Source organism: Molossus molossus, unplaced genomic scaffold (assembly GCF_014108415.1).
Source record: "Molossus molossus isolate mMolMol1 unplaced genomic scaffold, mMolMol1.p scaffold_m16_p_10, whole genome shotgun sequence".
Lineage (NCBI taxonomy): Eukaryota > Metazoa > Chordata > Mammalia > Chiroptera > Molossidae > Molossus > Molossus molossus.
In genome coordinates, this window is record NW_023425345.1 from 61,267,308 (window position 1) to 61,385,390 (window position 118,083).

Below are 118,083 nucleotides of genomic sequence, written 5' to 3' on the forward strand. Positions count from 1 at the left end.
ACATCAATAATCATCAGGGAAATGCAAATCAAAACCACAATAAGGTATCACCTAACACCTATCAGATTGGCTATTATAAAAAAACACAATAAATAACAAATGTTGGCAAAGATATGGAGAGAAGGGAACCCTCATGCACTGTTGGTAAGACTGCAAATTGACGTAGCCATTATGAAAAACAGTCTAGAGATTCCTCAAAAAATTTAAATAGACCTACCATTATGACATAGCAATTCCACTTCTGGGTATCTATCTGAATAAAAAAGTAACACTAATTCAAAAAGATATATGCACCCCTATGTTCACTGCAGCATTATTTGCAACAGCTAAGATATGAAAGCAACCTGTGTCCATTGATAAACGAATAAAGATGTGGTATGTATATTATATATACATACATATACAATGGAATATTACCATTAAAAAAATAAAATATTGCCATTTGTGAAAGCATGGATGAACCAAGAGGGTATTATGCTAAGTAAAATGTCAGACAATGAAGGACAAATACGGTATGATTTCAACTTACATGTGGAATATGAAAAATAAAATAAACAGAAACAGACTCACAGATATAGAGAACAAAGTTATGGTTGCCAGGAGAGAAGGAGGTGGAGGGAAAGGCCAAAAAGGTGAAGGGGAGTGAGAGGCACAAACTTCCAATTATAAAATAAGTCACAGGGATGTAGTGTATAGCATGGAAAATACACTGTAAGATCGTAATAGCTTTGTACAGTGACAGATGGTTACTAGACTTACTGAGATCACTTTGTAAGGTATATAAATGTTGAATCACTATATGGTACTCTTGAAACTAATGTAATATTGTATTTCAACTATATTTAAATAAAAACTTTAGCACTATATCATATTAACACTGCAAAAAAAATGCTCTAGACTATTTAGTAAAATTGTTTTAAGTAGTTTTATTTTTTAAAAAGACTTGACAAAAGTTCAACTTACTAAATGTATTAAGATTTTTAAAAACTCTGAAGTAGATATCACATTATGTAGTGAGAACAAACTTCCCAAAGCCCCTGTCCAGGAAGAACAAGAAGGACATCAAGATGTTCTAAGCAATTTCCTGAACAGCAGGAAATGAAAGGCTGGAGATGCTGAGTTTTTGATCAGTTTACTTTTTTTTTCTGAATAGGCTTACTCATTATTAACTGATGAAAGATAACACATATGATATTAAAAACTAACATCTAATGGTTGGTTCTACTGTCATGATTGTCAGTTAATGCTCAAGTAGGAAAAAAATTTCATTTGGTTTCTTAGCTCTAGGGGGCAGGGGAGTCTATCTATTGGACCATTTTAAAACTGCGTCACAGTTTCTGTTAGCATCGGCTGTGGACAGCCCTTTACTGTCACATAGCTGTGCGCCCTCCATGGCAACACTATGCCCAATTTCATGCCAGTGAACATTTGTTTACAGTGATAAAAGGGGTCGCCCTGGCTGATTTGGTTCAGCGGTTAGAGCATCAGCCCGCAGTCCGGAGAGACCCGGGTTTGGTTCCCGCTAAGGGCACGTACCTCGGTTGCAGTTTGTCCCCGGCCCTGGTTGGGTGGTGCGAGAGGCAGCCACTCGATGTGTCCCTTTCACGTCGATGTTTCTCTCTCTCTCTCTTCCTCTCCCTCCCTCCCACTCTATCTGTACAAAAAATGGAAAAATGTCCTCGGGTGAGGATTAAAAAAAAAGGGGGGGGGGGGGTCGTTTCTTTCTCATTTCCACAACTCATTCAAATGATTGTTTCAGTAACATAAAAATATAAAATTTACTGGGTCCATCTTGAATTTTTTTTCTCCTAATGAAGAACTTCCAGACTATTTCTAGGTGTAATTTAACTGAAAACACTACATCAACTTTAAATTTATTTTAATGATATGTACAGGAGTTAACAAATTACAATTAAAATGAAATCAGTTATGTTAATTCCACATAACTTAAAAATCATGCAACACTGCATGGTAAAAACAACAGCTTTGTTCATATACAAAAGAGTATTTTTTTGAGACTTGTGATAGATAGTATATTGAAATTTTTAACATAAGCTTTTTTCAGAGTATTTTATAGAAATTTAAAGACCTGATTAATTAGTTAATACATTATTAGGAAAGACAATAAACATTATTAGTAAAGTGAGGTTATAATCAATTAATTTCAAAATTACACCAGGTATAGGGTTGAATGTAGTCTCATGAAATAAATGCTTGGTTAAGAAAATAGTTTTGAAAAAGATCTCATATTGAAGCTATGTATTAATTTTGTCAAATCAGGTTATATAAATCAATAATTGTCAAGTTTACTCAGTTAAAGAAAATATGCTATTCCTTTCTGATACTCATAAATAAGTACTTATATAGTTTTTATATACAAGTGAAGAAAAGTTCATTGTAAAAAATATACTGCCAATCCACTTATGGTTGAAGTAGCTCTTTATCTCACACATTAAATTGCATTGATGAAAATGTCCAATTTAAATCATATTCAACCAGCATAAATATTTAAGCTGAGTATTGTTGTAAACAATAGAGAAAAACAAACTATTTTATTTTGTCATTGGGCAGCATTCTACTTCTCAGCTTAGAATGCTATAGAAAGGCTCAACATTTAATTTAATCAAAGCCAAGACCCACTAAACTTAAACAAAGTGAACGTTTTCAAAGTGCATAATTTCCAACTCATTCACTTGTAATATCCAATTCCAGTTCATCAGCAAGAAAATAAAATGTACTTGGCTATAAAAATACTAAGGAATGTTACTGAAAAAGAAAGGCTATTTGGTAGAAGTAACTACAAAAATAATTAGTGTAAATCTCTGTAAAGCTTTAATGCAAGAACATCAGTACACTTTCTTTCCATAAACCTTAAAGCATGATCATTACCAAGATTTAAATTTCCACCTTTCAAGTACTTGAAAAGAAGTTGCAACAAAGTGTCTCTTCAAAAATTAAGCAACCAGAAGGATCATGCAGGTGCTAATCTGCCAACATCTGGGGACACTGGTATCTGTGTTGGGTTGTCTTCTCTGGCTCCACTGGCAGCGAGTACAGGCAAGGAGTTCCTCTGAAACGCAGGTGTAGGGCAACCAGTCACACCAACATGTTCATCTTCACCGGTGTCTGAATCTGGTGTTGTAACTTCACTGTCCTGAAAACCCAGGATCTCACAAACTGCTTGTGGCAATTCCTGAATATGAAAAATCAAAAAACAAAACCATCATTCACTATACAGAAGAATTAATCACAAAATAACACCTCCAATTAAGACTATGATTCCAGAATTTGAACATTTGTTCTAACAGTGTAATTCTTACGTACCCTCTCAAATCTTCCTTCTCTACTCCAAATGAAATCCTAACCACTTTTTTCATTAAGTGGTTCCCTGGTCTTCTATTCTGAATTAATCACTCTCCACCCCACTCTACCCTCCCCACCAAAAAAACCATATAGTTACTAATATTTAGCATTTGGTTCATTCTCATTGTTTTTCTATCTTATTTACACTGTCTTTTCCCCTCAATATACAAAGGTCCCTTAAAGATAAGAAGGTATCACTGCCCTGGCCGGTTTTGCTCAGCGGTTAGAGCACCAGCCCGCGGACCAGAGAGTCCCGGGTTCGGTTCCCACTAAGGGCATGTACTTCAGTTGCAGTTTGGCCCCGGCCTCGGTTGGGATCGTGCGGGTGTCAACCAGTGGATGTGTCTCTCTCATGTTGATGTTTCTCTCTCTCTCTTCCTCCTTCTCTCCCTCCCACTCTATCTGAAGATAAATGCAAAAATGTCCTCAAGGATTAAAAAAAATTTTTTAAAAAGAAGGTATCACTGACATGTTTTGAACAAAATAGCTACCAAATAAGTGTTTATAAAACTGAACCAAAATAAGTATCTGGAACCATGAACAAATGAGGAAAAGACCAAAAAAGAATTCTCATAAAAATGCAAAAGCCAAAATACATCAATGATGTGGTTTGAATTCAGATCATAACACATCAAATTTGCCTTTTCAGGCAAACTAAGAGCATGACATACAAATGTAATGACATGGACTTAATCACTTCTGATTAACATCTATCTTTATTTGGAGGCACTACAAATTCGACTGGGTAATAAACCAATGCTTACATTCTACAGCCTTGTTATTTTTACAGAAATGTTTTCATTACTTTTGCCATTTTGCATTATATAATTTTCATCTAGCATAGTTAATCAACTGTTTTCAATTATGTGCTATAAATCTATAATTCTAAATTAAATGCTAGCCAATGCTTTGTATCTGCCTTCAACTTGCTAAAGCTGCCATTTATATTACTTCTAAGAAGAAAAATTCTTTCTTCACCTCAACCCACCCAAAACATATAACAAAAAATCTTGCAATTATTTAAAATACTGTATACCGTGAGCCCTGGTCGGGTGGCTCAGAGGTTGCTGCATTGTCCCAAGCACTAAAAGGTTGCAGGTTCGTTTCTGGTCAGGGCACATACTGGAGGCAATCAATAGATGTCTCTCTCTCTCTCTCTCTCTCTCTCTCACTCTCACTCTCACTCTTACCCTCCTTCTCTCTAAACATATCCTTGGGTGAGGATTAAAAAAAAATACTGTATACCTTGCATTTCCCCATCTGTAGAGAAATTGCTTCTGCCTTGCATAGTACATCTTCCACATCAATTTTCATGGACAATTCATTGATATGCTAAAATGAATCAATAAAATAAAATGATAATCAAAATTGAAAGCACTATATGTTCTACTATATTATTTATTACCAATTATATTTCACTATAGATAAAATCTTTAAAATAAAAATATTCACACACTACAAATAGAAAATTCATCTTTCCTTAGATCACTTCAAGTTTTAAAGCTGAAAAATAACTAATAAGTATATAGAACATTAAATTTAACAACTGTCGCCCTGGCCGGTTTGGCTCAGCGGTTGGAGCATTGGCCTGCGGACCAAGGATTCCCGGGTTCGGTTCCCGCTAAGGACACGTACCTCGGTTGCAGTTTGTCCCCGGTCCAGTTGGGGTCGTGTGGGTGGCAACCACTTGATGTGTCTCTCACACAACGATGTTTCTCTCTCTCTCTTCCTCCCTCTCTCCCTCCTGTTCTATCTGAAGATAAATGGAAAAAAAAAAATTTAACAACTGTCTCAAGTCTACTATCTCAAAGTTATAAGCAAAATACAATTTTTTTTTTAAAGAAAACTAAACTACCAAGAAAAAGCATTTGTTGAATTTCCTTTTCTTCCTAATTAGCCAGGTAAAAATAGTAACTGGCCAACATGTATTGGGTAAACAGTCATTCCCAGAGCCAGTCCCAGTACTGTTACTGATACAATTTAAGTTACTCAAGGGATTCAATAAAGCTCCAAGAAAATGTTTTGTGTATCAAAACCACCAAAAAGAGGAAAGAGCCAAAATACTAAAATCTTAAATTAAAGAAATAACAACCTTAAGTATTTCATTAAAACCATAATGCTTTTCCATTATTTGCTGCTTTTCTGATTCCAAAATAGCACAACAGAGAAGAAGGTGGAAATTTTTACATGGTAATTCAGTCCACATTACCTGTAAAACAAAACAACTATTTAGTAAACCATATTAATTCTAAAATATGTTCCTCATATATACAATGCTGAACTCTAAATGACTTCTATGCAAAGCAGAAGTTGCCTACATGGAGTAGTCAACCAGTTTTCTAGTTAGGAAATGAGGAGTAGAGTAAGGAAGTCTTATCTTTATCTACAAAGCAACTACCATCGAGCTTAACATTACACGAATACGATGAATTCCAAATGTGACTCTTTAGGGAGCCACAATAAGCAAATCACTGAGTCTAATCAATATGATAAATGGTATTAATTTAAGAGCCACAACTATGAGGTTACGTTTAAGGTGTAAGAGTCAGAGGCATTTGAAATATTTTTCTGAACTTTCAATTACATGCTGTAAATTAATTTTAAAGTTTCTCACTATTAAATCACCCTCAGTCTCTAGAAAAGAAATCTAAATCCTGTAAATAAAAAAAGATTCAGTTACACAATGCATGGAACCAAAGACACTCAGAGTCAACTCTACGTTTTAAACATCATACTATACAAGTCAGATATTGTGACAAAACTGAATCAACTACCCAAAATGCATACCCACATACATAAAACGTTTGATCAGTAGCTGCATTTCTTCCTAAATATAAGTAATGCCCTCAAATTTAAGGCCTAAATTTCCCCTGGTTAATGTACCTGATAATATCTTATCTGGAAACATAAAAAGACCCATATAACCATACTATTAACACATACCTAAAATACTTTTACTTCTTTCACCAGGAGTAAATCAAGTTGAGTAATTTTGGGACCAAGCCAATTTTTTAAAGTTTAAATGAAATTCAATTAACCTCCAAGGTTTTACTTAAAATCCCAATATATTTGGTAAACACAGATTAGGAAGTTATTCTATAGCTATGTGGTAATAATATTCTCAATCATCCTTTTAAAAAAGTTGAGATACTGCCCTGGCCAGTTTGGTTCAACAGTCAGCCCACAGACCAAGTGTCACGGGTTCAATTACCAGTCAAGGGCACATACCTGGGTTCAATCCCTGGCCCCGGTCAAGGTCCTGTGGGAGGCAAGCAACCAATGTCTCTCTCTCACATTGATGTTTCTCTCCCTTCTGCTCTCCACCCCGCACCCCCTCCACACTCTTAGATAATCAATGCAAAAAGATCCTCGGGTAAGGATTAACAAAACAAAAAGTTGAGATACTAGTTTAACAAAATTGATAAACTTTAAAAATATGATTCCAGGTCAAGAATATGTGAGTTTTTCTTAAAATTCTATGTTCCTCATCTGTTAAATGTGGATGTTAGAATGTGTGTTATATTATTCTCGGTATTTTGCTCTAACTTAAATTTCTTTTACAAAAGGCAAAACACAAGGCAGCTCCCTCCCAATACCTCAAAATATAAATCAATTGCCACCTCAACTGCCTGGCCTGTCAAAACCTCTTGAACTAGAATACAATCTACCTAGAATGAGGCAGAGCCTCACGCAGCCAGGTCTTCCCAGGACAGACAGACACGAGTGGTCCAGAGAACAGGTTCTAGGAAACCAACTGGCCACAGAGCTCATAAGGGTCATGATTTACAGAACAAGGCTCAAAAACCAGATATTCAGTTCAAAATCATTAATTTTTAAGGAGAGACGACAAACTATCAGATTTTTGAAACATACTTGCTCTAGAAATCTCAGACTATTATAATCCATTTATGTTCTATAGAATAAATTTTTGCTTTCCATAATATTATATTTGTATAATTTAAGAACTTACCTCCCATAATCGAAGAATATCTAGAAAACTAAATTCCCTTTTAAATCTGATTAAAAGCCATCTGAAGCAAAAATAAAGGTATCCAGAGTCCTGAGATTCTATACAGAAGAAAAAATATATATATGGCTTACTATAATGCTAATTATCTCAGAACACAGTGACCTATTTCAAACTCAAATTTTCTATGCATCTTAGTCTATTACAAGTCCTATAAATTTAATTACCTTCTACTAATTCAAGGAAACAATTCAAACCTGCAGGCTAACTTCTTTAAACAAAAACAACCAAACAACAACAAATCATTCATTTTATAAATTCTTTTAAGATGTAAGTACACAGCCCAACTAGTGTGGCTCAATTAGTTGAGTGTCATCCCATGCACCAGGAGGTTGCCAGTTTGATTCTCAGTCAGGCCACATGCCTGGGTTGTGGGCTCAATCCCCAGTAGGAGGCATGCAGGAGGCAGCTGATGAATGTTTCTCTCATCAATGTGTCTATCTCTCTCCCTCTCCCTTCCTCTCTCTGAAATCAATAGAAACATAATTTTTTTTTAAAAAAAGAACAAAACTATCTTTAAAGAAAAAAAAAATTTTTAAGACCTAAGTACACGAAGACAGTTTGGTCCCACACTTTCATTCCTCAGAGGATCCCAGGCAACAGTAATAGAACCTAGATGTCTTTAAGAGAGTTATTTACATTTTTCTCCCTGTGTATTACCCTACAATTTGCTGATTCACTAACCTTACCTAAGTAACTGCAAAATCCACTGTCCAACAATCGAAGTAAGGTACTTAGTTGAATTAGTTGGGTCTTCATGCCTTGCATTTGTTCTTCAAAATTCTGATGCTTTACAAAAGAAAACACGTTACCAAATAAGTAATATTTAATAAATATTTTATAGTACATAATGACTAATAACTAAACCATAAGTCTAAAGACAAATGTTGGACTAATACCACACCGATTATATTTTTAAAAATCACAACAAATTAAAAAGCTAAAGCAACATTAAAAAAGAAGGAAAGAGAATCTCTGGCCTCAAACTCTATTCTTTTGATTTAGAGAAAGAAGAATGCAGAGACAGTTAACTGCAGGCTGGTGACATACAAATTTCTGACATCGAATAAGAGATTGGTGAAAGGAACACACATTTGGGAAATAAACTTTTATCAAATCACTTCCACTGTTAAATATTTCTTTTTTTTTTTTTTTAATCCTCACCCGAGGATATTTTTTCCTTTTTTTTTTTTTTTTGTACAGATAGAGTGGGAGGGAGGGAGAGGAAGGGAGAGAGAGAGAGAAACATCGACGTGAAGGGACACATCGAGTGGCTGCCACCCGCACAACCAACCAAGGCCGGGGACAAACTGCAACCAAAGTACGTGCCCTTAGCGGGAACCGAACCCGGGTCTCTCCGGACCGCAGGCCGACGCTCTAACCGCTGAGCCAAACTGGCCAAGGGCGCACTGTTAAATATTTCTTCAAATTATCACATACAACTTAATTTTAGCTTTAACATGTATCTTTTTAAAAAATTAACTATTTCTTAGATTTGATGACATTAGGGAAATCTGTAATGCCAAAACCATCTTTATGACAATACTAGAGATTATATGCATCTTGCATTTTAGAATCTCCCTCAAGTATAAAGGCTATAAAATGTGTGATAATGCAAAACACTGAACACAGAAGCATGTATGACTAAACTAGATGTTAAAGAAAATGAAAATGTAAGACAATCCCTCTTCTCAGTAAATCTGTTTTTGTTTTGGAAAACTAACTTTCCATTTTAAAATGATAGATATGTTCAGTTGTAGTAGGTTTACTGTTATTTGTAAATGAACAAATATTAAATTTCTCAGTACTAATTTTTCACGTGATAAACATCAATAGATAACCTATATAAACAAATAATAACATTTAAAAGTGTGAAGGGTCCTGAGATCACAAAGTTTGAGAACTGCTGTGGTTTACATGCTTCCAAAAATCTTCAAAGTTTAGTTGATTCCCTACCAACACTTCAGTCAAAGACAGAGGGGGCACCAAAATAAACAAAAGGCTTCTTAGATTATTCTGATCCCTTTAAAACGTGCACCAACCCCTCTTTGGTGACATACAACCTTAACCCTTGTGAAAGCCTAAGAACATCCACTCCTTCAGGCTTATTTTTTGGTTTTAGAAACAGTAGTACTATGTTAGAAGTATGTATCAGATTAGAAACCATCCATTTTTGGTAAAAACAAGAAATAACTTAAAGGCTACTAATTCTCAATAAACTAGTTTCTCTTTAATGATTTAAAGAATAGTTTAACAGACTAATATAAGCCTTTAAGATAGCGTTTCTTCACATTTACCATGTGGACCTGAAGGGGAAAAGTAGAATGAACTCTCTCAGTAACAGCATCATTTTTGTTAGGACACGGCCAAAACCTAGTTGGTTAGGGAGTACCAATATGGCATAGCCACTCTACCCACTCAGCTATGAAAAGGAGCACTCCCAACATGACAGAAGCCAGCTCTGGACAAATAGCTATTTCTGGAGAAGAAGAAGATCTATATGGATATACAAAGGGCCTTAACAGTATCTATAAATAAATATGTGTGTATGTATATACATACACATGAATATGTATGCATATATATGTGCATACATATATTATATATGCATATTACATCTGATGTATACATACATACATATGCATATATAAGATATGGGGGTGGAAGGTGAGGAGAAGAAAGGGAGGGACTAGACCTACAATGGATGTGAGTCAATATCAACAGAAATAAATCTACAGACATTAGATTTAGCTGTCACATAAGAAATAATATATTATATGAAATAAAGCTTTAAACAAAATGGAGTCAAACAACAGCAGGATCAAGTAAAGGGCACTAAAACAACAGCAATAAAGTGAAAATTAATCGTGCAAGTTATTTTGATTGTAACACACTGCCCTTTCAATATTACTTCTTAAAAAAAGATGTTAGTAGACAATATATTAAGAGATCTTTTTAGAATAAAGACAAGAAAAATCCCCAGACATCCTCCGTAGGAAAGGCAAACACAGAGGACATTTACTATGAAAAAGACAGAAGAACATGAACCTTCATATACAAAAAATAACAAATAGATTACAAGTGTCTATTACAGATGTTCAGGAAGTTATCTTTACCTTTGATACCTAATACCTGCACATGTATGTATGCGATTAGTATCATAATATTTGAACATGACAATATTTCCTCAGTTGTATGCAATACTATTATTGTAAAACACTACACACAGTAGGTTCACATTAACTCTGCTGGAGTACCTACTGTACTAAGCACTGGGGAAATATTCATGTGTTTATTCTACAAAAAATCTGTTGAACAAAAATCTCATCAGGCATTAGAAAAATGATGGAAGCATACCAGAGAACTAGTTAAGCAAAGACATGAACCCTTTACCAAGTAACATACCAGCTCTAGTGTAAAGAGGATAAACAACACAAACACAAGGAAGGCAGACAAGAGTTTTTATAAAATTAACATCAGTTGCAGACCTTTATAACAAATGCCTCAGGTTTCTAGAGCACTGGGGAGTAATTGGAACTAAGAAGGCAAGTAAAATCAGTGAATCAAAAAGGTAAGGAAGAACCCTGGCCAGTTTGGCTCAGCAGTTAGAGCGCTGGCCCGCAGACCAGACAGTCCTGGGTTCGGTTCCTCCTAAGGGCACGTACCTTGGTTGCAGTTTGTCCCCGGCCCCGGTTGGGGTCGTGTGGGTGGCAACCAGTCAATGTGTGTCTCTCACATCAATGTTTCTCTCTCTCGTCCTCCCTACCTCCCTCCCGATCTATCTGAAGATAAATGCAAAAATGTCCTCGGGAGAAAATAAAAAAAAAAATAGGTAAGGAAGACAAACTATGATATTACTAGATCACTGTAATTTGTTGTCTGAGTCAATTATACACCCCTGTATTATAATTAAAATTAAAATTACTGTACGTATGGACTGCAGAACTATGTATTCAAGCACCCCGACAAATCCTTCAACACCAGGTGCAACCTCTCGACCACTCCTTGTGTGAGGGCAATAGCTTTTTTCCAAAAATTTGGGTGTGGTGAAACCAAGCCAATTAGAGTGTGCTTGTTCACTGATTGGCTATCCTACCCTGATCCTATCCTGGCCAGATTGGCTCAGCCTCATGCAAGTTTGTTTCTCTCATACACACTTCTACATTACTACACATCAGAAGCATCTTTGCTCTTGTGAGTGTTTGCGATTTCTTAGAACTTTTATCTAAGCCCCATGATGGCTCCCAAACGTGCTGCTTCTTCTAAGTCTTCTGACGATGAAACTAAGCGCTGGAGGAAGATGCTTACCATCCAGGAGAAGGTGAAATTCTTGGATATGATCAAAAATGGCAAGAAAATCATGAAGGTTGCCGGCCATTACAACTTAAATGAGTCTACCATTCACTCCACCCATAAAGATGAAAAGAACATCCATGCAACATCTACTGTCTCTTTCAACAAAGAAGCAAAGTGCATCGTGACGAGTCGTAATAAGTTCATAGTAAAAAGAGAGCCTGCCCTAGCCATTTGGATCAGCGAGAGCTGCAAGAAAAACATTCCGTTGGATTGGCTGGTCATCCAGGAGAAGACGAGGCAGCTCTATCAGCGCTATATGGCAGACAAACCTCAACCAGGACCCTCTTCTGCAATGTTCATGTATTTCCCAGAGAGCAAGGGTTGGTACGAGAAGTTCCAGAAGAGGTATCATCTGAAGAATGTCGTTCTCCGCAGAGAAGCTGCCTCTGCTGACCAGCCTGCAGCGGAGGACTACGTGAACAACACGTTCCAGACGATCCTTGAGGAGGGCGAGTATCATCCAGAACAGGTGTTCAATATGAACAAACAGGACTGGTCTGGAAAAGAATGCCTTCCCGGACATTCATTTTCAAGGATGAGGCCAAAGTTCGTGGCTTCAAGGCATATAAGGATCGCATGACTATCGTTATGTGTGGAAATGCTGAGGGATTTTTGCTCAAACCTGCCCTTACCTACAAGTCCAAGAACCCTAGGGCCCTGAAGAATAAAAACAAGAACCTGCTGCCGGTGCATTGGATGCACAGCGACAAGGGCTGGCTCACGGAGCAGCTGTCACTGGACTGGTTCCACGAGTGCTTCATCCCCCAAGTCAAGCTGTATCTCGCGGAGAAGGGACTGGAGTTTAACATCCTTCTCCTCCTGGACAATGCTGGAGGTCATGCGCAAGACCTATCCTACCACGGTGTGTGGATTGAGTTCCTTCCTCCCAACACCACTTTGCTGATCCAGCCCATGAATCAAGGTGTTATTCGCATGTTCAAGGTCCTCTACACGCAAAACACCCTGCAGCACCTCGTCAAAGGCATGGACCTTAAGGGGAACTTCTTGCTGAAGGAGTAGTGGCGGCAGTATACCATCGTGACCTGTCTGAAGAACATCCAGCCCGCGTTGAAGGACATAAAGACAGAGACCGTGAAGTCCAGCTGGAAGATGCTGTGGCCTGAAATTGTCCACGACTACAGAGGATTCACCCCAGAGGATGTAAGCAACTTGGCAGTAGAGAAGGCAGTTAGGCTAGCCCTGATGCTGGGAGGAGAAGGTTTCGCAGATATGGCCCACGATGACGTGGATGAGCTGCTGGAGACACATTCGATCCCTTAACTGATGAGGATCTGGTGGAGATGACTAAGTCTGTGAGTGAGGAGGAGGAAGAGCAGCCAGAGGTTCCTGGGGGTCAGGAGGAGGAAGTTGGCCTTACACTTGAGCGTCTCTCGCAAGTTGTGAGAACTATTAAGGTAGTACAGGACATGACTGGCAAATGGGACCCACAAACAATGTGTGCATTGTGGTTCCAAAATGCACTTGATGGAGCGATGGAACCCTACAAAAGCCTCTCATGCATATGAAAAGACAATGCCAGCAACTGCCTACCACGATGTTCTTCAGACGCACACCCACACACCCACTGCCTACTCCTAGTGCTCCTTCAGGGGAAAAAGACGACAACACACCTGCTGACGATATGCACCACCTGAAGACTCTCCTACTGAGGTCTTGCCTTCAGAGGAGCAGTAACCTTGCTCTTCTTTGCTGTGCAGTACATCTCTTCATCTTCATCGCTTCATCATCGAACAAATTGCACTATTTTCATAGGTTAGTGGTTGTGTGTAAGAACTGTGTGTGTGGCCCTGGCCAGTTTTGTTCAGTGGTTAGAGCGTCAGCCTACAGACCAGAGAGTCCTGGGTTTGGTTCCCGCTAAGAGCACGTACCTACCTCGGTTGCAATTTGTCCCTGGCCCCAGTTGGGGTTGTGTGGGTGGCAACCACTCCGTGTGTCTCTCTCACATCGATGTTTCTCTCTCTCTCTTCCTCCCTCTCTCCCTCCCGCTCTATCTGAAGATAAATGCAAAAAACTGTCCTCCTGTGAGGATAAAAAAAAAGAACTGTGGCCCTGGCCGGTTTGGCTCAGCGGTTAGAGCATCGACCTGCGGTCCGGAGAGACCCAAGTTCGGTTCCCGCTAAGGGCATGTACTTCGGTTGCAGTTTGTCCCCGGCCCTGGTTGGTTGTGTGGGTGGCAGCCACTCGATGTGTCCCTTTCACATCGATGTTTCTCTCTCTCTCTCGTCCTCTCTCTCCCTCCCACACTATCTGAACAAAAAATGGAAAAATGTCCTCGGGTGAGGATGGAAAAAAAAAAAAAAAAGAACTGTGTGTGTGTAATTAAATGTACAATAATAATGGTATTTGTGATGTCTAATATGTCTTATTTTCTCTAATATATTGGGTAATATGAGTGTAATGGTGACTAAAGAGTGTTATTTCATGTTTAGAGGGCTCTAATAATGTTAATAAACTTATTTAGAAGGTTGTAAACAGGTTTTCTCTGCTCTAACTGTGAAAATATTTGATTTATAAATAAAGAATCCTATTTCATGGAAATTCATTTATCGCACTAGAGTCTGGAACTGATTAACCGCAGTAAACCAGCAAACCATTTCAATATCCGACACTGAAGCCCACAATGAAGTATATTAATCTTATTCTGAAACAGTACAGTGACCTATGTAGTCAAGTCTTTGGATTTCATATGCCTTTATCTACTCTTAGGCCCTCTGCTTTTTTTTTTTCATTCTAAAAGATAACTTAAGACTGCTCTATTTTATTTTCCTGTTATAGTCTCTCTGTACTACTGTCCTAGAACTCTACTGCCAAGATATATCAATGATAATAGATAAAATGTTATTTGTAATATGTATATATAGACATAGTTCAACTCTAATAACCACATGCTTCTGAGAAAATAACAGTGAACTACTAAGAAAGTGTCAGCATTACAAATAGTTCAAACACATCTAGAGAAAAATCAGTGACAAAATCCAAAATGTTCACAAAAAGTAAGGATATTACTTAGTATGACTAAGCTTTATCTTTGAAACAGATGATATAAAAGTTCAACTACTTCACAAGAACTGAATTCATCTATTCATCAATATTCTGTAATGACTCCTGGCTCTTCTGCAAAATACAAGCATTTACTGATATTAAAACTTGATTATTCTTGTCCTACAGGCACTTTCCTATCTACTTTTTGTATTAAAAACAATGGCAGCATTTTTAAGCCTCTTGAAAAGGCTGTTAAAAAAAGAAACAAACACAAAGCAATTTTTTAAAGTTCCATCATAACTGGTTAAATATAAGCATCGATCTTATTACATATAATAAGATTAAACAACTAAAATTTTCGAGTTGGTATGATTAAAGGGAGGAACCCCATTCTTACCATTTGGTCCATGTAGGAGACAAAGCACCAAAAGGCATCGACCTCATTTTCCATCACATATAAAAGAGGGGAAAGTAAGTCACTCATTCCTTGCACATATCCTAAGGAGAAAAAAAAAAAATCATGTCTCCGAAAACTTAAGTGTTATGTATCCTTCTGTGCATATCACCACCATTTCATTTAAAATTTCATCTTTTCTTTGGTTCAGAAACTGGTAGATATAATGTTCACTAATAAACAAGGATGAGGAAGTCTAGCAATGATGTGAGAAAATTGAGTTGTTTTAGATTGAGATGTCAAGCATATTATCTTTCTTTCAGTAGGTGTCTTAGTATAGATATCACTATCAAGAGTGGGTAATATTATTAAAAAATAATGTGCAAGCCCTGACCAGATGGCTCTGTTGGTTAGAACATTGTCCCATACACAAAAAGGTTGTGGGTTCGATTCCCACAGGGCATGTACAGAAGGCCAATCAAAGTCTATGCCTATGTCTATATCTCTCTCTGTCTCTCCCCACTTCCCTACCTTCCTCTCTCTAAAAATCAATAAACGTATCCTTGGGTGAGGATAAAAAATTAAAAAATTAAAAATAATATGCAAAAGCATTATGAGAAAGAAAAGAGGTAAAGAGAAAACCCAGAGAAACATTAAATGTAAGAATACATACTTGGCCTGGCCGGTGTGGCTCAGTGGCTGCACGTCGACCAATGCACCAAGAGGTTGCCAGTTCAATTCCTGGTCAGGGCACATGCCCAGGTTGTGAGCCAAATCCCCAGTGGGGGGCATGCAGGAGGCAGCCAATCGATGTTTTATCTCTCTCTCTCCCTCTCCCTTCTCTCTCTCTAAAATCAATAAAGAAAAAAAAATTAAAAAAAAAAAAAAATACATACTTGGAGGAGATTGAATAGTCAAAGGAAAAAAGGATACCAAGAGAAAAGATTTTTATAAAAGTCAAGGGGAAGAAAGTTGCCAGGCCAGAGTAGTAAACAGTACCAAGTTGCCTTGAATAAGCCAAGTAAAATAAGCACTAAAACCCGGCCAGTGAGGCTCAGTAGACTGAGTCTTGTCTCATGAACTGAGAGGTCCTGGTTCAATTCCTGGTCAGGGCACATGGCAGGGTTTCAGTCCTGATCCCCAGTAGGGGGCGTGCAGGAGGCAGCCAATTTACACTTCTCTCTCACATCGATGTTTCTATCTCTCCCTTCCTCTCTCTAAAAAAATCAATAAAAACATATTTAAAAAGATCCAACTGCTTTAGCAATCAATTCACTGGTAATATAAATCAAAGGAGTCACAACAAAATTATGTACTTCTCTTAAATAGTTGACTTTTTGTCTTCTTTCTTGTTACTCTATATCCAAGCCATACTACCAACTGGGTCAATCCAATCAACATGTTGTGCCTAAAACTGTCACTTTAACCACCTTTCTCTTGATGCTGTTATAATTTTTCAGTTATGGCACTAATTACAGCCCTTACTTAAAGAAAAATTATAAAGTTGAAGATTCAGGTCCCTTATTTAAAAATGAACAAAAAGTCTTGGTTCTACTTTTCACTTGAACATGTCAAACCTCTTGTTTTTTCGTTCCGATTTACAAAACCCTCAATTTTCTTAAGTGTTTTACAATTAAATTTCAGCTAAGACATAGATATTTGAACCAACAAAGTGACAAGAGCTCATTCTAGGCTTTCTTACATACATATTATCATTCAACTCTGGTAAGTTTGTACATTTGTTGAAGTTACATAGAGATATTTTTCCACTGGTGGCTTGGGAAGTCTATGAAGATTAGTCTTTCATTTGCAAATCCAAAGCTTATATTTTTAACATTCATCAAAATCTATGTGCACTGAAGCCATTTAAAGAGTATATGTTTTAAAAGGGAAGAGGATATTTCTGCTAGAAAGGATATATAACTGCATCGCTATTCCCATTTTGGAAGAAAACTTTTTAAAAAATGAACCAGGAAGCATATAAACCAAAGTCTCTTGAAAAAACTCAGATTAAATGTGTAACAGAGAGGCACGCAGGATCTCCTTACAAATAAATATTTAGTTCCATCTGTTCTGAGCCTCTGCCCTATTATCTATTGCTATGCCTAGTCTTTAGCAACCTATGTATACACTGTACGCTGTGGAAAAGTATGGCTCTACTCACTTTAGCACAAAAGAACTTTTGGGTTCCCATGGTGGGCATCTGATTATTACAGTACCAGAAAATGGAGTTACCAAGACAATTTAAGAAAAGTGTCACACACAAAAAAAGATGGCATGTGACATTGTATCTAAATGTAAACATTTCTACATATTTATTGCAGATGCTTTTTAAAATAAAGCACACTTGTGATGATTAATTTTGTGTGTCAACTTGAGTGGGCCACAGCATGCCCAGATGTCTGGTTAAACATTATTTCTGGGAATGTCTTAGAAGAGATTAGCATCTGAATTGGAGAAATGATTCAAGCAGAAGGCCCTCCCCAATGTGGGTGAGCATAATCAAATCCATTGAAAGAACCTGAATAGAATAAAAAGCTGAAGGAAGTCTGAATTTGCTCTCCGCCTGGTTGCTTGAGCTGGGACCATGGATCTTACCCTGCCCTCCGTGTTCCTGGTTCTCATGCCTTCAGACTCGCACTGTCATCTACAACACTGCTCCCCTGCTCTCAGTCCTCCAAACTACACACCAGCTTCCCTAGGTCTACAGCTTGCAGACAGCAAATTGTGGGACTTTTTTCTTTTTACTCTTTTTCTGGTTGGGGGGGGGGGGGGTGGAGAGCAAATACACATAATCTTAATGGTTCTGTTCTCTGGCAAAGCCTGACTAGTACAACTGTTAAGAAAAGAATAAGTAGGCTGAAAGGAAGACTAAATTGTTAACATCAAAACTCTCTTACATGGCACTGACACAGTGAAAGCAATGTCAAATATAAAGGTTAACTGAATTAAAGCATGAAAGAAATTCGATCTGAATTCAACAATGTGCAAAAGAATACTTACTTTACTGGAGCTGACTGACTGCATATGGTCTATAATAGAAATATTTCAAAGTGTGCTTTTCAAAAGATTTACAAAGCACCTTTCCTCTGGGGAAAAAAGTGCTTTATTATAAAGGTATAATTAATAAAAATTTCTAAGAAGCTAATTTAATCCTTTAAGTCTTCAGCTTTTGTATGGCATCACTACCATATTTCTTCTGTAAGTCTTACCTGAAGCAAGTAGTCAAATTAATCTTTGTATTCTAGTTGCTTTTAATCTATTTTATTTTACACATGATGTTCGTTGAGGTATGTCATGAGTTGCGGGGGTGGAATTAATGTACAAATTCCTTTTAATTAAGGAAAGATTAAAGCTGCTGAATTTAGCATTCAGTGATACCCAGAGTCTGCACTGGTGCTGACTGATGCACATCTTAACCAGCACTACTACAATTTCTGAAGCTGTTCTCTAAAATTATTGTCGTAGCCAAGTTGTTTCCGTGGAGAGGTATAAGAAATGATCTCCTTATATCCTAGTGTCTACTCTCACACTGATAAAAAAAACATTTCATCTACATCTAGCTTAATTTTCCAGGTTAAATGAACCTTAGCTCTTAAAGTATGAAATTTTTTTTAAATCTTAGTTGGAAATCATTTTTAAAAATTAAACACTCCCTCCCTTCTTCTTATATACAGTATTTTGAGTATAATCTCACTTTTTATTGGTTATTCAGGATCATCATATAGACACACACTGTAAAAAAAAAAAAAAAGATACCTCCCATAGCCATGTCCTAGGTGTGGGGTCTTTGAACTAACTAAAAATTGGTCCTCCCTGAGGTTTTTCTATCTGTTGTCGGTCATTTTTGTCTTCTGTCTTCTTTTGATAATTTTTGTCCACTTCCTCACTATTAAAAAGATTATATTCAATACAAATAAACCTATACCTACCTAATCTATGAGCTAAGAAGCCAAACAACTAAATATGACAGAATCACCTATAAGAGTAAATTTACAGCCCAAGTTCCTTTGCTATGAGTAAAAGGCAAAAAATGTGGCCCACTGCTTTATGAAAACTACCTTGGCTTCTCAAAAGGCCAGAGTTCTTAATGGAAAGCTTGGCTATGTTTCAGATAACTTAAGTATTTGACTAGAAAGAACGTGGGGTTAATACAGACAAATTAAGAGTAATTTATCCAGTTAGCTGGTCTGAGCCTATACTCTGAAAGAAAATCTGAGCATTCAGGAACTCCTTCTGAGAATATGAATAAATTCCTATCTCAAAATGATCACCTAAGAGTTCGAGACAATGCCTCTTGCTCCCTAGGACCATGTGTCTATTCCCTATAGTGGTAACAGAAACCAAAATGGCAAAGAGCTGGAGTGCTGAATGTATTAGTGTCAAGAATGCCAGCCTGAAGGACCTGTGTCTCCATCCTCGTCCAATATTTACTACTGTGCAACCTTGAATCACTTTCTGAATCAATATAACTTTATGCATAAAGTAGGCATTATTTCCCCACTTCTTCAAAAGGCTGCTTTCAGAATCCAAATCTAAATCTAAATCTAAATCAAGTATGACAGTACTCTGTAACCTAAAAAGCATTCTACCAATATGGTTTCAATGATTCAATCTGAACTCATTATAGGTGTGACAGATAGGACTGGCCAAAATTTAAAGAGAAATCTGAGATTTTCAACTTACTGTCACCAAAGAGGCTAATACCTCAAGATCCACTAAACAGTTTACATCTTCCCCTAATACATATAAGAAGCCAAGAGGAATTCACATAGATACAAATGGTGAATAAAATATACCCATAATTCAAGGTTAATTTGGGTTTAATATGCCGAATATCCAATGACATTCTCCAAAAGATGTCTCTAGCTATATTAAAGTAACCTGGAAAACACCTATTTCCACTATCCTCTACTTGGGAGTCCCACACATGGTAGGTAACTCAGAAACTTTGCACTGCTTATACTTACTTAAAGGTTGATGCTTAGGGAATTTGTTGGTCCATTAAAAAACAACTAAAGTTCTCTTGCCCCATAAAATATTGGTCCCTTAGGTTTTCTATCCCTTAGCATCTTTTCCCCATGCGATTCCCAAATTCCACCTCCAGCCCAGTCTTTATTTTTTCTTTATTGATTTGAGAGAAAGAGGAAGGGAGAGGGAGAGAGAGAGAGAAGCATCGATAAGAGAGAACATCGACTGGTTGCCTCCTAGGCATGTGCTCTGACCAGGAATCAAACCAGTGACCTCTTGGTGCATGAGTCAATGCTCAACCATTGAGCCACACTGGCTGGCCATCAATCCCCAATCTTTATTTTTATTTATTTATTTGTTTGTTTGTTTGTTTATTTAATCCTTACTCAAGGACATTTTTCCATTTTTTATTCAGATAGAGCGGGAAGGAGAGAGAGAGAGAGAGAAACATTGACGTGAAAAGGGACAAATCGAGTGGCTGCCACCCGCACGACCCAGCCAGGGCCAGGGACAGACTGCAGCCGAGGTACATGCCCTTAGCGGGAACCAAACCTGGGTCTCTGTGAACTGCAGGCCGACGCTCTAACCGCTGAACCAAACTGGCCAGGGCCAATCCCCAATCTTTAAAGTAAAGTTCTACATGCCCTATATAATTAAATGCACTGCCTGTGTAATAAATATATCAAATCAGCATGTTCCTTAACAAGGGAGAAAGTATATCAAACAAAGGTTCCAAAACTTTCTCACTTCACAGAATCCTTAATGTCTCATTTTTTTCCAAGGCACCCCTAGGCTCAAAGAAATAACTATTATTTCCATTTATTAAGCAGTTAGATCAAACAACTTAAGTATTTATGTTCTATGAATTTAACACCCATTGGGCACAACCCCCCTTCTCAATTCCTCATTCCTGTTCCTCATCAATTTTCAGCAGTACTTGCTTATCACAGCAAAGCCAAAAACAGTCTGCAAAAATATAACTTCAATCCTGGTGGGTATCGCTCAGTAGGATGGGCGTTGTTCAAAAGGTCTCCAGTTGTTCAATTCCTAGTCAGGACACATGCCTGGGTTGCAGGCTCAAACCTCAGTAGGAGGTGTTGCAGGAGGCAGCTGACTGATGTTTTACTCTCACATCACTGTTTTTCTCTCTCCCTCTCCCTTCCTCTCTCTCTAAAAATCAATTTAAAAAATCTTTTAAAAAAAGATATAATTTCATCAGAAGTAATGTGGCAATCTAATGCTGAAATCCTGAACTATTTCAGCTAGTAGAGCACTGTCCATACAGATGTCACTATATTTCCCGCAAAAGTTTAAAATATCCCACATTGTCCCCGTTAAGTTAGCTATGACAACACAGTGCTCCTCGGTACATAATTTGGGAGCCATAGCCTTATAAGTTTACAGTTCCCTATAGAACAATCCCTATAAAAACTATGCCAGAACTATTACATACATATAACAGGTTAACAAACTGAAATTTAAAAATAAATATATATAAATCTTTTTAAATTAGAATATTAGAGGACAACTTACCTAAATCAAAATCATACATACAGTAGGTCATCAAAATGTCATGAAGCAAAATTAACCCTGGATTATCTTGGCCTTCATAAAACTTGTTTGTTCGATCTGTTCTGTTAACATCTTTTTCTGAGGAGAAAAATCATCAAATATTTGAAAACCTTTTTTCAAAAAAAAACAGATTTTTATAAAGCTCACCTTTTAAACACAAGATTATTTCTCTTGCCATTAATTTTACTCTTGCCAAGACTTTACTTAATAAAACTAATTAATCAAATTCCACTTCAGATATGCAATAAAGTAGCATTTGGAATAATTTTTTTTTTCAATCAGTCTACCTCTTCGTGGGTATATTTTTAAATATTTTTTATTATTATTTAAACACAGAAACCATTTAACTGAATAATAGGCAATACTTCCATTAATTAAAAGTAACACTAATAATTCACGTTAGCAATAAAAATGCCAGTCCTGAATGATTGTGATTAGGCAGTACTATCTGAAAATAGTAATGAAAAAAAGCTACTATGCAATCAACTGTAATCAAAGAGATGTGTTTCATTTGTATTTGCTTCATTCATTATGAGAATATAAATTTCTTTGTCATGTTCCATAATAATTTTCAGGACAAGTTACTTCCTTATTTTCATACATACATTATTTAGCTTATATATTAATTAGTATAAGCAATTTATTTCAATTTTTAAAAAATGAAAATCCACATTTTGCTGAAAATGATTTCATAACATTCAAAATAGATTTGGAAACATCACTGGAAGACTATTCCAAGTTACACTGACAATTCAATTCACAAACCTATTAAATGCATCTTAGGAAAGACTTTACAACTAAAAAGGGCATTTCTCTAACTTAAATCCCTCAGTATATTAGAAAAATTTTTAAACTCAAAATGATTAATGTACTCTATAACCAATTCTGTTTAAATGTTATAACTGACTTCCACACCCACTTAAACTCAATACTTTACGAACATCCTTAATACTTGTTATGAAGAGATGGGGAGGTAATACTACAACAGAGCAGAATCTAACAATAGTGGTGACTTTGAGAACATTTTTTAATTTATTAGATCAATATTCTAGCTTTCTGTTAAAATACACTACTTTAGAGTTACTAAAACTATGTATCTATAGAATTGTTAATACATTTTTCAAACAAATAAGGAAAATACCAAAAAAAATGCTGTAAATGTAAAATTTTGTTTAAAAATGTCAAAATGTTTGTCTCATATCGCAGTTGAAAGAGGTATATAACAAGTTTTTTATTAACGTAAGCATAATTTACATAGTCATAATGCCACTATAGATGATCGAACTTAACAGGTGTTTGAAACACAGTAAAAAAGTAATTTGTACCCTCATGAACTACCTATACTTTTTCCCCTTGTATATTTCTGCCAGGCAGAATACCAAAAAATGAACAAAAATGGTATTTTACAAGAGAAGTGTTTCCAGAAACTATTTCTAGAAAAAAAAATGAGTACTTAAGTTTAAAAAAAAAAAAAATGCCCCCATTAAATCCAACCCTCCATCTAACTTGACGTAGCTAAAAAAAACTGAAGAAAAACACCATGATGCCAATTAAACACATTTTGCATTCACCACCACTAACCTTTCTTACTATTCCCTCTCGATATTCATTTAACTATTGTACAATTTCTTTCTTCTCAAGCTTCCAACACATTATCTTCTCCCACATCCATCATTTCTTCTCCGACCCCATCAGTTTCTATTACTCCACAAAACTCACTCCAGCCACCCTCACCTCCCTACTATACTTCAAACATTCTGGTGTGGAAACAAGTCTAACACATGTTTCTTTCTGCTTGGAGTGCCCTTCACCTGGATATCTACATAGTTCACCAATCCCCTTTTTTCGAGTTTCCACACAAATACTACCTTTTCAAAAAAAGTCTCTTCTGGTCACCACTTAAATCAATACAACACATAAACTTCCTAACCATCTTCCCTGCCTATTTTTCTATTTAACAGTTCATCACTAACATACCACATATGTTACTTACTTACCTCATTTACTGTCTGTTCTTCCCCACAGAACAAAACCTCCTTGATTTTCTGTTTTATTCCCTAATTAATCCCCAATGCCTAGAGGAGAACCTATTACATAATAGGCACTAAGTAAATATTGAATGAATGTAGGAATGTTTAAAATAATCAATGTGATTTTCAGAAAGATCCCTGATGATTCTAATGTGCAGCCAAAGTTAGGAACCACTGCTCTAAAGACTGGCATTCCTGGGCCTTTTTATCTGTCTTTTTTTTCCTCTAAGTAACATCTATCCCCATGGATATTTATACTGATAATACCCAAACTTGTACATTTCACCCAGATTATTCAACTAGCCACCTGACATTACATTTATTATGTCTCACTTTAAGGTATACATAGTCAACACCTAATTTAATTTCACCATGTCCCATTCTCATCTCAATAAGTGGTACCACCAAATGCGCAATTTCTCAAGTCAAGAAATGCAGTCCCATCCTTGATTACTCTTTTTCTCCTTCATACTCCATTTAATCAAAAAGTCCTATTATTTCTATCACCAGAATATAACTTAAATCCATCTATTTCTCCACATTTCTGCAACCACTATCTCTTGCTTGGAGTCATTTCTACTAATTGGTCTCTCTTACTCTTAACTTCGATTTAATCCATTTTCCACACAGAAAAGTACTTTAAAATACAAATAAGATGGTCTTACTTAAAATGCTCCAATAGTTTCTCTTCATACTTAAAATCCAACTTCTTGGCACAATCCACAAGGCCTAAAGCTTACCTGTGCATATTCTTTAATAAAGTGAATGTATGCCAAAAAAGGGGGGAAAAAGGCTTTTGGTACTCTTTCCTAAAAAATAATTTTGGAGAAAAGTATTATAGAAAAAGAATGCTTTGCCCTGGCCAGTGTTGGCTGGGTGTCGTCCTGAGTACCGAGGGGTTGCTGGTTCAGTTCCTGGTCAGGGCACATAGCTAGGTTGCAGGCTCCGATCGATGTTTCACTTTCACATAAATTTTTCTCTCTCCCTCTCCCTTCCTGTCTCTGTAAAATTCAACTTAAAAATATTTTTTAAGCCCAGCTGGTGTGGCTCACTGGTTGAGCGTCGACCCATGCACCAGGAGGTCGCCGGTTCAATTCCCGGTCAGGACACATGTCCAGGTTGTGGGCCCAATCCCCAGTGGGGGGAGGGGGGGAGCATACAGAAAGCAGCCAGTCGATGTTCTCTCTCATTGATGTATCTATCTCTCTCTCCCTCTTCCTTCTTCTCTCTCTCAAATCAATAAAGGGAAAAAATATCTTTGTTAAGCCCTGGCTGGTTTGGCTAAGCGGTTAGAGCATCAGCCTGCAAACCAATGAGTCGCAGGTTCAATTCCAGTCAAGGGCATGTACCTAGGTTTCGCTTAGTCCCCAATAAGGCCCTGGTCAGGTTGTACGGGAGGCAACCAGCTGATGTAGCCCTCTCACTTCAGTGTTTCTCTCTCTCTCTTCCTCCCTTCCACTCTACCTGAAGATAAATGGAAACATATCCTCAGGTGAGGATCAAAAAAAAAAAATAGCCCTGGCCAGTTTGGCTTAGCGGTTAGAGTGTTGGCCTGCGGTCCAGAGAGACCCAGGTTCGGTTCCCCTAAGGGCATGTACCTCGGTTGCAGTTTGTCCCCGGCCCTGGCTGGGTCATGCGGGTGGCAGCCACTCGATGTGTCCCTTTCACGTGATGTTTCTCTATCTGAACAAAAAAAATAGAAAAATGTCCTCGGGCCCTGGCCAGTTTGGCTCAGCAGTTAGAACGTCGGCCTGCGGTCCGGAGAGACCCGGGTTCGGTTCCCGCTAAGGGCACGTACTTCGGTTGCAGTTTGTCCCCGGCCCTGGTTGGTCGTGCGGGTGGCAGCCACTCGATGTGTCCCTTCACATCGATGTTTCTCTCTCTCTCTCTCTCCCTTCCTCTCTCTCCCTCCCACTCTATCTGTACAAAAAATGGAAAAATATCCTCGGGTGAGGATAAAAAAAAAAGAAAGAAAAAAAAAATGTCCTCGGGTGAGGAGATATATATATTTTTTAAAAAAAAGAATGCTTTAAAACCCAGTTATATATACTTCTAGAAAGCATGGTATAGTTGAGAGGTCACTTTCTTAAGAATTAAATCTGACTGTGAATGAATCTGGGCTATGGAACTAACTAGATAGATGACTAAAGACAATTTACTAACCTTTTCTGCACTTAATTTTATTATCTGCTAAAAAAAAAAAAAAAAAAGAGAGAAATTTAGACTAAAGTATATCTCAATTCAAATTATATTATGGGGATTTAAAACATCTAAATTGTCCTCCAATCTCCTAGAAAGAGTGAGAACAGGACACAAGAAAGATTGAGACGATCAGAGCCATCATCACTGTTGCTTGATAAAAAGGGAAGAAGATCTGACACATGGAAAGAAAAGGCTTAAATACTGTATCAGTTAATCTCTAAGATCTCTTCCACTTCAAGTATTTTATGTCTAAGCAGGAAAAAAACAGTCCATTATCATTTTCCTTACTGAAAGTGAGAATAGCAGAGGGCTTCAGTTGGCAACTTCAGATCACCCTATACCTCAAGATCCCCAACTTTTTTCCTTAGCAAGAGGAAGGACAGTTTATTCTGATATAACTTATTTTTTAGAAAAATAAAGTTATTTTTCAATCAAACCCACTATTGCTAAAAAGATCTCAGCTTTTGCCCAGCAGGTGTGGCTCAGTGGTTGAGTGTCAACCCATGCACCAAGAGGTCACCGGTTTGATTCCTGCTCAGGGCACATGCCCAGGTTGTAGACACAATCCCCAGTGGGGGGCATTCAGGAGGCGGCCAATCAGTGTTCTCTCTCATTGATGTTTCTTTCTCTTTCTCTCCCTCTCCCTTCCTCTCTTTCTAAAATCAATAAAGAAAAAAACATATTTAAAAATATCTCAGCTTTTGTTATTATGAGCTCCCAAACGGCCAAATCAGTCTATGCTGGGCTCTTAAAAAGGGATTATTTTCTTCCATGGGATGGTGGTGTTAAACATGGTGGTAAAAACATCCCCTTAACCTCTTTCATGAAGCTACAGATAAACAAACCCCAATACAATATAAGAATTAGCCCTGACCGGTTTGGCTAAGCGGTTAGAGTGTCGGTCTGCGGTCCAGAGAGACCCGTGTTCGGTTCCCGCTAAGGGCATGTACCTTGGCTGCAGTTTGTCCCCGGCCCTGGTTGGGTCGTGTGGGTGGCAGCCAGTCGATGTGTCCCTTTCACATCGATGTTTCTCTCTCTCTCTCTCCCTCCCACTCTATCTGAACAAAATATGGAAAACTGTCCTCCGGTGAGGATTTAAAAAAAAAAAAAAAAAGAATTAAAGAAATAAGTTCCACTACTATCCAAAGCTATCCTAAAATTAGATAGAGGCAAGGTAACAAGATAGTAAAGAACATTAAAACTGGGTACTGCCCTTATAAACCATGTAACTTTGGCAAGTCATTTATGCTCTCAGGGCTTCAGTTTTCTTATCTGTAAAATGGAGACTATGAACTGAAATTTGTCAGGTAAGGTATGTACAGCAATAACTATGCATTCCTTCAATCACTTATACAACCTGGCCTTTATCGTAAGAGCCAGAAAACCCAGTACTCATTATTTGGAAATAAGTCTAACTCTCTTAGTGTAAAATTCTTGCATCTCTTTTTTTAGGGAACAGTTATTCAATTTGCAAAAATTGACAAAAATTTACTATCTATCTGGAGTCATTTGTTTAAATTAAATATATATATGTATATATACATATTTAGAGTTCTTCAGGGATATAAACCAAAGCTTATTTAAACAAAGTTATCTCGGATGACAGAAACAAACTAACTTTTATTTTATTTTTGCTCATCTATAGTTCCTAATTTTTCCACAAAATTAATAGTTTCCACAAAACTAACTGTTTTGGAAATAAGGAGTACAATAACTTTCAATGCAATTAATTCAACAAGCAAATAAAGTTAAATACTCTTTACTAATTCACATTTTGAAATTAAAAAATGAAATATATCAGTATTTATAATTATACTGTCTGAATTCATATACCTACTTGAAGAACAACCAAGAATAATAAACACACATTCTAATGTACTCTCAAATTCTGATTTCTTTTGAGCCCCAATTCTATAGCATATATATTCATTTCTTAAATTTTGTCAAGATGGCAATGTAAACCTATCTCGTGTACTTCCAAAATCAAGAAAAAATTACCAATAAGACTTCTATAATCTCTTAACCTCGAATTTCTCTTCTCTTGTTCTTCACTGACAGATTTCCACTGCAGTTTCATCCTGAAGTATTCATCACTATAGAAAACAATTTTATACCCAAAACAGTTTACTTTGAACATTTTACTTAAAAATTTTAATTGAGCTTTTCTACAATTTATCAAAGCGTTTACAATGCTAGTAAGATGCAAGTTCATAAATATGATACTGAAATATTTAAAGTTATAAAAACAAAGGAAAAATAAAACAATCTTAGACATGTCATAAACTTTGTTTAAACTACTAGAATAATTTAGGTATGATTGTAAGAAAACATTTGCCTTAATCCTTACTATCATATCTAAAATTATTCCAGTCATTAAATATTTTAACTGTGAAAGGTTCTAAATAATTACAAATACAAATCTACAGACTTTTAAAAAATGTGACAATGAGTTTACTGCATAAACTTGTTAATGTGAAAATGTCTTAGAGAAACTGGCAAAAGTATCGAAAAGAGAAACAACTGTTTGAGAGTTCGAATACATACATAACGATTAGGAGTGAGCTTTAAATTAAAGACTAAACTGATAAAGTGGGAATAAGAGTATACCTGGAAAGTTGTTCTGTGTTTCTTTTCAAATCTGAGATATTATTTAAAAACAGAAACACTCTTCCAAAACAAAAATGAAAGATCAGTTTATGTTACAAGAGCACAGAAAAATTACTTAAAGGTTAATTAACCTAAATAGCAAATATACTTCTTATGAGTCATTTTATAATCTCATCATAAATTGCAAAAATAAATCAAGATAAATGAGATATATTTTTAAATCCAAATCTAATTAGTTATTTTTCAAGTATTCAAAATGTTTGTACTAGGGGACTAAAATATTTTTTACCATCTTTCTACATATTCACCAGTCTAACTGCAATGAGGTCCTTCTAATAAATGTTTCTGGTTTGAAATAACTATAGTGCTCGTAATATTTTTTTGACTATATAAAGTTTATTTAACAGAAGTTTGATAAGAAAATGCATACAACTCAATGTTTATATTGTAGTAAATGGTGCTGTGGAGGGGGACATGTGGAAGAGTTAATTTCTCTGATGAACACAACCATTCTTTATACTCATTCTGAGGCTTCTAACAAGATGATGCTATTTCCTTGTATTACCACCATTCCAATATTGTTCTGTTGCCATCTCTAGACATTTATCTATCACAAGATTCATAAAGGGATCATATTCCTGCAATATTTCTTGGATATGTCTGCCACCATGTAATTTCAATGATAACTTCTTGTCCATAAGTTTTTTAAACAGGAGAGTGTAAACTTTGCTCATGGTGTCTGCTGAGTGGAGGCAAAGATACCTCTAAACATAATCCGTGGCCTCCCTCACACTCCCATGCTGGTGTCTATTTTTAAATCAAAAAGATAAAAATAGCCCAGCTGATGTGGCTCAGTGATTGAGCATCAACCTATGCACAGAGAGGTGGCCAGTTCAATTCCCGGTCAGGGCAGGGCACGTGCCCAGGTTGCAGGCCTGGTCCCCAGTGAGGGGCATGCAGAAGGCAACCAAACGATGTTCTCTCATCATTGATGTTTCTATCTCTCTCCCTCTCCCTTCCTCTCTCTCTAAAATCAATAAAGAGAGGGAAAGACAAAGATAAAAATAAAATTATTTTCCCATATACTAGTCTATATATTTCAAATAGTCGTCTAGAAACCCTTTACTAAATTGCATGGTAAATTTCTTGGATGAACATACAAAAGATAATTACTTACGTTTTTTGTTTTCGTAAATGAGATCTTCCCTCCTTGGTACTGTCCCAAGGAAAGTAACCCAGAAGAAATTTCCATGCTTCCTTTCTCAATGCATGACTAAGTCCCTGAAGAAAACATGCGTATTAAACACATTCATAAAAAAGAATGCAATAGTTTAAGTTCACAAAACTTGCATTTAAATAAACAGGAAGACCAGTATTTAAGAGAGAGTTTCATACATAAAAATATCTCGATTATGTCTGGCTGGTGTGGCTCAGTTGGTTAAGCATTGACCCATCACCAGGAGGTCATGGGTTCTAGTTACGATCAGGGCACATGCCTGAGTTTCAGACTCAATCCTGAGTCTGAGGCATGCAGGAGGCAGCTTATGGATATTTCTCTCTCATATCAATGTTTCTCTCTCTCCCTCTCTCTTCCTCTCTCTGAAATCAATATAAACATATTTTTTTAAAAAACAGTTCAATTCAGAAAATACTATCTTGTTTTTTACTTCTAGATTCTAAAAATATAAACAGCTGCCAGAAAGCTTTAAAACAATGCAGAGTATACAATAGACTGTATGGCAGACAGTGGGATTGATTAGTCTTTCAAAGCCCAGTCATTACTGGATAACACAACCACCACTGGGCCACATACATGTCTTCTTCACATAACCCATACAACTTCAAGTAAGGAAAAATATCTTTCCCTAAACTTAATGGTGTCACAGCTAACATCAGGGACATCACAAGCATCTCACTCTGTCCTATAGGAATTTTAAAGTATCATTCATCCAAAAGAATTCCCTTCCTCCTCCTCTCCCCCAAAAAAGAAAAAGAAAACTTGAATACCAGCAATTTAAAATATAATCCATATTAAAGTATTTACCCCTCTAAATATCATCTGCTTCATATTATCTACATCTAAAATTCTTCCTTCGGAATCAGTGTTCTTAGTCCATTCTTCCAGTGACACTGGCTCTCTCCTTTGAACAGCAGGTCGTGCTCCCAAATCAATCTGAAATAAGAAGATAAGCAAAAAGAAGTACACTGTTAACCAGTAAATGAAATTAACGTATATAGAAAGTTAAACTAAAATACAATTACTCAAGTAATTGTATTAAACACTGTTCTAATATTTTTAATATCTTCCCTTATTTTCCAATATTTAGTTTATGAACTAAATAGTTAACATTCCATACATTTCCCCTACTAAACACACATATAATTGGATTATAAATTCTGGGATGGGTGGGCATTTTCTATTTTGGGTTTCAATTACATAAATGCAGAACAGTTAACATGTAAATTCCTATAAGAAACCTTTCAAACTAAATGGTATGCTGTATTATTTAAAAAACGGTATTATTCCATTAATCATATTCTAAAATTAGTTTTTCTTCTAAACTAAAATTTGTAACCCTCAGAAGTGATTCATGATCCATTAGCTCCACTTGGTATTTTCCAGTTTTTAATTCAATTAACGGATGTTGGTAATTTTAAAATGCCATTTGCAAGATAAGCCCTTTAATTAAGTACCACAATTTAGATATTTATAATGTTCTAACTACTAGCACTGTAGCAAATTCATAAGTGTGGTTGAACATATATATAAAGATTTGCCATAATTCAGGGCCGAAGTCCAACTTTTTTTTAACTGATTTTTTTAGAGAGAAAGAAACATCGATGTGAGAAAGAATCATCAATTGGTTACCTCCTGCACGCCCCCCCACTAAGGATCAAACGTGCAACCCAAGCATGTGCCCTGAGCGGGAATTGAACTGGGACCTCTCAGTCCTTGGGATGACACACAAGCCCCTGAGCCACACTGGCCAGGCAGTCTATCTTATTTTAAAAATAACTGCTGAGCCAAACCACCCTGGCCAGTTTGGTTCAGCAGTTAGAGCATCAGCCTGCAGATCAATGAGTCTCGGGTTTGATTCCAGTCAAGGGCACGTACCTCAGTAGCAGTTAGGCCCTGGTCGGGTCGTGCGGGGGGCAACCAGTTGATGTGTCCCTCCTACACTGATGTTCCTCTCTCTCCCCATCCCTCCCCACTCTATCTGAAGATAAACAAAAAAATATCCTTGGGTGAGAATTTAAAAAAAAAAAAGATTCCCATAATAATAAAGCCTTAGAGTAGTAGTGTCCTGGTTGGCTGCTGCTGGTGCCTACTAAGAAAACATACAAATTAGGAACAAAACCAGAAGTAATACTCTAGAGTCACTATTTTACTCAATGCTATGCATTCAATGGAACAAATAACCTGCTCGTTATTATCAAAAGGTAATCAGATCATTCCAGTAAGAGAAACCAGCTTGCAAAGAGGAATGGAGTCCAAACAGGAAATGGCAAGAAGTCTTTTGAAGACATCATCTATAAGAACAAATTTGCTAAATCAAAGAGGGATTGTCATTTTATATACACCTGGTGGTTTCCATGAGGATGAAGTACAAAGAAAACTTCAGCAGTTTCCTGGTGGAGTCACTGACCTTCAGAAGGAAGACAATGGCACTGCCTTTCTTACTCTGAACAATCCAAGTAAAAGGAATGACATCTCAGATGTTATGATGCTACAACTTGTGGGAAAAGTGACTAAACTGGAAAACTGGACAAAGGAGAAAGGTTTCATTGCTTGTCGGGCAAAAAATACTTTCTCCTCAGAATTTGATCTGAATACTGCTGAAAGCACTAGGAACTCCAGAGGATGGAGTGGCCTTATGTATGTTCGTGCAAACAACCTTAATAAGATATGAGATTTCCATTAAAAAGTGTTGCACTGTATCAAGGCTGGACATTGGGTGGAGGAGCAGAATTTATTATAACATGTGGTTTCAGATTAATGACTAGAGAGAGTTAGATCAGATTTGTTCACAAGGAGATGGGTAAAATACCAAGCTGGGACAGGGCTAAGGCTGGCTAAAATTATCAGCAATAGACAAGCTCTCAAAGTGTTAAGTGGGGCCCTCAAATTGGATTCAAAACATGCTTTCAACTTAGAAATGGTCATGGAGGACTTACAGTCAGTCTTCAGATGAAACTAAATATCGAGAAGCAGCACAAGAGTGCCTAATGTAGTTTATGAAAGTGTCACCGGAAATAATTAGAGCTTTGAAAAAATCTGTTTCTTCAGGCAAAGAAGCTTTATTTCCAGGAGGCATTACAGACCGAAAGAGATCTTTTAGGAACACTTTGGGGTGAACCTAAAAATTTAGAGGCTATTTCTAGGAAAGAAAAATTTTATAAATAGTTGTTTTTAAATATGATGTGATGTACTACAACTCCAATGATTCATATGTAGAAAAGTTAAATGATGCTCAGCCGGTGTGGCTCAGTGGTTGAGCGTCGACCCATGCACCAAGAGGCTACCAGTTTAATCCAGGTGAGGGCATATGCCCAGGTCATAAACCCGATCCCCAGTGGGAAGCATGTTCTTTCTCATCAATGTACCTATCTCTCTCTCACTCTCCCTTCCTCTCTCTCTAAAATCAATAAAGAAAAAATGTTAAAAAAAAAAAAGTTAGATGATATTAAATATGAACACCAGAATTACTTTAAAGGGTACTACTAATATTTGGGTTTGTTTTTAATAATTTTTTGACTACCTGAACTCACTGGCATAGTTTTCAGTATAAAGCAGCCCCCCCTTTATCTGTGAGCGCTAGGTGCCATGACTTCCAGTGGATGCCTGAAATCGCAGATAGTACTGAACCCTATGTATATTGTTCTTCCTTTACTTATATAGCAATGCTAAAGCTCAATTAATAAATTAGGCATAGTAAGAGATTAACAATAACAATTATAATAGTAAAATAAAGGTAATCAAAGAAAAGAAATCCAACATTAATGAACAGAAAGTATACGTAGTAATCAATGAAGAACAATTTGGTGGCAAGACAAGTGTTAGTTGTTAGATATGTTAGCAAAAAGTTCTAAGAAAGAATTATGACAAAGAGGCAGGTATAACCAAAATTAAGTTTCTATTTCTATAGCATTCATACATGTTTAAAAGCATCCCCCCTGTTAAAATATAAGAGCTTTATTAATATAAAATCTCCACTCACTCTTGTGATGACTTCAAATCCTGGTTCTTCTTGTTGATTAATCTTTAAACCTGGAATAGCATCACTAAGAAAATCTGCCATTTCTGAAGGTGGTCGTTGATGTGTAGAGGTATCACCGCCTCTCAAACTATCAAAAATGTAGTTTGTGACTTTGGAAAATCCTACCATAGTTGCTGTATAAGGATCCTTTTTAATTTTCTATGTAGTAGAAAGAAAAATATTAGCATTAATTCAAATAAAAAATAAAAATACTTCATGATGGGGAAAAAGGCAAAGTTTTTTTAAAGGGAGGGGAATCAGAACTAAAACAGTATTCTAAGATTATCTTATAATTTTATTTTTTTTCTGAGAAGAAAATTTTTCATTTTCTAAGTCAAGTTTTCATCATTTGGTTAAAATAGTATATATATGGCAAATTAATGCTAATGATTGAACTGCAGATAAACACATGATTTGCAGGCTTCAGTCAATCTGCACATCAGAAATATATGCAGTGCTTACTTTCCATTGGTGAATGGCCCACAACAGCTTTCTTCTGTCTAGCAGTCCTGCCTTCACAAAAAAAATATATTTCTTGAAGTGTGCAGTGCTACACTAGTCTAAGTTTAAAATCTCACAGTATTGCCTGGCTGGTGTGGTTCAGTGGAATGAGCATCGTCCCATGGACTGAGAAGTCCTGGTTCGATTCCCAGTCAGGGCACATGCTCAGGTTGTGGGCTCAGTCCCCGGGGGTTGCAGGCTCAATCCCTGGTAGGGGTCATGTGGGAGGCAGCCAATGGATGTATCTCCCTCACATCGATGTTTCTATCTCTCTCTCCCCATCTCTTAAAAAAAATCAATAAAAACATATTTAATAGCTCATAATATTTAAATAATTAGCAGACAGTTTAATCTAATTATGTGATAAGTAAATCATGCCAATAAAAAAGGTTTGTTCTGGGCAGTGCTGTCCTAGAAAACAGCAAAAGGTTTTTCTACTGCTAGGGTTACTTCTAAATCCCAAACTGCTTGATTATTCATATTTAGCAAATTAGTTACTTTTTTTTTTTATCCTCACCTGAGGACATTTTTTGCATTTATCTTCAAATGGAGAAGGAGGGAGAAAAGGAGGAAGAGAGAGAGAGAGAGAGAAACATCGACGTGAGAGAGACACATTGAGTGGCTGCCACCCACATGACCCCAACCGGGGGCAGGGACAAACTGCCACTGAGGTACATGCCCTTAGCGGGAACCAAACCCGGGACTATCTGGTCCCCAGGCTGATGCTCTAATCGCTGAGCCAAACCGGCCAGGGTACATTAGTTACTTCTTTAAAGTCAATCTTTGTTCCCTCACTATTTTTCTTTTAATCCTCACCTGAGGATTTGTTTTTATTGAATTTGAGAGAGAGAGGAAGGGGGAGAAAAAGAGAAACATCAATGTGAGACAGCAACTTCATTGCCACCCCACATCCACCCCAAATGGAGTTGAATCCGCAACCTAAGTATATGCCCTGATCAGGAATCAAACCCAAAACCTTTTGGAGCATGGGACGACGCTCCAATAAACTGACCCACCTGGCCAGGGCCCTAGCTTTTTATTTTAATCAGTGTTTAGCTCTCTTACCTTCCTTCTGGGACGAAGTAACCACTCAAACATTTGTTGAATGCATAAGTAAACAAATGAATAAATAAACAACCATCTCATTAGTTTACATAGAAATCTGAGTGAAAAATAAACTAACTTTGTGTTAGGTGCACATTTTCAGCCAAATGCAAGAATATACTCACATACTTTAAATGGAATTAAAACCTACTTAAATGGAAAATAAAAATTAAAACCAGATTTTTGCCTAAGTTTATTAATTCAAAGTGGCTTATACAGTGATCTTTTACCTAATCAATGACAGCTATGGTAATAAAAAATTTACTGATGTCCAATTTCAGTATTATTATAAAGGAAAAAAATGTCTTAAGAATAACTAAGAACCAAGGAAGCTTCCGAGTCTAACAAATAATATAAAACGTACTATTACTTCTATAAAATTACAAAGAGTTTTATAAAGTTTATACACAGAGAGACATGTGCCTTATTCTGTATTATCTGAGAAAGTTGAGAAGTAGGAGTATACAAAATAATGGGGACAGTTTAACAGATTAATAATACAAAATAGATTTAAGAAACATACTTGTATTAAACCATATGCTGGTTCATCAAGAAGATTTTCAAAAGACTGTGAAAGACTCTTATTCTGACAATTCACAAGAAGTATTCTTTTATCCTGTGGAGATCTGTAATAAAAATAAGGAATATATTGAAAACACTAGCACACTTCATCAATTGCTACCTGAATAACTATAGTGCAGTTACTTTTCATTAACAACAAAAAACTTAAATGTCCTGTTTTAGAACTGTTTCCCATTAATATAATATTAAGTATTTAGTAACTACCTTGAGTTCCAAAACTATATGAAACATGAAATATTAAATTAACAAATATAGAAGGGTTGAAGTATATTTTTATTCCAGGTAAAACCAAGAGGAATAAATTATAATGAACCCAAATTCTTGTTTAGAATTACAGTAGAAAACCTTACAACTATATCTTCTTTTATTATCATAAAAACTAAAGTAAGACAAAACACATTCTAGGATTCATCAGTATATTACTAGGTACACTATAGGAAAATGTCCCATTTTGAAATGGTTTCCAATTTCATTCCACAGCTTGGTAGTATTGCATATAAGATATTAAAATATAGCCCTAGCCAGTTTGGCTCAGTGGTTGAGCACCGGCCTTTGGACCAGAGAGTCCCAGGTTCGGTTCCTGCTAGGGACACGTACCACAAAAAAAAAAAAAAAATATATATATATATATATTAAAATATAAGATACAATAGATCAATTATCTGCTAAACAACATTAATTATGCTATCTGTAATTATTAGCACACAAACATATTTAGCAAGGTTATAACGTGTAGTTTAGGTGATAATATCTTGCTTATTAAGCTCTGGACACAAGTTTTTCTCCACATTTCTTAACATCTACAGAACAAATAAAATACATTCCAAATAGACATCAGTCTAATTTCAGGTAACCAAATGAATTACCCTTTTTTTCTGTTCAAATAAGTTTGTTAATTTAGTAAGTCAGCTGTAATGAATCCACAACTTTTGTGTTTAAAATAAAAATTAAATGTGCTATTTTGCTGCTATGTATTTCTAGTTTATTATAAATGTTTCAGATAAGAACTTTAATAACAGTTACCTCTTCTCAATCCTAACATAACAGAATGCAACAGCAATGCTAAAGGAAATACATAATCCAAAACAGGATCTTATTCTTACATATTCAGAAACAGCACTCCATCTTCAGAGACAACTGGAGCTTAATAAGCCCTTTGGCTTTTTAAAAGAGGTTGAGTCATTTGAAGTAAAAAAAGAATAATAATTTTTTAAATGTTTAATTTTCATTAAACACCATTTTTCTGAATACTTTTTGGGGTCATGCTTAATATGAAGACCTACAGGTTCTCAAATAGTATTTTTAAATGATAGATCAACTTTTAAGTGGAGCACTAGAACAAGAAACTAATAGAGAAACATACTTTTTCCTAGCACAGTGCTGCTGTTGCAGTGGTTATTATTTTGTTTCTAACAATAAATTAAGTCAAATTATTTCTTTGAAATTCAAATGAAAATTGGTCATGAAAGTCAAAATACTGGCTATGCACGTAGAAGGGAACAAATATACAACCTTCAACTATCTAAACTCAGATCATTATTACAGCTGCAGACCTAAAGCTGTAGTCAGTAAACTGCAAATGGGAAGAAATGACTGTCCAACAAACAAGCAACCACAGATACTTTTTAAAACGGAAGGATTTCATTTTTTATACCCAATGCTCTATGATGAGGGGCCGGGGGAAGCTCTAGGAAGAGAGATATAAGAAATTTAAGACTTTGTTGCCCTAAAGAAATAAACAAAACATTTTTTAAAATACATCAGTCAAAAAACAAGTAGTATACTGGTAGGCAATTGCAGAGGGTTGGCATTCCAGAATAGTTACATTTCCACCTGCCAGGTTACCACATCGATTTAATCTGGGAAGACTAAATATTATAGATTTATAAATATTATATTTATGTATTCAGGGACTATTATGGATTCTGGGAAGTCGATCTCATAACAACATTATTCAAGACTTTCAAACTCACTGCAGCAGTAAGACAGAATTTGTAATGGTGCTAACATTAGCGATTCTATTAAAGCCTACTAAAAGGCTTAAGGAAAATCATAGTCTAATATCACAACTATTCAGCATATCTACTAAAAATTCAGAAGTACTTCCCAGGTTTTTGAGGGAGCCTCTCCGAAAGACCTCAGAATAAATTCAGAAATTTTAAGAGTATAATAATGTTTTTGCGCTGAGAATTCAAAATAACTATTTTATAGTGCTACTAAGAATGACCAATGTGACTTCCGGTCAAGATGGCAGGGTAGATAAACGTGGTATCGCTTCCTCCCACAACCACATCAAAATTACAACTAAACTACAGAACAACCATAATTCAGAACTGCCTGAAATCAAGCTGAATGAAAGTCCTACAACTACAAAATTAAAGAAGCCGCCGCATCGAGATGGGTAGGAGGGGCTGAGGCAGACAACCTGATCCCACACCCACGTGTGGTGGATAAAAATCAGGAGGATACCTCGTCTGGGAAGGTCCTCCCTGAGGACTGAGGGGTCCCTGTCCCACACCAGGCGCCCCACTCAGGGTTCCAGTGCCAGGAAGAGAAGTCCCCATCACTTCTGGCTAGAAAAACCAGTGGGAACTGAGGCTCAGGGAGGCACAGGCATCTGGAGCCTCAGGCAGCTGCTCTTAACAGCCCACGCATGGACTTATCGGACTCTCTCCCTCTCAGCTTGGAGGGGAGGCAGCTCGAGGGGCGCCAGAGACATACAGGGAAGAACTGAGCTGTTTAGCACTGGAGTGAGGACTGGAAAGGGGGGCTTTCTCCTGGACAGATGTGCTGTCAGAGGCCTTTGTTCCTTTGGTGAGCCCTTCCATGGGGCAGCAGACAGCCACCGTATCTGGGACTCCAACAACCTTGCTCACACTGGTTGCCCCACGTTGGTGATTCCCTGAGGCCCCGCCCCACCCAACTTTCAGGCCCACCCAAGCTGTTGCCAGTTGCTTTACCATAGGATTGGCCTGTCTTGGATCCTGCTTCAAGTTTTCCTAAATTCTTTCAAACAAGCGCATCTGCTCTCAGCTAGCCCCATACCTCTCATTAAGTAATACACAGAAACAAACACAGGGAGGCAGCCAAAATGAGGAGACAAAGAAACAGGCCCCAGCCCTGGCCAGTTTTGCTCAGTGGTTAGAGCGTCGGCCTGCGGTACAGAGAGACCCGGGTTCGGTTCCCGCTAAGGGCATGTACCCCGGTTGCAGTTTGTCCCTGGCCCTGGTTGGTCGTGCAGGTAGCAATCACTCGATGTGTCCCTTCACATCGATGTTTCTCTCTCTCTCTCTTCCTCTCTCTCCCTCCCGCTATGTCTGAATAAAAAAATGCAAAAATGTCCTCGGGTGAGGATAAAAAAAAAAAAAACAAGAAACAGGCCCCAAATGAAAGAACAGAATAAAACTCCAGGAAAAGAACTAAGCGAAATGGAGTTAAGCAAGCTAACAGATGCAGAGTTCAAAATACTGCTTATAAGGATGCTCAATGAACTTAGTAAGAACCTCAATGAACTTAGTGAGGGCCTCAAGAGCATAAAAAAGGACCAGTCAGAAATGGAGGATGCACAGTCAGAAATGAAGGAGGCACTAACTGAAATAAATAATAATTTACACAATTCAATAGCAGAGTAGGTAAAGCCAAGAAGCAAACCACTGATTTGGAATATAAAAAAACAAAAAACACCCAATCAGAGCAGCAAAAAGAAAAAAGAATCCAAAAAAATGAGGATAGTGTAAGGAGCCTCTGGGACAACTTCAAGCATGCCAACATTCGCATCATGGGCGTGCCAGAAGGAGGAGAAAACAAGAAATCAAAAACCAATTTGAAACAATAATGGCAGAAAAACTTCCCTAACTTGGTGAAGGAAACAAACATACAAGTCCAGGAAGCACAGACAGTCTCAAACAAGATGAACCCCAAGAGGCTCACACCAAAGACACATCATCATCAAAATGAAAAAGGTTCAAGACAAAGAGAGAATCTTACAAGCAGCAAGAGAAAGCAGTTAATTACCGACAAGGGAGCTCCCATAAGGCTGTCAGCTGATTTCTCAAAAGAAACTTTGCAGGCCAGAAGGGAGTGGCAAGAAATATTCAGAGGGATGAAAAGCAAGAACCTACAACCAAGATTACTCTATCCTGCAAAGCTGTCATTTAGAATTGATGGCCATATAAAGAGTTTCCCAGACAAGGAAAAGCTAAAGGAGTTCATCACCACCAAACCGTTACTACATGAAATGTTGAAGGATCTTCTTGAAGAAAAAGATAAAATATATAAACAGATAAAATGGCAATAAATACATAGCTATCAACAATGGAATCTACAAACAAAATGAACTAGCAGAACAGAAACATTCTCATAGATATAGAGAACATTTTGTTGGTTGCCAGATGGGAGGGGGTTGGAGGAATGGGTGAAAAAGGTGAAGAGATTAAGAAGTACAAATTGGTTGCTAGACTGACAAACCTCAAAGGGATGGGGGGTTGGGGGTGGGAAGAAATAAACCAAAGAACTTATATGCATATATGCATAACCAATGGACACAAACAACAGTGTGGGGAAAGGCAGGAGGGGGACGGGAGTGGGGAGTAGGGGGTCAATGGGACATCTGTAATACATTCAACAATAAAGATAAAATATATATATATGAAAAAATATATATATATATATATTAAAAAATAAATGACCAATGTGTAAAGCTAAAAAAATAAAAATTTCATTGCAAAAGTTATCAATCAAGGTTAATAGCCCTGGCCGGTTTGGCTCAGCGGATGGAGCGTCGGCCTGCGGTCCAGAGCGACCCAGGTTCGGTTCCTGCTAAAGGCATGTACCTTGGTTGCAGTTTGTCCCCGGCCCTGGTTGGATCGTGCAGGTGGCAGCCACTCAATGTGTCCCTTTCATGTTGATGTTTCTCTTTCTCTTTCCCACCCACTCTATCTGAACAAAAAATGGAAAAAATGTCCTCAGGTGAGGATTGAAAAAAAAAAAAAAAAAAAAAGTTAATGAAAAATAAAAAGGTACATAGTATTTAAAACAAAACAAATACAAATATATACATATATATATTATATATATATATATACACACACACACACACACACACACACACACATATATATATATTAGGATTTGCTCATACAGGGCGAGGCAAAAGTAGGTTTACAGTTTTGTATGAAAAATAACACAATAAACGCTGTTTCGCACTCACAACTGTAAACCTACTTTTGCCCTGACCTGTATAGATGAGATAATCTCTCTCAAATGGAATAAATGAGTACTGTATGTAGAACCCAATCTTGTAAAAGGCTGATGTAACATGATGATACAACTAATTTGGCTTTTTAGGGGAACATTTTACTGCTTAGAAATTTATTTACTAATGTAAAAAATGGCCCGATATACAATATAATTTTAATGGAACCAATAACTTTCCTTCATATCCCAGCAACCAAGTTGGTTCCAGAAAATTAACAAAAATGTATTTGTGGCTCATTCTTTTACCCATCTATATGGTAATGCCCTTTATTTGCTAGGGGGAGTATTAGGAAGACAACATGGCCATAGATGCGAGCCACAGTATTCAATTTACGTTAATCAGAGAAAAAATAATGTGGTCTTACTGGTTTTCTCTCCACTAGTTTTGAACTCAGAAGACAAGGAGGGATGACATAGAATGGCTGACATCCCTGTGAGGCTGGCTGAATGAAAGCAAGGTTTTCCTGGACTACTCTTCTTCCTTTTGGTCTCTACAACAATCTCTGACCACAGAAACATGGCTCTAGAAACATCATTTTCCTTAGGAAAACTGCTGTGACAGGAAATGAGACCCACATGGCTGACACCAAGTACATTAAACACATGCATGTGCACGCACAATTGAGGATACAGATAATTTTTATTTCTTTGGACTTTAACTGGGAATTCCATTTATTTGGATAATAACTAAAGAACATAAAGAATAATGAACTTCCGCCCTGGTCAGTTTGGCTCAGCGGTTAGAGTGTCCGCTTGCAGATCAGAGAGTCCCGGGTTCGGTTCCCACTAAGGGCACGTACCTTGGTTGCAATTTGTCCCTGGACCAGGTTGGGGCTGTGTGGGTGGCAACCAGGTGATGTGTCTCTCTCACGTCAATGTGTCTCTGTCACGTCAATGTTTCTCTCTCTCTCTTCCCCCCTCTCTCCCTCCTGCTCTGAAGATAAATGCAAAAGTGTCCCCAGGTGAGGATAAAAAAAAAAATAAGGAACTTCTGCCCTGGCCGGTTTGGCTCAGCAGTTAGAGCATCAGCCCATGGACCAGAGTGGCAGATTTTATTCTAGTCAAGGGCACATACCTCAGTTGCAGTTCGATCCCTGGCCCTGGTTAGGGTTATGTAGGAGGCAACCATTCGATGTGTCTCTCTCACATCAATTTCTCTCTCTCTCTCTCTCCCCCTTCTTCCCCCTCCTTCCACTCTATCTGATCAATGGGAAAATATTCTTGAGTGAGGTTGAAAAAAAATAATAAGGAACTTTAATATCTCCCTAAGAACCTGATAATGGCTTATACAAATTTAGGACTTTTTTTTATATTGCTACCTGCTTGTATGGAGTATCTATGTTCTACCATTTGGACTCAACATACAATCTCTCTGATGAGCTATAAGGCACAATGTAATTGGTCATAATTTATGATGGGAAAGAATAAAATAGGGAGTACTAATTTTCAACCCAGGGGACAGATGAGCCTTGGAATTAAAATATTTAATGTACTATTCGTATACATCTCAACCATTCAGGGGGAAAAGAGTAAACTGGCCCCCAGTGTCACAGGAGAATCCACAATGGAGGTACTGGGGGTGTAGCTTTTGAAGGACTTACTTTAGACAGCTATCTCCTCCCCCAAGAACAGTCACATCCCTGATTGACCAGACATTTAATAATAAAGCCCAATGGGAAGAGACAAGAGAACAAAGTGTAGGGAGGTCAGTCTCTTCTGCTAGGCTTCTCTCTTAGACCAGGTCATGAAAGACTGCAATTAATCACGTGTGCTGTCCCATTCTATCTTCCCCTTACTTAATCTCATTCTCTCTCAGGGCTTTGATTACTACCAACACACATAAAAATTATTTCATACATTATCTTATTACATGTATTGTCCTATTATATGCCCTCATAGTGCTATATATCTCTTAATCAACAAACTTATTACAGCTGAAATTTTACTTTTACTTGTATAAGCAATGTTTGTCTCTCTCACAATAGTACAAATTCCATGAAGGCAGGGGACATATCATTTTTCATTATTGTTCTCTTTCCAACACTTGACCTGGTTCCTCAAAAAAAAATTAGCTGTTGAATAAAAAATAGGGAGAGGTGGGGGTGGGGTGGGGAGGAGGGTGTCAATGGGGAAAAAAGGAGGGATGTCTGTAATACTTTCAATAATAAAGAAAAAAATGTATGGGGAGAAAAAGAAACACCATTCCCATGGTTTCATGTTTCCAAATGGAAATATGCATTTGTTCTAAAGAAACTCTCCTTCTTCACAGGGACACATCTGATTGCTGAGATTAAGAAATAATGTGCATGCCCTGGCCGGTTTGGCTCAGCGGTTAGAGCATCGGCCTGCGGTCCTGAGAGATCCGGGTTCGGTTCCCACTAAGGGCACGTACCTCGGTTGCAGTTTGTCCCCGGCCCTGGTCGGTTGTGCGGGTGGCAGCCACTCGATGTGTTCCTTTCACATCGATGTTTCTCTCTCTCTCTCTGTTCCTCTCTCTCCCTCCCACTCTACCTGAACAAAAAATGGAAAAATGTCCTCGGGTGAGGATAAAAAAAAAAAAAAAAAAAAAAAGAAAAAGAAATAATGTGCATGCTTGGCATAATCCCATCCCAGTTCTCTTGGATCTGCCTGTCAACAAAGAAAGTGGTTTTTAGTCTGCTCTCATTCACATCATAAGTGATCTGACCTCATTAGGGAGACCTATAATTGTCTGAAAGTGACAAAATCTGGGTGACTTCAAAACTAATTTGGGGTGAATTATTAGGATGCTGCATATCTAAGCTTCACCAATAATGGTGATATTTTTATCACTAACTATATGATTCTTATATTTACTACTCAGTTATTTACAAATACAGGAAAGAAAACAAAGTTTCACTTACAGCCCTCATTAAAACAAAGCACACATTAAATCACCAGCACACATTCAGGACACACAATCTCTGATAATGTGATTGATGAGTAACATCTGTTTCCCATCCAAGATAGAAAACTCTCTATCTCTTGAGCTAAAATCTGTTTCCTTCTATTTTCTCTTGGGAGTCTTACAAAACAAATGCACAATTAACTTCTCCAAACAACCCTTTCCAAATTATTTGTAGAATTAAAAGTACCATGCCAGCCCGGCCAGTGTGGCTCAGTGGTTGAGCGTCGACCCATGTACCAAGAGGTTGCCGGTTCGATTCCCGGTCAGGGCACATGCCCAGGTTGTGGGCCCAATCCCCAGTGGGGGGCATGCAGGAGGCGGCCAATAGATGTTCTCTCTCATCGATGTGTCTATCTCTCTCTCCCTCTTCCTTCTTCTCTCTCTAAAAATCAATAAAGAAAAAATTTTTTTAATGTACCATGCCATTTATTCATTCAGCTAAGATTTATCATGCAAATATGTGATATGCACTGTGGCTAGAAACTCAGGAGACAATGTAAAAAGACAGAAGCAATTCCTGCCTTTATAGGCTTACAATCTAGAGAACATTTAAAAACAGACAAAATTATTTTATTCTGTTAAGGGCTATGAAGGATGCAAACAAGGGAATGAGACAGTGAAAAGGAGAGGGAACATCCAGAGAATACCCTCTGAGAAAGTGCCGTTAAACTAATACCTCAAGGATCAGAAAGAGAAAAAATATCCCATGCCAAAGAAATAGCATACATAAGGACCCTAAGACAACAAAGCATTTAGGGTGTTTTAGGAACTGAAAGAAAACCATATGGCTAGACTACAGAAGAGAATAGTGTGAGATGAGTTTAAGAGATAAAAACAGAGCTAAGATAAGGCAGCCCACGTTGATCATAGTAAGAAGTTTGGATTTTATTTAATGTTACAATTCTTCTTCAAGTTAAATCCCCACATCCTCCTAATGTTTTTCATATCATTTTGATCCCTTTCATTACACTAGTCATCTTTTCCATGTAGTATAGTTAGTCTAACGCACTGAAAATGAAAGGCTTAAAACTAAGCCCAGTTCTCCAAAGTATGATCTCACCAGTAAAGAGTACAAAGGTTCTACCACTTCATCCTTGATACACTTTAAATAAGCAGCCTCAGATCAAATGAGCTATTTTGAGGCTATTACATCACAACACTGATTAATAATAAGTTTGCTCTACAGCTAAAAACGCCAAGTCTTTAACACCTGCTCTTCAGACAGCCAAGCCTTCTGTCCCAATCATGACAATGCCCTCTTCTGAAATCTACTTAAACTCCTGGGTGGTAGCCTAATTCACAGCTTCTCACTCGAAGATCCAGACCCAAACACTATCAACCAGACCTAACTTTCTTATGGTTACTGGTACTGATCAGCATACCTAGTGCCAGCCAGAAATGAGCAACATGGTACGAGAGAAAATTTCATTCCAGAAATCAGTCAATATTTTTCAACTTTTGGATCACTCCTAGTTTTATGTAGTCTAATTTTAGACAAGATAGAGTAAGGACATTTTTCTATTTTCTGTACTGTAAAGTGAGGACATTAATGAAGTTCATTATCATCCTTACAGTTCTCCAAGCTAAAAATCTCAGCTTCTCCCTTCGTCTCACCTCCACATATCCATTCAATCACAAACACTAATACTTGTATCTTCCTTATCACTCTCCTATTTCATGCCACTATAATTTCACGTAGATGACTGGAACAACCTAACATGATTTACAAGGTCCTTCACACTTTGCCCTTTACCCCCAGCTCTTTGGCCTCCCCTTTAAATTTGGTACACTCCATTCCCCCACTATGCAGACCTGTGATACTGAATTACTCTGTTTTGTGACTACATCATGTTTTATATCCTTCCCTCTATCTAAAACATCTTTCTCTCCAAATATTTCCTTCCCTTTCATGCTAATGTTCACTCATTTGTGGGGTCTCAACTTAGATGTCACTTCCTCAGAAAGTATTCCCTGGCTCCTACCCAACCCACAGTCTGATTGAGGTACCCTTCTCCTCTCTTCCTGGTAGCTCCCAAAGCACCTTGTACCTCCTCACCTTAGTTCTTGAGTTTTATTGCCATTTATTGGTCAGCATCCTTCACAAGACCATATACTCTCAGATATCCAGATATGTTTTGTTCACTACTAAATATCAAGCAACTAGCACAGTGATCAGAATATAAGTGATACCCAAAATATATCTGATGAAAGTGAAAGCATGAAAGAGTATGTGTATACAAAGGCATATGGGTGAATGAATGTAAGATACAAGATTTTGAGAAATGAGGAAGCCTTGTCTTCCTTATGTATAATAATTTTATGAAGGGCTCAGACGTGCCTGATTTAAATTTGCAACATTTCAAATAATACTCTGTTTAATAGAAACTACATATAATAAAAGGTAAATTTGGTAAATATATAATGCATAATTATTGATGCATCTTCATTTAAATGTGTATAAAATATTAGACAACTCTTTTCTTTAAAACAGTAATAAAGTGATAGGTTGCAGATCCGAAATACTAAAATGGCAAAATTTTATGCAATCCTTCACCTAAGCAGTCGATAACCCAGAAAAATAAAAAGCTGCATGTGCCCTGAGACGCACATAGGTCATGAGTGACAAGTAAAAATAGTATGCCTTAGGACCAATACAACAATCCAATTTCAATAAGTAGAAAATAATTTCATACTTACTCGCACAATACCACATATTTTTCAAGAGAGTCAATCAGTAGTTTGCTATCGCCTTGATGAAAGTGTAGAGCAGGGAGAACGGCGTCATCCTTTAGACAGAATACCAAATACGACCAGCCCATACCCTCTTTGTTTTGCTTGATTGATTTCAGGTCTGTCAAACTGAACAGGAATGACCATTTGCTTTTCCCATTTCTATGACTTGGAGCATCTTAAAAACAAGAAAATGGGGCAAAATATTTTTGTTCACCTTTTTAAAAGGTACTGACAGTGCTCTTCATGATTGCCTTAACAGAAATTTGTTGACCCTAGGGAATGACTATACCATACATATCACTAAAGCTTCCACCTGTATTTAAAATGGCAACATGTATTTCCTTAAAAAAATAATTTTTAAAATAATTATTCCTATTGCACACAAATTAAAAAGGTTATCCCCAATTAAATATAAACTTTGCATAAAATGAACATGGCTTTGGAAACAGGCTGGCTGGATCTAAACTGCAGTACCACAATCTCACTAACTGAATGATCTGGAGCAAATAACTAAATATTTCTGAGCCTCAGCTTCTTCATCTATAAAATGGAGCTAATTATACTTACCTCCCAATGTTATTCTAAGAATTAAAAGAGATAATACTTGTCAATTAACTAGGTACAGTGCAAAGTATATAGAAAATACTCAATAAATGTTAATCTTTCCACTCCCCCAAATATGAATGCTATGATGCTCCTGGACAATCATTTAAAACAAAAAACAAAAACAAAACCTTTATTTCCCTCACTTCCTTTTGCAATTATTTTTCCTAGATTACAGGGAGTGAAGGTAAATATACCAGTATAAAAAATAACATTGGAGTGAACAGACTTTTCTTTCTTTCTTTATGGGGGGGGGAGACAAAAACCCAGAGAGCAGTGGGGAATTAAGGGTGAAAAGATAACTAGCCCTAACCGGTTTGCTCAGTGGTTAGAGCGTCAGCCTGCGGACCAGAGAGAGGAGGGTTCGGTTCCCACTAAGGGCATGTACCTCGGTTGCAGTTTGTCCCCAGCCCTGGTTGGGACTGTATGGGTGGTGACCACTCGGTGTGTCTCTCTCACATGGATGTTTCTCTCTCTCTCTTCCTCCCTCTCTCCCTCCCACTCTATCTAAAGATAAGCGCAAAAAAAAAAAAGGTCCTCGGGTGAGAGGAAAAAAAAAGATAACTAAATTGTGAATGCTTCAAAGAGAATGAATACATTTAATGTTCCTGCTAAGTCAATCTTTTACTAAATTAAGACCTTATTTCAAATAAAACTATAGTTATGTAAAATAAAGCATTTTCTGAGTTTATGGACTGTTTACACAAGCTTTAAATACTAGGCTTGTGAACAATACCATAGATGATCAGCAATTTAAAGATTATCTATTTAACTAAAAAGTTAAACAAGGGAAAATGTTATGTTTCTTCTCATTAATGCAATTAATTTCTAATCACTTTAACATTTTAACTCAATAGCATGTTATATCTCTGAAATTTCAAAAAACATTTTCCCTAGTGTTATTTCCTAAAAAGTGTCATACTATCCTGTTATTCAAGCTCTTCATTAATTCCGTCCCACACTATCAATTCTACAAAAATAAACTGGTGTTGATCACCTTCTTATATAGTCAGGAACACTACAGCTCCATCACCTCCAATAAGGTCTCCTAAACTGAAACAAAGAAATCTACAGCTTACAGAAACCCCTACCTGCAAGGAATGCAGGCACCACCACTATTTCATGGGCACTTGAGCAAGTATCATTTCAAAGGAAGCCCAGAAAGGCTAAAGTAACACACCGTTTCGAATAGCGAGCTCATATCTAAGATTGGTACTAGATTAAGTGCCATGTGCCCACTTGACTACTACACATTATGTTTTACTGGAATTTATATTATAGAGCTTATATCACTACTATAAGCTAGTTATCAAAGTAAGAACAATTCTACAGTTCCAGCATCTTCATAAATCATTTAAGTGTGAATATATTTGAACTGCCTAGAAAGGATACATATTACTTTATTATTTGAAAAGACCAAAATTATTTTCACAGTTAAAAAGCAATGTTAAAACTAAATATAAGCCTTGGCCGGTTTGGCTCAGCAGTTAAGAACGTCAGTCTGTGGTCCAGAGAGACCTGGGTTCGGTTCCCGCTAAGGACACATACCTTGGTTGCAGTTTGTCCCTGCCCCTGGTTGGGTTGTGCGAGTGGCAGCCACTCAATGTGTCCCTTTCACATCGATGTTTCTCTCTCTTCCTCTCTCTCCCTCCCACTCTATCTAAATAAAAAAAAAAAAAAAAAAGGAAAAAATGTTCCTGGGTGAGGATAAAACCAAAAAAAAACTAAATACAAACATTTAAATAAAAATTTTAAATTATACAAAAAAGTATTCAACCCAAATTACTGTAAGAAAATTTTGTGGAGAATATTAAATAATACATGTAGGTTATATGAATAATCAGCAATTTGTATATATTAAAAACTAAAAATTTTACACAGATTTTTCATTAATGGAAGAGACACACATTACATATTAAATAAAACAGAAAATTCCTCACACATTTCCTCACTTAAAATGCTGATAAATGATGAGTAACACTAAGTCTAGAGTTCCCTTTACTAGAATATAGCTTCATGAGAAAAGGAACTTTATTTTGTCACAACTATATCCCCAGGTCCTAGAACAGGGATTACTACATAAAAGGCACTCAAAGATGTGTTGAATAAACGAATAAGCTAGTGCCAAGTGAACATAAAAGTAATCTGCAATTTAATATACCACCAAAAGCTAACCAGAAACAGAAATGGTTACAAAGAAAAACAGAAACCAAGAGTTAACTCAAAATTTCCTTCTTTTTCCTTATAGCAAAGTAAATAAACCTAACTAGTTCTGCCGAACTTAGTAAGTTACCAAATAATTTACTACATAAACATCTCCAACACACTGACATGGGAAAACTGGCCACAGCAGCAGAAGAGTAAAACAAAAGAGCTCAATAAATATCCATGTCTTGAACCAAATTAACATCAAGGACATGACACTTGAGACAGGTTTGCAGAACATCATGGCAGTCTCGTTCTGGGAATATACATTTTCAAAACATTTGATCTGGTACATAAAAACAAAGATTTAGCAGTAGAAACTCTTAAGAAATATGAAGTTGAATACATCTTTGATAGTCAATTTTTTAAAGATTTGTCCCAAATGTTCTTTGTGAGTCACCAAAAAGAGTAAAAAGTAAAAAGTGAAGGTTGCCCAGTCAGTATGACTCAGTGATTGAGTGTCGACCCATGCACCAAGAGGTCGCCAGTTTGATTACCAGTCAGGTCACATGCCCAGGTTGTGGGTCAAATCCCCAGTAGGGGGAATGCAGGAGGCAGCTAATCTATGTTCTCTCTCATCGATGTTTCTCTCTCTCCCCCCGCTTCTTCCTCTCTCTAAAATCAATCAATAAAGAAAAAAAAGTGTAGCCCTCGCCAGTTTGGCTCAGAGGTTAGAACATCAGCCTGAGGAACAAAGGGCTGTGGGTTCGATTGCTGGTCAAGGGCACGTACTTGGGTTGCAGGTTTAGTCCCCAGGCCCTGTTGGGTAACCAGACAATGTGTCTCTCTTACATCAATGTTTCTCTCTCTCCCCTTCTCCCCTTTCACTCTGTCTAAAAGTCAGTGAAAGAATATCCTCAGGTGAAGATTAACAACAACAACAAAAGTGAAGGTTGTAATAAATAAAAATTTTTATTTGGAAAAAATGCTTTTTAAAAATATAAAAATGTTTTATAATGGCACAATTTTGAATTCTGAAACATCAAGCCTAGAAACTGTTTCCTTTAGGAAGGAGTTTTAATAAAATATAATCAGATGGGATATTCTAGGACAGGATAGGATGGGACAGAGTGCAGTGCACTTCATAAATCCTGGTTTTGTTAAATATGTGTATGCATACCGGGCCAGTTTCTTACTGCTATGCACAATCATAATTTTTTTTTAAATACTAAAAAGAAAACAGAAAAATATCTTAACTTTTAAAAATGTTTTCTTTCTTTATTGATTTTAGAGAGGAAGGGAGAGGGAGAGAGAGAGAAACATTGATGAGAGAGAACATCAATTGGTCGTCTCCTGCATGCCCCCCACTGGGGATTGGGCCCACAACCTGGGCATGTGCCCTGACCAGGAATCAAACTGGTGACCTTCTGGTGCATGAGCCACACCGGCCAGGCATCTTAACTTTTAATAATTAAGAAGTCAAGTTATATTCTTTACTTTGTAAGTCACAATGCATGGCCAAGCCATGTAAGCAGTATTTACACCTGCGGATTTTTGCTAAGCTACACAGAGGTTCTCAACTTCACACATTTAAATCACTAGGAGAGAGTTATTTTTTAAAAAGCCTAATCTTCCCAAATGATTTTAATGTGCAGCCAAAGTTGAAAATTATTATTCTAAAAAGATCTTTTGCCCTGGTCAGGTGGCTCAGTTGGTTGGAGCATCATCCCATACAGCAAAAGGTTGCAGATTCGATTCCAGGTCAGGACACATACCTAGGTTGCAGGTTTGATCCCTGGTCGAGGCACGTACAGGAGGCAACTGATCCATGTTTCTCTCGCTCTCTAAAATAAATAAATAAATAAAATAAAAAGACCTTTATTGTCAGATTATGCTTTTCTCATCCATGTAATTCCTTTTTCTTCTATAAAATTCTGAAAACTCCTTTTGCTCATTTCTGTAGCCTGACATTTTCATGTTCAAGGACTTAACAGCATTAGGCAACAACAACAACAACAAAAAAAGCAATTCACATAACCAATCCTGAAGAGCTGGTCTAGAAAACTTAAAAATCCCTCACATGACAAATATACTAAAATCCTGTGGTTTTATATTTCCTTAACACTTTCCAATGTTCTGGTTAAGAACCTTCCCTTTCAGTAGAAAGGAAATTCCAAAAAATAAACAGATGAGAGACACACACACGCATGCATGCATGAACTGATTATTGGCAATATCTTGTGACTATTTACTTCTTAATTGCCACTGTGCCACTGTTTCCAAGAAATGATACATTTCAAAATATAACTATTATACATGAGAATAATTCCCCAGGCCATACATGAAAATCAATTTTACTTTGCAACAACACTATATAAATGTACCGATACATATTCTAATAAATTTTGGCCAGCTTTTTGAATCTGGTAAATATGGATAAATTCCTATATTCAGATCAAAATTATTAAGAGATTAAAATACACTTTTAGTTCTAAAACACAGAGGAATCAATAAAAGGACAATATTTAGTCCAGCCAGTGTGGTTCAGTGGAATGTCATCCCATGGACTGAAGGGTTCCAGTTTGCTTTCTGGTCAGGACACATGCCCTGGTTGCAGGCCTGGTCCCTGGTGGGGGAGGTGCAGGAAGTGGCTAATCGATGTTTCTCTCTCACATCAATGTTTCTCTCTCCCTCCCTTCCTCTCTCTCTAAAAAATCAATAAAAACATATTTAAAAAAAAAATTTTAACTTTATACAGGTGTTTAATTATTTTTAATTATTTTTTCCGTTAATCCTCACATGAGGACATTTTTTCCATTGATTTTTCAGAGAGTAGGAGGGAGGGAGGGAGGGAGGAGGAGGGGGGAGGGAGAGGAGAGAAGGAGGGAGAGAGAGACACATCAATATGAGAAAGACACATCGAATGGTTGCTTCCCACACAAGCCACAACCGGGACCTGGGATCAAACCTACAACCCAGGTACATGCCCTTGACCAGAAATCGAACCCTGGGACCCTTCAGTGCACAGACCGATGCTCTAACCACTGATCACCACCAGCCAGAGCAAGTGTTTAATATTTTTTAAATGTTTTTATTGATTTTTTTTTTTTTAAAGAGAGAGGAGGGATAGAAACATTGATGTGAGAGAGAGACATCAATCAGCTGCCTCCCACACACCCTGTACTGGGCATTGAGCCCACAACCCGGGCATGTGCTCTGACTGAGATTTGAACTGGAACTTCTCTGTCCATGGGACGACACTCGATCCACTGAGCCACACCAGCCGCGTTTAATATTTTAAAAGCGATCAATCACAAATAACCTGCCCATATCACAGATGGGCTGGCCAGACTGTATTGGAGAAGTATATGTGTTCTATCAGACTGTTAGCTTGGCTCTTCTTTGTTATCTACATGTAGATAATTACCACACAGCAAACACATATTTAAATATATATAAAGGAGAATAGTCCCTGAACATGTATAAAGGGGAGACTGCAATGAGCTGTGAAGATTCCAATAAACACTGAAATTAGAATGGGATGGTTTAGTGGTATACTCCATCTCCCCCTGGTGCTTTAGGATGAAATAACATTTTTTAAAATTCTACTAGATTAAGAAAAATGTGCAAGAGAGACAGCCAAAGCAATTTTCTAAAGTGTTTCTATTTTCTGCCATTAGTAACTACAAAATAGAAAAGGGGTTTTTAAAGCCTTTTTTAATGAAGTCACTACCAACACAACAACAAAAAAAGAAATGAAAAGGGAATATAACTAAAATATGAGAGTTATATGTACCAAAGCACTACCAGAGCATCCCTCTTCTCTGACTGAGTAACATTAAAGAACTTTCTTTGCACTTTTGCTTAATATGATATCATAGCTAATCAGTTTAAGATTTCAAAAGATTTAATTCATACCTCCATTGGTATGTGGTTTCTTTTTAAATGAAACAGTGTTAACCATGTCCCACTCTGCTTCGTAACTGTTCATATGTTCTGGTCCTCGATGAGCTCTTTCTTTTGGGGCCTGGGTCCATTCAACAACTGAACTTGAGTCCTAAAATAATTATAACATATAAAATATTTAGAGACTAGAAGTATAATTTAATTTCAATCAACATCTTTTCAGCATCTATATAAATTAAGGCAGGTATCACTGGTGGAAAAATGAAACACTATTTCTTATCATTTTCTCCCTTGACCATCTTTATCAAAAACATAAGAAAAGCTTACCTGGCTCTCCCTCTTGGGACCACACCTGCACCATTCCCATCCCCCTCTTCTTCCCCCTAGTTGTGTTGTGACAGGATATTTAGAAGTTAGAAAAATTCCTGGGCAAATGGAAGGGGAAACTAAGACAAGAAAATTAAACAAGGCCCAAAAGTCTAGGCAGCTTGCATCCAGCTTGTGAATCACAAGACCTTATCTTCCCCAATCAAGGACACTTGAGAACAAATGGTTAATACCTCTTCTCCCTAACCAGAGAATACATAGCTTAAATCACCCTGGAACTGCTAAGGCAGGAGGAGGGAAGGGGGAAGGAAAAAAGGGGTGTTTTATCTAACCCACTGAACAAAGAATCAGCCGTCTTATGACTTGCCAAACAAGACGACCAGGTGTATATACAAACGTCCCAAGAAAAGCTACAACAAAGTAAAAGGGAGATTTTGAAACCTAATCTGCAACCCAAGCTATCTGGCAGAGGAACCTTAAAACCTGTAGACAGAAAGGTATAAAATCACTTGAACCCCTACTGGACATGTACTCAAAAAAGCTGGCTGCTCACTTGTGCTTTATGCAAAGTGTATTTTAATTTGCTTGCCTTGCTTTCTTTTTTTTTTTTTTTTTTTTTGTGGTACATGCCCCTAGTGGAAATTGAACCTGGGACTCTCTGGTCTACAGGCCGACACTCAACCGCTGAGCCAAACTGGCCAGGGTTTGCCTTGCTTTCTTAATAAATTTGCTTGCTTTGCTACAACGCTGCTATCTAGTGTCACTTGTTTGACATCTTCTTACCAGACTGGCAAGAATGGAGAAGGGGACAGCCCTCTCCCTCTGACTTGGGGTGGGGTCTGTCCGATAACATCTTTTCTGCTGTCCCATACCAGTGTTGCCTTGCTTTTCCCTCTCCTAAGCTCCAAGGGTCCTTCTTTTGCATCTGTAACTAGTTTCCTGAGCCTACACAGCCCAGCTGACTCACTTCTACTACCTTTGTAATTTTCTAAATAAACTTTCTGATATTTGGGGGAGGGGGGAAAGCTTACCCAGATTCCTTGTAGTTAGGGTTGCCAATGAAATATAAGCAGAAGTCTGCAGGGCTTCTGGAAATGCTTTTGCTTTCCTAATAAAGGCCTCATCCCTTTTTCCTAATTTCAATGAAGCTGTATTATCTAAAAATATGGCAGCCATTTTATAAGCATAAGAGAAAAAAAACAAGAAACCACTACAAATAGCTCCAAATCTACAGACTTCTGGTTGAGGAAAAGAGTCAATGATGGCACCCTGGCCAGTTTGGCTCAGCAGTTAGAGCGTCGGCCTGCGGTCCAGAGAGACCTGGGTTCGGTTCCCGCTAAGGGCACATATCTCGGTTGCAGTTTGTCCCCGGTTGTGTTTGGGTCATGTGGGAGGCAGCCATTCAATGTGTACCTTTCACATCGCTGTTTCTCTCTCTCCCTCTCACTTTATCTGAACAAAAAATGGAAAAATGTCCTTGGGTGAGGATTAAAAAAAAAAGAGAGTCAATGATGGCTACTTACTTAAGCCACCATCGGATGTATATTTCCCTTAATCAAAACTAGCTCAAAGATACAAATAACATATCTCCATATATAGTTCGAATAAAACTTGCCATTTAAAAGGTAACCAAAAGTCTAAAATACAGTGTTAATAATTTGACTAAACCAAAAAGTTTAACTTCTATACAGCAAAAGATACCACACATAAGTAAAAAAGAACCAAGACTGGGTAAAAATGTTTCCAAAATATATGGTAGATGACATAAAAACATCCAGAACACAAAAACAACTACTACCAATTTATTTAGAAATCAAAAAACATTAAAAAAGAAAAATAAGCCTGGCCAGTGTGGCTCAGTGGATTGAGCGTTGCCCATGGACTGAGAGGTTCCAGTTCAATTCCTGTCAGGGCACATGCCCAGGTTTCAGGCTCAATCCCCAGTATGGGGCGTGCAGGAGAAAACTGATCAATGTTTCTCTCTCACATCAATGTTTCTATCTCTCCCTTCCTCTCAAAACAAAAACCAAAAATCAATAAAAACATATTTTTTCAAAGAGAGAGAGAGAGAGAGAGCCCAGCCAGTGTGCCTCAGTGGTTTAGCATGGACCCATGCATCAAGAGGTTGCCAGTTCAATTCCCGGTCATGGCATATGCCCAGGTTATGGGCCCAATCCCCAGTGGGGGAAATGGGAGGCAGCCAATCAAAGTTCTCTCATCGATGTTTCTATTTCTCTCCCTCTCCCTTTCTCTCTCTCTCTCTAAAATCAATAAAGAAAAATATTTTTTTAAAAGAGAGAGAAATATAAGCAAATAGTATAAACAAGCAAGTCGAAGAAGAAATATAAAGTGACAAACATATAGGAAGACATGCAACTTAAGAAACAATCAAAGAAAAGCAAGTTAAGATGAATTTTAATTATTTTGCCCCAATCAATTAAAAATATGAAACACAGTGAGGGAAAATGCTGTCCCACACTGTGATTATGGTACTTACTTCAAAAAGGTGATTCAGCCAAACATTAAAATTCAAAATAGGCATGTGTTTCACCATAGTAACACTTCTTTTCATCATCTACCCCACAGAAATACATGTACACAAAGAGGCATATACAAGAATATCCATTACAGTATTGTTTGCAAAAGTGAAAAAATTGGAAATATCTTAATATCCATGAATGAAGAAATGAGTATAAACTACAGGTAGCCAATGAAATACTAGCCAGTAGTTTAAAGACTGATATATGTTAATATGCATATATGTGCAATACATAGTAGTAAATAAAAAATGTTCACAATGTGTGTAACATAACTACATGTAAATATATAATTTAGAAATGCACAGGAGAAAACTAGGGATGGATAAATAGAAAGGAAAATTGTACAGATAAATTCTTGAAAGAAATACACTTAACAGGCATGGACTTCAACTTATTATTTGAATTTTTACAACAAGAGTGTATTAACTATTACTAATATCATTCTTTCTTATTTTAATTTTTTGTTATAGATGCTTCTTCTTTTTTCCCCACTGACACCCTCCTTTCAACCCCACCCCACCCCCAGCATTACTGTCTATGTCCATGGTTACGCATACATGCAAGTAAGTTCTATGGTTTATCTCTTCCCTCCCCAACACCCCTCTCCTCTGAGGCTTGTCAGTCTGTACCCTACTACTCTGGGTCTATTTTGTTCATCAGCTTGTTTTGTTTTTTATATTCCACAAATAAGTGAGATCATGTGATATCTGTCTTTCTCTGATTGGCTTGTTTCACTAAGAATAATATTCTCTAGGTCCCTCCATGTCGTCTCAAAGGACAAGAGATCTTTCTTTCTTACAGCTGTATAATATTCCATTGTGTATATGTACCAGTTTTTTTATCCACTCATCTTTGATGGACACTTGGGCTGTTTCCAGATCTTAGCTATTGTAAATAGTGCTGCTATGAACACAGGGGTACATATATACTTTGTGGTTGGAGATTCAGGCATCTTAGGGTATATATTCCTAGAAGTGGGATCACTGGGTCAAATAGCAGTTCAATTTTAATTTTTTGAGGTAACACCATAGTGTTTTCCATAGTGGCTGCAACAGTCTGCATTCCCACCAGCGGTGCACTAGAGTCCCCTTTTCTCCACAAGCTTGCCAACACTTGTTGTTTGATGATTTGCTTATGGCAGCCATTCTGGCAGGTGTGAGGTGATACCTCATAGTCGTTTTATCATTCTTCTCTTTTTAAAAGGGGAAAAAGGGCCCTGGCCAGTTTGGCTCAGCGGTTAGAGCTTCGGTCTGCGGTCCAGAGAGACCCGGGTTCGGTTCCCACTGAGAACATGTACCTCAGTTGCAGTTTGTCCCTGGCCCTGGTTGGGTCGTGCAAGTGACAACCACTCGATGTGTTCCTTTCATGTTGATGTTTCTCTCTCTCTCTCTCTTTCTCTCTCTCCCTCCCACTCTACCTGAACAAAAAAACAAAACAAAAAATGTCCTCGGGTGAGGATTAAAAAAGAAAAACTGAAAATATTTTCTAGAAAATAATATACACACACACACAAAGAATTAGAAAATAGGAAATAAAGTATTAAAAAATTACAGGACCAGCCCTGGTCAGTTTGGCTCAGCTGTTAGAGCATCGGCCTGCGGTCTATAGAGACCCAGGTTTGGTTCTCACTGAGGGCACGTGCCTCAGTTGCAGTTTGTCCCCGGCCCTGGTTGGGTCATGTGGGAAGCAGCCACTCGATGTGTCCTTTTCACGTCGATGTTTCTCTCTCTCCCTCCCACTCTATCTGAACAAAAAATGGAAAAATGTCCTCGAGTGAAGATTTAAAAAAAAAAAAAATTACAGGACCAGTCCAGAAGGTCTAAAGAGTTCCATAAAGATGGAAAATAAAGAGGAGGAAGAAATAATCACTGAAATAACTCAGCAACATTTCCTAAGAACTAAAAGACAGTTTCCATATTAGGAGGTCCCATCAAGCCCTGGCCAATATGGCTGAATGATTCTAGTGCTGGCCAGTGCATTAAAGCGTCACAGGTTCAATTCCCAGTCAAGGGTACATATCTGGGTTGGTGGTTTGATCCCCAGCCTCAGTAGGGGCTCATAAGAAAGGCACTCAGTGAATGTGTCTCTCTCACACTGATTCCCTCCCTTCTTTCTACTCTCTCTAAAAAAAAAAAAAAATCAATGGAAAAAAATATCCTCGAGTGAGGATTAACAAAAATAAATAAAAATGCCCATCAAGTACCTAGCCCTAGCACAAAGGATAAAAAAGACTACAAAGGTTCTTTACCAGGACATCTAAATCATCAGAAATGAAAAGGCAATCCTAAAGGGTTCTAAACAGGAAAATCCTAAAAGATTCTAAAGAGCATCAGGAATCAGAATGCATTCAACTTAACATCAATAAAGAAAACTAGACAGCCCTGGCCAGTTTGGCTCAGCGGTTAGAGCGTCGGCCTGCGGTCTGGAGAGACCCGGGTTCGGTTCCCGCTAAGGGCATGTACTTCGGTTGCAGTTTGTCCCCGGCCCTGGTTGGTCGTGCGGGTGGCAACCACTCGATGTGTCCCTTCATGTCGATGTTTCTCTCTCTCTCTCTCCCTTCCTCTCTCTCCCTCCCACTCTATCTGTACAAAAAATGGAAAAATATCCTTGGGTGAGGATAAAAAAAAAAAAAAAACTAGACAAACCTGGGATGATAATTTTCAAAAACATGTGGGCCCTGGCCAGTCTGGCTCAGCGGTTAGAGCATCGGCCCGCAAAACAGAGAGTCCCGGGTTCAGTTCCCGCTAAGGGCACGTACTTCGGTTGCCGTTCATCCCCGGCCCTTGTTGGGGTCGTGTGGGTGGCAGCCAATGTGTCTCTCTCACGTCGATGTTTCTCTCTCTCTCTTCCTCCCTCTCTCCCTCCCATTCTATCTGAAGATGAATGCAAAAATGTCCTCAGGTGAGGATAAAACACAAAACAAAAAAATCAAAAACATGTGGGAAATTTATTTCCAAACTGTAATTCTATGTCAGACAAGCTATCCGATTCAGAATAAAAATAGAAAGTCTAAAAAGAGAAATCTTTTTGCCCCCATGCATCTTTTTTCTTAGGAAGCACTTGAACTGCACCAAAACATGTGAGATAACAGCATAGAATACAAAACAAAAACAAAAAACAAAAAAAGGGGGACTGAAATATGGGAAAGAGGCAAAAAGAGTCCCCAGGATAACTGTTGCATAGCAAACCAAAAGAGCAACCAGTCTTGAAGCTGGAAGAAATGTCTCTATGAAGAAGAAATTAGAAGATTATGTATATGATTAAATACTTTTAAGAAGAAATGTGGACAACTGACCCAGAGTTTCAAGGTGAAGGTGAAATAGAGATAAAATAGAGCTAAATCTCTACCTACCATAGTGAGAAATCAACACAATACAAATGTTAAACATAAGCCCGGTGGATGTGTCTCAGTGGTTGAGCATCGACCCATTCACTAAGAGGTCGACGGTTTGATTCCAGGTCAGGGCACATGCCCAGGTTGTGGGCCTGATCCCCAGTGGAGGGCATGCAAGAGGTGGCCAATCGATGTTCTCTCTCATCAATATTTCTCTCTCTCTCTCTCTCCCCCATCTTCTGTCTCTCTAATATATCAATAAAAAAATAAAATAAAAATGTTAAACATAAGTTAACATAAAACCCAATGATTCTACTCCTAGGTTTTCAAGAGAAAATATATGTCCACACACAAACTTATACATGGATGTTCAGAGCAGTATTATTTATATTAACCTAAACATAAAAACAACCCAAGTATCCATCAAATAATGAATAAACAAAACATGGTATATTCATAAATGCAGTATTACTCAGAGAAAAAAGAAAATGCTGATAGATACTATTAACGTGGATGAAGCTTGAAACTTTATGCTAAGTGAAAGAAGCCAGTCACAAAAGACCATATATTGTATGATTCCATATAGACAAAATGTCCACAATACGCAAATTCAGAGACAAAGAAGATTAGTGGCTACCAGGGACTAGAAGAGGGGTGTGGGAAGTGACTGATAAAAGGTACTTTCTTTTTCAGGAGTGATGAAATTTTCTGAAATTAGATACTGGTGATGGATGCAGAAAACTGTAAATATACCCAAACCACTGAATTATATACTGTAAAAGAGTGAGTTTTATGGTATATGAATTGTATCTCAATAAAGTTATTATTTTTTTAAAAGGCAAAACTTTCTTTAGTCATATATTTTTTTCTTAAATACCTTTCCAGCATAGAGAATACTAGAAGAATCTAACGCATCATCCAATGGTCTCCAATCCACTATCACTTCAGCATCCTAGAGAAAAAATTATAAACTATATTTACTATTCAGCAATATCTTACATTCTTAGTCACCTACTTTTAAGTCCCTCAATCCAAAATAAAATTTTAAACCCTTAAATATTAGCACTTTAAATATGCAGTATCATATGTAAACTACTATATGTAGATTTCAAAACTCTGCTTACATTTTACTATAAAATTTTATTATTGCAACTTTTACATAGTAAGTTTTCAAGCATCCTATGCCATTTTACTGACTTATCTAAAGTATTTTATTTCTAACATCATTTCATGTTAAATTTACAATCACTATTCAATTACATGATTTTATCTTACACATGAAATTCAAATTTGCTGATAATGCCCCCAAGATGAGTCACTAACATGGACAATTATTAAAATAATTCACTAGAAACATACCTTTTCTAAAACACGTAATATTCCTGAAATCAAGCTGTCTTGGTCACTGGTTTTTCCACAAGATGAGTGAACATAGACACCTTCCTGTTCATATATTATCTGGAACAGCAAAAATAAGATCAATCACAGCATTTTTATTCAATACCATTTCAACATCAGTTTTTTAAAAATTAAGAGATATTTTCCTATAATACCTGAATCAAGTTTCTGATAATTGCATATATAAAGGCATTATTTTAAAAACAGCACTCAGACTTAAGAGAACTTCAAACAAAGATAAATTGGAAGTTTACTTTGTTATGCATGAAAGTTTTGAGGTTAGTGATTATCACAATCTTAACCTTCTCTATAAACAAAGATATCAGGCTAATTTCTGTCTCAATAAACAAAGTGACTTAGCCCTGGCCAGTTTGGCTCAGCAGTTAGAGCGTTGGCCTGCGGTCCGGAGAGACCCGGGTTCGGTTCCCGCTAAGGGCACGTACTTCGGTTGCAGTTTGGCCCCGGCCCTGGTTGGTCGTGTGGGTGGCAGCCACTCGATGTGTCCCTTCACGTCGATGTTTCTCTCTCTCTCTCTCCCTCCCACTCTATCTGTACAAAAACAAAAAAAAAACAAAGTGACTTCAATATGTTTTTAACACACATTAAGCAAAATACTGGATCCAAACTGAAAATGGACCTGAAAATATTCAAGAATAAGAAGAGATAAAATACAATGAGGAATCAATGCTTTCTAACTATTCCCATAATAGCATTTTTTTTTTTTAAATCCTCACCTGAGGACACTTTTCCATTTCTTGTTCAGATAGAGTGGGGAAGGAGAGAGAGAGAGAGAAACATCGATGTGAAAGGGACACATCGAGTGGTTGCCATCCACACAACCAACCAGGGCCGGGGACAAACTGCAGCCGAGGTACATGCCCTGAGCGGGAACCCAACCCGGACCTCCCTGGACCGCAGGCCGATGCTCTACCGCTGAGCCAAACTGGCCAGGGCAATATAGCATATTTTTTACTGTAAAATCATTTTGTTTACAACAACCCAGCAGAGTGGCATAGATATTTAGAGAATAATATGAGAATTTTAAATAAGAATGATGAGGAATTCTAGAAATAACTAGTTTCAACTAATTCAAGATCACAAATATTTACTGAGTACTTCTATATGTAAAACCATGTAAAAGACCACATGTATATGAATATGATTAACATATGGTCCCAATGTTAAGTCTTATCTTCTAAAGGAACCCATTTGAATTATTATTGTTTTAATTATGAAAATAAGTACAAGGAAAATAAAAGAGTCACATTTAGACCAAAGTACTTTTGACATATGTAAGTTTGGAATGGAGTGTACTTTTTATTTATATAGACCTTTTATTAATATAATCACATCACTATTCAGAATAGCATGGGGATCAACAATGCAGGACAAGCCCCACCAGAGCCCATCACCATCGCCATCCAGCTGATGAATATAAATTGGCATGTATTCTGTTTTTAGCTAACATTCATGGAAAACTTATGTACCAGGAACTCCACAAGTTGTAACTTAATGTTTACAACAACCCTACATCATAGGTTCTATAAATATATCCTACTACATCATTAGGATAAGGAGTCCATTTGTGTAAATGAGAAAACTGACAGAGAGGTTAAATAACTTGCCTAAGGTCGATGATACAAAGAGTAAAGGGTGGTTAGAAAGTGGTGTAGAGATTGAAACCTAGGCAATCTGACACCAGAAAACTGATCTTAGCCACTGCACTACAGAACCCCCACATTATTTTACTGCCTCTCCTGTGTTATGTTAGTCACTTCTGATATGGACTTATATCATGTCAGAAAAGAGTCTTCTAATAATCAAGATCACCAGAAAAGTACTGAACTCAAAAAACCCAAAATGGCCATCGACAAAATAGTTATTAAGCAACAGACTAGCATTAAGTAGAAGGCAAAAATTAGTATTGTGGGACACAATTCTATTGTTTGTCTAGAGATGAAAAATGTTAATGTATACAGATTTACTCACACACATCCATAAATATATTCATAAGATTATTCACAATAGTATGATTTATTACTTATAATATCAGAGGGGGGAGTGAGAAAAGGAGGAAAGGAAAGGTATGAATCTAAATGTCCACAATGAGGAAAATGATCAAACTATACCCTGGGATATATTTTTTTTTATCCTCACCCAAGGACATATTTGCATTTATCTTCAGATGGGGGGGGAGGTGAGAGAGAAACATCAACGTGAGAAAGACACACCGAATGGTTGCCACCCACATGACCCGAACCAGGGCCGGGACAAAATGCAACCGAATTACGTGCCCCTAGCAGGAACTGAACCGAGACTCTCTGGTCCACAGGCCGCTGATCCAAACTGGCCAGGACACCCTGGGATTTTCTTCCTATGAGGAATGTTATTCAGAAGTTAAGAAAGAATGAGGAAGATTAAATAGACAAACATACATACATACATGGGGAAAAATGTCAATTATTTACAGTATGATGACATTTATATTTTTAAAACATTTTCGGTATCTCTGTAAAATACATAAAGCAAGTTATGTGGGGACATGCTTTAAGCTGTCAACAGAAGTTACTTCTGGAAGAGAGAATGGGATGGGGAAAGGTTGAAAGTGTAACTAACTTTTTATGTTAATACCTCTAATTTCTTTTAGTAGTTAAAAGTTATATATTGCTTTAGTACTTAAAAAAATAATTTTAATGTGTAAAGTGAAAAAAGAAAATTCCAAAAGCATATACTGTAACCTTTCCAGACTTCTGTTTATGAGTTCATAAAACAGAATAGTTATAACTGGAGCCACAAAATGGATCTAAGAAAAAGTTATGGAAAAGAAATCCCTTAAAATCTCAAGCTTTAGTAACAAATAGATCAGAGACATTTCCAGAAACTACACTTTAGCATATTTTCACTAGTTTAATATACTCAGGTATTACAATAACCAAATTCAAAGTTCTCATAGAAAAGGGGGCACTCACTTGCCAAGAAAAGCTTGGTATCATTAACAAGACAACCTAAGGTTCAGAGATACTATTAACACTAAAGAGATTCTGGAAGCTTAATGAAGTGAACCCTAAACAATCAAGTGCAACATTTTACCTAACTGAAACATATTATGCAACTCTTTCTTTCCCATATATGTTAGTCTATTTTTCCAGATAAGAAGAAGCTGAGTTTCCTAAATAATCCATCTGGGAAAATATCTTTAAAGTATTAAAGTACTAGGCACCTTATGAAAAAGTTGCCCTAAGTTGAGGAAATAGAGCTGGGAACTGAGGGGAGGCCAAGAAAGAGTTCACAGGACAATACCAGAAAAGAGAGAAATGCTCAGAGAGAGAGAACTCAGGAGGTCTACAGAGGTCACTGAGTGTTCTACAAGTGCATATGTATCAGTAAACTACCTAAGGAAAGGGGAAAAACCACCTGAAATTATTAGAAAACAATTTGCAGGCTCACACAGAGCTGTTCCCACCAGAGTGGGGAGCCTTATAATTCACAGGGCATTGGGTAGGGTACTCTGAATAGTATTGGTTCAGCACTGTAGCAAAATTAGTTCCACATCAAATGCTATGCTGATACCATCTAGCAAGTTTAAAAGCAAGACCCAAAAGTATCAAATGATTTCCACATAACAAGTCCTTCTAGGATAAAACTCAAGAATATTTAACAGGAATACAAAGATACCTAGCACCTATAATAAAATTTACAATATCTGACATCTGGAAAAAGAAAAAATTTAGCAACATATTAACATAGTACTATAACCCATAATGAGATAAGGAAGGAGAGTGGGAAAGACAAGGTCAATGGAAAAAAAGGGGGACATCTGTAATACTTTCAACAACAACAACAATAAAGATAATAAGGAAGAAAATCAGCCAATAAAGTTATCCAAAACGATCGTGGTCAGTCTGGTTCAGATCAAAGAGTCATGGGTTTGATTCCAGTCAAGGGCACATACCCTTGGTTGAGGTTGTGCAGGAGGCAACCAACTGATGTGTCACTCTCACATCGATGTCTGCCTGTCTGTCTGTCTATCTATCTATCTTCCTGCGTGCTCGCTCTCTCTCTCTCTCTCTCTCTCTCTCTCCCTCCCTCCCTCCCTCCCACTCTATCTGAAAATCAATGAAAAAATATCTTCAGGTGAGAATTTAAATAATAATCCAAAATAACACAAATAGAATAGAGAAGGATATTAAAACATTATTATAACTGAATCCCATGTATTCAAGACACTAGAGAAAAGTTAGAGCTCACTAAAAGAAAACATCACAAATATTACAAAGACTCAATAAAACTTCTAAAGATGAAAACTACAATGTCTCAAATGAAAAATACACTGAGTATTTGGCATATCAGACACCGCAGAAGAATAATGAACTTGAAGTCACAGCAATAAACTATACAAAACATAAAGACCCGGGGAGAAAGACTGATAAAAAGTGAATAGAGCATCAATGAGCTGCAGGAAAACATCAAGTATCTAGTATATGCATAACTGAAGTACCTGAAAGAGATAATGAAGAGGAGAAAAGAAGCAGAATGGCCTTTACAGACTTGTCTCTATTTCGCCCAAGGCAATATGCTCAATTAATATTTGACAAAGGTGGCAAGAGCATACAATGGAGTAAGGACAGCCTCTTTAATTAATGGTGCTGGGAAAATTGGACAGCTACATGCAGAAAAATGAAACTAGACCATCAACTTACACAAGAATAAACTCAAAATGGATAAAAGACTTAAATGTGACTCATGAATCCATAAAAATCCTAGAAGAAACTGTAGGCAACAAAATTTCAGACATCATACACAGCAGAATTTTCACTGATACATCACCTACGGCAATAGAAACAAAGGAGAAAATGAACACATGAGACTACATCAAACTCAAAAGCTTCTGCACAGCGAAAGATACAATCATCAAAACGGAAAGGCTACCCACTGTATGGGAGAGCATAATTGCCAATGATATATCAGATAAGGGGTTAATTTCCAATATATATATAGAGTACTCACACAACTCAACAAAAGGAAGACTAAGAACCCAGTTAAAAAATGGGCAGAGGCCCTGGCCAGTTTCGCTCAGCAGTTGGAGCGTCAGCCTAGGGACCAGAGTGTCTCAGGTTCGGTTCCCGCTAGGACACGTACCAAAATTAAAAATTAAAAAAAAAAAAAAAAAAAAAATAGACAGAGGACCTAAATACAAATTGTCAAGAGACATATGAAGAAATGCTCAACATCACTAATCATCAGAGAAATGCAATTTAAAACAATGAGGGGACTTCCGGTCAAGACGGCAGTGTAGGTAAACGCGGTATCATGTCCTCCCACAACCACATCAAAGTTACAACTAAACTACAGAACAACCATCATTCAAAACCGCCTGAAATCAAGCTGAATGGAAGTCCCACAACTATGAAATTAAAGCAGCAGCCACACCAAGACTGGTAGGAGGGGCAGAGGCGGAGGGCTGGTACCACACCCACATGTGGAGGATAAAAATCAGGAGGCTACCTCGGCTTCGAAGGTCCTCCCTGAGGGTTCTAATGCCAGGAAGAGAAGACCTCATAACTTCTAGCTAGAAAAACCAGCAGGAACTGAGGCTGAGGGAGGCTGAGGCGGCTGGACCCCCAGGCAGCTCCTCTTAAAGGCCTGCACAGGGATTTACTAGGACTAGCACCCTCCAGGCTCCAGCATGGGGGAGGCAGTTTGAAAGGCACCAGAGAAATAGAGGCAAGAACTGAGTTGTTTGGCATTGGAGTGAGGCCTGGCAAGGTGGCTTTCTCCTGGACAGACATGCTGTGAGAGGCCTTTGTTTCTTTGGTGAGCCCTTCCCTGAGACGGCAGGCAGTTGTCATATCTGGGACTCCAGCGACTTGGCTCACACCATTTTCTCCACCCTGGTGATTCCCTGAGGCCCTGCCCCAGGCAACTTTCAAGCCTACCCCAGCTGTTGTCAGTTGCTTTACCACAGGATTGGCCTATCTTGGATCCTGCTTCGTGTTTTCCTAAATTCTTTCAAACAAGCAGCATCTGCTCTCAGATACGCTCATACCGCTTGTTAAATACTACATAGAAACAAACACAGGGAGGCAGCCAAAATGAGACGACAAAGAAACAGGCCCCAAATGAAAGAACAGAACAAAACTCCAGGAAAAGAACTAAGCGAAATGGAGTTAAGCAAGCTAACAGATGCAGAGTTCAAAATACTGCTTATAAGGATGCTCAATGAACTTAGTGAGGGCCTCAATGAACTTAGTGAGGGCCTCAAGAGCATAAAAAAGGACCAGTCAGAAATGAAGGATGCACAGTCAGAAATGAAGGAGGCACTAACTGAAATAAAGAATAATTTACACAGATTCAATAGTAGAGTAGGTAAAGCCAAGAAGCAAACCACTGATTTGGAATATAAGGAAGCAAAAAACACCCACTCACAACAGCGAAAAGAAAAAAGAATCCAAAAAAATGAGGATAGTGTAAGGAGCCTCTGGGACAACTTCAAGCATGCCAACATTCGCATCATGGGAGTGCCAGAAGGAGGAGAAAACAAGAAATCAAAAACCTATTTGAAACAATAATGGCAGAAAATTTCCCTAACTTGGTGAAGGAAACAGACATACAAGTCCAGGAAGCACAGAGAATCCCAAACAAGATCAACCCCAAGAGGCCCACACCAAGATACATCGTCATCAAAATGCAAAACATTCGCCCTGGCCAGTTTGGCTCAGTGGTTAGAGCGTCGGCCTGCGGTCCTGAGAGACCCGGGTTCGGTTCCCGCTAAGGGCACATACCTCGGTTGCAGTTTGTCCCCGGCCCTGGTTGGTTGTGCGGGTGGCAGCCACTCGATGTGTCCCTTCACGTCGATGTTTCTCTCTCTCTCTCTCTCTGTTCCTCTCTCTCCCTCCCACTCTACCTGAACAAAAAATGGAAAAATGTCCTCGGGTGAGGATAAAAAAAAAAAAAAAATGCAAAACATTCAAGACAAAGAGAGAATCTTTTTTTTTTCCTTTTTTTTTAGAGAGAGAGGGAGGGAGGGGGGAAGAGAGAGAGAAACATCAATGTGAGAGAGACACATTGAGTGGCTGCCACCCACACAACCCCAACCGGGGCCAGGGACAAACTGCAACCAAGGTACATGCCCCTAGCGGGAGCCAAACCCAGGACTCTCTGTTCCGCTGGCCGACGCTCTTAACCACTGAGCAAAACTGGCCAGGGCACAAAGAGAGAATCTTAAAAGCAGCAAGAGAAAGGCAGCTAGTTACCTACAAGGGAGTACCCATAAGATTGTCAGCTGATTTCTCAAAAGAAACTTTGCAGGCCAGACGGGAGTGGCAAGAAATATTCAGAGGGATGAAAAGCAAGAACCTACAACCAAGATTACTCTATCCTGCAAAGTTGTCATTTAGAATCAATGGCCATATAAAGAGTTTCCCAGACAAGAAAAAGCTAAAGGAGTTCACCACCACCAAACCAGTATTACATGAAATGTTAAAGAAGTCTTCTTGAAGAAAAAGACAAAAAATATGAACAAACAGAATGGCAATGAATATATATCTATCGACAATTGAGCCTACAAACAAAATGAACAGGCAGAACAGAAGCATTCTCAAAGATACAGAGAATATTTTATTGGTTGCCAGATGGGAGGGGGATTGGGGGAATGGGTGAAAAAGGTGTAGGGATTAAGAAGTACAAATTGGTTGTTAGACTGACAAACCTCAAAGGGAAGGGGAGGTGGGGGGTGGGAAGAGATAAACCAAGGAATTTATATGTACATGTGTATAACCAATGGACACGAACAACAGTGTGGGGAAAGGCAGGAGGTGGGCAGGAATGGGGAGGTAGAGGTCAATGGGGAATAATGAGGAACATCTGTAACACATCAGCAAAAAGATCAATTAAAAAAATAAAAATAAAACAACAATGAGGTATGACCTCACCCCTACCAGAATGGCTGCCATTAACAAATCATCAAACAAGTACTAGAGGACTGTAGTACACTGTTGGTGGGTATGCAGACTGGTGCAGCTACTACAGAAAACAATATGGCATTTCCTCAAAAAATTAAAAATTGCCCTGGCCAGTTTGGCTCAGTGGTAGAGCGTCGGACTGCGGTCCAGAGAGACCCGGGTTCAGTTCCCATTAAGGGCATGTACCTCGGTAGCAGTTTGTCCCCAGCCATGGTTGGGTTGTGCGGGTGGAGGCCACTCAATGTGTCCCTTTCACATAGATGTTTCTCTCTCTCTCTCTCCCTTCCCACTCTATCTAAACAAAAAATGGAAAAATGTCCTCGGGTGAGGATAAAAAAAAAATTTAAAAATTGATCTGCCATATGACTCAGTTATCCCACTTCTAGGAATATGTCCTAAGAAGCCTGAAACAATTAGAAAGAATATAAGCACCCCTATGTTCATAGCAGCACTATTTACAGCAGAATTCACATTTTTCTCAAGGGCACATGGGACATTCTCAAAAATAAACTGCATGTTAGGACACAAACTAAGTATCTACAACTTCAAGAAGATTGAAATCATATCAAGCATCTTCTCAGATCACAATGGCATGAAACTAGAAATCAATTACAACAAAAACATGCAAAAACATTTGAACACATGGACGCTAAATAGCATGTTATTAAACAATGAATGGGTTACCGAGGAGATCCAGTAAGAAATTAAAAACTTCCTGGAAACCAATAAAAACAAACACACAACACAAAATCTATGGGATGCAGTGAAGGCAGTCCTGAGAGGGAAGTTATAGTACTACAGGCCTACCTCAAGAAACAAGAAAAATTCCTAATTGACTTTCTAACTCTACAACTTAAAGAACTAGAAAGAAAAAAAAAAAAATCCTAGAGCAAGGAGAAGAAAAGAAACAGTAAAGGTCAGAGCAGAAATAAATGACATAGAGACTAAAAAAACAATTAAAAAGATCAATGAAATAAACAGCTGGTTCTTTGAAAGGATAAAGACTGATGAACCTTTAGCCAGACTCACCAAGAAACAAAAAAGGAGGTGCCAAGTAAACAAAATCAGAAATGAGAGAGGAAAAGTAACAACTGACACCACAGAAATACAAAAGATCATCAAAACATACTATGAACAATTATACAGCAACAAATTCAACAATCTAGGCGAAATGAATAAATTTCTAGAAACAGACAGTCCCCCAAAACTGAACTGGGAAGAGATAGAAAACTTGAACAGACCAATAAAAACTAAGGAAATTGGAGATGTAATCAAGAAACTCCCAGCAAACAAAAGCCCAGGCCTGGACAGCTTCACGGGGGAGTTTTACCGAACATTCAGAGAAGAACTAACACCCATTCTCCTCAAACTATTTCAAAAAATTCAAGAAGAAGAAAGACTTCCAAACTCATTTTATTAGGCCAGCATAATCCTAAATCCAAAACCGGATAAAGACACTACAAAGAAAGAAAACAACAGGCCAATATCCCTGATGAACATAGATGCCAAAATCCTTAACAAAATATTAGCAAATCAGATCCAGCCATACATCAAAAAAATTATTCATCATGACCAAGTGGGATTCATCCCAGGGATGCAAGGCTGGTACAATATTTGCAAATCAATAAATGTGACATACCACATAAACGAAATGAAAGATAAAAATCATATGATCATATCAATAGACGCTGAAAAAGCATTCAACAAAATCCAGCACCCATTTCTGATAAAAACGCTCAGCAATGAGGGAATGAGGGATCATATCTCGACAAAATATAGGCCATATATGAAAGACCTACAGCCAACATCATACTCAACGGGCAAAAACTAAAAGCATTTCCCTTAAGAACAGGAACAAGACAAGGATGCCCACTTTTGTCACTCTTATTTAACATAGTACTGGAAGTCTTAGCCACAGCAATCAGACAGGAAGAAAAAATAAAAGGGATCAAAATTGGAAAGGAGGAAGTGAAACTGTCATTATTCACAGATGACATGATATTATACATAGAAAACCTTAAAGACTCCATCAAAAATCTACTAGACTTAATAAATAAATTTAGCAAAGTAGCAGGATACAAAATTAACATCAAGAAATGGATGGCATTCTTTATACACCAATGATGAACTCACGGAAAAAGAAACTAAAAAAATAATCCCATTGCCCTGGCCAGTTTGGCTCAGCGGTTGGAGCGTCCACCTGCGGTCCGGAGAGACCCGGGTTCGGTTCCCACTAAGGGCATGTACCTCGGTTGCAGTTTGTCCCCGGCCCTGGTTGGTCGTGCGGGTGGCAGCCAGTCGATGTGTCCCTTTCACATTGATGTTTCCCTCTCTCTCTCTTCCTCTCTCTCCCTCCCACTCTATCTGTACAAAAAATGGAAAAATGTCCTCGGGTGAGGATAAAAAAAAAAAATCCCATTTACCATTGCGGCAAAAAAATTAAGATACTTAGGAATAAACTTTACCAAAGAAATAAAGGACCTATTTGCAGAAAACTAAAAGGCATTGAAAAAAGAAATAGAGGAAGATATAAAAAAGTGGAAGCACATACCCTGTTCATGGATTGGAAGAATTAACATCATTAAAATGTCCATACTACCCAAAGCAATCCATAGATTCAATGCAATCCCCATAAAAATAACAATGGCATACTTCACAGAACTAGAACAAATACTTCAAAAGTTCATATGGAACCAAAAAGGCCCCAAATAGCCACAGCAGTTTTGAAAAAGAAGGACAAAGTAGGTGGAATCACAATACCAGATATCAGGTTATACTACAAAGCTACTGTAATCAAAACAGCCTGGTATTGGTATAAGAACAGGCACATAGATTAATGGAATAGAACAGAGAACCCAGAAATCGACCCAAAACATTATGCTCAATTAATATTTGACAAAGGTGGCAAGAGCATACAATGCAGTAGAGACAGCCTCTTTAATAAATGGTATTGGGAAAATTGGACAGCTACATGTAAAAAAAAATAAAACTAGACCATCAACTTACACTATACACAAGAATAAACTCAAAATGGATAAAAGACTTAAATGTGACTCTTGAATCCATAAAAATCCTAGAAGAAAATGTAGGCAACAAAATTTCAGACATCATACGCAGCAGAATTTTCACTGATACATCACCTAAGGCAACAGAAACAAAGGAAAAAATGAACACATGCGACTACATCAAACTAAAAAGCTGCACAGCAAAAGAAACAACCATCAAAATGGAAAGGCAACCCACTGTATGGGAGAACATCATTGCCAATGATACATCAGATAAGGGGTTAATTTCCAAAATGTATAGAGTGCTCATACAACTCAACAAAAGGAAGACAAAAAGCCCAATTAAAAAATGGGCAGAGGAGCTGAATAGACACCTCTCCAAACAGAACATACAAATGACCAAGAGACATATGAAGAAATGCTCAACATCACTGATCATCAGAGAGATGCAAATTAAAACAACAATGAGGTATCACCTCACACCTGTCAGAATGGCCACCATCAACAAAGCTTCAAACTTGTGTTGGCGAGGGTGTGAAGAAAAGGGGACTCTAGTATACTCCTGGTGGGAATGCAGATTGTTGCAGCCACTACGGAAAATAATATGGTGAGCTCTGGCCAGTTTGGCTCAGCGGTTGGAGCATCGGCCTGCAGACCAGAGAGTCCCAGTTTCAGTTTCCACTAAGGGCACGTACCTTAGTTGCAGTTTGTCCCTAGACCCAGTTGGGGTCATGTGGGTTGCAACCACTCGATGTGTCTCTCTCACGTCGATGTTTCTCTCTCTCTTTTTCTTTCTCCCTTTCCCTCCCTACTGCTCTATCTGAAGATAGATGCAAAAATGTCCTCGGGTGAGAATTTAAAAAAATCACTACGGTGTTACCGCAGAAAATTAAAAATTAACTGCCATTTGACCCAGTGATCCCACTTCTAGGAATATATCCTAAGAAGCCTGAAACACCAATCAGAAAGAATATATGTACCCCTATATTCATAATAGCACTATTTACAATCACTAAGATCTGGAAACAGCCCAAATGTCCATCAGTAAATGAGTGGATAAAAAAGCTGTGGTACACATACACAATGGAATACTATGCATGTGTAAGAAAACAAGATCTCTTATCTTTTGAGATGACATGGAGGGACCTAGAGAATATTATCCTAAGTAAAACAAGCCAATCAGAGAAAGACAAGTATCACATGATCTCACTTATTTGTGGAATATAATGAACAAAACAAACTGATGAACAAAATAGACCCAGAGAAATAGAAGTAGGATATAGACCGACAAACCTCAGAAGGGGGTGGGGGAGGAGATAAACCACAGAACTTATATGCATTTATGGGTAACCAATGGACATAAATAACAATGCTGGGGACGGATGGGGCGGGATGTGGGGGTGGATCAGGAGGAGGGTATCAATGGGGGGGGAGAATAAACATCTGTAGCAAAAATAAATTAATAAAGAAAGTCAATAACAAGAAAATGAACAACAGTTTAAAATAAAATGGGCAAAAGGTTTGAACAGACACTTCACCAAAGATATAGGAATGGCATATAATCACATAAAAAGATACTAAACATCATTAGTTGTTATGGAAATGCAAAATGAAACCCTGGGAGGCACCTGACACTCCCCACCCAATACAAACAAACTTCCTGCCTGGGCCACTCTGAAATGACATATTCTCTCAAAGCCTGTGCCTTTTTGGTGTGGATTGTGTTCGATGTACCTAGAACACCTTTTTGCACCTTCTCTGTAAATAACTTCTAAGTTCCATTAAAGAACACAAGCAACAGCCTCTCCAAACTCTTCCAACAACACCCATTCCACCTAATCTGATTTAGAAGTTTCTTCATTCATACAGTCACATTTATTGAGTCCCAACTAGTTGCTGGGAAATAAAAGGTGTTGGTGAAAAAACACATACACTGAAAAAGTGTCTGACTAAACTGTAATGTCATATAAACCAGTAAATCAATGGTCATAGCAGAATGTGATGCACAGGATCCTGAATGTCAATTTTAGTTATTTCTCCAATAAATATATAGTGAACACCTGCAATATGCCAGCTTTTAGGTATAAATAAATAAAGCTAGTTTCTAGGAATTCTATTTTATAAATAAAATTCAGTCATTGTCTTCATAATACTTACAACTGAATTGGAGATTAGGACAAGAAAATAGATAATCACAACATATAACAGAAGTATGAATACGCTGCCACAGCAGGCCCTTATAAATGGTATCTAACCTAAACTTAAGGGGCTCAGGCAGGATGAGAAATGAGGAAGACTTAACCAGAGTGACATAAGATGAGACCTGAAGAATTTTAACTAGAAGAGGGTATATGTTCTATACAGAGAGCAGAAGTTCAGTGCATGGCTGCAACCCAGGTCAGACAATAGAGGCTAGTATTAAGAGACAAGAATAGAGACCAGATCATAAAGGGTTTTATAAGCCATGCTCAAGAATTTGGGAGTTGGTAATTTATCCAGAAGATAATCTCTGCCATTAGAAAAGTCTAGCAGGGGAATATGGTACCATGGTCAGACTTGCCTTTTTCTAACACTGGTTGCAAAGCCAAGAAAAAATAGCTGCAGTAATCCAGGGAGAGAGACTCATGGTGGCCTGAACTAAGGCAGCAGCAGTGGGGATGAGGAAAGGCAGATGGCTTAACAAAGTTATTTAAAAAGTCAAAATGATAGAACTTCATGAGTGATCGCATGTGGGAAGTGAAGGGGAGAAAAGTCAAGGACAAAACTGAGTAGATGAGGTTATCCACTGAGATAAGCAGAGAATACAGAAGAAAGTAACATGTGTTATTTAGGACATGTTAATCAATAATGACCATGGAACTAAAGAAATATAGAACCATAGGTGGTTTTAAGGGTAACAAAACACAGAAATTCTGAGTGAAGATACAGAGATACTGAGAATGGTACAATTCTTAATGAAGAGAAGAACTATTATTGCTTTTAAGGACATTAGTGTGCCAAACAATATCAGACAGGAGAGCAGAAATAATTTAGCAGTCTGGAGAACTACAATGAGGACAAAATGAATGACTTCTCTTATACCAACAACTACATATACATTATAGTATTGCACAATAAAAGACAGTTAGTAGATTTCCTAAGGATTTCCTTCCACAAAAAATGAAAATGAAAAGGTTGTGTTATAATTTTTCATCTAGTCCCAGCAGCTAAGTGCCTTCAAAGCAAAGACTTGACATTGGAATACTTTCTCAAAAAGCCATATTTATTCATTCATATATTGAAGTAACTTGTTAAAATTGCAAACCACTGTACTGTGTCAAGAATGAAGTCTGTGTTTAAACACTCTTGTATCCAAAGCACTCAGCACACAGAAGATACTGAAACCTTTGTTAAACTAAAGAAAGCCACAAAAACAAAGATGACATACACATGTTGTATCCTGTACCAGCAAGGTACTACCATGTTACAAGATCTACGCTAGGAAAATAAATAGTCTCCAAAAAATTTACTAGGTACCAAGAATATCTTTTATCTTTCTTAAGCATAAGGGTTTCACTAGACTATAAGCATATCTGAAAGAAACTGTGAGGAGCCAAATTTAAGTTACAAAATAAATTCTTACTAAGAATACCAGCAAAACAAATTCTAAGAACAAAATAACAGCTGATTTCCCACTTGTTTCAAGTTGTTTTCAAGAGAACTAAATTCTAATACATTTCCAACCACAGACTGAGAGTGAAATCCAAGTGTACTAAAATATAGGACTTTTTAACTCCAAAACAAGAGTGCTATTTTATTTTATTATTTTTTTAATGCTTTTTTAAATTTATTTATTTATTTTTGGTACATGCCCCTAGCGGGAACTGATCCTGGGACTCTCTGGTCCATGGAGGCCCATGCTCCAACCACTGAGCCAAACCGGCCAGGGCCAAGAGTGCTATTTTAACAAGTCCATCTCTCTCACTCTAGTTCCCCCTCATTTTCTCTACCTTCTTGTTAGTTCCTCTTTACTGAATACCTACTATGTACCAGAATCTATGCAAGATGTGGGTAAAATATTGCAGGCCCTGACCTCATGATGTCTAGAGGTCTTCAGAATACAAACATTCCGAATACAAATATTTCATCTACAGGCCTTAAGAATACAGATATTCACTAAAAATACACCAACTTCAAGGACTTCAAATTACATTTCATATTTAGACATGGTAAAGGGATGGCTGTTAGTAAATGTGTTCCTTCTGAAGATCTGAAGTATATAAGCCCCAAGGTGAGGAGCTGCAGTATTTGATGTACCCCCAGTGCCTAACATACTGACTGGAACAAATTAGGTGCTTAATAAATATTTGTTTAAAATGAAAGTAAACTGCCCGGCCAGTGTGGCTCAGTGGTTGAGCATCAACCCATGCATTAAGAGGTTACCGGTTCGGTCCTGGCCGGTTTGGCTCAGCAGTTAGAGCGTCGGCCTGCGGTCCGGAGAGACCCGGGTTCAGTTCCCGCTAAGGAACTCGGTTGCGGTTTGTCCCCGGCCCTGGTTGGTCGTGAGGGTGGCAGCCACTCGATGTGTCCCTTTCACGTCGATGTTTCTCTCTCTCTCTCTCTCTCTCTCTCTTTCCCCCTCCCACTCTGTCTGAACAAAAAGTGGAAAAGGGTCCTCAGGTGAAGATAAAAAAAAAAAAAGAGGTTACCGGTTCGATTCTCAGTCAGGGCACATGCCCAGGTTGTAGGCCAAATCCCCAGTGAGGGCATGCATGAGGCAGCCAATCGATGTTATCTCTCATCGATGTTTCTCTCTCTCTCTGTCTCTTCCCCTTCCTTTCTCTCTAAAATCAATAAAGGAAAAAAAAAAATTTAATGAAAGTAAATTGTAACCATCAAAGGTACTGAGTATAAGGACAAAACCTAATCCAGGCTATCTCCTTTCTCCCACCTTCTCTGTAAATTCAACTCATTCCACTAATTCACCTCTGTTCACCTGTTAGAAAAGAAGCAGAATGGCCTTTACAGACTTGTCTCTATTTCGTCCCTTATTATTCACAAGAGGATAACACGCCTTCCCTGTTTGGTTGACTGAAAACATACAGTTCTACACAAATGTAACAGCAAAGGATAGCTGAACTCAAAAAATCAGGGTTTAATATCAAACTCAAACCCACTTTCAAAAGCTCAGCTGAGAAAAACAATATACAAGAAAAAAATCATGATGAGAATAAAACCTATCCTTGAATGTAGTCAAATCATCAGAGAACTGAAAACATCAAACTGGTACCCTGTATTCACTGAGCTACTGAAATATTCATTGGCAAAAAATTAACAGCATAGTAAGGGGCAATACAGGGTCCTTTTTCTTTACAAAAGGACACAATATGCCATATAATCACATTCATTATATTACATATTTTAAAGAATCTACAGAAGACTTTATACTGTGGTCTAATCCTCAGAAACTAGTTTTTTGGAGGTTTGCTTTTGGTTTTATTTTACCACAGATCCTATAATTCTTAGAGTTGATGTCTCCCTCTTTACTTTGGCTGCTAGAAAACTTACAGCCAAACTAGCACCCACTAAAGCATACAGTTTAATTATTGTTTTACTTCAGTTTCATCTACTTTCCTCACCTTTATTTATTTTCCTTTTGTCTCCTTTTCCCCTCTAGTTTACTTTACATAACTGTGTTAGTTTATTATTTGTAAATAGCCTTAATCTTTATTCAAAATGGTAGCAAAAATAAATGTTCAACTATTTCTAAACAAATAATAACCTTACTGTCTGAAAGATGTGGGTGTTTTTTTTTTGGTTTTTTTTTTGGTTTTTTTCTTGGTATGTGCCCCCTAGCGGGAACCAAACCTGGGACTCTCTAGTCCACAGGCCAAACCAGCCAAGGCTGAAAGATCTTTCTTAACAATAGTAATAACAGCAGCTAACCTTTATTGAGCAATTGACTCCAGGCACTAGTCTAAATGCTTTGCAAATATTAACTCATTTACTCCTCTCTACAATTCCATGATGGAAATATAGTATAATTATTATTCCCCCATTTTACAAATGAGAAAAATGGGGCACAAGAAAGTTAAGAAATCTGTCCAAAGTAACACAGCTATAAAGCAGTGGATCGAAAGCTTGAATGCAGGCCATCAGGCTCCATCCCCTTACACAGCCCTACTATGTTTTTTTTAATCCTCACCTGAGGACATTTTTCCCATTTTTTGTTCAGCTAGAGTGGAAGGGAGGGAGGGAAACATGGAAGTGAAAGGGACACATCAAGTGGCTGCCACCAACACAACACAACCAGGGCCAGGGACAATCTGCAACCGAGGTATGTGCCCTCAGCAGGAACCGAACTCGGGTCTCTCTGGACCACAGGCCGACGCTCTAACGGCTGAGCCAAATCGGCCAGGGCCCTACTGTGATTTTTTTACTCATCAAAGCTACATGACTCCTAAAACAGAGTATTTTTCAATTCCTAAAATAATAATGAGAATGATTATTTTGAACAAGTTTCGATCCACTGCTTTATAGCTGTGTTATTAAGTGAACAAGTTAATATCCCCTGCCCTAGGTTTCTAAAATAGGGCTTAGCTGAACCTTTTTGGGGGGATGGTTGGAGGAGAGAAAAAAAAAAAAACAGACACACACACACAAATACACACTCATAAATAAATAAACAGATAAATATAAATTGATTTATATTTATATCTCCCCACACCCGGCTCCCCTTTCCCAAAGAAAGACTGGGAAGTAGGGAAGCATAAGATAAAACCAGAAAGGTAACATGGGTTTTTATACCTTGAGTACCATTTTAATAGTGACAATTAACAAAAGAAAAGATATTTTGTTTTTTAAAGCAAGAGAAGATCAAATTTGTGCATTAGAAAAAATAAACCCAGTGGTGGTATAGAGAGGTGACTAGGCAAAGAGAGTGCAGACAAGTAGGAAAAAATCAGCCAAGAACTGAAAACTACAGGCAAACTAAAGGCCTGAATGAACTAAGCACTGAGAATGAAGATGATGCCGCAAATTTAAGAAACATCGCTAAGGTAAAACTGCTAGGACCTGGTTATTGATTAGACATTGTTATAGAAATGGACATCTCCAAGTCTGTATTATATGCACCCAGGTGAATGATGGTGCCATTAAACTAGATCTGAACTTATTCTTCACAAGAGAATAAGTGAGTTTTGGGAGTCATAATAGTACTATGATGGAGAGGGGCAACTTTTGTCATGAAAACACACTTTAGGTAGAGTGATGGGAATGGGTGTGAATTTGCAATGAGTGAGAATAAACGAGGTTATAAAGTAGAGGTATGAAAAAAAGGCTAATTTTAAGAAGTCAGATTATGAAATGTATAATGAAAGTCTTACATTTCACAGCTGTTTCATCATCTCAAGGGTTCTTTCAAAATCAATCCACACCTAAAAGAGGAAGTGTAGTTCAAAAGGAAATGATCCCTTCTTGGAAAGTCTTAGATTGGATCAGTCCAGATGGAAAAATCAAACAGGATAACCTTCATATACAGGGTGGGGCAAAAGTAGACTTACAGTTGTGAGTATGCTAAAGTTATTCTTGTATTATTATTTATTTATTACTGCCTTATTTTCCATATGAATTATAAAGCTACTTTTGCCCCATCCTGTGTGAAGTGAGTCAAGTAGATTAGCATCCACCCTAAAGATAAAAACTGATAAAACCAAAGAGCATGAATAATGCAAAACTGATGACCAATCTATCATTTAAAATAGCCAGTATGCAGAAGTATGTACTTTTTTAATGCTTTTATTGTTTCATATAATCCTAACGATTCCAATACAAGAAATAACGATTGTCATCACCTCCATTTTGGAGATAAACAATATGAAGGACAGAGAAGTCATGCTTGCTCAATTTCCCAAGGTCACATTTCAGAATAACAGCAAAACTACGACCATATATTCTGCTGCCTAGTCTAGTAATCCATAAACCAAACCACAAATGCTGCCAAATAATTTAAAATGAGATAGGGAAGGCAGAATAGGAAAAATGAATGAAACTCAAGGAACAGAGGAAGCTTTCTACAAGTAAGTAAGACTAACCGCCGGATGAGTCATCATCAGATCCAACCCTCGACGAAATACTCCTGTAATGGGAAATGCTGCCAGGGGCATGTCCTGATAGCCCTAAATAACAGTCTAATTTTAATAAGTCAGGTATGCTTTCAGAACGTGAATAAGCACTAGAAAATGAAATCCCCTCCGCACCCAATCCTAGTTCCCTAACGAACTAGGCGGGGATTACTAACCGCCTCTTTAAGAAAGCACTAAAGTTCTGGCCAGTTTGGCTCAGCGGTTGAGCGCCGTCCTGCAGACTAGAGAGTCCAGGGTTCGGTTCTCGCAAGGGGCACGTACCACACCAAAAAAAAAAAAAAAAAAAAAAAAAAGCACTAAAGATACTTCCGGGGTAACATCACAGAGACGTCTAGGAAATAAATGCCTTAACTAACGTCTTCTTGGACAAGCGTGGGATGGTGTAAATTTCCAGCTCCCTTAGTGAAAACATGCCCTTCTGCTCACAACCACCAACCAACCCAGCCGTCTGGTAAATGGTTCCAATACACTCTTTTCATCTATGCACACTGATGCACAGCACCTGTTTCCAGCCCCTTTACCAGAGTAAAGCAGAGGAAGGCAGGGACAAATTAGACTAAGGCCTCAAAGACAGAAAGCGGCGCGTCTAAATAACAAACGAAGAGCTAAAAAAGTGAGCCAGAAAAAAGAAAGGAATTGGGCAATCACCTGTCCCTAAAGAAAAGTAATACAAGTAAAGGCCCCCAGCCCCGGGTCAGAGCAGACCACAACAGTACCGAGGCCTAGCTGGCCTTGGAGCAGGAGCCAGGTGTCTAACCCCCGGACTGAGCCGGCATGCTCGAATAAACAGCTGACACCACCAAGTCCTCTGCTCCTACATCCGCCACAGGCTGTTCGTGACACAGAGAGACCCTCGCATCCCTCTCCGGCCGGCCTCCACGCAGCAAAAGCATCCACCATCCTGGAAAAAGGAAAGCTGTTCCCCCTGGCCGTTACTTACCTTCCCGCTCACAGCACCCGCGACCGCCATGTTTCCTGCGCGTGCCTGTGATGACGTAGCAGCGCCTCACGTGTCTCTCGGACTCACAACAACATCCGGCAAAACTAAGCTGACATCCGGGCGGGAAATGAGTGGCAAGCAGAGGGAACGGCGCGGAGTGAAGGGGAGGGGCGGGAGGAGCCGCCTGACGCATGCGTGCTGAGTTGGGCTCAGAGGCAGCTAGGGTGGAGCCTCTGGTGCATACTGCGCATGTGCTCATGTAACTTCTTAAAGGGAAGTTGAATTGAAGTGGTTTTGCCTTGGGGTTTGCGGAGGAGAGAGACTCAGCGGTAAGACTGTCACTTCAGTTTGGTGAGAACACCATACTGGGAGCCAGCAAACATAGACCTGGCTTTGTGGCCATAGTCAAAGTCACTTCCTCCTTCAGCTTCAGTCTCACTTTCTCATCTGAGATGGTACGACTGTGATGAAGAGTAAAGGAATCCCAGCCCCCTATCTGAGACGCGCACACAGAGACTTTCCCCCGTTTGTGAAGTTGCTGAATTTGAGTCTGGTCACTGCCCCTCACACGTGAGCAAGGTATTTTGATAACTGCGATAGCATACCACGCCCTCACTGCTCTGGAGTCCAATGTACAGAGCTCAGAGCTCCCACACAGTCACTGTGTGACTTGAAACAAGTTTCTGAATTCAACCAAGTTTCAGAACGTAAAATGAGAATTACCCATGGAGTGGTTGTAGGGATCTCATGGGACAATGCATGTGTGGTAAGATGGTTTGTAAAGATAGTAAGATATTAATGTGTTTTCGTCTTGGTGCTATAACAGAATGCTAGAGAATGATTGGAAATCATCCCTGATAGTTCTGGCATAAGATCTGGGACTTTCCTCACCCCCGAGCATAATAAAAGGCCCTTTTGTACCATAACACCTGTGCCTATTGAGGTACTTCTCTCTTCACACAGTAGAGAAAGGTTAGAGGCTTTTGTGGTTGGTTGAATAAGTGGTAACCAATGGGAATAACAGAAAAGAAGGGTTTCAGGCTCTGTGACTATTGGGAACCTAATGGGAGAGGGAGGTAGCAAGACCTTACATGAGAATGGATGTGTAGCAACATTAGGAAGGCTGCACACTAAGCATCAGAGATTCTATCCGTGGCCAAGACCCCATGTCCAAGCTTGGCACTGAATCAGCAAAGCAGCTCATCTGTAAGGGATAAGTGAGCTGGGGAAATGAGCATATTGATAGTAACCAACATTGAGTGAAGACTTGAGAGCCTTTCCAAGTGTACTGGACTAAGACCTCTGGAACATTCATACAACCTTGGGTGTGGTTTGTAGAGCCCTAATACTGACCCAGCTTAAATTTTCTACCAGCTCAGAGTAATAGATTATGATTACAGAAACATTTAATATGACATTTCTTACACCTTTGTTTTGGAGAAAAGTTGAGTGCCAGGAGTAGACTACTTATAATGGTACCTAAGATTTATATAATAAATTTGGGAATTAAAAGCTTCTCATTGAAAATTTGGGACCCTAGATTCATCTACTGCTTTATATCTTAAGCTTCATTCTCCAACTGCCCCTTAAATGCTACTACTGCCCATGAGCTATCCTTGAATTTTTTTCACTTTTCTGGAGCCCAAGTCTCTTTCCTAAAGTCTAAAACCTACACCAGCTGCCTGCTGGATAATTTCTTTTTATCCTCACCTGAGGACACTTTTTCTTTTTGTTCAGATAGAGTGGGAGGGGGAGAGAGGAAGAGAGAGAGAGAGAAACATCAATGTGAAAGGGACATAGTGGCTGCCTCCTGCATGACCCCAACCAGGGCCAGGGACGAACCGCAACTGAGGTACAGGTACATGCCCTGGAATCAAACCTGCGACTCAATGGTCCACAGGCCGACACTCTAACCACTGAACCAAACCAGCCAGGGCTGGACATTTTTATTTGAATGCTCCAGTCACACATCAGAAAGTCCTAAATATTTGCCTCTCAAGGTGTAACCTGCAGCCCTGCCTGGCATCGCTCAGTGTTTAGAACACCAGCCAGCACACCAAAGGGTCTCAGGTTCAATTCTCAGTCAAGGACACATACCTGGGTTGCAGATTTGATCACTACCCCAGGTGGGACACATGCAGGAGGCAACCAATCAGTGTGTCTCTCTCACATTGATGTTTCTCTCTTTCTCTCTCCCTTCCACCCTTTCACTCTCTCTAAAAAAAATCAGTGGAAAAAAAAATATCCTTAGGTAAGGAATAACAACAACAAAAAAGTGTAGTCTGCAGACCAGCAGCATTTGGGAGCTTGTTAGAAATTCAGGATCTCAGGTCCCACCCTGAACCAAAACCCACATCTTAACAAGATCCCCAGATGATTTGTGTGCACAGTAAATTTTGAGAAACACAGTCATAGACAAAACTTATATTTTGCTTTTGTTTTCTGAAAATTACTACCATTTGCTGAAATAGAGATGCAGTCAGAACACAATCTCTCCACGAAAGTGTCGCTATCATGTTTCCCCTTTCTGATATTTCTTCTGGAGAGGTCCTGGGAAACAGCCCCACAATGTCTCTCTTTTCTATCCTCACTACCACTCCCGCAGTTCAGGTCTCTCATAACCTCTGGTTTGGACGACACTGTGGCATCTTAATTCTTCCCTTGCTTTCTATTTCATCTTCCTCTTAACTCATAATTTATATCCCTATCAGGTTAATTCTTCTAAATCATAAATCTGATCATGCACACTCATGCTTAATCCCTTAATAGCTCCCCCATTGCTTCAGGAAAGAGCTCAAATTCTCAAGCATAACATATAAGGTCCTTCATAAACTCTTCCTGCCCATTTTAGCTTTATCTCCCAACTTTCCCTACTCAGACCCAATTCTCCAACCATAGCGAAATATCTGAATGTTTCCTGATTGTGCCACACTGTGTCCCTAAATTGCTTCTGACTGTAGCAGATTGGCTTGGCTTGCCTTGGCTAGTGGGATTATTCCTGAGGCGGTCACTGTGGCCCAAAGTATATGATGTTCTGATCAGCCAGATTTCAATCATATGTCCATAGCTTCAGTCAAAGTGTGTGAAATGAGAGGAATGGGTAATTTCCAAAGACAAATGTAGGAACCATTCCAGACAAAGGGGGAGTGGCCGCTGGGTAAGACAAAGCAGACACCAATTACAGAGTTTCCATTTCTACATTCCCATGGTCTCAGGCTGTAAAATACTTGGTGACTTACTGAATTGCCTTCCTTTCCCTTAATAGGCTATGAACTATTGGAAAGCACTTGACACAAATGCCTAATTCATAGTAGACATTAGCTAAATAAGGGTTTAACAAATAATTTAAATCATTTCCCCATTTAGAAGTGGCACAGTTATGCTTTACCTTTAAGAGGAAAGACACCTGCCCTCCAGTGTGGCTCAGTGGATTGAATATGGTCCCACAGACTGAGAGGTCCCGGTTCAATTCCCAGTCACGGCACATGCCCAGGTTGTGGGCTTGATCCCCAGTAGGGGGTATGAAGGAGGCAACCAATCAATGTATCTCTCTCACATCGATGTTTTTATCTCTCCCTTCCTCTCTCACTAAAAAAATAAAAAAATTTAAACATTATTGTAAAAGAGGAAAAAGAGCCCTGGCCAGCTTGGCTCAGTGGTTAGAGCGTCGACCTGCGATCCAGAGAGTCCCAGGTTCGGTTCCCACCAAGGGCACATACCTCGGTTGCAGTTTGTCCCCCGCACTGGTTGGGTCGTGCGGGAGGCAGCCACTCAATGTGTCCCTTTCACATCGATATTTCTCTCTCTCTCTCTTCCTCTCTCTCCCTCCCACTCTATCTGAACAAAAAATGGAAAAATGTTCTTGGATGAAGATTAAATAAATAAATAAATAAAAGAGGAAAAAGACCATTTTTCTTCTTCAGTGATATCCTCTGTATGCAAAAGGAAGAAATAAGGTCAAGATTTCAACAAAGTCTGTTTCATGTTTTAGTTTTTCCTATATTAGAAGGAAAATAATCATAGTACACTTACATATAACAAGTGGATAGGTGTTTTAAAGCAGCATGCATATAAATTTACCATAAATAAAGTCATTGAGTTCCCTGTAACTTAAAGCAAAATAATTACTGTTTTCATGGGAGTGAGTAATTTTATAGTTAAGTTCACTCCCATGGACTATATAGTCATTTACTAATTATAACATCACTCAAAAAGTCATATGATAAAAAAGAATCTTAATAAGTACCTTAAAGAAACTTTAGACCTGGGCGGGACTTCAGAAATCGTATCCCTAGATTTTTTCAGTTGAAAAAATTGAGTCTCTTAGAGATCAATGATTTACCAAAGTCATGAGCTGCCTTTATGACTGAATAGAGACTTCATTGGAGACATGGAGATTAGCTGAGCTACACTAAAGTGATCACTCCCCTCTCTAAAATACAGCATTTAATTACTTGTTCAATTTGATGCTCTCTCACATCAGTATCTGATTAATCTGTTTTTCTTTCAGAGCTTATCTTATTATCTAATAAGATTTTCCCCTGGTGTCTAGAGGGGGAAAGTGAGAAACATCTGTAACAAAAATAAATTAATAAAAAAATGTTTTAAAAATATGTTCCCCAACTTTGCCACTATTCATTGATCTCTATCTTTCCTGAACACCAGTCAGACTAAAACTTTATTTTAATACTCAACTATACAAGATAGTACTATGAAAAGAGTGTGGTTTTTGCTGACAGCCAAGAGATTACAGAATTTCTCTCCAGATAAATTGGCCAGATGATGAAATCCTACCTATAGATACTGGCAATTGGGGATCTTCATTGAAATATCCCAACCATATTATCCTACAATGAAGGATAAAAACCAACAAACTCCACCTATATACCTAAAACTTCCAGTCGGCTTTTATTTCTGAGCCCTTAACTGTAAACAGATAATTGTGGTTCACTACATATTTTAAGAAAACCTTTAAGCTGAAAAGTAGAGACCAAAATTAACAAGCCAACAAAAAGCAATTCAAAACAACAGAGGACAGAAAAAGTAAGTATTTTATTTTGCATGTGCCCCTAGCGGGGACCACACCCAGGACTCTCTGGTCCGCAGGCTGACGCTCCAAACACTGAGCCAAACCAGCCAGGGCAAAAAGTAACTTTTTAATTACAATAAATACCTTTAGAGAGATGAGAGAAGATTTTGCTTCCATGGAACAAAAATAAAAGGCCATGTAAAGGAATAGTCAGAAAAGCAAAATGAACTATTAAAACTTTTTTAAAAAATTATAATATAAATGGATTGGAAAATATGCTGAAGACATATCCCAAAAATCAGAACAAAAAGACAAAGATCTGCAAGAGAAAAAATGTAAAGAAAGGTAGTGGATTACAACAGGTTATCCAACATCCAAATGAGAGAGAGCAGAGAATACGGGGGAAAGAAAATTATCAAACAAATACTTTTTAAAATTTCCCAGAAATGAGGGAGTACCGGTCAAGATGGTGGTGTAGCTAAACACAGTGCACAGAACCTGCCACAACCACATCAAAATTACACTCAGTTAGGTACAGAACAACCATCATTCGGCACACCTGCAGTCTAGCTGAACAGAAGTTGTATAACCAACGATATATAAAAAAAAAAAAAAAAAACCACATGAGACTGGGAGGAAGGGTGAAGACACAGAAAGGGCTTATCCCACACCCACATGTGGCAGATATCTCAACTGCGGAAGTCCTAACTAAAGAGAGAAGAATTCCAGCCTGACATCAAGCTCCCCAACCTGGGATTTCAATGCCAGGAAGAGATGTTCCCATAACTTCTGGCTGTAAAAACCAGTAGGGATTGTGGCTGAGTGAGACAAAGGGCTCATGAGCCCCAACATTCCTCTTAAAGGGCCCATGCATGGATTTAGTCAGACTCACTTGCTCTGAGCTCCAGTGCTGGGACAGCAGCTCAAGTCACATCAGGGACACATGGGAAGAAACTGAATTGTCTGGCTTCAGGATGAGGGCTGGTGAGGCAGCTTTCTGCCACATGGAAGTGCTGGCAGAGGCCATTGTTCCACAGGACCAGCAGGCAGGCACTATATCTGAGTCTCCATCAACTTGGCAAATACTATTTGCCCTGCCCTGGTGATTCCCCGAGACCCCCACCCCACCCCACCCCACCCAACTTACAGACCCACCCAAACTGTTTCCAATGGCTTTTCCATACAAATGGCCTGTCTTGGCTCATGCTTCATACTTTCCTAAAATATCTAAAAAAACAGTATTTGGCCTGTGCATTTGACCCCAGACCTGGCACTAGCAGCAGCCAGCCTCAGTTTGCAGCTTGGCCTCTCCTAGGCACATACAAGCCCAGCACAAGAAGCAGTCATCTGCAGATCATTCTGTAGCTCATGCTGGGTGACCCCAGGAGAGCACAGGTGGTGGATGACCTTTCATCTCCTGGGAGACCCCTGAGCCAGCACACCCAGTGGACAGCTTCAGACCACAATGGGTTAAAATCCAACCACCTCCACAAGTGAAACACTAAAGGAGTGGACTTGACGGGCACCAAATCTTCACTGAAGCAAGTCCTGCTCCATGGGGGTCTGCCTCTGCATAGTGGCTCCTTTGCTGTAGTCATAGGCAGTCCTCAAAGATGACTGGCCTGAAAACCAATTCCTCCCAGTTACTTGCCAACAGTAATCAAAGCTCAACTACAGCAGGACAGTGCACACATGTCACACAGGGTACACCTGGAGCACCTAGGTTGGGTGACCAGGAAGGCTGCCTACTGGACACCTATTATATAAGGTCACTCTACCAAGCCTGGGAGATGTAACAGCACTACCTAATATATAGAAACAAACACAAGGAAGCAGCCAAAATGAGGAGACAAAGAAATAGGTCCTAAATGAAAGAACAGGAAAAATATCCAGAAAAAGAACTAAATGAAATGGAAGCAATCAGGTACAGAGTTTAAAACAATGGTTATAAGGATACTCAAGGAACTTAGTAAGAACTGAAACAGCATAAAAAAAATACATAGAAACTATAAAAAAAAGAACCAGTTAGAAATGAAGGATGCACTAACTGAAAGGAAGAATAAATAACAGGGAATCAACAGTAAAGTAGATGAAGCAGAGAATCAAATCAGTGATTTGGAATAAATGGAAGCAGAAAGCACACAATCAGAACAGCAAAAGAAAAATAATCCAAAAAAAATTAAGGTAGCATAAGGAGCCTCTAGGACGACTTCAAGTGTACCAAGCGTCATGGGGTGCCAGAAGGAGAACAGAGAGAGCAAGGAATTGAAAACCTATTTGAGCCCAGGCTGGTTTGGCTCAGCAGTTAAAGCATCGACCCACAGACCAATGGGTCTCAGATCTGATTCCTAGTCAAGGTCATGTACCTGGGATGCAGGTTCAATCCCTGGCCCCTGGTCAGGGTCATGTGGGAGGCAATCAATTGATGCATTTCTCTCTCATCAATGTTTCTCTCTCTCTCTCTCCCCCCCTCCCTCCCTTCCATTCTATCTAAAAAAAATAAAAATAAAAAAAAAAAAATCACGCCCTGGCCAGTTTGGCTCAGTGGTTAGAGCGTCGGCCTGCGGTCCGGAGAGACCCGGGTTCGGTTCCCGCTAAGGGCACGTACTTCGGTTGCAGTTTGTCCCCGGCCCTGGTTGGTCGTGCGGGTGGCAGCCACTTGATGTCCTTCACGTCGATGTTTCTCTCTCTCTCCCTTCCTCTCTCTCCCTCCCACTCTATCTGTACAAAAAATGGAAAAATATCCTCGGGTGAGGATAAAAAAAAAAATCATCAATGGAAAAATATCCTTGGGTGAGGAATAACCAAAAAAAAAAAAGGAAAGAAAACCTATTTGAAGAAATACTGATGAAAAACATCCCTAGTCTGGTGAAGGAAACAGACACATCATAATAAAAATGCAAGAGAGAATCATAAAACCAGCAAAAGAAAACACTTAGTTACCCACAAGGGAGCTCCAATAAGACTTCCAGCTGATTTCCCAACAGAAACTTTTCAGGCCAGAGGGATTGGCATGAACTACTCAAAGTGATAAAATACAAGGACCTACAACCAAGATTGCTCTACCCAGCAAAGCTACCATTAAAAATTGAGGGACAGATAAAGAGCTTCCCAGTATTACAAAAAATGTTAAAGGGTCTTCTTTAAGAAGAAGGATTTAAAAAGATTAAAAATATGGCCCTGGCTAGTTCGGCTCAGCGGTTAGAGCGTTGACCCATGGACCAAAGAGTCCCAGATTCGGTTCCCAGTAAGGGCATGTACTTCGTTTGCAGTTTGTCCCGGGCCCTGGTTGGGGTCGTGTGGGTGGCAGCCAGTCGATATGTCTCTCTCACATTGATGTTTCTCTCTCTCTCTCTTTCTTCCCCCCTCTCTCCTTCCTGCTCTATCTGAAGATAAATGCAAAAATGTTCTCAGGTAAGAGTAAGAAAAAAAGATTAAAAATATGAATAATAAAATGGCAATAAATATATATCTATCAACAATTTTGTCCAATTTTTATTCATTTATTTTTGTTACAGATGTTTCTCCTATTTCCCCCCTAGATCCCCTCCTCCCCACCCCACCCCCTAGCATTATTGTCTATGCCCATTGGTTATGCATACATGCATACAAGTTCTTTCAACAATTATTTTAAATTCAAATGGATTAAATGTTCCAATCAAAAAACATACCATGATTGAATGGATAACAAACAAGACCTTTATATATGCTGTCTACAAGAGACTCACTTCATATCAAAAGACACACACAGACTGAAAGTAAAGGTGTGGAAAAAGATGTTTCATGAAAATGAAAACAAAAAAACTGGAGTGACAATATTTATACCAGACAAAATAAACTTTAAAAAAGGCTATAACAAGAGACATAGAAGGACCCAGCAACTCCACTTCTGGGTATTAATCTGAAGAAATCCAAAACACTAAATGGAAAAAACATATACATCTAGATGTTCACTGCAGCACTGTTTACAGTAGCCAAGATACAGAAGCAACCTAAGTGTCCATCAATAGATGAATGGATAAAGAAAAAGTGGTGCATCTATACAAAGGAATAAGACTCAGCTGTAAAATAGAAGGAAATCTTGCCATCTGCAACAACATGGTGCACCTAGAGGGTATTGTGCTGAGTGAAATAAGTCAGACACAGAAGGACAAATGCCAGATAAGTTCACTTATATGTGAAATCTAAAAAACAAAATGAACAAACAAGCAGAACAGAAACAGACGTAGATACAGATAACACTCTGATGATTGCCAGATGGGAGAGGGTTTGGAGGGGTGGATTAAAAAGGTGAATCTCTTATGCACACTCTCAGGAAGCAACTGGTGGCTGTGTGACACCAAAACAGACAGTTAATTATGAGAGAGCAACATATAGAATCTAGAAAATGGGAAACAGACACAAGGGGTATAATTCAGAAGAAAATGTTGAGGACATTTCTGATGAGAATGTGAAATGGTGCTGCCTCTGTGGAAAACGGTATGGGCAGTTTTTAAAAAAATAAGAATTATTGTATAATCCAGCAATTTTACTTCTAGATATGTGTCCAAAAGAACTGAAAGCAGAGGTAGGTATTTGCACACCAATATTCCTAGGAGCATTATTCACAATAGACAAAAGGTTGAAATCCCAAAATCCATCAACAGGTAAATTGATAAATAAAAGATGGTATATACATACAATGAGATATTATTCAGCCTTAAAAGGGAATACAATTCTGATACATGCTATAACACAGATGAACCTTGAAAACATCATGGTATGTGAAATAAGCCAGACACAAAATGGCAAATATTGTATGATTCTTCTTATATGAGGTACCTAGAACAACTATATTTACAGAAATAGTAGAATAGTGATTCAGGGCAAGATGGGGTACAAGGGAAATTAGGAGTCAGTGTTTAGTGGGTGAGAGTTTCAGGTTGGGATGATGAAAAATTCTGGAGAAAAAGAGTGGTGATGATTGCACAAAAATGTGAATGTACTTAATGCCACTTAAAAACGGCTAAAATGGTAAATTTTGTTACATTTTTACCACAATTTTTTAGATAATTTGAAGAAAATATTTATAATCTAGAGTTAAGCAGAGTCTTTAGACTTGACATTAAAATCATGATCTAGCCCGACCAGTGTGGCTCAGTGGTTGAGCATTGACCCATGCACCAAGAGGTCACTGGTTTGATTCCTGGTCAGGGAACATGCCCAGGTTGTGGGCCCGATCCCCAGTGGGGGGCATGCAGGAGGCGGCCAGTCCATGTTCTCTCATTGATGTTTTTATCTCTCTCTCCCTTTCCCTTCCTCTCTTTCTAAAAATCAATAAAGAAAAAAATATTTTTTTAAATCATGGTCCATAAGGAAAGTTGATAAATTGGACTTTATCAAAGTTAAAAAACTTTGTTTTCCAAACGTCTCCATAAAAAGAATGGGGAAAAAAAAAAAAAAGAAAGAAAGAAAGAAAGAAAGAAAACTACAGACTAAGGTAAAACATTTGCCAACCACATATCCATTGAGGAACTGATACCTAGAATATGAAGAGAGGTCTCAAACCAGTTAAAATGGGTAAAAAGCACTGCATTCATTTTCTATTGCTGCCACAAGTTACCACAAACTTAGTTGCTGAAAAATAAAAAGAACACATTTTTATTTTCTTAGTGTCATATGTCAAAAACAGGTCTAACTGGCCCAAGTGAGTATCAAGCTGTTAGCAGAGCTGTATTCCCTTCTGGAGGCTTTTAGAGGAGAGTTTATTTCCTTGCTTTTCCAGATGTCACCTGCATTCATTCATCAGTATTCATTGGCCTCCAGCTTCATCTGCAAAGCCAGCAATATCCCATCTCTCTGCAATATATGCATCTTTGATCTTTCTTTCTTGGTCACATCTTTTCCTGAAAGGTTCTCCGCTTAAGGACTCCTTGAAGTTAGATTGGGCCTACCTGGATAATTCACAAGCTCCCCATCTCAAGGTCCTTAATTCCTTAGGCAACGTCCCTCTGCTGTTAGGTAACATATTCTAGGGTTCTGGGTTTTGATATATCCTATCATTATACAAGATATTACATTGGGAAAAACTGTGTGAAAGATGTATGGGTCCTCCCTGTGTATTTTGTGGGGCAAATTTCCACAGTTTATAAGTGTACAGGGTATTTTTCAATTCAGTTACATATTCTCACATAATTATTGGTTAGGATGCCTTTGGCTGCAAGTAGCAGATAATTCAAATAAAAATATTAAATAAGTGGATTTTGATTTGTCTCCATTAATAGAAATAGGGCAGTTTTAGGTTTAATTAATTCACCACCTCAACATGGTCATCAAACAGTCAGCTTCTTGAAATATTTCTGTTCTCTCATTTCCAGAATGTTGGCTTTTGTCCTAAAACAGTCCACATGCTCTCAAAATGACTGTGGCAGCCCCATTAATCCCATCCTCAAAAAAATGTGCATAGGCTTGAAGAGTGGAAGTTCCTTACATGGATTCCTTTTTAATTACAGATGACATTTAATATTATTTTATATTATATGTTTCAGGCATACAGCATAGATACTTATGTAATTTATAAAGTGATCTCACTGATAAGTCCAGTACCCACCTAACACCATACATAGTTCTTACAATATTATTGGCTTTATTCCATATGTTGTACTTTACATTCCCAGGACTATTTTTTTTTTTTTTATCCTCACCCGAGGACATTTTTTTCCATTTTTTGTTCAGATAGAGCGGGAGGGAGAGAGAGGAAGAGAGAGGAGAGAGAAACATCGACGTGAAGGGACAAAACGAGTCGCTGCCACCAACCAGGGCCGGGGACAAACTGCAACCGAGGTACGTGCCCCTAGCGGGAACCGAACTCGGGTCTCTCTGTACCGCAGGTCGTCGCTCCAACCGCTGAGCCAAACCGGCCAGGGCAAACCCAGGACTATTTTGTAACTGCCGATTTCTACGTTTTAATCCCTTCACCTTTTTCACCTCTCCCATCTGGCAACCATCAGTTTGTTATCTATATCTATGAGTTCACTCATGTTGTTGCAAGTGGTAAGATTTTATTCTTTTTTGTGTTTGAGTAATATTCATTACTCAATTATCCAATCACCTATTAATGGGCACTTAAGTTATTTCCATATCTTGTCTATTGTAAATAATACTGCAGTGACCTGGGGGTGCACATATCTTTTCGAGTTAGTGTTTTGGATTTCTTTGGATAAATACCCAGAAGTAGAATTGCTGGGTCATAAGGTAGTTCTATTTTTAGTATTTCCAAGAACTTCCATACTGGTTTCTACAGTGGCTGCACCAATCTGCATTCCTACCAACAATGCACAAGGGTTCCCTTTTCCCCACATACTCACCAACACTTGTTGTTTGTTAATTTATTGATTATAGCCATTCTGACAGGTGTGAGGTGATATCTCATTGTGGTTTTAATTTGCATTTCTCTGATGATTAATGATGTTGAGCATCTTTTTATATAACTATTGACCATCTGTATGTCTTCTTTGGAGAAATATCTATTCAGGTCCTTTGCCCATTTTTTATTTGGATTGGTTTTTTGGGGTGTGTGTGTGTGTGTGTTTGGTGTTAAGTTGCATGAGTTCTTTATATATTTTGCATATTGACCCCTTTCATTGGTGAATATCTTCTCCATGTGTTCCTCTTTTAAGACTAATGAAAAGCCCTGAGGAGTCTTTCTCTCAAATCTTATTGGCCAGAATTGCATCTCATTCTTATTCCTAAATTAGTATGGCTCAATTGTAGTAGGGCCTTCAAGTTTATGGCCCTTAGTACCAGAGAGCAGTTACCAAAGAAGAAAAGGAAAATGGCTATTGGGTAGAAATCCTATATGTCTGCGATACCATATGATTGGCTGGGATTTAAAATTTTGTTTAACCCTTAATGCAACTGAAAAGTAAGAGCTCTACCCCTGGCCGGTGTGGCTTAGTGGTTAGAACATTGGCCTGCGTACCAAAGGGTCACAAATTTGATTCCCAGTCAAGTTGCATGTTTGATCCCGCCTTGTTCAGGAGGCAACCAATTGATGTGTCTCTCACATCAATGTTTCTCTCTCTCTCTCTCTCTCTCTCTCTCTCTCTCTCTCTCTCTCCCCCTTCCTCCCTTCTATCCTCTCTAAAAAAATATCAATGGAAAAAATATTCTCAGGTGTGGATAAAGAAAAAAGAAAAGTAATAGCTCTTTAGTTATCTATTATACTTAAGCCTCTGGTATCTCCCCATATATGCCTGCAGCAACTTCCTTGTACTCCTTGCCTAAAATACGGCTGCCTTCTAATGCTTTCTCAACAATAAAGCACATTGATTTTTTTTCTGTTCTCAATCACAGTATCATTAACCTTCTAAAATTATTCACTAATTTTTCATCAATATTGACAGTATGAAATTCAGGCTTCTTTCTTGACTTAACCCTTCAGCCTATTTTCTATCATTTCCTGGAAACTGTTTATGTTCTCTGAACTCTATGTTACTTCTTCCTTTGCTTATTAGGTCTCTTCTGCCTGGCATCCCCTTGCTTTCCTTCCCCAACCTACCCATTTCAACTAGGAAATGGCTTTTCATCCTTCAACAATCAGCCAGGACATCAAGTCTTTCTCCTGCAAACCTTCTCCACAATTCTTCATCTTACTAGTGATAGTCAAGACAGTCCCGACTAATAGACTTGGAGGAGTGAGCTGGAAAAGCAATGAAGAGCTATTGAAAAACAAATAAAAACTTCAAACCCGAGGCATGGTTCTATGCAGGGAGTTTTTCAATGTCAATTGTTTGTATCTCAGTGACAGCCTTTACATAGCGTGTTTTTTTCTCTGATGCTATCATACTTTGGAAATGAAAGATCTGTTAGGCAAATAATAAAAAATAGCTTCCCAAACTACTGATTATTCATGAAATGTTTCCATTCATCTCTGAATCATAACATAGCTAACTATTGAGAAATGGAGTTATTGTTGAGCCTGAGGAGGTATTCTTGTTTTCCTCTATCAAGGCACATATTACCTAGTATCAAATGTTCCCTTCTCGGCTTCATTGCTTATCCACTCACATTGTTCTCTCCTTTAATATGTCATGAAGCTTTATGTTAAATGCTTTTTTTACTCTTTATAAAATGAAGAAAGAAAACAGAAATTTATAAGCTATTTGGTGGGAAAAAGAAATATCAATGTAATAATCATTTAAAATTATATTGGCACGAATCTACAGCATTATTTCTCTCTTGTACTCTGATGAAACTAATGGAAAACAAAATGAGCAAATTCAAATATTTGCATAAATTGAACTCTTGAAAATAACAATTGTTGCAGTCTTAAGTTTGAGGGGTTATGTTTCTCTACAACAGTTATTTAAGTATTATGTGTGAACATTCCCTACATAACAGCATGTACATCCATAATTGGCATACTTTCCCTTACTTCATGTCCCTACCCTGGAGTCAATATTAAACGGTAAGAAAACACATACAGTATATATGGAATCTGGAATCTGTTACTGGAATTTAAGAATGTTTTGGAGCCAACTATTTAAGGGAATTATTTGATTTCTTCACCTGTTAAGGGCATAAAGGATAAAAGAGAAAAAACAAAAAGCCCTAAGGATCTACAGTGTAGATTCTGCACCAAACACCACACTCCTAGGACTGTAAGAGGAATTCCACTCTCTACTTTAGGCAACTTGAATTGTCTGAATTTATAACAATCAGTGTGTAATGCTTTCTCCCCATTGTTAGAAAGTTCCTTACCCAAAGCAATCTATAGATTCAATGCAATTCCTATCAAGATACCAATGGCAGCCCTGGCTGGTGGGGCTTGATGGTTAGAGTCTTGGCCTGTGCACCAAAGGTTGCAGGTTCAATCCCCAGCCTCCGTGCGGGAGGCTACCAATCGATGTGTCTTTCTCACAATAATGTCTCTCTCTCTCTCTCTTTCTATCTCTCTCTCTCCCTCTTTCTCTCTTCCCCACTTTCCCTCCCTTCCACTCTCTCTAAAAAAAGAAAAAATCAATGGAAAAAATAGCCTCTAGTGAGGATTAACAAACAAACAAAAAAGATACCAAGGGCATTTCACAAAACTGCAAGAAATAGTCCTAAAATTTATATGGAACCACAAAAGACCCTGATAGTCACAGCAAGCTTAAGAAAAAAGAACAAAGTGGGAGGAATCACACTTTCTGATATCAAACTATACTATAAGCCCATAATAATCGAAACAGCATGGTATTGGCATAAAAACAGGCATATAGATTAATGGAACAGAAAAGAGAGCTCAGAAATAAACCCACACCTGTATGGTCAATTAGCATTTGACAAAGGAGGCAGAAACATACACTGGGATTAAGAGAGTCGATTAAATAAATGGTATTGGGAAAACTGGACAGATATGTGCAAAAAGCCCCAAAACTAGACCACCCTCTTACACCATACACAAGAATAAACTTAAACTGTTGATTAAAGACTTAAATGTTAGACTAGAAACCATAAAAATCCTAGATGAAAACAGGCAGTAAAATTTCAGACATTTCCCATAGCAATATTTTTTCTGACATATCATCTCAGTCAAGGGAAACAAAGGGAAAAGAAGAAGAAAGAAAGAAAGAAAGAAAGAAAGAAAGAAAGAAAGAAAGAAAGAAAGAAAGAAAGAAAGAAAGAAAGAAAGAAAGAAAGAAAGAAAGAAAGAAAGAAAGAAGAAAGAAAGAGAGAGAAAGAGAGAGAGAAAGAGAGACAAAGAAAGAAAGAAAAGAGAGGAAGGAAGGAAGGAAGGAAGGAAGGAAGGAAGGAAGGAAGGAAGGAAGGAAGGAAGGAAGGAGAAAGGAGGGAAAGAAGAAAAGAAAGAAAAAGAAAGAGAGAAAGAGAGAAAGAGAGAAAGAGAGAAAGAGAGAAAGAGAGAAAGAGAGAAAGAAAGAAAGAAAGAAAGAAAGAAAGAAAGAAAGAAAGAAAGAAAGAAAGAAAGAAAGAAAGAAGAGGGAATGATGGAGGGAGGGAGGAAGGAAGGAAGGAAGGAAGGAAGGAAGGAAGGAAGGAAGGAAGGAAGGAAGGAAGGAAGGAAAAAAGTTCTTGTGCTATACTGAAATTGGATTTCCTGTTGACAGTAGAGGGTGGTAAGGAGTGTGGTATCTGGAGACAATCTTGTGTAAATCCTTACCAGCTGTAGGACTCTAGGCAAGTGATTTAATATTCTGAAATTTGTTACCTTAGCTTGTCAGTAGTTTAATCTCCAAATGTGATGGTATATAAGCTCCTGACCTTTTCTTCCTATGAATCAGAAGCCCAGAAGAGCAACATCTAGAAACATTCTCAAAAGAAGTGCTATCACTTAACTGTTGTGTAACCTTTCACAAATCAACCTATCTCTAAGTTAAGGGTTTTAGTTAGATACAGGGACTGAGTTATATGATTTCTCCATCCCTGTGGTAGATTGCAAAAATAGCCACACTTATCCATCTCTTCCTGTAAGTGTGCTTCTTTGCAAGGTGACTTTACAACTCCTTGAATCAAGAAGTGGAGTATATTTTCTTACTCCTTGAATCTGAGCTATCTTTGTGACTTGCTTTGGCAAAAAACAAAGAACACTAGAAATTTATTTTTTATATATAGAATTTCAAAAAAAGAGGGAATTTATCATTTTGAACTCCCCCCAAAAGAGGGAATGTATCCTTTTGAACTTCCTAATACATCAACCAGGCCTATTATTTAAGCAAAGCTATATAACTAAAAGTTCCTTTAGTAAGGGAGAATACTACCTGATAGAATCTTAGCAGAGTGTGCAGTTTGGGGTGGAAGGGTGTGGGAGTCAGAATGAAATATTTATAGGATTTTGGATTCTGAATTCAAGTGGTTTAAGGTGTGTCTTTCAAGGCAAGGAGCTGATAGTGATCAGGCAAATTTGTGATATAATTGTTTAAAATTTGGTGGACCAAGAGAAGAAAGAATCTTGAAATGACTGGCTGTCACTTATCACAAGTATAAATTATAGTAGGTACCTACAAGCTAATTGCAGAAGTAAGCAGTCAACTGTCTCAGATAAATTGACCTGTGGGAATTTTGTAAAGAGGTGAAATTATGTATTGTTTACAGCAGTATCCATTTCAGGAAAAATGTCTTTGAACAAACAGCAAAGTCAAGTTGACACAGGTGGTCTACAGTCCTATGTAAGTCATATTATCACAGATATTTCAGTTCCTAATTCATCTCAACCTTATGGACATATATTGAAAACATTTTCTTATCTTTTGTATTTCTAATATAACTACAATTATGTTTTCTTTCTTTTTCATTATATTGCTTATGTGTGCTTTTATTTTACCTTGAAAAATTTTCCAAAAGCTTTTTAAAGATTTTGATAGAACCAATATTTGAACTTATCTTTTCTCTTTATTGTATCTTAGTTTTCTCTTTCATAAAATTCTGCTCTTACTTTTATTTTCTCCTTCCTTCTACTTTCTTTGGGGTTTATTCTGTTGTTCCTTTTCTAATTTCTTTCTTTTTTTTTTTTTTTATTCCTCATCTGAGGATACTTTTCTACTTATTATCAGACAGAGTGGAAGGGAGAGATAGAAACATTGGTGTGAGAGAGAAACATCCCTTACTGGGGATCAAGCTGCAATCCAGGCATGTGACATGACTGGGACTCCAACTGGGACCTCTCAGTCCATGGGCAATGCTCAGTTCACTGACCCACACTGACTGGGCTATACAGAAGCCTTTTAATTTGATGTCCAGAGGGTAGAGCTCATGGTAAGTGTTCTTACACAGATTTCATTTTAAAAAAGTAAAATACAGGCTGTGTGTACTCCACAACTCAGAAATCCCACTTCTAAGCTATTCGCTAATAAATCTTCCACATGTATGAAGTGTCATGTACAAAAATATTCACTACAGAATGATTTGTAATAGTAAAAACATAAATAACCTGAATGATCATCAGGGAGAGAAGGTGCAATAAGCTGTGGAATACTACATAGCAATTTGAATGAATAAAGCAATCTATATTAGTATGGCTAAATTTCAAAAAACAGTGTTAATTTAAAAATATTTTTGTAATGTTTTGTTTTAAAATGTTTTTTTTTTAAATTCCATGGCTCATTTATTTTTATGCACTGCTAGAAAATTGAAGTGTTTTTGAGTCTTTTTCATCTTTAAATGAATCCTCTTTACCGTCTTACTATCTCCTTCTCTTTTCATTTGTTAAGAAATAACTTTCTTGCTGTTATAATAGGAAGAACAATACTTGTTTCCTGGCTTGTTACAAGATTGTATTTCCATTCACAAATTCGTCATGGTATATTAAAACACAAATGAGGTGGCTATAATCAATGGCAGTGGAACTCTAAAATACAATTATAGTGCTTCACAATTTGATTAGAAATGACAGATTGTAATTTGGATTACAGCATATTACAATTAATGCTAAATTGCCAACAGCGAATACATTTAACCCCCCTTTCACACTTGTAATCAGTCAAGCATGAGATAAAGCATATCAGGGAACACAAATCATCACAAAATAAAAAGTGCAGGCACTTGTGGAAGAAATAATGCAATATCCATATCTGTTAAAGTCAACTTTCATTTTAATGCTTTTGTTTTGGAATTTAAAAGGCAATCTTGTGGTGAACCATTTTATTAAATTTACTCACAAAACACTTAGTTTAAAGGAAAAAAACTCAATATATCTTACGAAAATAGCTTACTCTTTACAAAGAACTGGGTTAAAACATGCCCTTCTTTACATGGAGAGATTTTCTGTTATTGAAATGTATTTTCATACAGAGAATAATAACAATAAATTGGTAGCTATGACCAAAATTATGTAACCTTTGTTTAACTATACTTACTTGGTAATAAGTTAAACGTGGTTAAGTTGTTAGCATGCCTCGGGTAATGCCAGTAGCATATATTTATCCTGAGTTTATATTGAATCACAGAATATTGGAAATTTCCCTTAGAAATTATAATCATACACCATGAAACTCATACACTCTCTTTCCAAGATACTAAATTTCACTTTATGAATTTGAAATTGCATTCCAAAAACAAATTTTTCTCTTTATTGGATTGTGCCTGTTATAAAGGTTATCATTCTACATGCGATTATTCAGAATTGCTCAATATGCAAGTTTGAAACAAGGATTAAGTTAACCTCTTTGTGGTGAAAAATGAACAACAGGGTACCACTTAATAAGAAGAATTAATCTACACTAGTACCACAATCTCCTAATAGAATCCATGCTCCTCTTTCTAATTCACTCTTAGAAAGTAATTTAAGGGTTGAAAGAACTGGTTGATAATTAACCTTTAGAAGCTTCAAGGAAGAAGGATTTTTTTTTAGTTGCTATTAGTGTCCCATAAAGTAACAATTAAACACTTGGTCTGCTCTCTTGTCCCCTCAAGTGTCTGGATCCAATTACTAGTCATGACTACCAAAAAAAAAAACCCCACTGTCTTTGACCTAATATTACTAAAGAGGACCATAAGCAATTGTTGGAGACATTTTGCCTCTCAAAAAACTAACTTTTGTCTTTTCTTGTAGCCTGCCCCATTTCTCAATGATTACCTGTTCCAGTGGTTCAGAATTATCTGGGGGAAAAAATTAAATATATTTATGCTCAATCCTTGACCTGACCGATATTTCTGGAGTGGTGTGCAGGTATCAGCATAGAAACTCCCTGAGTGATTCAAATGTACACTTAAGGTTGAGAACTTTGTCCTCTCTTCTTTTCTCTGTACTTTTTTTCTTCCTATCTATGATTGAAACTTATCTGAGCAGCAGAACTATTTTCAAAATATTCTAATAATAGAAATTAAAGACATAAACAATGTAATGGTTAATTTTATGTCAATTTGAGTGGCCACAAGTTCCCCAAATAAAACATCATTTCTGTGTGTGCGCGCGTGCGTGTGTGTGTGTGTGTGTGTGTGTGTGACAGAGAGAGAGAGAGACAGAGAGAGAGAGAGAGAGAGAGGCTGTGAACTAAATTAGCATCTGAATGAATGGGCTCAGTAAATTGCACTCCTCAAAGTGTTTGGGCATAATTCAGTCTGTTAATGGCCTGAATAGAACAAAAGTGGAGAAAGGAAGAATTTTTCCCTTTATTCCTGTCTCGCTGCTTGAACTGGGACTTCTCATCTCATCTTCTTTTGCCCTGGAACTGGGAATTACATATTTAGCTCCCTGGATTCTCAGGCCTTTAGACTTGGATTGAATTATACCACTGGCTTCCCTGGGTCTCCAGCTGGTAGACAGCTGATTGTGGGTCTTCTCAGCCTCCATAACTGCATGAGCCAATTCCTCATAATAAGTATCCAGATAAAAAGAAGATAGATAAATAGATGGTAGATAGATAGATAGATAGATAGATAGATAGATAGATAGATAGATAGATAATCTCCTGTTGGTTCTGTTTCTCTGCAGACCACTGACTGATACAGTGTCTCTAGGCAACTTAAATCTCCATTGTTTGCAAAATTTGTATTAATTCATTGGCACTCCAGGGTTCCAGAGTAGAATTTAAAAACCACTTTCTCAGGCCTTGGGATATTATCCAGAAGCATTTAACCGAAATACTGGTACCATAAGTGCGTTCATCATTCTCGCATTTACCTGTGGGTCAGTCTCTGAGCTAACGTGGCTAATAAAGAGATAAGAACAACAGTTCCAGTCTTCACAGTAGTTCTTGGCCTAATTTAGAAGACAGGAAAATAGATAATCACAATTCAGTGTTCATTCATTTAACACAAATTGAGTTCTTATGATGTTCCAACACTATTCTACATGCGGGATGCAAAGATTTTACCTGTCCTCCCCGATTTTACCTTCTAACCAGGGAAAGCAGACATAAACAAAATAAGTAAAAAATATACTATGTTAGAAGAGATATGAAGTGTTGAAGAAGTTATAATTTCAATGTGAATGGGAAGTCATGGGGCACAGTGGAAAAATACAGGAGAGACACCTTGAAAGTAGTTATACTTGACCTTGATAAAAACAATTTTATGGAGAGATGGGGTCAGGTGAAAGACTGAAGTTGAAAAATGAAGGGGAAATTGGAGAACATTGATAGAGGTACCAATGTGGACTTTGAATACATTTTATTATAAAACAGGAAACAGGAAGAAATGCCCATAATTATGAAGGAATTTGTTTAAAATGGGAGGTTCTTTTTTTTTCCTATTAAAAAAAATTTTTTTTCTTTATTGATTTTACAGAGAGAGGAAGGGGAAGGGAGAGAAAGATAGAAACATTGATGAGCGAGAACATCAATTAGCTGCCTCCTGCATGCCCCCCACTGGGGATTTGGCCCACAACCTGGGCATGTGCCCTGATCGGGAATCAAACCAGCGACCTCTTGGTGCATGGGTTTATGCTCAGCCACTGAGCCACACCAGCCGGGCTAAAGTGGGAGGTACTTGATCATGTTTCTAATTCTAGGAAAAGGGCCAGTAGAGAGAATGATGTTCAATAAATATGCTGGGGGTGGGGGATCAGATCATCTGTTAAAGACCACTAGGTGGGAGTTGTATTACAGAACTGTACACCTGAACCCTATGTAATTCTATTAACTAATGTTACCCCCAATAAATTCAATTTTAAAAAATTCAAGCAAAGAAGAATGCATAAAAGAAAAATCTTTATGATCACAAGCTAAGCAGAATTCTTAGAAACAACACCAAAGTATACTCCATAAAGGAAAAGCTTGCTGAACTTCATCAAAATTTAAAACTTCTGCTTTTTGAAAGACACTAAGAGAATAAAAAGATAAGGTGAACAAGGAGGAAATGTTTGTAAATCATGTATTTGATAAAGGACTTATATCCAAAATATATAAAGAACTCTCAAACTAAATAATTTTTAAAAATAAAATAAAATATGGGCAAAAAATTTGAACAGACACGTCACCAAGAAGATATACAGAAGTCAATTAAGCATATGAAAAAATGCTCAACATAATTTGTCATTAGGGAAATGCCAATTGAAATCACAGTAATATACCTACCTATTAGAATGGTTACAATTTAAAAGCCTGGCCATATCAAGTGTCGGTAAGGTTGTGGAGAAACTGAAACTTTCATATTACTGGTGGAAATGTCAAATGGTACAACTGCTTTGGAAAATACTTTGTCAGTTTCTTGAAAAGTTAAACATACACCTACCAAATAAAGCAGTTTTACTCCTAGGTAGTTATCTAAGAGAAGTAAAAGTATCTGTCTTTACAAAGACTTGTACACAAATGGCTGCAGAAGCTTTATTTGTATAACCACAAATGGAAAATAACCTACCTGTCCATCAATAAGTAAATAAATAAACAAAAAAGTAGTATATCCATACAAAGGGATATTATTGGGCAGTAAAAAGTAATGAACTATCAATAAATACTATAATATGGATGAGTCTTTTTTTTTTCTCCAATTTTTATTAATTTATTTTTGTTACAGATGTTTTTCCTTTTTCCTTCTAGACATCCTCCTCCCCATCCCACTCCCCCACCCCTCCTAGCATTGTTGTCTATGTCCACTGGTTATGCATACATGGATATAAGTTCTTTGGTTCATCTCCTCCATCCTCCCACCCCATCCCCCTACTCTGAGGTTTGTCCATCTGAACCATATTCCTTTCTATGTCTCTGGGTCTATTTTGTTCATCAGCTAATTTTGTTCATTATATTCCACAAATAAGTGAGATCCTGTGGTATTTGTCTTTCTCTGATTGGCTTATTTCACTTAGCATAATACCCTCAAGGTCCCTCCATGTTGTCTCAAAGGATAAGAGATCTTTCTTTCTTATGGCTGCATAGTATTCCATTGTGTATATGTACCACAGCTTTTTTATCCACTCATCTATTGATGAACACTTGGGCTGTTTCCAGATCTTAGCAATTGTAAATAGTGCTGCTATGAACATAGGGGTACATATATTCTTTCTGATTGGTGTTTCAGGCTTTTTAGGATATATTCCTAGAAGTGGGACCACTGGGTCAAATGGTAATTCAATTTTTTTTTTTCTTTATTGATTTTAGAGAGAAAGGAAGGGAGAGAGAGATAGAAATATCAATGAGAGAGAACATCGATTGGCTGCCCCTTGCAACCCTCCCACTGGGGATTTGGCCCACAACCTGGGCATGTGCCCTGACCAGGAATCGAACCAACAACCTCTTGGTACATGGGTCGATGCCCAACCACTGAGCCACACCCGCTGGGCTCAATTTTTAATTTTTTGAGGAAACACCATACTGATTTCCACAGTGGCTGCACCAGTCTGCATTCCCACCAGCAGTGTACTAGAGTCCCCTTTTCTCCACACCCTCACCAGCACTTGTTTGATGAGTTGTTGATGGCAGCCATTCTGGCAGGTGTGAGGTGATACCTCATTGTTATTTTGTTTGTTTGTTTTGTTTTGTTTTTATCCTCACCTGAGGACACTTTTGCATCTATCTTCAGATAGAGCATGAGGGAGAGAGGGAGGAAGAGAGAGAGAGAAACATTGATGTGAGACAGACACATCGAGTGGTCGCCATTCACACGACCCCAACCGGGGCCAGGGGCAAACTGCAACAGAGGCACATGCCTCCAGCAGGAACCAAACCCAGGACTCTCTGGTCCCCAGGCTGACGCTCTAACCGCTGAGCCAAATCAACCAGGGTTCATTGTTGTTTTGATTTGCATCTCTCTGATGATTAGTGATGATGAGCATTTCTTCATATGTCTCTTAGCCATTTGTATGTCCTGTTTGGAGGGGTGTCTATTTAGGTGCTCTGCCCATTTTTAATTGGGTTCTTTGTCTTCCTTTTGTTGAGTTGTATGAACACTCTATATATTTTGGAAATTAACCCCTTATCTGATGTATCATTGGCAATTATGCTCTCCCATACAGTGGGTTCCCTTTCCATTTTGGTGGTTGTTTGTTTTGCTGTGCAGAAACTTTTGAGTTTGATGTAGTCCCATGTGTTCATTTTCTCCTTTGTTTCTGTTGCCTTAGGTGATGTATCAGTGAAAATTCTGCTGCGTATGATGTCTGAAATTTTGTTGCCTACATTTTCTTCTAGGATTTTTATGGATTCACGGGTCACATTTAAGTCTTTTATCCATTTTGAGTTTATTTTTGTGTATGGTATAAGTTGATGATCTAATTTCATTTTTTTGCATGTAGATGTCCTATTTTCCCAACACCATTTATTAAAGAGGCTGTCTTTACTCCATTGTATGCTCTTGCCACCTTTGTCAAATATTAATTGAGCATAATGTTTTGGGTCGATTTCCGGGTTCTCTGTTCTATTCCATTGATTTATATGCCTGTTCTTGGGCCAGTACCAGGCTATTTTGATTACAATAGCTTTGTAGTAAAACCTGATATCCGGTATTGTAATTCCTCCTACTTTGTCCTTTTTCAAGATTTCTGTGGCTATTTGGGGTCTTTTTTGGTTCCATATGAACTTTTGAAGTATTTGTTCTAGTTCTGTGAAATCTGTCTTTGGTATTTTGAAGGGGATTGCATTCAATCTATAGATTGCTTTAGGTAGTATGGACATTTTAATGATGTTGATTCTTTCAATCCATGAACAAGGTATGTGCTTCCACTTTTTTATATTTTCCTCTATTTCTTTTTTTCAATGTCATGTAGTTTTCTGCAAATAGGTCCTTTACTTCTTTGATTAAGTTTATTCCTAGGTATTTTAATTTTTTTTGCTGCAATGGTAAATGGGATTGCTTTTTTATCCTCACCCAAGGACATTTTTCTTTTCTTTTCTTTTTTTTTTGTTCAGATAGAGTGGGAAGGAGAGAGAGAGAGAGAAATATCGACATGAAAGGGCCACATCAAGTGGCTCCCTTCCGCATGACCCAACCAGGGCGGGGGACAAACTGCAACCAAGGTACATGCCCTTAGCGGGAACCAAACCCAGGTCTCTCTGGACCGCAAGCTGACACTCTTACCGCTGAGCCAAACTGGCCAGGGCGGGATTGCTTTTTTAGTTTCTCTTTCTGTGAGTTCATCATTTGTGTATAAGAATGCTGTTTACTTCTTGATGTTGATTTTGTATCCTGCTACCTTGCGAATTCGTTTATTATATCTAGAAGATTTTTGATGGAGTCTTTAAGGTTTTCTATGTATAATATGTCATCTGTGAATAATGACAGTTTCATTTCCTCCTTTCCAATTTTGATCCCTTTTATTTTTTCTTCATGTCTGATTGTTGTGGCTAAGACTTCCAGTACTATGTTTAATAAGAGTGGCTAATGTGGGCATCCCTGTCTTGCTCTTGTTCTTCAGGAAAATGCTTTTAGTTTTGCCCATTGAGTATGATGTTGGCTGTAGGTTTTTCATATATGGCCCTTATTTTACCAAGATATGGTTCCTCTATTCCCACATTGCTGAGCATTTTTATCAGAAATGGGTGCTGGATTTTGTTGAATGCTTTTTCAGTGTCTATTGATATGATCATATGGTTTTTATCTTTCATTTTGTTTATGTGATGTTTCACATTTACTGATTTGTGAATATTGTACCAGCCTTGCATCCCTAGGATGAATCCCACTTGGTCATGGTGAATACTTTTTTTTTAATGTATGGCTGGATCTGATTTGCTAATATTTTGTTAAGGATTTTGGCATCTAAGTTCATCAGGGATATTGGCCTGTAGTTTTCTTTCTTTGTAGTGTCTTTTTCTGGTTTTGGAATTAGAATTATGCTGGCCTCATAAAACAAGTTTGGAAGTCTTCCTTCTTTTTGAATTTTTTGGAATAGTTTGAGGAGAATTGGTGTTAGTTCTAATTTGAATGTTCGGTAAAACTCTCCCGTGAAGCCTTCTGGGCCTGGGCTTTTTGCTGGGAGATTCTTGATTACATCTCCAATTTCCTTTGTTGTTATTGGTTTGTTCAGTTTTCTATCTCTTCTGGGTTCAGTTTTGGGAGACTATGTGTTTCTAGAAATTTGTCCATTTCACCTAGATAGTCCAATTTGTTGGCGTATAATTGTTCATAGTATTTGTTAGCGATCCTTTGCATTTCTGTGATGTCAGTTGTTACTTCTCCTTTTTTGTTTCTGATTTTGTTTATTTGGGTCCTCTCTCTGTTTCTTGGTGAGTCTAGCTAAGGGTCCATCAATCTTGTTTATCTTTTCGAAAAACCAGCTCTTTGTTTCATTGATCCTTTGAATTGTTTTTTGGACTCTATGTCATTTATTTCTGCTCTGATCTTTACTGTTTCCTTCCTTCTACTTGCTCTGGGGTCTTCTTTTTGTTTGCTTTTTAGTTCTTTAAGTTGTGAGGTTAGATAGTCAATTAGAAATGTTTCTTGAGGTAGGCCTGTAGAGCTATGTACTTCCCTCTCAGAACTGCTTTCGCTGCATCCTATAGATTTTGTGTTGTTGTGTGTTCATTTTCATTGGTTTCCAGGAAGTTTTTAATTTCTTCCTTGATCTCCTTGGTAACCAACCCATTCATTGTTTAATAACATGTTATTTAGCGTCCATGTTTTCAAATTTATTTGCATGTTTTTGTTGTGATGGAGTTCTGGTTTCATGCCATTGTGATCTGAAAAGCTGCTTGATATGATTTCAATCTTCTTGAACTTGAGACTTAGTTTGTGTCCTAACATGTGATCTGTCTTTGAGAATGCCCCATGTGCACTTGAGAAGAATGTGAATTCTGCAGTTTTAGGGTGTATATAGCTATTAAATCCATTTGATCTAGTGCATCATTTAGAGTGTCTGTATCCTTGTTAATTTTTTGTCTAGAGGCTCTATCTAGTAAGGTCAGTGGGGTGTTGAAGTCCCCTGCTATGATTGTATTGCTGTCCATTTTTCCTTTGAAGTCCTCCAGAAGTTTTAAAATATATTTTGCTGCTCCTATGTTGGGTGCATATATGTGTACCAAGGTTATATCTTCCTGTTGGATAGATCCTTTCAATATTATGTAGTGGCCTTCTTTGTCTCTAGTTATGGCCTTCATTTTGAAGTCTATTTTATCGAATATGAGTATTGCTACGCCAGCTCTTCTTTCTTTTCCATTTATTTGGAAAAATTTTTTTCCATCCCTTTGCTTTCAACCTATGTGAGTCTTTTGTTGTGAGGTGGGTCTCTTGTAAACAACGTATCTATGAATCAGGCCTTCTTATCCAACCAGCTATTCTGTTTTTATATTAGATCATTTAATCCATTTACATTTAAGGTTATTATTGATATGTATTTATTTATTGCCATTTTTATTCATTGTGCTTATATTTTTCTTCCTATTTCTTCTACTAATTATAGCAGTCCTTTTAACATTTCTTACAGTGCTGGTTTGGTGCTAATGTATTCCCTTAGCCTTTGTCTGGGAAGCTCTTTATTTCATATATCTATTATTCTTCAACAAAGCAATTAAAAACAGAGTTCTGTCTCCTGGGCGTTTTGTTTGTTTGTTTGTTTGTTTGTTTTAGCTTAATATGCCTTGTTGATTATATCTTTAAATACATAAAGCTCCCTCCCTCATTCTTTTTTATACGTACCTAGAATTCTATTAGACACATGCATTATGGTTGATTTTACAATTATCCTACTGATGCCAATTTACAAACATTGCACTGAAAAACCTTGTACAAACTCCTTTCTTCATAGACAAGCATATTTATAGGATATATTTCTAGAAGTAAAATTGTTTGGTCAAAAAAGAAATACATTTACAATTCTGATTGCTACTGCCAAATTGATTGGTTCGTTTTCAATGCAAGAAACAGGACCATAGTCGAATCCCCGAAAAAAAAAAAAAAAGAAATTGAACCATTCTAGACATTTTAAACAGGACGAGACTTGTAAGGTATTTGATGCTTACAAAGTCACTGGAGGGCTGAAGAAGTAGGGTGTAGGAATCTGGGTTGAGCCTCCCAGAATGAATCCTGATTCATTAGGGGAGCTTCTACCTCTGGTGTCATCATTGAGCCATGCCGGAAGCCAGAAGCCACCACAACTGCTCACACCTGGGAAACTGGAAAAGATCTGATAATCACAATTCAGGAATATGTCAGATTAGGAAGCTGCCGTCACCACCACTACCTCTCCACACCCGGAAGTCAGTGGATGGACACTTGATTGCTGCTATATGGAAGCGTGTTTCTCGAAACATTGCAACCTGTGCCTCACTTCTCTTTTCAAATCATGTGGAAAACCTGTAGTTGAGAAAACCTAATCAGCTTCCAGAACCCTAGCAGCACAAAAAAGTGTGGAAAATTTATTTATTTCCAACCGTTCTGACTAGGAAGATAAATTGACGGTTGACAAAATCCAGAATACGTAGTTAATTCACTGTCCTTAGTGGTTGTTCCAATATATGCCTCTATCAGTAGAAAAACTTGCTTCCTAATTGTTACCAATAATATCTGAAACATAACACTGTGTTTTATAAAATTTTAAAAATCTTTCTTGATCAAAGGGTCTCAGTGTAGTTTTATTTTGTACTTCTCTTAATAGTGAAGGTGGACTACTGAACTTTTCTTATTGAAGTATAGGGGTTCTTTATATATTAAGCAATGTATAATTTGCAAATATTTTTTCCATTTTTGTAATTTTTCTTTGTGGTTTTTGCCATGAAGAATTTATTTAATATAGTGATATAATTTATAATTATTTTAAATCCTCACCTGAGGATATTTTTCCATTGATTTTGAGAGTGGAAGGGAGGGTGGGAGAGAGGGACATTGATTTATGTGAAAGACATCGATTGCTTGCTCCCACATGACCCTGACCCGGGTCCGGGAATTGAACCTGTGACTCTTTTGTCCACGGCTTTCTAGTTTTGAAATATCCTGATATTTTTATTGGGCTACACTATATTTATAGATTAATTTACAAAGAACTGTCATGTCTATGATGTTGTGATCCTGTCCAAGAATATCTGCCGTTCCACATGTTTGAGCTTTCTTTTCAGAAGAAATATAAATTCTTCTTTTTGTGTTTAGCATATTGTTTATTAGGTATTTTCTCTCCTTTGTTCTTAAAAGGGGCCTCTTCTTCCATTATATCTTTTAACTAGCTGTTGTTTATATCAATAAAAGCTTTTAATTTCTGTGACTAATTTTACACCCAGCGACTTTATTAGTTTTAGGATACTTTCAGATGACTCTCTTAAACTTTGCACTATCTTCTACAAATACTAATTTTTCCTCCTTCTCCATTTGTAATATCTCTAAACACTCTAATTCTCTCCCTAGGTTTTCAAGGTCCTTGAGGACCTGAATCATTACAGTATATTTATATACCTTTCGGAGCACCAGTAAAATGCTCTTCACTGAATGATTAAACCCTATTATGAAAATAGAAACACAAAGTACCTGCTAAATTCTGAATATGCCCAGTTCAATTATTCACCACATTGTGAGGTCCCACTAATTTTCTTCTAATGAGATTAATCAAGCCTGTCCATTCATAGCATCTAATTCTTTTCTCCTCTCACAATAAAATATTTTAAAGTGATATATATATATATATATATTGCAACAGGGTAGGCATTTTAGTTTGTAAGTTTTTTCCTTCAATTTACATTTGAGATTGCAAGCAAAATAAAAAATTTTAGTCTCAGGTTTGTTTAAACATTCTTGGTGATATTCATACATTGTCCATAGCAGTTTTCCTAAATCTATGTATGATTTTATTTTTAAAATATACACACTAGGTATAAGATGAGGAGAAATCCAAATCAAACATGTTTACATGTATGAAACATTAAATTCTATAAACTATACAAGAAAATCCATCTTACGTTAGGATCTTAGGTTAAAATATTTTCAAACCACACCAGTTAACTACATGGGAAGAATAAATCAGTCATGTGTCCATCTTAAAAATACCACATCAAATCAGAAGTTTCACTTGATAAAGCATATGTTTCTTCCCCAGGCCTCTTACAAGCATGGTAAATATTCTAACTTCTAAGTTAGACGTTCATAAAATAAAGTCAGTACCAATCATGTGCTACAGCAAAATAAGATGAAAATTCAGGAAAATACAAACAAAAAGTAGCTGTTCCAACTGCCCAACAAAATGGGTAAATATCTGTAGATTTTCCTGACAGGACCATGAGACACTATGCTCCTGCCTAACTCATTTGGGAAGCCCCATTAGGCACCTGCAGAGGTTCCTTCCAGCATTTCTTGGTATTTGTTAAAATGGATAAACATTAATTTGAGTTAATATGGTAAGTGCAATGATTTGCTTTGACTATCCTATTAAATATATTGCAAAGCAACAAGAAAGCAAAAACAAAACAGCAAAGTTATCTTGGAAAACTGAAGAAGCTGAAAATATACACTAAAAACATTTATTTATTTATTTTTGGTCAAAGATTAAGAATTTTGGGACACTAACTTCTACTCAGTTTTCAACACTAGGGCAAAAATGGTGAACAGCTCAAGTTCTCTAGTTCAAGTGTTTCCAAAAGATAACAGGCAGTGCCCTAATCAGCTTTAAAAAAAAAAAAAAAAAAAAAAGCAAAGATAGTAAGGAAATTCAGGACAGCATTAGCAAAAACTGTGGCACTAACTCTGAAAAAGAGATTAGTTACCCTTGGTAAGTAAAGGTCATAGAATCTATCTCAACTTTCCCTAGTGAGGTTAAAACTGACTTTAAAATAATGTCAGCATAAGACATTATTAGGCTACAGAGATCCCCAAACTTCATTATCATTCAATACAAGCTTCCCCACCCCACTCCCCTTTCTTTAAAAAATTAGTGCTTGGCTTAGAGTTGCTAATTCTTTTTCTTTAGTACCACTACAAATACTGTGATCCTTTGACAACACATTTATTAAAGCCTATTTTTTGGATTCTTGGCTTCTAATATTCTGAATCACAAATCAATTTTTGTTTCTTTAATTACACCCACCCATATTCCCAGGATTCACTATCAATAAAAAAAGGACAAATATAAGTCACTTATCAGATTGACTGAAGTTCTCAATCAACACTCTACCCCTAAGCTTTAGTTCTTAGTTTTGCCCCTCTGCCCCCATTTTTATGAATCACATTCCTGTCAAACAGTCCACAGATTGTTTGCTTTTATGAGTATTGCTTTTATAGTACATGATGATAACTCTACAAATAATTCTTTGTCATGTTAATAATTTTTATCAGTGGAGGCAGCAGTGCTCCTACTATAGTTCTGGCAAAGAGTGAACCAAATGTTAAGAAATTGGGGCTATCAAATGTGGACTCAAGGCAACATATCAAAGAGAAGTATTCAGTAAATTAAATGCCATATCTGACCATCTTCATTAAAGTTCAACCAAAAAGGATTTCCTTGTGCCACTACTGTTGGCCTTAAAATCTTTGAAGGGAGGAACTACTCTTGCCATTTCTTCAGTTAAAGAACATTTACAGGTATAAAACATCAACATGGAGCCCTGGCTGGTCTGGCTCAGCGGTTGGAGCGTCGGCCTGCGGATCAGAGAGTCCTGGGTTCGGTTCCTGCTAGGGGCACGTACCAAAAAACAAACAACAACAACAAAAAAACCCCAAAACAAATAAAAACATCATATGGAATTCATAGGGGGAGGGGGGAGCTTATATTATACATAACTTTTGGACAAAAGTAGTAATTCTGTCATCCTGAAGAGAGCCAACATTTTCAGTGTCTTGCTCTTGCTATCTAGTTTTCCTCTTACAAGCTTTAACATTTTGAAGAACTGTTACTAGATCATTGAAGTTATTCCTTTTACAAATTAAGGAAGATGAATTAATACAGATAAATAGAAGTTACTTCTTGATAACTGGCTTATGAAATAGTTTTTCAAAAACTGGTGATTTCAGCAATTTGGTGTGGCTCAGTGGACTGAGCGTGGTCCCATGGACTGAGAGGCCTTGGTTCGATTCCCAGTCAGGGCGCATGCCCACATTGCAGGCTCGATCCCCAGCAGAGGCAGCTGATCAGAGAGTTTCTCTCGCTCCCTTCCTTTCTAAAAAAAAAAAAAAATCAATAAAAACATTTTTAAAAAAAGGTGATTTCACTCATCTTCTCCCAAAGAGGGTAAAGAAGGGATCCAGATAATGTTACCTTTAATAATATGCTGTAATTGCCCTGGCCGGTTTGGCTCAGCAGTTGGAGTGTCGGCCTGCGGTACAGAGAGACCCGGGTTCGGTTCCCGCTAAGGGCACGTACCTCGGTTGCAGTTTGTCCCCGGCCCTGGTTGGTCGTGCGGGTGGCAGCCACTCGATGTGTCCCTTCACATCGATGTTTCTCTCTCTGTCTCTTCCTCTCTCTCCCTCCCGATCTGAACAAAAAATGGAAAAATGTCCTCGGGTGAGGATAAAAAAAATAATTAAAAAAATAATAATAATATGCTGTAATTAAAAATATATCCTTAAAACTTACTAAAAAGATTAGCAGAAAATTCAGATATTCGTTAAGCTATCTTTCTGGCTGTCTTCAGTTTCAGGTAGGAAAAAGAGGACCCATGCTCCCAAACTGTAAATTGCACTTAGAAATTCATGAATTACACTGTGTTACACTCTCCAAAGGCCTACCATGACTCATTAATGAATTGTCTCCTGGGTTCCTGTCTGGTGACAAGGCAAAGAAAACATCTGCCAAAGGCCAAAAAACCAATACGATTGCTTTTTAAAATTCCTTGTTTTCTAGGTTTTAAAAAAAAGCAGCTGTCAAAATAATCACAAGGCATCTGTTTCTTCACTATTACCACAAAATTTGGAAAAGCAACTGGGGCTTGAGGATCACTTCACTGCCCCTTTGAAGCTAGAAAACAAGTCATTCTATTTTAATTTGCTTGAAAATTATTTCTAAGACCCAAAATCATTCTGGTTGGCTTTACCTCAATTTCACTATCATCTTCAACAACTGTCATTCTAATTACCCCCAAAGTTTCATAGCTGATTAAATACAGAATGTGAACATACATGATTGATTGACCTCATATCCACAGATAAACTACTTACATCCTAGAATATGGGCAATGGTTTCCTAATTTTGAGCTCTAACTATAAAGGGCACTGGGCACAGAGCAGACACTCAATAAATTAGAAGAGTCAAAATAAGCAGAGTGTGCTTTAAATTTTTTGAAAGACCATTCAGAAATTATTAACAAAATCATGGAAAGTTGTGCTTCAATTGCTCTCTGAATTTTCAGTTTTCATTTAGTCAAATATGAATAAATTTGTTCTGAGGCGCACATGTTTAACTGTATGTCATAGCACTAACATGCTAAGGTATTGCCTTGACAGTACAGAGAAGTATCTAAAGTAATTGTTGGGTATACTGCAATGCCCCCCAAGTAGCAAAGCATGCCAAGAGAAGCCCAACCCAAAATTACACAAGTATTAAGAAACCTTGGATTTGCACCCTCCTCTTTCTCAGCCTTATTTCCATGAGGGACAGAAACCAGTATTTTGATTTGACTTTACCGGAATGCTAGTTACTCTTTAAGCGTAATTTATCATAAACATGAAAAACACCTTAAGGGTCTATTTCAAGAACTGTCTTCTATTTCAAGAACTGTTACCACTGATTTAACTTTCAGGTGAGATTCTGGTTTGTTCTTGATAATTTGGTCAGTTGACTGAGGATGGAATTTGGCATTGGGTAAAAGTTGCTTTCAGGGAATTGAAACATATAAAGGTCAACTATAAATAAAAATATTTATATATAATAGAGATAGCAACACACCCTAAGTTGTTAACAATGGTTACCTCTCAAGAGGTATGCAGGATAGTGGGGAAAGGGAGATCTGAAAAGGAACTTTCATTTTTTTACTCTATATTAATAAAGGCACAGATCATGCGGAAGTTTAAATGTTTGGTAGCATGAAGTCTTGTGTGACATAACTACTTGAAGTTGTATGAAGACTTGCTTTAGTTTACTCTGTACTTTTCCCCTATCAACTATACCTTCCCTCTTTTTCCTTCTTCCCTCAAATAAAAACCTATTCTAAAGTCTGTGAAAGTTAACTCTTAATTGTATATATTATTAACAGTAGTCCAAAAATAATGTACTTCAAATGAATTGTAAGCACATCCCTTATTTCCTGATTCACACTCTTAGGACTCTGATTCTAAGTAAGCACCGGTTGGCATGCAAGTTTTATGATTCTAACGAAGCCCACCAAATTGACCAGATAGCTTTTCGAAGGATTCATGGTCAGAGGCTATTCAAAAAGGCAAAACACACCCAAAGAAATATGGGAGAAAATCAAATGAAAGTCTGTTAAACTAATATAAGAGCTCCTAGGCATGTTGGTAAGTGAAAAAAGAAAGTTGCAAAATATATGCACAGTAAGAATTTATGTAAAAATCGAAACTCCATAAAACGATGTATTTCTATAGGTATATATGTATATAAGTGCAAAAAGGTAATTGAAGAGCATATATTAGAGATCAAGAGTGACCATTTGGGAGTGGGGCTCCCAAAGGGCACTTTCATTATATATATATATATATATATTCTTTTTTCTAGAATATATTCTTAGACAATTAAATACAAAATGAAAAAGTTTACATTTCTAAGAAGTACTACATATAATGGTTTCCTTAAAATAGCTTGCTATGGAAGATACAGTTTAGTAAAAACAACTGTTGTCTATTTTTCAACAGTATCATACTTTAACCCTATTTTCCCTAAACTTTCTCTCATTGCTCTACACAGTTCAATTTAAGGAAATCTTATTAGTTTTTTCTTGAGCATTTGATAATAAAGAGATGATACAGCTGCCAGGAAGTATCAAAATCAAGGTAAGAACTGATACAGTGGAAATAAAGGTCATTTAAGGAGGCAAGACCAATCTTTTGGTTTTAATGTGATGCACTTGGAAATATGTGCAGGATTCTGAAGAGGGCAAGATGCTTTCTTGCCAGGTGTACCATGTAACATTAACTCGCAATCCTCATTTGTCTACCACAGAGAAAATGTTGCAGTAGAAAGGTTAATATTCAAAAGTACATTCAGTTTCTCAGAAAAGAGATAATATATAAATCCCAGATAGTACAAGTAGAGCTAAGATCTATCAAGATATTAAAGTGATATTTGTTTAGAAGTGAAGTATTTTTGCTTGATATTGGAAACTCAAGAGTATTTATAAATTTTTTTCATGACACATGATTAATACTAAAATATTTACATTTAGAAAAGTTTGCTCAGATTGTGATTTATTTTTCTGGAAAAGGAAAAACCCATCCAAGTCAGACATATGTAGCACGAATTTTGGCCACAGCACCAAACACATTACTGTTTTAGATGATTAAAAATTACAGAACAGCAACCTACTAGTATTAATGCCTATTAAAAAATCAAGTAAATGTATGTTAAATGAATCCCAGCTTTTAATGATTAAAATCTAGGTAATGCAGCCCAGCTGGTGTAGCTCAGTGGTTTAGTATCAGCCCATGCACCAAGAGATTGCCAGTTTGATTCCCAGTAGGGTACATGCCCAGGTTGTGGGCCAAACCCCAGTGGGGACATGCAAGTGACCGATGGACATTTCTCTCTCTCTCCCTTCCTCTCTCTCTAAAATCAATTTTTAAAAATGGTTTTTTAAATCTAGGCAATGCAGTTTGTAATTCAGAAAAGAATACTTAAGGATCTACTCTGCCTTTATGATATCTTTAAACATTACGGTAAGGCTGCTGATGGTCACTACTATCTACACTTTTTGAAGATCCCAACAGCTTACACTGTCTCCAATTAAGTATTCCCCTTTTCTCACATTGTATCTATAAAGAACCCATGCAAATTGTAATGGCAAACAGAAGATAAAAGATAAATTTGAAAAGTTAAAGGCACAGATCAAACTACTTTAGAGATAGTTGGTAATCACAAGGGAAAATTGTATTATTTAGAGATAATATATAAGATAAATGATCTAGATTCTTCGTAGCATTTATAATATAGAAAATCGCAAATTATCTATTAAAATAAATAAATAGCACCCCAGTCCATTTTTTAATGTTCTAAATATTTGTTACAATGCATAGCGTGCCTTATTTAGGAACTATGTAATAAAAGTAACATATTTTTCAAAATGATTTAAAACACTATCATATTGCAGTTTCACATCTACCTGACTTCCATTCTACTCCTCACTACTCCCTTCCCTAGTTCCCAAATTTTGTATTTTATGAAAATCTAAAAATAAATATCACTCTTCTTTCCTAAAGGCCAAATTAAAAGTAATCACTAATAATATATGGCTAATATAGAAAAAGATTTTAATTCAGCTGTAACAGTCATAGATCTAGGGTATTCTCAGGAGACATTCTTGAACAAAACAAATTCAAACACTCATATTTTATCCAATAATATGATGCATTTTTCTTTTCATATTACTGTTTACCCCAAATTTGTTACAATCTACATTTTTAAAAACAATATTCTTCCTCTATAATCACAAAGAAAAACAAGGAGCAAGAAAGCCATCATCATTACAGAAATGACTGGATACTTTTAACATAATATTCAGATACTTTTAATGACTATCTTAAACCAATTTTAATTATATATACTAAGTGTATACACTTACTATTTGAAAAATATATTGCTTCTACCTACTTACTACTTTTAATACACAACATGGTAACTGTGTCTTCTTCCTAATAGCACAATTACAAGATTAAAAACACAAAGATATATTAGATGTGAAGAAAGTATCAGAAAAACTTCTCAGCCTTGGTCTACCATCTCTTTATTTTTCCCTGTAACATACTACAATTGATTGGTCTTCTTTCATTACTCCTTCACCCTATTTCCACCTAAAGACCTTTGGGGCTTTAGAGCAAGGACAGGTATACTATATTGTTGCTATTGCATTAATTTAAATCACAGGTTAAACAAAAAAAGAATAAAATGTTTGAGGTTAAGAAAGCTACACAGAAACCAAGAGAGAATAGAGGGGGGGAAAAAGGAGAGTAGCTATAGTCCACCAATAA

At 37.6% G+C, this 118,083-nt stretch overlaps 1 protein-coding gene and 2 pseudogenes across 5 annotated transcripts; 1 reads left to right on the plus strand and 2 right to left on the minus strand.

Moving 5' to 3' along the window:
* Positions 1 to 1,862: 1,862 nt before the first annotated feature.
* TBC1D15 (TBC1 domain family member 15) lies at positions 1,863 to 81,252 on the minus strand. Of its 5 annotated transcripts, none has more exons than XM_036251067.1 (18): positions 81,168 to 81,252; positions 61,100 to 61,198; positions 60,618 to 60,692; positions 53,552 to 53,690; positions 51,409 to 51,477; positions 46,850 to 47,060; positions 35,912 to 36,014; positions 33,745 to 33,942; positions 30,570 to 30,698; positions 29,703 to 29,806; positions 27,917 to 28,011; positions 21,648 to 21,764; positions 15,147 to 15,247; positions 8,080 to 8,179; positions 7,334 to 7,431; positions 5,456 to 5,572; positions 4,609 to 4,695; positions 1,863 to 3,193 (listed from the first exon to the last, which is right to left on the minus strand). In XM_036251067.1, exons 1-18 carry the CDS (start codon positions 81,195 to 81,197, stop codon positions 2,972 to 2,974), a joined length of 2,094 nt encoding a protein of 697 aa, XP_036106960.1. In that variant the 5' UTR covers positions 81,198 to 81,252; the 3' UTR covers positions 1,863 to 2,971. The 5 variants fall into 5 exon arrangements, with proteins under 5 accessions (XP_036106960.1, XP_036106963.1, XP_036106959.1 ...); XM_036251070.1 differs by lacking the exon at positions 81,168 to 81,252 and adding an exon at positions 53,867 to 53,922 and having other exon boundaries at positions 61,100 to 61,185; XM_036251066.1 differs by lacking the exon at positions 51,409 to 51,477 and having other exon boundaries at positions 81,168 to 81,212.
* LOC118623466 lies at positions 28,902 to 29,382 on the minus strand (annotated as a pseudogene).
* Positions 32,011 to 32,930, plus strand: LOC118623465 (annotated as a pseudogene).
* Positions 81,253 to 118,083: the final 36,831 nt, after the last annotated feature.

What these genes read in the sequence shown, in the direction of transcription:
- TBC1D15 (XM_036251067.1), bottom strand. Translation starts at nt 81,197, where the DNA reads ATGGCGGTCGCGGGTGCTGTGAGCGGGAAG. An exon ending in CGGGTGCTGTGAGCGGGAAG is followed by an intron (nt 61,199 to 81,167) that starts GTAAGTAACGGC and finishes TTGCTGTTCCAG; the next exon opens with ATAATATATGAACAGGAAGG. An exon ending in AGATTATAGAAGTCTTATTG is followed by an intron (nt 21,765 to 27,916) that starts GTAATTTTTTCT and finishes TTTTCTCCTCAG; the next exon opens with AAAAAGATGTTAACAGAACA.